The 130371-nt window shown below is 42.4% G+C and overlaps 1 protein-coding gene across 2 annotated transcripts; it reads left to right on the forward strand.

Annotated features, from left to right (window-relative positions):
* Positions 1–401: 401 nt before the first annotated feature.
* Positions 402–116363, forward strand: FAM120A (family with sequence similarity 120 member A). Of its 2 annotated transcripts, XM_019966604.2 has the most exons (18): positions 406–1081; positions 24347–24593; positions 27797–27879; positions 44154–44282; positions 45028–45124; positions 63653–63750; positions 63990–64267; positions 74249–74336; positions 77551–77778; positions 80279–80453; positions 89997–90246; positions 96844–96958; positions 102220–102429; positions 104488–104671; positions 105280–105417; positions 107550–107691; positions 107994–108090; positions 114448–116363. In XM_019966604.2, exons 1-18 carry the CDS (start codon positions 608–610, stop codon positions 114757–114759), a joined length of 3345 nt encoding a protein of 1114 aa, XP_019822163.2. In that variant the 5' UTR covers positions 406–607; the 3' UTR covers positions 114760–116363. The 2 variants fall into 2 exon arrangements, with proteins under 2 accessions (XP_019822164.2, XP_019822163.2); XM_019966605.2 differs by lacking the exons at positions 104488–104671; positions 105280–105417; positions 107550–107691; positions 107994–108090; positions 114448–116363 and adding an exon at positions 98297–98351 and having other exon boundaries at positions 402–1081; positions 102220–102357.
* The last annotated feature ends 14008 nt before the right edge of the window (positions 116364–130371 follow it).

Below are 130371 nucleotides of genomic sequence, written 5' to 3' on the forward strand. Positions count from 1 at the left end.
TGACCGGCTTCCGGGGATAAGGCCGTCCCGGGGTGGCCAGATCCTGGAGCCGGGATGTGGTCCTCGGTGACCAGCTCTAGGATACCAGGAAGGGGACGAGATGAAGCTACCGCCCCGACATCTCCTGGGAACTCGCGCAGGCACAGCTGCGTCCCTTGGGCCCAAGGGCTCCTTTCCCTGGGCTGGGCCTCGCGGACTCTGCCAAGGCTGGGACCGAAGTTCGAAGCCGGAGTCCGAGTGCTGCGCCGCCGGGAATCGGCCCCTCTTCTGGTTACCGGCCCCTCAGTTCGCAGCACCGCCTCTTCCGCCCCTTCCGCCGGCCCGCGTACGTCAGCTGGCGCCGCCCCGCCCCGCCGCTGCCCGCCCGCCCGCCCGCCCGCGCGAGGCCGCCTCAGCTTGGCCTGGGCCTGGAGCGGCGCACGGCGCAGGTCCCTCCCCGCCATGGCCCTGGGAGGCGGCAGCACATGGCGGCCGCAGCGGCCATGAGCGCGCCCGCGGCTCGGCCCGGCCCCCCCTAGAGCCCGCCGCCCCGGCCCCGGCCCGCGCCACGGCCCCGCCGCCCCCGGCCCCGCCGCCCCGCCGCCCCGCGCCCGCCGCCGCCGCCGCCATGGGCGTGCAGGGCTTCCAGGACTACATCGAGAAGCACTGCCCGAGCGCCGTGGTGCCGGTGGAGCTGCAGAAGCTGGCCCGGGGCAGCCTGGTGGGCGGCGGGCGGCAGCGGCCCCCGCACACGCCGCTGCGCCTGCTGGTGGACGCCGACAACTGCCTGCATCGCCTCTACGGCGGCTTCTACACCGACTGGGTGAGCGGCGGCCAGTGGAACCACATGCTCGGCTACCTGGCCGCGCTAGCCAAGGCCTGCTTCGGCGGCAACATCGAGCTCTTCGTCTTCTTCAACGGCGCGCTTGAGAAGGCGCGGCTGCACGAGTGGGTCAAGCGGCAGGGCAACGAGCGCCAGACGGCGCAGCAGATCGTCAGCCATGTCCAGAACAAGGGCACCCCGCCGCCCAAGGTCTGGTTCCTGCCGCCCGTCTGCATGGCGCACTGCATCCGCCTGGCGCTCATCCGCTTCCACGTCAAGGTGCGGCCAGCCGGGCGGGCAGGCGAACTGGGGTCCGCGTGGGCCGGGGGCGGGGTTGGAGACTGGGGCCGGGCGTAGGTCTGCGTGAATTTAAGGGGTCGCTTGAATTTAAGGGAGAGTGGGTCGGGGTTAGACTAGAGTTTGGGGGACCAGGGATGGGCCAGGGGGCTGGGCCTGAGTCCGGTTTTGGGGTCTGGGGCCAGGGTCCAGGCCTGGGTTGGAGTCTGGAATTCGGTTGGGGTCTGGGCTCTGGGCAGGCCAGGGTCTGAAGTTGGAGCTGGGTCGGGTTTGGGGGTCTGGGCGCGGGGGACCGCAGGCGCCTCTCTCCTCTAGGTCTGACCTGCTGCAAAATGGACGCGCCGCCTGGAGCCCGGCCGGCTGCCGAGTGCCCGGGGTCTGGGAACCTCGGCTGCACCAGGCCGGCCGAGAACCGTAGGACCAGCGGATAGCTGCAAGCTTGGAAGGTGCAGTGCCACTCGCGGAGATCCCGAGTATTCCTCCACACTTTGAAGCAGGCATATTACTAACCTGAACTTTTACGAGACGCCTTTTTCGATTTTGGAAGGCTTGAACAGCAACAGGTTTTTTGTGGGAGCAAGTGAACTAGATGGCGACAGGAAGGGGTCTCCAGCCACTGCCTACTGCTGTCACCCCGGTTCGACCTGGGCAAGGTCTGTGGAGTTGGTTTTCTCTTGAGAACGCAAGGCTAGGTCCAGGTTCCCAGTAAGGTAACAGTTTTTAGAGAAATTGTCGGGTTTTTGTGTGTTGGATTTCAAAGAATCATAGTTTGACATGATTGACATGATGGAATATTGTCGGTGCTACGATTTAGTCTGCGTGAAAAAGTCTTTGGTTCTGTGTGTCTCATGTGAAAGGAGTGGTCCAGGATCAGGCAAAGTCAGTGAATTAGAGTTTCCAGGATTTATTTCTCTCTGCACAGTAAGAACTCCACCACTTTGGGCTGTGCACTCAGGTAATCAGAGCTTTGGCTGTCCAGCATTCTGCTCTCCTTTTGGCAGAGGGCTCCTCCCTGAACTCAGGCCAAGGAGTGCTTCAGGACCTAGCAGCTAGGGCAGAGATAACATGCAAACCAGTGACCCTTGACTTGAGTGTTGATTGCTTCGTTTTTCATCGTTCTTCGTTTACAGTTCTTAAATTCTTCGTTTTATTTTTCTGAGTTTGGCCACTCTGCCTTCCAATGTGCTTATTATTCCTTTATTTCTGCTTGAACTGTGTTTGATCCCAAAGTTTGTGAAATTCGAACTTCCTGACTGCTCTTGCCTGTGCTGAGATGGTGGTGGTTAAGCCTAAAGTGATAGCGGAAGTCCCACCCCGATCCTAATGCAATTGGTGACAGGGTTTCTAAGTCTGCGGGTCGAGGCTGCTGGAAAAGCTGCTATTGGTCTGTGAATATGGCAGAGACCTAGCCTGCGTCCCTGGGGAAGATCGGGTGAGAGCAAGGGACTGCTGTTGGCATTTTCTGCCCTGGAGCCAGGGCTCTCTGAGAAGTAAGACAGTGTAATTCCCCGGTGTGATCCACCTCCAGAAGATGCTTTGAGTGTTAACACTTTTGTCTTGTACAAAGATGGAAACTACTTACTACTGAAAAGACGATGAGCTTTTTAGTCAAATGGCTTTCCAAGGAACATCATAAATTTTACTTAGGATAAGATTCAGTGTTTGAACATGGTCTCTATCTTTTGAAAGAACTGCTATCTACTTTTTTAGTTGTAAAATTTCTTGATATTTGTCTTTGCGCCCCTATAAATGTCTCACCTGCTAGGTGCTTAGAATTTTGAGTAAGAAACTAGAATTAAGATCATTACTTCCATTTAGGTTTCTGGACTCAAGATATAATTGAGTGTATAATCACTTTGCTTTAGATAAACTTTGAATTCCTGATATAGAATCACAATATAATGTTAATTTTACAGTTTAATATAGTAGTGACTCAATTAATTCCCTGGTGTACACTTACCAGGCAGGCTCACCTTTTTGGAAAATGCCTAAGAAATTTAGCTGCTAAAAATTTCTCAGCAGCCAAATGAGAGGTCAGGAAGTTTTGGTATAGTGATCTGAAAAGAAAAAAAAAAAGCTTTCTGTTTCCTCATTGAAGAATCAACTACTCTCCCTTGTAGACTGCCCTCTCCTTTTCAGATGTAATTCTAATAAACTTAGTTACCTGTTTCTAAAGTCAGCTTGAGAAAAGGGTGCAGAGGAAAGTCTGCCATAGGCAAGCGCACCATTAATAGCAAGAAGTGACACTTCACAAGGGAGAAGATAGAAAATGCTATAAAAAGCACACGTAATTCTGAGGCATCTTTAGAAACAAATGAAACAACCCTATGTACTTCAGTAGCCCCTGAGGGGTAGTATGGTTTACTCCATGAGGATGGTTTGGGGGAAAATGTATGTTCAGCATTTTCTAAGGAAGTGAAACAGCATATACTGTTTTTTAGAAAAATGCCTATTAAAATGGTTAAGTGAATTAAAACCATGATGGCATATCACTACATACTTGTTAGAATGGCTAAAATAAGTAATTCCGGCAATGCCAGAATGCTGGCAAGAATGCTGAGCAACTGGAATCGTCCCACATGGCTGGTGGGAATGCAAGATGGTATGCCACCCTGAAAGATAGCTCCCTTAGTTTCTTATAAGATAGGTTTACCATAATGATCCAGCAGTTGTACTCCTGGGTGTTTTCCTAATGAAACTATTATTCACAGAAAAACTATACTTGATTGTTCGTAGTAGTTTTGTTCATAATAGCTCAAACTGGAAGCAACGAAATATCCTTTAAGAGGTAAATAGTTAAGCGATGGTACCGTGCAGTACTACTTAGCAGTAAAAAGGGAGAAACTACTGATACACACAAGGAAGCCAGGCTCAAAAGGTATGATTCTATCTGTATGACGTTCTCTTGCAGATAAGGCTGTAAATGGGGACCAGATGACAGGTTACACGAAGATGTGAATATAAAGGGACAACAAGGGAGAGCTTTTTGAGGTGATGGAACTGTTCTGTAGCCTGATGGTTGTGGTGGTAGCATGGTTTTAAAATTGTAGAACTATACATCAAAAGTAAATTAAAGTTAATTTTGTTGTATAATTTTTTTTAAATAAAAAAAGGTGAAGTAAAAATTGGCAAAGCAATTTACACAAGCATCTTACTGTATATAATGTTGGGCATATGAAGCATTTTTCTTATAAAAATCTACCATTGTATTGACCTCCAGGGTTCTGTAAACTGGCAGAAAGGCTTAATTTCCTGTCAGCTTTGCTTTGAGAAATCTTTTTTGGCTTAGAGGAGTATGTCTTCACTAGAGTAATAATTGTATTTCTTTAACCATTAGAAGTTGGCCCACACATCAGCTAATTTTGTTCAGGTCATTAAACTGCCTGGCCTGAATTTGGCTTCTGTTCGTTACGAGGAGCATTTCCTCTTGTGTGCCTTGAGTCATCATAACCTTTGAAACTTAGTGAGGACTGATGTTTACTTAAAAATCTTGGTGGCATTAAGTTCCTGGAACTTTCCTAAATGTTTCTTCCTCAAGACTTGTGGTGGTGTTGGTGTGCAGGTTTATAATGAAGTCCTTGTGTATTCACTGAGATCTCTCGTAAAGCCAAGCTGGTGTTTTAAGTCACTGGAAGAATGTGAGATTAGGCTGTGGCCTGAGATCTTGTGGTGATGCTCTTTCTTTGTGTCCTTGATGGGGGTAGAGGGACGACTCTGTAGGGCTCCAGTTCCATGCTAGGTTCTCTCTCATGGTGCTGTCTCTTTTAGCCCTCAGTGTTTTGTTGCTAATTTTATATGGCAAGAAATGGGATTGCTGATTGAGCAGTGTCTGGGGAAAGGTAACCAGTAACCTCTTTAAGAGGGAAGTAGTGTGCTGAAGTCAAAGTTCAGTTTCATTGTGTAAGAATGCTATAGGGGTGTGCCTACCTGCAGTTCACTCTCAGGTCAGATCTGATAGCAAAAATGCTTTTGCTAGATAGCACAGTTTCTATCCAGGAGACACTGAAAACTAGCAATATACTTTTATTCTTAAAGATCACTAAGCTCAACATTCAGAAAACTAAGATCATGGCATCCGGTCCCATCACTTCACGGGAAATAGACGGGGAAACAGGGGAAACAGTGTCAGACTTTATTTTTCTGGGCTCCAAAATCACTACAGATGGTGACTGCAGCCATGAAATTAAAAGACGCTTACTCCTTGGAAGGAAAGTTATGACCAACCTAGATAGCATATTCAAAAGCAGAGACATTACTTTGCCAACAAAGGTCCGTCTAGTCAAGGCTATGGTTTTTCCTGTGGTCATGTATGGCTGTGAGAGTTGGACTGGTAAGAAGGCTGAGCGCCAAAGAATTGATGCTTTTGAACTGTGGTGTTGGAGAAGACTCTTGAGAGTCCCTTGGACTGCAAGGAGATCCAACCAGTCCATTCTGAAGGAGATCAGCCCTGGGATTTCTTTGGAAGGAATGATGCTGAAGCTGAAACTCCAGTACTTTGGCCACCTAATGCGAAGAGTTGACTCATTGGAAAAGACTCTGATGCTGGGAGGGATTGGGGGCAAGAGGAGAAGGGGACGACAGAGGATGACATGGCTGGATGGCATCACTGACTCGATGGATGTGAGTCTGAGTGAACTCTGGGAGTTGGTGATGGACAGGGAGGCCTGGTGTGCTGCGATTCATGGGGTCGCAGAAAGTTGGACATGACTGAGCAACTGAAGTGAACTGAACTGAATTGATCAGGGAATACTTAGAACTCTAAGTTGACCACATTATAAGTCAAACCAGCCATCCATTTAAAATACTCATTTAAAATTACCTATTTTCTTCAAGTGTGCCAGTTTGGTGACTGGTTTATTTCATTTAGCCTAATGTCTTCAAGGTTCATCCATATTATAACACTGGGTCAGAAGTTCCTTCCTTTTTTCTGTCTCTGTTGTGTGGATGAACCACATTTACGTCATGGATTCTTGGGTTACTTTCCCCTTGGGCTATTGTGAAATAGCCAAGTGAATAGCACTGATGAATAGTGCTCCTGTGAACACGGTTGTGCAAAAATCTTTTGGGAGTCCCTGTTTTCAGTCCTTTGGGATATGGACCCAGGAGTGGGATTGCTGGGTCATTTGGTATTTCTATGTCTCAAGGAATCACCATACTGTTTGCCACAGCAGCTCCCTATGTATATTCTATATATCATATATTATCATAGTAGTTTTAGTTTTAACGTTAATGTGATCGCTACATTATTCAGCAATTTTGCTTTCTTTATAAGTATATAAACAGTCTTTTCCTGTCTATACTTACAGTTCTGATTCTTTTTAATGCCATGGTGTTCCATAATTTATCCATCTCCTACAAATGGTATGATACATATGCTTGGTGGGTCCAAGAGTGTGCACATTTTAAAAGCCTTACAAAACTATGGAGGTAACTTTGCCAGACCTTGAGATTTTTCAAGAAAGTCAGAAGTCCAGATTTTTATTTGAAATCATCCCATTTAAAAAAACACCTTTGAGCCAAGCAAAATGTACTCCAGGCTAGATTCAGCTCTTAAGACACTGATTTGTGACTTTAAGCACTGATATTTATCAACAATTACCACCCATTTCTAAACCCCCCCCCCTGCACCCCGCTTCTGGCCTTTTTTACGATTAAAGTTAGACTTATCAAAGCCCACTGCCTCTTCCCTTCTGCCTTGCTGAACCCTTTTTGTTTATCAAAGCACTTCCATTTCCTGGAATGAGTTGCCGTTTCCTTCTCCAGGGGATCTTCCCAACCCAGGGATTGAACCCACATCTCCTGCACTGCAGGAGGATTCTTTACCACCGAGCCACCAGGGAAGTCTATATGTGCATAGTATCAGCCTCAAAAGAGATAATATTGGGGTTTATGAGAAGAGTATATAACAGAGAGGGCTTCCCTGATGGCTCAGTGGCAAAGAATTGTGGGTTCAATCCCTGGGTTGGGAAGATCCTCTGGAGAAGGACATGGCAACCCACCCCAGTATTCTTGTCTGGGAAATCCCATGGACAGAGGAGCCTGGCAGGTTACAGTCCGTGGGGGTCTCAAAAGAGTTGGAAACGACTTAGCAACTAAAAACGAAACTATGCACATACTTTTTCGGCTTTTGAGAGATTCCAGTGCACCCTTTTACTGTTCTTAAAGACATGAGCAGCTAGTTTAGCTAGTTTTATATACTTGGAGATTATTTCTACAATATCCAATTCAGCACACAAACTGATTATTTTCATCTCTCATCTGGCCTCAGATTACTCACCTCTAGTGACTGTTGTAATTTCACTTTAGCTACCCTGGAGTTTGTTCCCCATGATTATCAGGAAGAATGATAAGACTTCAAACTGCATGCTCCCCCGCCCCGCCAACCTGAGCACTACTGATGTATCCTTCATTCTTTTTTCACTTTCCACAATTTTTCCTTCTCCCAGTCTGTTCTGGTTTCACTTTTAGCCCTAACTGGTTTGAACCTCATGGTTACCCACTTCAAAGTTACACTTAACCACCCTAGAATCATCTTTGGCATTTTTATCATTCCGTCCTCCACTCCCTGCAGTATGACACGTCAGTTCTAGCCCAGCAGCCTCTCACACTTTTCTTCCTCGTTTCTAGTATCCCCAACATGTGAACTTACCAAATTTACCGAAAAGGCATAAGTCCTTGCAAACGTGCTGGTGGGTTGTAAAACCGAATTATTGGGTGTTTATTGGCATTTAAAAAGTTGACACAGAATAAAATAGAATAAAAAGTAGAATACAAGACATATACTAAGGGTAAGTATCATTATATTAAAGTGTGTCTTTACTGTGGGTGGTCTCTGGATCGCCTCTGGATCTGACTGGGCCCCCACGCCTGGTGTCAACAGGGGAACTCCTCTTGTACACAGTGTCAGAGCAGCCTGCAGGGTCGTCGGGTGAGTCACTCTCCTGGCAGTGACTAGAACGGAACCCGTAATCCAAACCACTATTTAGGCTTTTAGACCCTCCTGCAGTCTGAGTCCATTCTACCTTCTGTCACATTCACAGTTCTTCTATTATACTTTTAAAATGCTCCCAACCAGACTGTTCACTGTTTCCTGACTGATGTTGCTCCCTCTTGTCTACCCCACTTTTGCTTGTTAGAATTTTACTTCTACCACAAAGCCCATCTCAAAAGCTTTATTATAGCTACCTGTGTATGTATCTCTCCCACTAACTATAAGCTACTTGAGACTGGGGACTAATTTTACTCCTCCTTTATGTTTAGTATAGGCATTCAGCTTGTTAATCATATATTTGCCTTGTTCTATTTATATAGGCAGACGAATGTAATTATTTTCTTTTAAAACCTGGATCAATGGCCATTAAGTAAGATTTATTTTCTCACCTTAAATTTCTTATACTCTCTTTTCTGACTTGTTCCCAATGATGATTTACTCTCCCTTTAGCAAATATTGAGTGCCTGTTATAGGCCAGGCATGGAGGAGTGAATATAACAGAAACAAATGGAATTCTTTAAGGCATTTAATGGAAGCTGGGGCTCCTTTTCCCCAGTCAGTGTTTGGAACTTTCTTGGATGCCATAGGACAGTCTGTTTAGTCAGTGAAGAGTAGTGAGTGGTTCTCAACTGGGGCTGAGGACTGGTGGTTTGGATAGTGTGTAGAGATGTTTTTGATTGTCACAACTGAAGGCATTTCAGCTGCAGGCTAGGAATGCTGCTAAATGTTCTACAATGCACAGTTCAGCCCCGCACTAAAGAATTGCCCATTCCCAAATATCAGCAGTGCCAGTACTAGGAAATCCTGGTGATAACAAGTCAGAGAATTCTAGGCTTTGGGCCTTAGTGAAGCCATAAAGTGTTTGAAACAGGAAGAGAAGTAATTAAAAAGAGTTGCAACTTAGTTTTCTAAATAAGATACATAAATATACGTACCTTCTCTCTAATATATTTCTAGACCCACGTTTTGTTTTATACAGTGAGAATTCATACAGTGGACAGGAATTAATTAAAACATACTACACATTCCAGTCTTAGTATGAAATTGACCACAGGAATAAATGCCTCGTAATATGAAGAGGAGTTACTTTTTTAAAAAGTTGAGATGTAGTGGGCATTCAGCATTATATTAGTTTCAGGTGCACAGCATAATGATTCGTTATTTTTATATATTTTGAAATGATCACCCCGGTAAGTCTAGTTAACATTCATCACCATACATAGTTATTCTTTTTTTTTCTTATGATGAGAATTTTTAAGCCTTCTCAGCAACTTTCAAGTATACTCTGCTTAGTCTCTCAGTGGTGTCCGACTCTTTGCAACCCCATGGACTGTATGTAGCCCGCCAGGCTCCTCTGTTCATGGGGATTCTCCAGGCAACAATACTAGAGTGTGTTGCCATGCCCTCCTCCAAATAGAGATGACCCTTGAAGAGCACAAGTTTGAACGGTGCAGCTCCACATATATGTGGATTTTTCCTCAATAGTAAATATTACAGTCCTACAACCAAATCTGTGGTTGGTTGAATCAGTGGATGCAGAACCACGAATGGAGGACTAACTATAAAGTTATACACAGATTTTTGACTGTGTGGAGAATTGGTGCCCGTAAACACCTCCCTCCTGGTTGTTCAGGGTCAACTATAACTGGAAGTTTGTCCCTTTTTATTTCCATTATCTATTTTCTCAACCCTTACCCTAGGAAAGTGATGCTTTAGGATTTGGAAAGTTAATTTTCCAATGGATTTATAGAAAGAATTTTATAAATAGAACAATTAAATGTATTAATCAGAGTTCAGATAGAAATACTCTAAAATCCTGCAAATGTCTCTGTATGGCTGACATTGTTTGTTTTTAACTTATGTTTATGTTTTCCCAAAGAGTCTGCCTAACAACAACATTTTCTCTAGAAAGTCCTTTGATGAATGACCACCATTATGCAGTCCCCTTTGTGAGACAGTGTTAGCAGAAAGATGGTAGAAAGTTTGTATTCAAACCCAGAGTCTTGTCATTTCCATAGGTAAGTAGTCTCAGCTTGGTTACCTGGTGCAGAGGCTTTATCTTTGAGTAAACCCTTTATGCTGCTTAATTTAGGAATCATGTTGAAGAATAAAAGGGGTGACTGCTTAGGGTAATTGGTTGAAGTTAGCCATCATTTCTCCCTTCTTATACGTGATTTCTATCAAACCTTGTTTCTAGGCATCTTAGAACTAGTGTAGAGTTGAATTCGGCACACTGATTTATCTGCAAAGGTGATGGTGAATCTGTGAAATTAAGGATCTGTGATCTAGAAGCGTGTTTCTTTTGTACCCTGGTTACTTGCCTCCCACTTGTCTCTGGAATAAATTTATTTCTTTGGAAAAATCGAAGCTACCCTGTTGATATTAGGCTAAGTATTGTGGGGAGATATACTGAAAGGGATATTACTGGAGGGTTGAGTTTTCATGGCTCTGGAATGTACTGTTCATCTCCATGAGCAGGAGTGCCAGCCAGTCCAGACAAGGAGGGCCTCACTTGACTGCTTGGATAAGCATAGGCTCCATGGGTTTTCAATCTCCTGTACTTATGTGGGGGCTTCCCTCATGGCTCAGACAGTAAAGAATCTGCCTGCAGTTTAGGAGACCTGGGTTCGATCCCTAAGTTGGGAGGATTGCCCTGGAGAAGGGAACGGCTCCCCACTCCAGTATGCTTGCCTGGAGAATTCCAAGGACAGAGGAGCCTGGCGGATTCTCATACATGGGATTGCAAAGAGTTGGACATGACTGAGTGACTTTCACCTTCACTCCTGTGAACCATGCCTGTGTACTTATGTGAGCTATAAAATTTTTAAATAAAAGAGTTTGCAGGTGTCACCCCCGTAAAATAGATTGCATCAATCTGAGATTCATTTTTCTAAATTCCAAAACTTGAATTTTGATGTTCTGAAACTGGATTTTTAAAAAGAATAGTATTGCTAGGAGTTAACGGAATCATTAGATTAATATAGCAGGCTGAATAAACACTGAATACAAATGATGTTGGTATTTCTACATTCCTTTTATCATTTTATTTTTTATTTTAAAAATTTATGAAGTTTAACTTGCATTTCTTTTATGACATTTACTCTAATTTTTTTTTAAGCAGAGAAAGAAAAGAGTTTTATTTTGAATAAGCATTGAACCAGATTGCAGTTGCATCACAGACAACATGCTAAAGAGATTGCAAAGAAGAAATCTCACCCTTTTATGTAAGCTGGCAGATATTATATGTTACATATATATTGTCATTACTCAGAGGAAAGATAAAACTTCTCTTTTGACAAGTAGGAAGTTATGTCTTGGCACCAAGTGCCTAGGTTTCCTGAGAAGACAGGGAGATGGGGTGCCACTCTCTTTTTATCATTATATATTTTTATTGTTTAAATTGTGATAAGCTATGTACATAGCAAAAGTTTTACCATCTTAACTATTTTTAAATGGAATTAAGTACAAACTTTCCTTGCGTATATGCAGATGACTGATTCCAGGATCCCCCTCAGATACCAAAATCCAGAGATGCTCAAGTCCCTGATGTGCAGTGACATAGTGCAGTGAGTGCAGTCAGCCCTCCGTATCAGTGGATGCGGAACCACTTCTACACTGTCATGCAGTCGTCACTGCCGTCAATCTTCAGAACTTCCTCGTCTCTCCCAAGTGAAACTGTGCTCGTTGAGCACTAACTCCCCGTTCCCCTCTGCCAGCCTCTGGCAGCCACCGTTTTACTTTCTTGTTTCCATGAATCTGACTACCTCATGTGAGTAGATCACACAGAATTAATTTTTTTTAACTGCATTTATTTCACTGAGCATAATGTCCTTGAGGTTCATTGTGTTGTAGCATTTGTCAGAATTTCCTTCCTTATTGAGGCTGAATAATAATGTGTTGTGTGGATAGACCCATTTTGCTTATCTGTTCATCTGTCAGTGGACACTTAAGTTGCTTCTACCTCTTGGCTATCATGAATAATATTGCTGTGAAAATGGGGGTGCAAATATCTGTTTGAATCCTTGCCTTCATTTCTTTTGAGTATATGCCCACAAATGGAATTGCTGGTTCATATGATGATTTTATATTTTGAGATGTGTTATACCGTTTTCCTTAGCAACTGCATCATTTCACATTTCCACCAGCAGTGTGTGAGGATTCAGGTTTTTCCAAATACTCGCCAACACTTGCTTACTTCTCTTTTTTTTATAGTAGCCATCTTAATTGGTGTGAAATCATATCTCTTTGTGGTTTTGATATACATTTCCCTATGACTAATGAAGTTGAGAATCTTTTCATGTGCTACTCCCTTATTTTAAAAGAAATCGCTTTTCCTTGCTTTTAAGACCACTGTAAACAATTCTTATAGAATAACCAAGAGCTGTATAAGGTAAAAAACTTTGTTCAGCTACAATTTCAGATTTCCTGAGGAGGAGAGATTTACTTTTAGAGACATTGCTAATGTATGTCATGACACTGAAATTGCTCTTTAAACAACAGTAAAATCTTCCACCAAATTGGCACTGACTTTCATGTTCTCATTTTTCAGCTCAACTTGTTTAGTTCAGTCACTCAGTCGTGTCTGACTCATTGTGACCACATGGACTGCAGAATGCTAGGCTTCCCTGTCCATCACCAACTCCCGGAGTTTACTCAGACTCATGTCTATCGAGTTGGTGATGCCATCCAACCATCTCATCCTCTGTTGACCCCTTCTCCTCTGCCTTCAATCTTTCCCAGAATCAGGGTCTTTTCCAGTGAGTCAGTTCTTCCCATCAGGTGGCCAAAGTACTGGAGCTTCAGCTTCAGTATCAGTCCTTCCAATGAATATTCAGGACTGATTTCCTTTAGGATGGACTGGTATGATCTCCTTGCAGTCCAAGGGACTCTCGAGTCTTCTCCAACACCACAGTTCAAAAGCATCAGTTCTTAGGTGCTCAGCTTTCTTTATAGTCCAACTCTCACATCCATACATGACTACTGGAAAAACCATAGCTTTGACTAGACGAACCTTTATTGGCAAAGTAATGTCTCTGCTTTTTAATATGCTGTCTAGGTTGGTCATAGCTTTTCTTCCAAGGAGCAAGTATCTTTTAATTTCGTGGCTTCAGTCACCATCTGCAGTGATTTTGGAGCCCAAGAAAATAAAATCTCTCACTGTTTCCATTGTTTCCCCATCTATTTGCCATGAAGTAGTGGGACCAGATGCCATGATCTTAGTTTTCTGAATGCTGAAGTTTAAGCCAACTTTTTCACTCTCCTCTTTCACTTTCATCCAGACGTTCCTTAGTTCTTCTTCACTTTCTGCCATAAGCGTGGTGTCATCTGCATATCTGAGGTCATTGATATTTCTCCCGGCAATCTTGATTCCAGACTGTGCTTCATCCAGTCCGGCATTTCGCATGATGTACTCTGCATATAAGTTAAATAAGCAGGGTGACAGTATGCAGCCTTGATGTACTCCTTTCCCGATTTGGAACCAGTCTGTTGTTCCATGTCCAGTTCTAACTGTTGCTTCTTGACCTGCATACAGATTTCTCAAGAGGCAGGTCAGGTGGTCTGGTATTCCCATCTCTTTCAGAATTTTCCACAGTTGTGATCCACACAGTCAAAGGCTTTGGCATAGTCAAAGCAGAAGTAGATGTTTTTTTGGAACTCTCATGCTTTTTCAATGATCCAACGGATGTTGGCATTTTGACCTCTGGTTCCTCTGCCTTTTCTAAATCCAGCTTGAGCATCTGGAAGTTCTCAGTTCACATACTGTTGAAGCCTGTCTTAGAGAATTTTGAGCATTACTTTCCTAGCATGTGAGATGAGTGCAATTGTGCAGTAGTTTGAACATTTTTTGGCATTGCTTTTCTTTGGGATTGGAGTGAAAACTGACCTTTTCCAGTCCTGTGGCCACTGCTGAGTTTTCCAAATTTGTGGCATATTGAGTGCAGCACTTTCACAGCATCATCTTTTAGGATTTGAAATAGCTCAACTGGAATTCCATCACTTCCACCAGCTTTGTTTGTAGTGATGCTTCCTAAGGCCCACTTGACTTCACACTCCAGGATGTCTGGCTCTAGTGAGTGATCACACCATCGTGGTTATCTGGGTCGTGAAGATCTTTTTTTGTATAGATCTTCTGTGTATTCTTGCCACCTCTTCTTAATCTCTCTTGCTTCTGTTAGGTCCATACCATTTCGTCCTTTATTTGTGCCCTACTTTGCATGAAATATTCCTTTGGTATCTAATTTTCTTGAAGAGATCTCTAGTCTTTCAGCTCTATTGTTTTTCTCTATTTCTTTGAATACATCACTGAGGAAGGCTTTCTTATCTCTCCTTGCTATTCTTTGGAACTCTTCATTCAAATGGATATATCTTTCGTTTAAATGGGTATCTCCTTTGCCTTTAACTTCTCTTTTTTTCTCAGCCATATGTAAGGCCTCCTGACAGCCGTTTTGCCTTTTGCATTTCTTTTTCTTAGGGATGTTCTTGATCCCTGCCTTGTGTATGGTTTCACAAACCTTCATCCTTAGTTCTTCATGCACTCTATCAGATCTAATCCCTTGAATCAATTTGTCACTTCCACTGTATAGTCATAAGGGATTTGATTTAGGTCAAACCTGAATGGTCTAGTGGTTTTACCTACTTTCTTTGATTTAAGTCTGAATTTCGTAATAAGGAGTTCATGATCTGAGCCACAGTCAGCTCCCAGTCTTGTCTTTGCTGACTGTATAGAGATTCTTCATCTTTGGCTGCAAAGAATATAATCAGTCTGATTTCGGTATTGACCATCTGGTGTTGTCCATGTGTAGTCTTCTCTTGTGTTGTTGGAAGAGGATGTTTGCTCTGATCACTGCGTTCCCTTGGTAAAACTCTGATAACCTTTGCCCTGCTTCATTCTGTACTCCAAGGCCAAATTTGCCTGTTACTCCAGGTATCTCTTGACTTCCTACTTTTACATTCCAGTCCTGTATAATAAAAAGGACATCTTTTTTGGGTGTTAGTTCTAGAAGGTCTTGTAAGTCTTCATAGAATTGTTCAACTTCATCTTCTTCAGCATTAGTGTTTGGGGCATAGACCTGGATTTCTGTTTTGTTGAATGGTTTGCCTTGGAAATGAACTGAGATCATTCTTTCATTTTTGAGATTGCAACCATTCTGAGTACTGCATTTTGGACTCTTCTGTTGACTGCGAGGGCTACTCCTTTCCTTCTAAGGGATTCTTGTCCACAGCTGTAGATATAATGGTCATGTGAGGTAAATTCACCCATTTCCATTCACTTTAGTTCACTGATTCCTAAAATGTCGATATTCACTCTTGCCGTCTCCTGCTTGACCACTTCTAACTTACCTTGATTCATGGACCTAACATTCCAGGTTCCTAAGTCAAATCTACAACTGGGTGTTGTTTTTGCTTTGGCTCCATCTCTTCATTCTTTCTGGAGTTATCTCTCCACTCTTCTCCAGTAGCATATTGGGCACCTACCGACCTGGGGAGTTCATCTTTCAGTGTCCTATCTTTTTGCTTTTTCATGGTGTTCATGGGTTTCTCAAGGCAAGATAACTGAAGTGCTTTTCCATTCCCTTCTCCAGTGGACTACGTTTTGTCAGAACTCTCCACCATGATCCGTCCGTCTTGGGTGGCCCTACATGGCATGGCTCATAGTTTCATTGAATTAGACAAGGCTGTGGTCCATGTGACAAGTTTGGTTAGTTTTCTGTGATTGTGGTTTTCATTCTGTCTGACCTCTGGATAAGGATAAGAGGCTTATGGAAACTTCTGATGGGAGAGACTGACTGAGGGGGAAACTGGGTCTGCTTGAAACAGCTCTACTTGAGTAGGTAGTAAATAGCCTGAATAAGTCTTACGCATCTAAAACCTAGCATCTAGAATTCTTTGGATAAAGGTCAGAGCCTGATTTTTTTTTCCCCCCCTCAGAATTTAGCTCAACTTATATCCTCTTCTGTTCAGGTTAAGTTACATCTTTTAAATCTGGCAGTTGGTTGGAGGATGTGTCACATTATCCCCTGAGCTGAAAATTATTCTAAAGAACGACATAGGGTATTTTTTCCTTTGTGTTAGAAAATCTAAGAACTTAGGTCCTGCATGAAAAGCATGAAGAAGCAGATCCTTTCTCACAGAGCTTACTAAAAGTAAATAGTAGCTGACATTTGTTGAGTGCTTATTGTTTGTGAATGATTCTGAGCTGTTTATGTGTAGTAACTCATTTAGTCATCACGGCTACCCTCTAAGGTAGGGGAGTACTATTATTTTTACAGATGAAGAGATGGAAGTACAGGAAGTAGGTAGTGGAGTTCACCTACCTGGTGCCAGAGATACAAAACCTCACTGTACAAGTGCTTCTTCACTGGAGATTAGGAGTAAGGAACAGTGTTACTTTTTCATTCTTACTGGACTTTCCCCATAGCTGCTTTCAGCATTAATAAATAAATACATTTGCAAAGTAGCTTGAGAATTCTTTAGTCATTATTCTCTGTAAAAAATAGTGAATTTTTGATATATCTGCCTTTTTAATAATGAAAATTAAAACTGTTGAGATAAAAAGATTTACCTAAGATTCTGTGGCAAAAATATAGTAGCATAAAGTTACCCCTAGCTAAATATGAAGTACTTCATTGGGACCAAATATAGGGCGCTTTGCCAACTACTGAAGATCTTGAACATGAAGATCTTCTACTGAAGATCTTGTATACACTGTGTTTCTTGGTGACGCCGTGTTTCTGGGTGGAGAGGTGAGGTGAGATGTTTGGTGGTTCCCAGCCTGGTTGTGATACCAAAACACATATCAAAAGTCAACACTGACTGCTCTATGCTGTGTACACAGGAGCTCCAGGGTTTCACACCCTTGATCTGGAGTTGCATTTTGATGCAGTGGTGATGGCAGCCATGGCAAAGATCAGTCAAGGCCTAGTGCCTTTTAAGGTGGTGGGTGGTCTTTGGTTCCTAGCCTGGGGTTTTCTGTAAGAAGGTATGCATAATTCCAAGTGTGGCTCACTCTGACAGGAGGCCTTAACCCCTTCTTTATCACCTGGAAGTAGGTAGGTCTCAGGGCTTAATTTTTTAGCTTATTTTATACTCTTTGGGAATTCAAATTGAAATAATCTTCCCAATTGTATTTGATAGTTTTTACTCATTTCTAAAATAAGAATTAAGAACTAGACACAGCGTGTTCATTAAACATCATGTGCCCAGTCTGAGCCAGGAGCTGGAAGGCTAGGGAATTGGAGAGACAGACAGAGGGACAGGGATAGAGCAGATAAGACGGGAAGCGGGAGAGGGAGATGTTCGGACCAGAATAGAGACACACTCAGAGCAGAAAGAACAACAGATACCTTTTAGACCCTGATTCTCAGAAGCTTAGTCTCTAGAATTTAATTTTTATTTTTAATTAAATAACTGCCTCTCAGGCTTTGTTTTGATACAACCCAGGCATTTTCCTATCTTCACCCACACCTTGCATTGAGTCTTCTTTTCATCCCATCCAATTCTCTGCCCCAGATTCTTTACCAGGCTCTTTGATGTGAGTCTTGAAGAGTTGTTCACTGGACCTCTTACAGGTATTCTTGGTTGTTGGATTTGATCCATCCATTCATAGGTTTATGCCATCTGTGTTGGGCTTTCCTACCTCCCTCAGTTGGACTGTCTGGGGACCCAGAGTTATGTTTTCATATGATAGACTCTTGGAGACTTTGCCTTTCATGCCATTCAGTGCTTTGTTCCCCTGATGAAATAGTTTAAAACAGTCTCCCAGTCTCTTGCAGACTTTTTTTTTTTTTCTTTTAAAAATAAACTTACTTGGGAATAATTTTGGTTTATAGAAGAGTTACAAAAATGGTACAGAGAGTTCCTAAATGTCCTTCACTCAACTTCCATACATGTTAACATCCTAGTTAATAGTTTAAAAGTATTAAAACTAAAAAAATTAACATTGGTACCTCAGATATGCAGATGATACCATTGCTAATGGCAGAAAGCAAAAAGGAACTAAAGACCCTCTTGATGAGGGTGAAAGAGAAGAGTGAGAAAGCTGGCTTAAAACTCAACATTCAAAAAACCAAGATCATGGCATCTGGTCCCATCCCTTCATGGCAAATAGATGGGGAAAAAGTAGAAACAGTGGCAGATTGTATTTTCTTGGGCTCAAAAATCACTGTGGATGGTCAGTGCAGCCATGAAGTTAAAAGATGCTTGTTCCTTGGAAGAAAACCTATGACAGACCTAGACAGTGTATTAAAAATCAGAGACATCGCTTTGCCAACAAAGGTCTGTATAGTCAAAGCTATGGTTTTTCCAGTAGTCATGTATGGATGTGAGAGTTGGACCATGAAGGCTGAGCACTGAAGAATTGATGCTTTCTTATTGTGGTGCTGGAGAAGAAACTTGAGAGCCCCTTGGACTGCAAGGAGATCAAACCAGTCAATCTTAAAGGAAATCAACCTTAAATATTCTTTGGAAGGCCTGATGCAGAAGCTCTAATATTTTGACCACCTGATGTGAAGAGCCAACTGATTGGAAAAGACCCTGATGCTGGCAGAGATTGAGGGCAGGAGAAGAGGGCAATGGAGGAGATGGTTCGATGGCATCATCAACTCAATGGACATGAGTTTGAGCAAACGCTGGGAAATGGTGAAGGACAGGGAAGCCTGGCGTGCTACAGTTCATGAGGTCACAAAGAGTCAGACATGACTGAGTGACTGAACAACAACAAGTGTACCATTAACTGCATTATGTATTTCATTCAGATATCTTCCATTTTCCACCCGTATCTGTTTTGGATTCCCTGTTGCCTTTAGGCATCTTGTCTCCCTTGGTGACCTCTGGCTTCTGCTAGTCTCTGTGTGACCTCAACACTTCGGGAGAATTGATCAGGCATTTTGTAGGCTGGCCTGCAGTTTGAGCTGTCCGATGTGTTCTTGTGATCTGGGGAGAATGCTGCAAGGACGCAGTGCCTGTACAGTGGTATTTACAGGCATCTGCTCGGTGTCATGTCTGTTGTCCCCTTTGCTGGTTTGGTTCTTTGGAGGCTGTCATAAAGTGCAGCATACATTCAAGGGAGGGGTGGGGTTAAATGGCACCTGTTGGGAAGGGGTTTTACATTACTATTTGAATTCTTCTGGGGGAAGAGTTGTCTCTTTTATTTCATGTATTTGTATCAGTATCGACTCACGTGTTCATTGTACACTTTGGTTATACCCAGCACTACATTATTTGTTTTGTAGCACAGATTGTTTCAGCTTTGGTCATTGGGCATCTTTCAGGTGGGCTTTTGTGTGCCGCTGACATACCCTGTCCTTTGTTTTGTGATCACTACCTTCCTTCCTGGCACCACAAGGTAGATGTCCCAGGCTCATCTTGGACTTCTCTGCCCTGGCGTTACCCACTTTTTTCCCAAAGGCTCTGGTCCCTTTTAGTGGAGAATGGTATTTAGAAACCCGATTGGAGTATAGATGTTCTTTCTCCTGGAGTGACTGCTTCTTGGCTCTCTGCTGACAGATAGGAGATGTATGTGTGTGTTTATAGACCAGCCCACATGCACATGCTTACCTCTGATGATTTCTGTGACTGTGTTGTCATCTGTGGATCTCTCCATGGCTAGCCCAACACCACAGGAGCATGCTAGCCTCCTCCCTTTGCACATTTGTAACCCCATTCTCTGACAGGGAGATACCCAGATCATCTCCCATTCCTTTACCCCAACCTGACACATGTGAAAATGGTTGCAGAGTTGTTCACCGGCACCGCTGTGACAGACAGTTTACAGTACAGTTCAGTACATTTGTCAGTTTGCATCGGGCCTAGCGTTCCTGACTGCTGGCTAATTTTTTTTACATTGTGCATATTAAAGTTTATTCCGTGTATGAGGTGTACAGTGATGTGCGCTTGTACAAATGTAGAGTCATGTTGTATTCATCAACCAGACTCTTTCATTTAGGTGTTCTGTGAGGCTTTTATTTTCCTAATTGAGTAACTGTTAGACCATACTTCCATTGTTCCTTTACTGAAAAGGATTTTATGTTTAATGTTCTGTACTCAGTCACGTCTGACACTTTGCAACCCCATGGACTGTAGCCTGCCAGGCTCCTCTTTCTGTGGGATTATCCCATCTAGAATACTGGAGTGGGTTACTATTTCCTACTCCAGGGGATCTTCCTGACCTGGGGATCGAACCTGTATCTTCTGCATTGGCAGGCAGATTCTTTACCACTGAGCCACTAGGAAAGTTTGCATTTCTGTTACCCTGTGGCTCTTAATGCCATGTAGCCTTTCCTCAGATAAAGGCATAATAGATGTTAACTAGTAAGGAAGAATACTAGGATTTTAGAAGGTGAAAGAACCTTGAAGATTCATGAATTTTACCTTCCTCACCAGATAGGTTGGGCATCAAGCCAGAACCGGAACTTGGACTTTTTGGTTTTCCTCCCCATCACTCACGGTACTTGAAATAGGAAAGATGAACAGGATGAAAGATGAGCAAAGGGCACAGATTGCTTGACCTTGCTTTATTATGTTTATTATTTATTGAAGTACAGTTGATTTGCTTCCCTGATAGCTCAGTTGGTAAAGAATCCGCCTGCAGTGCAGGAGATCCTGGTTTGGTTCCTGGGTCGGGACGATCTGCTGGAGAAGGGATAGGCTACCCACTCCAGTATTCTGGCCTGGAGAATTCCATGGACTGTATGGTCCATGGGGTGGCAGAGTCAGACAAGACTGAGCGACTTTCACTTGCTTTACAGTGTTGTGTTAGTTTCTGGTGTATGGCAAAGTGATTCAGTTATATACCTTGCTTTAGATTTGAAGTCTGTGTTTTCTTAAGGGTGGGATTTCTTTATCTTTTGTTTTAGGAGATTAATCGGCCTTCCCTGGTGGCCCAGACAGTAAAGAATTCTCCTGCAATGCAGGAGACCTGGGTTTGATCCCTGGGTTGTGAAGATCCCCTTGAGAAGGTAATGGCTAGAGAATTCTATGGATAGAGGAGCGTGGAGGGCTTCAGTCTATGGGGTTGCAAAGAGTCAGACACGACTGAGCAGGCTCCTTTATCTTTTGTTTTAGGGGATTAATTCTAGCAGACAACTATTTGTTTCATGTTAGATGTGCTTTGGGAGAGGATTAAGATATTTAATCAAATGAACTTATAAAACAGAAACAGATTCACAGACTTAGAGAACAAATTTATGGTTTTAGGGTGAAGGAGGAGGATGGGGTAAAAGATACTTAGGGAGTTTGGGATGGACCAGTATACACTGCTGTATTTAAAATGGATAACCAACGAGGTCCTACTGTATAGCACATGGAACTCTGATTGATGTTATCTGGCAGCCTGGATGGGAGAGGAGTTTGGGGGAGAATGGATACCTGTGTATGTATGACTGAGTCCCTTAGCTGTTCACCTGAAACTGTCACAACATTGTTAATTGGCTATAGCCCAATACAAAATAAAAAGTAAAAAAGAAAAAAGATATTGTTAATCACTTGCAAATTAGTCTTGTAGTGAATTATTAATAGTTCATTTACCTCACTTTTTAATGCCAGTCTGAAATCAAGTGTTCAGAATGAACAGGGAATTGTGTTTGGGAAAGAGTCTGTAGAAGAAGGAAATGACTGTGAAAAGTGCTACATCCCACTCTCTCCAGATAGATGAAACTACTCTATAAGGCTCTGATGGATGTTGGTTTCTACTGATTAGAGTTTATCCTATTAACCTTTATAAATAATTTAAAGACTGGGGGCCTCTGAACTGGAACCCCCAGAGTTTTTCATTTCTTAAGTAGTTTTTACTGTATGCCAGGCACCAACCTAGACCCTTGATACACAGATGAGCAAGTTGTATGCCTTGTCTGGTGAGCGATGGATATGAAAGGAGGAATATTTGACCCCAGGGCAGTGGCATAGAGGTGGCCTTTTTCTTTGAAAAAAAGTTTTTTTCTTTAAAAAAGCATAATTGCACCACCCTGAACCACCGTGTCAGTTTTTGCTTATTCCTTTGTGGTTGTATGTACCGAATATTGTGTTCTGAAATGGTTTTGTTTAATATTTTGTTCCAAGCTTTTCTCAAGTTTCTTCACAACATTGTGTAGTTTCTGTCTTTGCCTAGCTCCTTAATATTATTTTTCCCATAGAAGGCTACCTTCATCCTTTTTATGCTCCCAGCATTTTTTTTATCTGATAGGTTGGTTTCTTAGGCTGTATTTCCTGGAGTAAGATTACTGCAGCATCAAAGAGTATGAGTGCTTTGCAGCTCTGGAAATGTATTGCCTGTTGTTTTGCATTGCCAGTAGCCTTCCTTGAAAACCTGCCATAGACCTGTCCCGCCTGCTGTGACTCCATCACCTGCTGCTTACCCCTGGGTCACTAGGATGGGGCTGCAGATACCACACTCACGTCTGAGCCAGTACACTTGCTCTTCCCCTGCTTGTTGAACACCCTTCTGAGTGACCACACAGGGCTGGCTCCTTTCCCCTTGTAGGGTTATTATGAGGGTAATGAGGTAATATGCTGTGAGGCATGTAGACAAAGGGTGCTCAGAGAGGATGTCTCTGGACTGCTCTCGTCCTAGAGCTGGGCAGAGCTAGGTTCTGAACTGCTCTTAGCCTCAGTTTCCCAGAAGAATAGGTTAATAAACTCTCTTGCAAAACATACATTATACACTGACTCAACTCATACCTTTAATTCTGCCCCATCTGGTGGCTCAGTGGTAAAGAATCTGCCTGCCAAAGGAGGAGACACAGGTTCAATCCCTGGGTCGGGAAGATTCCCTGGAGAAGGGAATGGCTACCCACTCAATATTCTTGCCTGGGAAATCCCCTTGACAGAGGAGCCTGAAAGGCTGTATAGTCCATGGGGTCAAAAAGAGGCTGGACATGACTTAGCAACTATGTAACCATAATCTCCTTTACAGGATATCTGATTCTATGAAGCAAGGAACCATGCCGCCTTTTCTAGATCTGTGAGGGGAGTGGAGCAAGGGAATGGTACTTACAATCTCTTTTCATTTCAAAAACCTCTTAGGAGATTGTGCAGACTTAATGTTAAAGATGTCTGGAAAACAGGAATCACTGGTGATTTTTAAATGCCTTAAGACATTGCTGTAAATATAAAATTCTACATAATAAAGTGATTTGAGGTAGAGAGCATGGACTCGAAGATTATAATTTCTAGATGCAGCTGGCCTAATTTTAGAATTTTTTTAATTATAGTTTTCTGTACTCTCACATCCATACATGACTACTGAAAAAACCATAGCTTTGACTAGACAGACCTTTGTCGGCAAAGAAATGTGAGAATTGGACCATAAAGAAAGCTGAGTGCTGAAGAATTGATGCTTTTGAACTGTGGTGTTGGAGGAGACTCTTGGGAGTCCCTTGGACTGCAAGGAGATCAAACAAGTCAGTCCTAAAGAAAATCAGTACTGAATATTCAGTGGAAGAACTGATGCTGAAGCTGTAGTACTTTGGCCACGTGATGGGAAGAACTGACTCTTTGGAAAAGACCCTGATGCTGGTAAAGATTGAAGGCAGGAGAAGAAGGGGTCGACAGAGGATAACATGGTTGGATGGCATCACCAACTCATTGGAAATGAGTTTGAGCAAGCTCCAGGAATTGATGATGGACAGGGAAGCCTGGCGTTCTGCAGTCAGTGGGGTCACAAAGAGTCAGACACGACTGAACTGAACTGAACTGAACACATGTTCATTGTTATTGTCCCATATGCTCAATGCCTCAGGATCTATATTAACTAGTAGACAGATAGGTGATGGATAATACTTGGCTTTTATTTTTGTTTAGAAAATCCTTCTGATCATTTTACCTATTTGCTGTGATCTTCTTTGAAGAAATTATTTTGGTTTCACTGAGAGTGTCTGACTTCTCCCTTTGTCTCCTTCTTTCTCACTTCATTTTCCTCCTCTGTCTTCCCCTTCTCCCCCCGATCCCCTTCCTTCAAAATACTGTCGCAGGGGCCACCTGGTGTTGTATAATTTTAAATGGGGTGATCTTCAAATTTGGTAAGAATTGAAAATTAATCTGCGGTATGGTTGGGATCATAAGTTACTGACCAGAGATGTTTCTTACTGAAATTCTTATTTGAGCAATGTGCCTCATACTTTATTATGGCAGTTTTGACTATTTGGCTCTCTTGCATATCTTCCATATCTGGCAGTTGCAGATTCTGTACAAATATGTCTGCATATAGAGCGCATGTTGCAGTGGTACTGGCCTCTGATGAAGTGCTCTTCTTACTTGCACAGGTTGCACAGAGCATTGAGGACCATCATCAAGAAGTGATCGGTTTCTGCAGAGAAAACGGCTTCCATGGCTTGGTTGCATACGACTCTGATTATGCACTGTGCAACATCCCCTACTACTTCAGTGCCCACGCCCTAAAACTGAGCCGGAATGGGAAGAGTCTCACCACGAGCCAGTACCTGATGCATGAGGTTGCCAAGCAGCTGGACCTGAACCCAAACCGCTTCCCTATCTTTGCCGCTCTGTTAGGTAAGTGGCAGTGTAAAGCTCTCTCATTTTGTGAACAAGTTCTGTGTATCAGGAACATACTGATTTTTTTTTTTTTTTTAAATTTCAGTGCTAGAATATTTTGGATTGTGTCTTAAATTTTAGAAAACCAGGGAATGGGCTTCTCTTCAGTAACATTCTTTACTCATTATTTTTTGCTGATAATGTATGTGCTTCTTTTGTTCTTAAGTGTTTGTTTATGTATTGTTTTGTCTAGGCCAATAAACTAACTTTGGGGATAAAATGCTCTTAAAGTTTCGGGGAAATAACATTTAAAAATCACAAATGCTAATATGTTCTCACTGTGAAAAACATTTAAACCTTTGACACAAATTACAGAAGAAAATTTGCTGTGAAGTTAGCACTGTTCTGTGTTCCCCTTGTTTTCAGGATTCTCACTACTTTAAAAGGAAAACAACAGAAATAAACTATCCTACCTTTGTTTCCAAAGGCTGCATCTTAAGTAAATGTATGCTGCTAAGTCGCTTCAGTCGTGTCTGACTCTGTGTGACCCCACAGACGGCAGCCCACCAGGCTCCCCCATCCCTGGGATTCTCCAGGCAAGAACACTGGAGTGGGTTGCCATTTCCTTCTCCAATGCATGAAAGTGAAAAGTGAAAGTGAAGTCACTCAGTCGTGTCTGACTCTTAGCGACCCCATGGACTGCAGCCTACCAGGCTCCACCGCCCATGGGATTTTCCAGGCAAGGGTACTGGAGTGGGGTGCCATTGCCTTCTCCAAGTAAATGTATAAATATCTTTAAAAACTCCCTTGGAGAAATTCTTTATGCTGAATATCTAGAAGGGATGAAATCTTGTTTTAACTAAGATTTTATATATAAATTTTTCTCTTTAAAGTAACTTGGTAAGCCACCAGGGAAGTCCAACTTGGTAATAGGTAATCCATTTATTACTTTATGTCTGTAGTTTATAGTTATTTCTATCTTTTCTGTCAGCTTCCCTTTCTTGTGCATGTCTCTTAGCTACTTGAGTATCTGGCTCTAGTTTGCTGAGAGTTTGTTAAAAATGTGAAGTGTGTTCTGAGCAAAACCCTTCTGTGAGTAAAACCCAAGAACTTCAGTGATGAGATTGAGAGCTGTTTGGGAGTACTCAGGCCCTCTTTGAGAGATGTGTGGTCTTAAGAAAAAGTGAGATCTTACTGCACTCTCTGTTTTTATTCTGCAATGCTTAGCAACAGGATCTGGTTGTGCTTACAAGGGGGACTATATTGTGGGTTCTTTTAGAAATTTCTAATTAGCAGATTTTTCAATAAACATTCCAAAAGAGTTTTATACAACTAGAAATTATAGTGAGGGAGCCATAATTTTTCATATGTAATTTGGTGATAACATTTCAAATTGTGTAACTACAAATTAATAAAAAAAAAATTCTGATTTTACAAATTGTCTTTATTTGGATCCAATCTCAAATACATGTCTTTAAGTTAGTACTTGGCTATTTTCTGTCCATTTTCTTACTGAACTCTTGTGACTTGGGATTCAGAGGATTAAAACCTAATTTCTAAATGCATATAGTACTTTTATGTTTTCAGATATTAAAATATAAAGGGATATTTCCTCAAATGTTAAAAAGTGATGAAGTGGATGGACACATGAAAAGTTTCGTATTTGCTTAAATGTTATACCCATTGACTTGGGCATGTTAATTGACTTTAAATGAATGGGAATATTGCATACTTTTAGAATATGGATACCTTAGCTACCCTGGGAAGGGCATTTGTTTATCTTATTTAAGAAACATTGAATAAATTTCTTGGGAGATAATACCAACTAATAGTTTATGAAATATTAAAAGAAATGAAAAATAATAACATTGTGAATAATTTAGTAATGAATTAATTTAAGGCTTGAAATTTCTTCAAAAAATTTAGGCGAATTATAAACTCTTAATTGGGTGAGCATTTTTAGAGTATTTTAGTTTAGATTTTGTGTGAAAATTTCAGTGTCCTCATATAAGAAATATTATTTTTCCTTTTTTTTAAATAGAAAGTATAATTTCTCCTTTTTGTAATAGAAAGCATAGCAATATAAGATGTTTTGTTTTAGAAAAGTTGAGTGAAATACTCATTTAAGTCTGTGGCCCAAGTTTTAACAGACTATACTTGATGTTGGAATTGGCTTAATATTTTTTCAGATAGTGGCTTCAAAAACAAATCTCAGATGCTTTATACTTCACACTGATGTTCTGCACTGTCTGTGAGCAGAGGAAGGCAATACAGAACTCAGTGATTGACGGTTTGGGCCTGGCTCTGCTCTCGTGGATGTCGTGACAGTTCGGCAAGCCTGTGTCACGTGTCTGTGTCTAGCATATTAGGAGTAGCAATGCTGAGACGTGCTCACCTTGTCTTGCCTTCTGCTAGCAGCTCAGTAATGCATCTGCTTAGTGTGGAGGTGACTAAATCATAATATACAAATCACAGAATTATTTAGGAAATTATTGCTTTTAAATTGTATCAAAACAACTAACAAATATGTTAGTATATCAGGCATCCAAGCATTATATTGAAGGGAAAATGTTTACCCCCAAAAATGTAGTTCCTCAGCTGAATATAGTTCTTACCTGTGACATAGCCCCGGGGATATGCAGAGAGCTGACGGACACTTCTTGGGGGTAGTGCAGTCCGTGCTTTGTACATCTATTTTGTGGGTGGTGCTAGAAATTTGAGGAGGAGGGTGTTGATCCATGTCACAAACTGCAAGCATTGTCACTTAACCTTAGGTTTTATAACTGTGTAGATTCTGCATCTGCTGTCGAACCTACTTCACAGAATGCAGTTTGAGCCATAGTCTCTCATAAACACATGAAAACTTGTATCAGATTGGTATTTGGCATCTGGCATTGTCAGATTGACCTTAATACTGTGCTGGGGAGTTACTTAGGTTTTTATGCAGTTTATTCAGTTTGAATGCTGTTAAGCCTATAATGGAAATGTACTTGAAGCAGCTTCAAGAGATTGGTCTGCTGTATGTTTTGTGTTAAAAGATGAAGAAATATTCTCAATGTCTGTGTGGAAGTTCTGTGCGGTGTATTAAATGAGGTGGTCCTAAGGAGTTATATTGCAAAGTCTAAAACTAACAAAGATAATCTACAGGTTATAACATGCAGTGATATTAAGTTTCCCCTGTGTCAGTAATGGCTTTTGTGGTATCCCTGTTTGTATTTTAGGAAATCACATTCTACCTGATGAAGATCTGGCTTCCTTTCATTGGAGTTTACTTGGTCCAGAACATCCACTAGCTTCACTTAAGGTACAAATTCATTTTATTTCCAACATTTGTTGCTTTTCCTTTTACTTTCATAATCTAAGTAATGTTTCTTTATTGTAGAAGGAAATATACCACAAAATTAGCAATATCATGCTTCTGCCTAACTTCAGAATCTGTGCTGCCTTAAAAAAAAACAAAGAACCTACCTTATATTGTTCCCAGCACTTATATTTTAGGGAAATATATATAAATGTTTTTAAAAATTTCCTTAGATGAATTCTTCATGATAGGTGTAAATTTCTTAGCTAAAGTTTTTACGTATTTTCTTTTCTTACAAATATTATTTTTTAATAGATAATATCATCTGTTATGGATCAATATCTTAGCAGAGTTTGATAAATTTCATAATTTTCTTACTGATTTTCTAATATTGTAAAAATCTATAGCTTTAACGCTTTTTGAGTGATTGAGGAGACCCAAGTTCATTAGAAAAATGGTCTATTTGTACTGTTTCGTCGATATTTATTTTCTTATTTTTCTCCCCTTCCTGTTTGTGGAAGTAATGAACATCCAAGAAGAAGCACTTAACTTTGATTTTCTAACGTGGGAGGGTTTACAGTGTGATGTGAGCATAGTAGTGGAATGCTGTGAGTCACTAGGGAACTTGTATTTGTGAGCGGCTTCCTGTGATTTTCCGAATTCCCTTTGCTGGGTAAATTGGTGTGGTGTTCTCTGCTGTCAGCGTTGTGGTCATAGCTGCCACTGATTACATAGGGAGTTGGGAATTCTGAACCTAGACTGGCCGGCAGCCTGGGCCTCAGTTCCTTGTGCTAATGGGGAGGTTGCATGGAGTGGTTTCTGAATGCGTGTTTTCCTATTGCCAGAATTGTCCTCCAAATAGGATTTTCAGTGTTTAGCTTACAGCAAACTGTGATACTTGGAATTCAGGTGACATTCCTCTCTTGCCTCTTTCATCTTGTTCCTTGGTGCCTAGAACCCTATTTTTTCCATTTCTTATTGATGGGCCCTGATGTTTTCCTTTTTATCCTAACAGTTCTTGGTATGGGGCTTTTCAGCTTCTGTTGGAAGGTCAGTTTTTCTCCTTTTGTTTGAGATTACTTGTTTTCTTTTGCCTTTTTTTTTTTTTTCCCCCACCTGAAGGAAAACAGCTCTCTATTTGCTCTTGGCCAGAATGTTCTTCATGTGTGTTTTCATTTACAAAGTACTGCAATTTGTAAACTTGATTCCAAGCTCCTGGTGATACCATTAATGACTTGCAGAATGAGAAAAGTAGAGTCTGAAATCAGGTAGACTCAGAAGTATTATGCTCATTAGCTTATTAAACAGTATGCTTTTATAAGTTGATACAAAATGAAAGCTTGTTTTTTATAAGGTTTGTATTGTTTTGAGTAGCAGGGGTGACTGAGAGGCTTCCAGGATCCCCAGACTATATACATATGTTTAAATTGAACTTGCCTTATTTAGTGTGTCAGAGGTTAGAAGTGAGGAACTGTTTGAAGCATTATTGGAAAACCAACTCAATCCACTGATAGGTCACAAGCATCATTATCACGTACTTTTCCTAAGTTTGTTAATAAAAATATATAAAAAGTTGAAATAGAAAATATCTATTCATATATCCATCACCTTGGTTCACCTGTTGTTAACAGTTTGCTGTAAAGTATATTTGTATCTGTGTGTTTGTTTTTTAACTCAACTATTTGGAAGTAAGTTGCAGACATCATAACACTTTATTTGTGAAAACTTTGGTTTATATCTGCTGCTGCTACTGCTCCATCGTATCCAACTATTTGTGATCCTGTGGACTGTAGCCTGCCAGGCTTCTCTGTCCATGAAATTTTCCAGACAAGAATACTGGATTGAGTTGCCATTTCTTACTCCAGGGGATCTTCCCGACCCAAGGATTGAACTAGCGTCTTCTGAATTGGCAGGCAGGTTCTTTAGCACTGAGCCACCTGGGAATATCTTGGTTTATATCAACACCACCACCTAAAAATAAGGGTAATCTCTTAATTATATTACTGTTATCACATCAACTAAATTAATGTCATTTAATATAAGTCCACATTGACATTTTTCTGTTTTCTCTGGAAGTTGTTTGTAGGATTGTTTGTGTGTGTGTGTATTTTAAAATTACTCATATTTTTGGCTGTGTTGGGTCTTCGTTGCTGTGCACAGGCTTTCTCTAGTTGTGGTGAGCAGAGGCTTTCTCTAGTTGCGGCGAGCGGGAGCTGTTCTTCGTTGCGGTGAGCAGGAGCTGTTCTTCATTGCGGTGTGCAGGCTTCTCGCTGTAGTGGCCTCTCTTGCTGTGGAGCACAGGGTCTAGGCGCATAGGCTTCAGTAGTTGAGGCCGTGGGCTCAGTAGTTGTGGCACATGGGCTTTGTTGCCTTTGGGCACGTGGAATCTTCCCGAACCAGAGATCAAACCCATGTCCTCTGCATTGGCAGCAGATTCCTATCCACTTGTGGGTTTTTTAAAAAATCAAAGTTTTTGCACTGTCAACATGTGTATTTTAAATATTAGCTAGGTATTTTTATAGCATAATAGCAAAGCAGTGCAACATAATTTTTCAATGATTTGATAAGTTGTAGGATTTTTTAAAGTGACATTACGAAAAGTGAAACGTCTGGCTTTGAGTTAAAAAATTGCAAAACTTTTGTGTTTTGACCTTTTATATAGTTTTTTGTGTGTAGTATCATTTTAACAAAAACTGGGATTTTTTTTTTTCTTTTTAATTGGAGTATTGCTTTATAATGTTGTGTCAGCTTCTGCCATGCAAAAACGTGAATCAACCATAAGCATACATATGTCCTCTCCCTCTCAAACCTCCCAGCCACCCGCGACCCCATCCCATCCCATCCCATCCCTCTAGGCTGTCACAGAGCACAATGTCGAGCCCCCTGTATAACTCAGCGGCTTCCCACTCTCTCTTTTACAGATGGTAATGTATGTGTTTCAGTGCTACTCTCAATCCCTCCTGCCCGCTCCTCCCCCCACTGCATCCACATGCCTGTTCTCTGTCTGTGTCTCTGTTTTTGCCTTGCAGATAGGTTCATCAGTGCCATTTTTCTAGATTTCATATATATGCATGAATATGTGATATTTGTTTTTCTCTTTCTGACCTCACTCTGTGTAACTAGACTGTGGGATATTGAATATGGTTTTTTCCCTCATGAACGTTACTACTGTTCAGAATTGTGTGTACCCATCTGCTTTTTCAGTTGCTTCTTTTTCCCAGTAATACAATTAACTACATCTTTTGAAAATTTGGTTAGTTGTTGATTATAAAACTTTCTTATGATTTTTATTCCTTTTCAACAGAGTATGTTGTATACAGTTTTTAAGGATACTTGATTTTGCTTCCCCGATTTCAAGCATTCCTTTTCTCCTACTTTATTTTGCCGAAGTGTTTCACTGAGTTCATATCTACTAGTTTATTATTCACAGAGGGTTGGTGTTATATGAACTTATTATCTAATAAATTCAACTCCCCGCTTAACGTGTAATGTCATAATCTTATCCCTGTCAACATTTTGCCATCACCATCCACAGTGCTGGTTGGGCCAATAGGAGAGCATGGCTGGGGCTCTGGATTCAGAAGCACAAGCAGAACCTGGAGTGGCTGGTGATGAACAGCTGAGGCAGTTGGATCATGAGGCGATCCCCACAGAGAAGGCTAGGAAGGGAGCAGAATTCTGTTTTGTGCTGTCTTATTAATCAGGGATAGTGCTCATTAGAGTAGGCATGCAATACTAAACATACTTAAAAACCTAAAAATCAAGTTAGGGCAGTAGAAAAGAGGAAGTTAAGGCAGCCAGTCAAGTTTTTAAGCTTTTTAATACTTGTTTACATGTTAAGAACTTCTAGTTTCTTAGTTTTGGGAGTAAAGTTTCTTTGTTTTGGAAGTAAAGTATATTTCGTTTGTTTTCAGAACAGCAGGAGCCCATTTTAAGTCACATCACATTCTAGAAGCAGGAGTGGGAGTCCTCTGGGATGTTAGGTGATCAGCTCTGCTTAGGAGCACCTCCTGGCCATAAGCATGTGCCAAATGAGGGCCTTTTTTATATGTGCTTTTTTGAATTTTTAAAAATGGTTTTATGATTTTGAGTCCTTGAAAGTTATGGAACTTTTTATTTGGGTTTGGCATTGAATTTTTTAACTGAAAGTGTTTTCCTAAGTTAATCATAAGTTGCAGGTCTTTGTATTCATTTTGATGCTTTTTGTGTTCCCAAACTTCATATTCAGTTTCATGTATTTTGAGTTTTATCCCTGTCAGTCATTCATGACCCCCAAGTATTTCCTGCCCCAGAGTCCTTTTGTCATTTCCCTTTACAAGTTTTGTGCTCACCTTTCCTCTCCTTAGATCTCCTACAAGTGTTGTTCTCCTGTATAGCTCTTCAGGTTCTATTTTGATCTCTCTATACCACTTCCCCAGTTGTGGCAAGTGGGCAGAGGAGACCTTCCCCTGGACACAACTGCCCACGCCACCATCACCACCCCACTGCCCCAGCCCAGCTCTGCCCATCAGCCACAGGCCAGGCAGGTGCTGGTTTCTCTTGAACTCCTCCCTGTGTGCGTCCAGTTAAAATGTCTCCTTGAAAACTTCTTGCTTGCTTCTGGCTCTTCTCAAAATCTGAGTCCTAGCTCTTGTGCATGTCTCTTTCTCATTTAAACAGTCTTTAGTGCTTATACCTCTGCCTTTGGATTTACTTTTTAGTCACCTTCCTTTCCCAGCAGTATCTTTCCCTGAGGCAGCTGTATACCACGGCACTCTAGCAGGTCACCTCAGGAACGTTTTGTTTTCAATTTACTTAGAATTTTACTAAAAGTTATCTCTATATGTTTACATCTTACTGTCTGCCACCCAAAGTCACTGAGTAATCCTTTTTACAAATGTCTTTAGGGACAAGATGTGGCGTTTGACCCTGGGGAGGAGGGAGTCTGGTTCTGGGAGAGTAGCATGTCAGGGTCCCCAGGAATGTGGAGGTGGACAGAAGAGCCATCATGTCTCATCGTGCAGGCCACACAACCCCAGCATTCTCCAAGTCATGGCAAATGACACGGCTTGCAGTGGGGCCTCAGAATGAAGCCAGGACTTGAAGGATCTCTTCTCTCTTGGTTTCCCGGAAGGGGCTCTGTGGGTAGCACCTGCTGACCAGTGTCCAGCCAAGCAGTGATTTTCATCTCCACTCCGCATGGCCCCTCTCTGGGTTTCACATCATGGAGCCAGCTTCCAGAGAGAAGAGCAGCATGATTTCAGGCCTTTTGAAGTTTTATGGTATATCTAACATACTGTGCAACTTTACTAGAGTGAGGTTGGTGATCGGACTTTCTGGAATCTTTTTTGAAAGAAAGTTGAATATAAATTGTGCATGAAGAGAAAGATGGGCTTCATTTATTTTAAGAGTTCTACCTTTTAAGGCATTGCAAGAGGTGGCAGCATGGGCACTATAGGACATTCTAAAGAAGGAATTCCTGCTTGTATATTAGTGTTAACTGAAGTTAACTCATACCTTTTTTTCCTCAAAAAGTCATTGTATCATAAGAGCTAAAAAGTACTTCCTAAAACCCAAGGACTTTGGGGGCTCTAGAGAAAATATTGTTAGGGGCCTAGAAGCTTGAAAAACTCAACCATTATGCAGTGTGGAAATGAGAGCTATTTATAATTTCACTCTTGGAAGAGAACCACTTTTAACAGATTGATATTTGTACTCTAAAATTGTTTTAAAATGTACACCCTACTAATATTATTATTACACTGTCATGCATTCAGTGAGCTGCACATTATTAACAGTCTATGAAATTTCAGCGCACAGGTTCATGGTGCTGGGATGTAAGCTTTTAGGTCGTGGAAACTTAGGTAAGAAGTTTTATTCTTTGCTCATTTAAAATTTATATAAGGAATCGTTAGATGGAAAATACGAGACTGAACTCAAAAGATGTTTGCTTATTTGTATCTTATCTGAGCTTCTTTACCTGTTCCCATTTGCTTTTAGAGTAAAGATGGAAAGCTTGGTGTTCCAGGGAATCTTCTGGGATCACTGGGACTCAATAGCTTTTCTGTCTTCGGACAGAAGTCATTTTGTTGGGAAAGAGGGACAGAGTCATGGGAGGAGTCTGTGTTTCCTAGTTGAGGGTTACTTTTAGCTTAGCTCCTTTCTGTAGGGACTGTGCCTGCCCGCAGAACTCTTCCTGAGTGAGCAGAAATGCGTAACCTGGTCAGGAGGAGAGAGAGATTCATGGTCCAAAAGCCGTCTGAAAGATACAGTGTTTGTAGTAGCTGACTTCTCATGCCTGCGGTGGTGAGTGGTAGGGTAAGTTAAACAAAAGGAAGCTTACTGGAGTACTTTTGGTTTCTGTTTCTTCTCATGACCTGGGATCTTCTAGTCGTATGTTAATTAAGTGACATATCCTCAGGTTTTTAAAATGTGTGAAGACACTTTCAAGTGTATTTTCTCCCCTCTGGGTCCAGAACCTCAGCATTGTTCCTAAATAGGTCGTCTCCATCTCTCTAGCAGAAGAGATCACTTCTTCTGAAAATGTGGCTCAGTTGGCAGCTTCCTGACCCTGTGTCTTGGGTGCGTGCACCTATACCCCTCACCTTGCCAGTGGTCTCTGCCCTGGGCACTTCTAGGCAACTCAACCAAAGAGGTCACTTTTCTTGATACTAGCGCAATCTGGGGCCAGGAAGATGTGACAAAACTGGGATTTGCTGGCAATTTACTTCCAAACTGCCATTCCTGATTAGAAAGTTTTTAAAAATTTTCTTTTTATAACAGTTTTATTGAGATACAATCACATGTCATAAAATTTACTCCTTTAAAATACAATTCAGGGCTTCCAAGGTGGCTCAGTGGTAAAGAATCCACCTGCCAATGCAAGAGATGCAAGAGACGTGGGTTCAATCCCTGGGGTGGGAAGATCCCCTGGAGAAGGAAATAGCAATCCAGTATTCTTGCCTGAAAAATTCCATCAATAGAGGAGCCTAGCAGCAGCAGCGGGCTACAGTCCATGAGGTTGCAAAAAGTTGGGCATGACTGAGTGATAGAGCATGTATGCAAAATGTATAATTCAGCAGTTTTTAGCTTTCACAAAGTTTATGCATCTATCTTCACTGTCTAATTTTAAAATACTTTCATTCCCCAAAAAGAAACCCAGTACCTCACCTGCTAGCAGTCACTTCCTGCTTCTCTCCCTCCTCCACCCCTTGACAAGCACTAGTCTCCTTTTTTCTCTATGGATTTGCCTCTTCTGGACATTTCATATAAGTGGAATTATATAATCTCTTGTGTCTGGCCTCTTTGAGCATTTTTTTCCCCTCCAAGGTTCAGTCACATTGTCGCATGTATCAGTACTTCATTTTTTTTTAATGGCCAAATAACAATCTGTTGTGTGGGTATACCTACCACATTCAATCTGTTCATCAGTCAATGGACATTCAGATTGTTAGCCACATTTTGGCTATTGTAATGCTGCTGTGAATATTCAGGTACAAGTATTTGTATAGACATGTTTTCATTTCTCTTGGGTGTATACCTCGGACCGGAATTGCTGGTCATCTAGTAATAATATGCTTAACTTTTTGAGGTACTACCCCACTGTTTTCCACAGCAGCTATACTGTTCACACTTACCAGCGATGTGTGAGGGTTCTGACTTTTCCATGTCCTCACCAACACTTGTTGTTGTCTGTTTTATTTCTAATTGTCATAGTGGATGTGATATGGTTTTGATTTGCATTTCTCTGATGACTAATGATGTTGAACACCTTTTCCTTTGTTCACTGGCCATTTGTATACCTTTGGATAAATATCTATTCATATCTTTTGTCCATTGAAAAAAAATTTTTATTATTGAGGTATATGAGTTGGTTTTTTTTTTTTTAATATATTCTGAAATGTAAGTCTCTTATCAGATACATAATTTGCAAACACTTTCTCGCTTTTTGTGGGTTGTCTTTTCACTTTCACGATGGTGTCCTTTGATAACTCTTCAGAGACTCAGGCACGGTCATGTACTAGAGTTTGCCCACAGATAACTTGGCTGCATATTCCTTCTTTGTCTCCAGCGGTGTCTACTATACTGCAGCCTTCTATGCCGAGTCATACACTGGGTCTTCTCCCAGAAGAGTTCTGATTCTTATCTTACACTTACTATCCTTTTGTCTCTGTTGCTTCTATCTTTACTATTCTCACAAGCTGACACTTCACTCTTTCACCCACCCTGGGGCTGTCTGCCCATTTACTCATTGTTTCTTTCTTCCCTAGCTGGCCTGGACCTCTTGATGGGTCATCTTGAGCCAGGTGTACCAGCATCACCCTTCTGTTGTTCCTTCTTCCATTTCAACCACCCAGCAGACTTCTCCACCCTGGATAATACTATCTAGAGAATATCTTGAGAACCACACAGCTGATGGATGCCACTGCAAATTTATGATCTAAGTTAAAGAAGGATCTAAATAAATGAGGAAATGTATGTGTTTATGGTTCAAAAGACTGTTGTTATATAGATTTACTACATCCTCATCAAAATCCAGCCTGGAGAAGGGAACAGCTACCCACTCCAGTATTCTGACCTGGAGAATTCTGTGGACTGTATAGTCCATGGGGTTGCAAAGAGTCAGACACGACTGAATGATTTTCACTTCACTTTCACTTTTACATCAAAATCCAATCAAGCTTTGTTTTCAAGTGGAAATTGAAAAGCAGGTTTTAAAATTTTTGTGGAACTGCAAAGGACCTAGAAAAGCAACAAAGATGTTGAAAAGGAAGAACAAATTTGAAGGACTTAGCGTTACCTAATTTCAGTATGACTTTAAAGCTATAATAATCAACTCAGTGTAGTACTGACATAAAGGTGTCAAATAGATCAATGGAACAGAGCAAGTTCAGAAATAAACCTGTATATACGTGGTTAGTTACCTTCACCAGAAGTCCATAAGTAACTAAATGCGGAAGGGGTTAGTCTTTATAATAGCCGGATATTCATTTGCAAAAATTAAAAATATAAAAATTATTCTAGAAGAAGATATAAGAGAAGATCTTTATGACCTGGAGTTAGAGATTTCTTAGTTAAAAGAATGAGAAGCAAGCAACAACAGTGAATGGAGATAGAATTACATTGTGCTATTTGCACAATGTAATTCTTACCAGAGGACTTGTATTCAGAATATGTAAAGAACAATACAATAATGAGATATACAACCCAACAACAAAGAAAAAGACAGGCAAAATTTTGAACAGACATTTTACAGAATATTCAATAAGCACACAAGGAGATGCTCCATGGCATTAGGTAATGCAGATTAAAACCACCATGAGCTGCATTACTAACCACTAGAATGGGCAAAATTAAGGAGACAGATGATGAGAAGTGTCAGTACATGTCAGCACCTGCAGCTCTGAGATGTGCTGTTGGGAAGCAGAATCCAGAATGGTCACTTTGAAAACAGTCTGACAAAGTTTCTTACAAAGTTAAACATACACCTGCCATATAACCCAGCAATCTCACTGCTAGACATTTACTCATAAGGAATGAAATCCTCTGTTCACACAAATGGTTCAGTCTGAGTCTCTGGGCAGCTTTATCTATTGTCGTCTCAAAGACACTAGGCAGCAGTCAGCTGGCAAATGGGGGAATGAATTGTGGCAGTCACAATGAGATGCTGAGAGCAGAGAAAGGGACCAACTAATCTCTTACAGTATGTATGAATCTTAAAGCATTATCTTAAGTGAAGAGTCGAAAACAAAGGAAATAGATTGGTTTTATGTAAAATCCTAGAAAAGGCAAAAGTATAGTGATAGATAGCAGGTTAGTGGCTGCCTAGGGCTATGATGGGAAGGGGAACAGGAAACTGAGGTGATGGAAAAATTGAATTTCATAATTGTGGTAGTGGCTTCACTAATTGGAGAAGGAAATGGCAACCCAAGCTATCAATATCAACAGTTAATCTTTTTATTCTCCTTAATATTTATCTTAAACATTCATCATGTCTTCGGACCTCTCTTCACTTTCACAGTGCTTTCTCTTACAGAGAGGTCCTTTATCTAAGGATGAAGAGAGTCCTCAGCTTCTCGTTCCCCCGTTTGCCTTCTTCTTCATCCAGGCTCACTTTACTTCCCTTTTCCAGCCTGAGACTAGACTGTCCTGACATTCTTGAGCCCATGTCACTGAATGCATCCAGGGAGCCCTTCCTTGCCTCATCCGGTCAACTCCTTGCTCCTATGTAGATGCTCCCTCTTTTGGTCCTTGATCCTTAGTTTGTAAATGTGGTCTAGTCTCCCGTGTTCTCCTAACTCTCTTTTTTCATCCTCGAATCTTCCAAGGGCAGTCTTCCATAGTGTCCCCAATAGCTTAACCCACCCTCACTGCCCGCTGTGCCCCTCCCCACCTATTTCTAACAGACACAGGGGGGTTTTTGTCCAAGGCTGTGGATTTGACAAATGATTTGTCAAATGATTTTCAACCTCTTTGGAGCATTTGACAGTGTCAGTCATCCTATTCTCTTCACCTGTTCTCTGGGAAATCCCTGCCTTGATTCCCAGACCCCAACTTCATTCTGTATTCCTTATTTCTGCATCCTTTCCTTGACTCTCCTATAAGCTGGCTTCCCTTGATTGCATGTGTATTCCCTAGGGTCCATCTGTACCTTGCTGTAATCCTCACACTTTCTTTCTGGCATGTCTCATTTGCCTTTAAGTTTATAAGTACCATCTCTGTGTTGATGATTCTCCAGTGTACTTCTTCCAGTGAGACCTCTTCCTTGAACTGCAGGGTGTATCCTACTGTCCACTAAGTCATCTCCACTTGGGCACTCCACCTGTGCACCAAATTTCATGTTTCTAAAAATGTCGTCACCCTGCCTGAATGGTTTTGTCTTCCTGTGGTATGTTTTTCAGCTAGTGATACCACTGTCCCTGTAGTCATCAGGTTAGAAATTGGGAATTATATTTGATTCTTCCCCTCTCCGGGTCTAACTCCTCTGACCTTTCCCAGCTTGCTCATCCTGTCCTTCTCTACCCACTGTGTTATTGCTGCTTGAGTTTGAGCAGGAGCCGCTAATGTTCCCTTCTCTGTTCCTTCGCCTTCATGCCCATCCTCCATGTGTCTGACACCAGGCCTGATCTCATACCTCCCCTATTGACAGTCTTTCCGTAGCTCCTTTCATCGACAACAGGAGTTTGGATTTCATGGATCTCTTGGCCGGGGGGGGGGGGGGCGGGGCGGGGGGGGAGTTGGGAGGGCTACTGTTGTGTTGCCAACTTCTAATTTTTCTAAATAAGAATGTTAGAAGAACAAGGAGCTCACTATCAACCATTATTTTACAGAAAAGGACATTTAATGCTAAAAGAGGCATAATTTAGAAGACGACTAGGCCAGAGTGTGGTGGTCAAGTGTGCAGTCTGCGGGTCGGGTAGTGGCCCAGCTGCTCACCTTGTTGGCTCCCATGGGTGCCTTAATGAGCTTCTGTCAAATGGGAAGTACATTTAAGAGTGTACCTCACAGCACTGATTTGTGGATTAAATGAAGCAATGCCTGCCGAAAGCAGTGTGTGGCATACAGTCCAGAGGAACTCAGTCACAGGACCTTGCAGCCCCAGCTGGATGCAGACACTTCTGCAGGAGGGAGCCCGAGCCTGCCCGCCTTTCCATCAGAGCCTCCGGGGACCCTTGCTCACAAAATGTGATGGAACTTTTCTTTGTTTACAGTTAACACTTTAAACTCAAATCTGTTGAAGTCTTCAGTATGTCTGCATAACAGTTTCCATGTGCAGAGCTCTCATTTAGCATGGTGTGTGATTAATTGCATTTTAGCATCCTTTTCAAGCTTGATGGTGCTAGTGGTAAAGAACCTGCTTGCCAACGCAGGACACGAAAGAGACGGGGGTTCGATGCTTTGGTCAGGAAGATCCTGTAGAGGAGGGCATGTCATCCACTCTAGTGTTCTTGCCTGGAGAAGCCCATGGACAGAGAAGCCTGGTCGGCTGTGGTCCATAGGATCACAGAGTCGGACATGACTGAAGCGACCTAGCATGCACACGTGTATAAGATATTGATTCATGTCATAACTTTTTAAGAATCTCAAGACATAGCCACTGGTAGTTACTTAATGATTATAGTGTTTAAATGTTTTCCTTACTCTTGACTCTTCTAGAAACTACTAGGCTTCAGGGTGTGTTCATTGATGCAATGGTTAGAGGGCTTATTACAACAAACTGCCTTAGCCCCCTCACATAACTCTCTTCATTGGTCTCGGGGCACCAAGGCTGCACTCAGTTGGATCTCAGGGCTACACTTTGAGAATCACAGATGATGCAGAAACCTTTCTACCTCCTCAGCTGGGCCATGATTTTCCTCCAGGCTCTCCTCTGAGGTCTCTTTGGAGTTTGGTCAGCATTTTTTTCTCCAATAAGAATGTGAGCTTCTTGAAGTTGAGTACTGCGGAGCTGCTCCATGTTCTCGTTTCTAAAACAATGCCTTACTCACAAGTGAATGTTGATCAAATCAGGTTTCTAGTTTTCTTCCTGAAAATTGCCAAAATTTGGCAAAATTGCCGAAATCATTTCCACGTTGCTGTTTTCCAAATGGCAGTGAAGTGGGTCAGGTTTTTCTGCTTCAGCAATGATGTTAAGCAAGAGTACCAGTAAAACATCTATTTCTACTTTATTGACTGTGCGGGTCACAATAAACTGTGGAAAAGTCTGAAAGAGATGGGAATACCAGATCACCTGACCTGGCTGTTGAGAAACCTGTATGCAGGTTAGGAAGCAACAGTTAGAACTGGACATGGAACAACAGATTGGTCCCAAATAGGAAAAGGAGTACATCAAGGCTGCATATTGTCACCCTGCTTATTTAACTTATATGCAGAGTACATCCAGAGAAGGCAATGGCAACCCACTCCACTGCTCTTGCCTGGAGAATCCCAGGGACGGCAGAGCCTGGTGGGCTGCCATCTGTGGGGTTGTGCAGGGTCAGACAGGACTAAAGCGACTTAGCAGCAGCAGTAGAGTACATCCTGAGAAATGCTGGGCTGGATGAAGCACAAGCTGGAATCAAGATTGCTGGGAGAAATATCAATAATCTCAGATATGCAGATGACACCACCCTTATGGCATAAAGTGAAGAAGAACTAAAGAGTGTCTTGATGAAAGTGAAAGAAGAGAGTGAAAAAGTTGGCTTAAAGCTCAACTTCATAAAACTAAGATCATGGCATCTGGTCCCATCACTTCATGGCAAATAGATGGGGAAACAGTGGAAACAGTGGCTGACTTTGTTTTTCTGGGTTCCAAAATCACTGCAGATGGTGATTGCAGCCATGAAATTAAAAGACGCTTACTCTTTGGAAGGAAGGTTGTGACCAACCTAGATAGCATATTAAAAAGCAGAGACATTACTTTGCCAACAAAGGTCCATCTAGTCAAAGCTATGGTTTTTCCTGTGGTCATGTATGGATGTGAGAGTTGGACTGTGAAGAAAGCTGAGCACCGAAGAATTGACGCTTTTGAACTGTGGTGTTGGAGAAGACTCCTGAGAGTCCCTTGGACTGCAAGGAGGTCCAACCAGTCCATCCTGAAGGAGATCAGTCCTGGGTGTTCATTGGAAGGACTGATGTTGAAGCTGAAACTCCAATACTTTGGCCACCTCATGCGAAGAGCTGACTCACTGGAAAAGACCCTGATGCTGGTAAGGTTGAGGGCAGAAGGAGAAGGGGATGACAGAGGATGAGATGGTTAGATGGCATCACTGACTCAATGGAAATGGGTTTGGGTGGATTCCGGGAGTTGGTAATGGACTGGGAGGCCTGGTGTGCTGCAGTCCATGGGGTCACAAAGAGTCGGACACGACTGAGCGACTGAACTGAACTGTGTTCATACTGAGTTGCATTTAAAAAGCAGTCAAGAGATAGTTTGGGAGCAGTAGCACCAACGGTCTCAAAGGAAGACGTGACTGCTCACCCTGAGCTAGATTTGGAGGGCTGGATTGGGAATGAAGCTGGGCGAACGAGGAGGGGGTGAGGTGTGAGCGAAGTCTGTTCCAAAGGAAATTATAAAGGATATAGTTGACGGTGGTGTTAAATTAGCCGCTCAGAAGGATTCAGGGGCCCTCTAATGACAGGATCTGTTCACTTCAAGGATTATATAGCCTTCGTGTTGTAGAAGGTACGGGTAGAGAAGCCAAGGAGACCCATAGGAACAAAAGCGACAGACTGTCCTTTTCGTTTGAGATGGGAGGGGGCAGTGTGCGCCTGCCCAGTCTGTTGTGCATCCCCTGGGAGAGGCTGCCTGCACCATACCATTAGCTCCCACCTCCTGGAGAAAAGCCGTTTTCATATTGTGGACATTTTTATTTCTAATAAACTCTTGTTCCCACTATGTGAATTGTCATTTGTTCTCTGTATAAACTCTCTCTGCAATGGCTGGCTTTTCCAGTACTTTGTGCAGCATAATGAGGTAACCATAGACTTTCAGACTGCCAAGGGGTGTTCTGTGGCCAACTAGCCTCGAACCGTGGTCAGAGACAGAAGGTTGTGGCCCAGAGAAGGGGTCGCCCAGGGGCCTCAAGTCTGGTGGCCATTGCAGGCTGTCCCCTTCCCTGTAGTCTGTGCTCACTGAGAGTGAAATGTTGATGGTAGGAGGGCTCAGGGTTTCTCTTCTGGCTTCTCATTTCTGGGGCCGCCAGCAACTGGCCCTCCTCCCTGCCCTGGCTGTGGGACTGTTAAACACCCCAAAGACAGGGAGTGGACAGAGCTTCCATTTCTCCCAGACTGACTGGAATGTGCTGTTCCAGGGACCTCTTCACCGTGGAGCATGTGTATGTTAAGAGATTTTCATTCTACAGAGGGGGGATTGGGTTTCTAGGAACGTGCTTGTGGTCTGCAGCCATGGACATCTTACTAGTTCCCTGGAGTTCATTATGATGACCTTTATCAAACGCTGACCAGAACAAGGAAAGAAACCATTCTCTAGGAGACAGAGCAGCTAACATTTTTCAAACATGGAAAACATTATTTAAAAAAAAAGATTGCTTTTCCAAAACGAAATTGAGTATGCTTTTATGCGTCTGAAAATTTGTGTGATACCGTAATAGTGTAAGTATTTTCTAGAGGTTCTTCCATTCTGTTTATGTTGTTTCTCTGATTTTCTTCATTTGTTTTTTCTTTCATTTTTTCCTCTATTATTTATGTTTGATGTCTTAAAATATCACAAAGTTAATAATCTTACAGAGATCACAACCAAAGTGGGTCTCACTGTGCTAAAAGCAAGGTGTGAGAGGGCCACGTTTCTTCTGGAGGCTCCAGGGAGAGTGTTTCCTGCCTTTTTAGCTTCTGTAGGGGCTGTATTCTGTGGCTCATGGCCCTTCCTTCATCATCAAAGCTGTCAATGGCCAGTAGAGTCCTGCACTCCCTCATGTATGAAACCTGCTCCTCTGCCTTCCTTTCTACATTAGAGGATCCTGTGATGACTCTGGGCCCATCTGCATCATCCAGGGGAACAGCCTGGCCTGAGGTTACCAGTCTGCCCACGTCTTCCCTCCTGCTGTGTAATGTACCACATTTATAGGTGTGGTGGGCAGGAGTGCACAGCTCTGAAACTATAACAATGGCCTTTAGAAGTTTTTGCCATCTTATTTATCTTTATGATCTTTGTGACTAAATAGGACATAAAACATCATTTCATGCTATCATTAAATTAAAAAAAATTTCATAAACATAGTTCGTGTGTGATTCATCTTTGTTTCTAAGAATATCTTTCATGTATTTTTTTTTTTAAGTTTTCGTGAAAAAGTCCAAAAGAAACCTTTTTTAAAAAAAATTTTCTTACTTACCATTTCCTGGTGTCAAGTGTAAAATATTCCTAAACTTTATTCCATGTGTCTTTCACCAGATGTGTCCCTCAGCACTCAGGGATACTGTTTTCCATCCATTCCAAGCTGACCTTGGCTCTTTTAGTGGACTGGGGAGCTTGGGGCTGCATAGCCTCCAGCTGGCTGGTGTTGAAAAATGAGAGGCACCTGTGGCCCAGGGCGTCTGTGTTGTGCTCACGTGAGCAGGTTGCAGAGATCTCTGAAGTGATGGAAGGCTGTCAGATGCTTTTTAACATAGTCAGGTTGAAGCCGCTGAGTTGTATTTCAATTGAAAGGGAGATCCAGGGCTTAACCCTCAGACTTTCAAAGTCTTAGGGACAAGAACTTACAAATTGATGATAAGCAGGCCCTTCTAAGGAAAGCATTACTTATAGTTTCTGGGCCCCGTGTTTGGAATTAGTGAATTGACACGTGTGCTTGTTTTCTTAGGTCCGGGCCCACCAGCTGGTCTTGCCACCGTGCGATGTGGTGATCAAGGCTGTGGCTGACTATGTCCGCAACATCCAGGATACCTCGGACTTGGATGCCATAGCTAAAGATGTTTTCCAGCATTCTCAGGTAGAAATGCAAGCTCTTGGGTAATGCTTTGTGCTCTGGTGTGTGCTGAATTTGGAAGGGTCTTGAGAGGCACACACCAGCCATACCCAGGAGTGCTTCCAGCTGTCAGGCCTTGGTGCCAGCCAGGAGGGCTGGCCCCTCTCCTAGCTTCTCCAGCCTCCCCTCCAGCCTGCACAGAGGTAGACAAATGGTAAGGCCTCTGCTGCTCCTAGATCCTCCATCATAATTCAGTGGGATTTCTACTAAGACAGATGTATCAAATGGGCAAACAAAATATGTGGATCTCTGATTTGTCCATCCCTCCAGGTGATGGTCAGGGATTTCTTCTTCCTTTTTTGGAAAGTAAGGAATTCAAGGGAGGTTGGACTTTAGTAGAAGCGATGAAGTTTGTGTGACTTCCTGTTTGCTCTCTGAAGAGCTAAAATTGTACCTCCACTTTGCTAGAGATGGAAAATAAAACCTTTGCAGATAGCATCAGAGACCTTGCCAAGGGAAAGTTGGAGGACTGCATCCCAGAACTCAGGTCTCCTGAGTGCTATGTCAGACTCTGATAAGTACAGTGTTCTAAGAGAATTAACTTGTTTCTTTAATGATAATCTGTTGATTTTCCTTAACGGTTTTAATGTATATTCTAAACTCTCATCTAGCTTTAAAGGCTACAGACTTATACGTGTGTTGAATTATATTAATATACACATGACCAGTGGCATACTAATTTACAAAGGTTTTCGTGCATTTGTTTCAGTCTAGAACAGATGACAAAGTTATTCGATTTAAGAGAGCAATTGGATATTACTCAGCAACTAGCAAGCCTATGGCATTTCACCCACCACATTACTTAGGTAAGTAATTCGGGGCCTCTGTGATGCTAACCATGCAGTAACCGAAGAGATTTAAATATTCAGCCAATAATCTTGTGAGTTTATTGTTTTGAAATAAGATTTCTATCATTATACAAATAAGTACTAGCAGAACTTCTGGGCAGACTCAGTAGTAATTCCTGGAAGTGTTGAAAAGCAAGAGCAAACTTATGAGACTTAAGAGATTGGAAGAAAAAAGGATGCAGCCATAAGGACTAAGGCTGGCAGTAATGGTGATGCTTAAATCTGTGTTTGTGAGGTGTGGTCTTATAGAGTGTGCCAGGGACACAGAAGACCCACCGATCTTTAGGTGCCTTCCGTGCAGTGGATTGATGTCTCCTCCGTGTTGCCTTTTTTGGCAAAAGATCGGATTTCTCTCAGAGAGTTGAAATTGGGGAATTAAAAACAATTGTAAACTGCCTGAAGGCTGCTTGATAGTAAATATCTCATGGGAGGTTGTAAAGCACTAACCCTAAGTACCAACCTCCTTCCTAAGTCAGATTGCATTTTTTAGGGTCCAGATCAGTAAAGCTATGAGAAATCATCCTGCCACCTGTTGTTTCAGTTGTGCTTGTTTTATGTAATGAGACTGTCAGAGGGATGTAACTGACTTCATATTAACCCTGCGGTTGAAAATGTTCCTAACAGTGTCCTCTGCATGATAGTATTCACTCACCTGTTTAAGCACAGTGTGACTGTGCTGTGTATGTGGTTGGCGGGGGCGGGGGGCACGATACGGATACAGGTAAGTGCTGGCTCCTGATGGCAGTCTCTGTGCGTGGGTAACAACAAGTGCATATGGATTGTGACTATGGACAAGTGAATATGCTGTGTGATCAAGGAGGGTACAGGCATTTCATCTGATGATCCAGTTCCCTGTCATGGGATACCCACCCCCCGTCCTTAGCCACTTCTTTTCTTCCCAGCAGTTAGAGTAGTGTTTAAAAATGTCAGTCAGCCTATTCCATTCCTCTCATGCTTGTAACAAACTCCCAGCTGCATACCTTCTTCCTCCCCCCACACCAAGCTGTTTCTCTTGCTGGCCTCTGCCCCTCACCCTCAGGCCCTGCCTTCTTCCCTATGTGAAATGTCCTACACTGGCTCCTGCTGTGGGGTCTTGGCACTGGCTGTGGACCTAGAGCTCTCTCTCTGACTTCCTGTGCCCGGGGCATTCCCATTTCTGTTGTCCAGGCTTCACGGTCACCTTTCTTGGCTCCACAAGGCCATCCTGTCAAATGATCCTCTGCACATCTCCTCAGATACGCCCTCCCAACCCCTAAGAATGTCAGGGGTCCAGGGATGGACAACCCCAGGGTCTCAACTGCCACCTTCACCCTTTACAAGAGTGGGGAAGTATTTGCCCAAATGACTTAATCCATGAAGAGCTGTTGAATCAGGAGAGTGAAATGATTAGATGCAACTTAAGGTGACTCTTGGAAAGGCAGACAGGGAGTGCTGAGCAGGGGGACTCGATACTACGTGTCTCCTCAGTTAAGGTGAGATATAACAGGGGCAGATGGTGGTGGCTGGGTTTTACTGCTGGCACAGGAATAGATGCTGTTGAGACAGGTGAGTGGCCGGGCTACTGATGCCAGGTTGTGACATCTCTTTTCCATTGCCTCCTGGCTTCGTTTTTCCTGTTTTATTAAAATGGGATACTTATGTTAATATTAAAAGGGTAAGTATAGGTAAAGTGCTTTAAAGAGTGCTTGTTACAAGCAGATACTGTCATTTTTACTCTTGTAGGAAGGATGCCTGGCAAAAGCTCTGAATGTTGAATGATCAGATAGCCTGAAAGAAGTTAACACAAAGACGTACTTGGTACCTCATGTATCTGTAGTGATGTTCTACTCCTCATTTGACAGTTGTACTTTAAACATTCATTATAATATACTTGGGACCAGGCTTCCCAGCTGGCTTATTTTGGTAAAGAATCCGCCTCCAGTGCAAGAGATACAGGAAACTCAGATTTGACCCTGGGTTGGAAATATCCCCTGGAGGAGGAAATGGCAACCCACTCCAGTATTCTTGCCTGGAGAATCCAATGGACAGAGGAGCCTGGCGGGCTACAGTCCATGGGGTTGTGCAGAATTGGATACGACTGAAGTGACAGCATGCATGTGTGGTTGGGATTAGAGCATTTACTCTAATCCCTTCCTGAAGGAAAATAGGTGGGAGAAGGATAGAGACAGGATAGATTGACTTAACATTTGGCATTGACCTGAGCTGATAACAGTTTGGAAAATGTTCTGAAGAGGAAGATGAATTTTAAATTAGGTTTAAATTTGAGCTTCTTAAAAATATTTACTGTTCTATAAAGTGCTTTCGTGTTCTTATTAAATCATCAGAGGACATTATGGGGTAAGTATTTTATAAAAGAAGTTAATACTCTTAGAATTCTCTTTCACTTTCACTCAGTGGTTTATGGAGAACAGTGGTGTGATTGGTAAAGAACTAGGGATATTTAGAGTGATGTTTTCAAGCACGTTAATGTAGGTGATAACCACCTACAACATCCTTCTGTAAAGCATTTCCTATTGCTTCTGACTATTGCAGTGATCTTAATCGTACAGCAAGGGACTTAACAAAGCACAGGCACAGATAGTTTGGGACAGTGTAGAGTTCAGTATATGACCATATACTGAAATTGAGAGAGGGTGAGGCAAGATTGGGAAGCAAGGTTTATTTCAAGTAGAACCAGCAGAAACAGATAAATGTAAAAATCACTATTTTTTTTTTCCTGATAAGTATAAAGAAGCAAAAATATCTGAAATAGTGCTCACTGATTTTTGTCTATATGTGCTGCTGCTGTTGTTGTTTAGTCACTGACTCTTTGCATACCAGGCCTCCCTGTTCTTCACCGTCTCCTGAAGTTTACCTAAGTTCATGTCCATTGCATCGATGATGCCATCCAGCTGTCTCATCTTCTGATGCCTTCTCTTCCTTCTGCCCTCAATCTTTCCCAGCATCAGGAACTTTTCCAGTGAGTCGGCTGTTTGTATCAGGTGACCAGAATCCTGGAGCTTCAGCTTCAGCATCAGTCCTTCCAATGAGTTTTCAGGGTTGATTTCCCTTAAGATTAACTGGTTTGATCTCTTTGCTGTCCAGGGGACTCTCAGGAGTCTTCTCCAGCACCACAGTTTGAAGGCATCAATTCTCTGGTGCTCTGCCTTCTTTATGGTCCAGCTCTCACAATCGTACATGACCGATGGAAAAACCATAACCTTGACTATGTATGAACTATGTCGGCAAAGTGATGTCCTTACTTTCAACACACTGTCTAAGGTTTGTCATAGCTTTCCTGCCAAGAAGCAGTCTTCTGGTTTCATGGCTGCAGTCACCATCTGCAGTGATTTTACAGTCCACAAAAAGGAAATCTGTCACTACTTTCACCTTTTACCCTTCTGTTTGCCATGAAGTAATGGGGCCAGGATCTTAGTTTTTGAAATATTTAGTTTTAAGCTGGCTTTTTCACTCTTCTCTTTCTTCCTCACAAGAGAGTCTTTAGTTCCAATTCGTTTTCTGTTGTTGGAGTGGTATCATCCGCATATCTAAGGTTATTGGTGCTTCTCCTGCCTATCTAGATTCCAGCTTCTAACTCATACAGCCCGGCATTTCTCATGATGTGCTCAGGTTAAATAAATAGAGTGACAGCAGACAGCCCTGTTGTACTCCTTTCTCAATCATGAACCAATCAATTTGTTCCATACAGAATTTTAACTTGCTTCTTGACCCACATACAGATTTCTCATGAGACAGGTAAGATGGTCTGGTATTCCCATCTCTTTAAGAGTTTTCCACAGTTTGTTATGAGCTACACAGTCAAAGGCTTTAGGTAGATGCTTTTCTGGTATTCCCTTGCTTTTTTCTGTGATACAGCAGATGTTGATAATTTGATCTCTGGTTCCTCTGCCTTTTCTAAACCCAGCTTGGACTTCTGAAAGTTCATTGTTCGTGTAATGCTAAAGCCTAGGATGCAAGATTTTAAGCATGACCTCACTAGCATGGGACTTCCCTGGTGGCTAGCTGGTAAAGAATCCACCTGCAATGTGGGAGACATGGGTTCAGTTCCTGGGTTAGAAAGATCCCCTGGAGAAGGGAAAGGCTACCCACTCCAGAATTTCATGAACTGTTCATGGGGTTGCAAAGAATCAAACAGGACTGAGTGACTTGCTCTTTCACTTTACTAGCATGGGAGATGAGTGCGATTGTCCGATGGTTTGAACATTAGTACTACGCTTCTTGGGAATTGGGATGAAGATTGACCTTTTCCAGTTCTGTGGTCACTGCTGGTCTTCCAGATTTGCTGACATATTGAGTGCAACACGTTGATAGCATCATCCTTTAGGGTGTTGAATAGCTCTACTGGAATTCCATCACATCCATCAGCTTTATTGACAGCAGTGCTTCCCAAGACCCCCTTAACTTCACACTCCAGAATGTCTGGCTGTGGGTGACAGACCACACCATCATAGTTATCCAGTTCATTAAGATCTTTTTTTGTACAGTTCTTCCATGTATTCCTTCCATCTCTTGATCTCTTCAGCATCTACTAGGTCTCTACCATTTCTGTCCTTTATTGTGCCCATCTTTGGGCGAAATATTCCTTTGATATTTCCAGTTTTCCTGAAGAGATTTCTCATCTTTTCCCTTCTGTTATTTTCCTCTATTTTTATGCACTGTTCATTGAAGAAGGCCTTTTTGTCTCTCCTTACTATTCTTTGAAACTCTGCGTTTAGTTGGATGTAACTTTCCCTTTCTCCCTTCTGTCTTCAGCTATTTGTAAAGCCTCGTCAGAAGGCAAAAACCATTTTGCCTTCCTGCTTTTCTTTTTCTTTGCAGGGACCCACTAAATGGAGAGTGATGACTGAAATGGAAATCAGAAGCCTAGAAGAGTTAGGGAAATGCTTTCTTGAGTTAGGGAAATATTTTCTTGGCATCCCACATGAGCACCTAAGATATATTTTCCACAAAAAATATTCCTAAAAGCAGTAGGTTGATCGTAAGTGGTCTTTTCAAATCATAGTTCGTTGTGTTATTCTACAAGAAAACACATTCAGAATTTCGAACAACCAATAGCAGAACATAACTTTCTTGTTCATTAAAACCTGTCTCTATTTAATCATTTTAGAAACTAGAATATGTGTAGAGTTTTGGGAAAAAATGTTACAGAATCACTGTAGAAGCTCAGGAGTATGACTACTGAGAATAAAAATGGGGAGAGTTGATTCTACCCTGAGTTCTTAATCTGGCTAGAATTTTAGGTTCTACCACAGAATAGTTTTCAGAATCTTAATTGGCTTCAGGATTCTGTATTTTCAAAAGAAAAACCTTCCTGGCCAGATCCATGTGGACTGGCATTGGGAGGTGACTGCTGTGTCTTCCATGCTTTTCCTTCTAAGTCTAGTTAGTTTTCTGCAGGATTGAGGAAAAAAACCTCAGACCTCCATACCGTTATTGGATAGTGTGGAATTTATAGAAGGAAGTGCACATGCTCCCTGTCCCATTGCTGGGAGGCCTCGTCTGCATAGTGTATCGTCCCTTTCTTTTTCCAGTCCATACTGTATTTATACTGTGGACTCCCAGAAATTATATATTATAGATTATGGATATATACAATAATGGATATATATAATACCCATCTGTATTTATTATATATATTTATGAATTATATCTACCAGGTAGATTTTTAAAGTAAGTTACAGGTGAGATTAATATTAATTTTAAATCATTTACTGTATCAGAAACACTGTGTTGGGAATTGGGGATCTAGAGATGAGTATACTTTTTCTCTTTCCATCATTGTATTTAACGCCCACCATCGCCAGAGAACCCTCAGTCTACATGTAAGCACAAATAACATATGTCAAAATTGAGTTGTCAGTAGTGTTTGGCTCCCTGATTGAACAAGTAGTTCTTAAACCTTAGCTGTGCTCCAGAATCATTGGCAGAATTTAAGAATAACAAATAACACAGAGATATTAGAAGCCACCTCAGGTACGTGCATATGGATTCTGTAGGCATCAGCCAATCCTTGTCTATTTGTTAAAAGCCATGCAAATGACACAGAGGCCCGCTGCGTCAGCAAAAGTGTGCAGTGTGTCCTCATGGCCTTCCTAGTGAAAAACAGATGAGTGCCACTGCACACTACTAGAGTAGCCACAGTCCACACACTGTCACCACCAAATGCTGGTGAGGACGTGGGACACAGAAATCCTCACTCCTTGCTGGTAGGAATACAATACGAAGGTACAGCCACTCTGAAGACATGGTTGCAGTTTCTTACAAACCTGAACATACTCTTACCATAAGATCCAGTAATCCTGCTGCGTGGATTTTACCCAAAGGAGTTGAATACTGATGTTCACACAGAAACCTGCACGTGAATGTTTATAGCAGCTTTATTCATAGTTGCCAAGACATGGAAGTAATTAGGATATCTTTAACTAGGTGAATGGATAAGTAAATTGCCACATCCAGACAATGGACTGTTACCTAGTGCTGAAAAGAGATTGGCTACTTAGCCACGAAAAGACATGGAAAAACCTTAAATATACATTGAAAGAAGCTAATCTGAAAGGCTATATACTGTTTGATTCCAACTGTGACGTTCTGGGAAAGACAAAGCTATGGACACAGTAAGATAGTCAGGGGTTCCAGGGTTGGAGGATGAGAGAGGAGTGGATAGGCAAAGCATGGAGCTTTTAGAGCAGTGAAAATGTAATGCTGGGTTTATGTCATTGTACATTTGTCCAGACTTACAGAATGCACACCACAAACAGGAAATCCTAATGTAAACTATAGAATTTAGTTAATAGTAATGTATCCAAGCCAGGCTTCAACAGTACATGAACCGTGAACTTCCAGATGTTCAAGCTGGATTTAGAAAAGGCAGAGGAACCAAAGATCAAATTGCCAACATCCGTTGGATCATCTAAAAAGCTCAAGAGTTCCAGAAAAACATCTATTTCTGCTTTATTGACTATGCCAAAGCCTTTGACTGTGTGGATCACAACAAACTGGAAAATTCTTCAAGAATTAGGAAGACCATACCACCTGACCTGCCTCTTAAGAAGTCTGTATGCAGGGCAGGAAGCAACAGTTAGAACTGGACATGGAACAACAGACTGGTTCCAAATAGGAAAAGGAGTATGTCAAGGCTATATATTGTCACCCTGCTTATTTAACTTATATGCAGAGTACATCATGAGAAACGCTGGGCTGAATGAAGCACAAGCTGGAATCAGGATGGCCAGGAGAAATATCAATAACCTCAGATATGCAGATGACACCACCCTTATGGCAGAAAAGCAAAGAAGAACTAAAGAGCCTCTTGGTGAAAGTGAAAGAGGAGAATGAAAAAGTTGGCTTAAAGCTCAACATTCAGAAAACGAAGATCATTGCATCTGGTCCCATCACTTCATGGCAGATAGATGGGGAAACAGTGGCAGGCTTTATTTTCTTGGGCTCCGAAATCACTGCAGATGGTGACTGAAGCCATGAAATTAAAAGACGCTTACTCTTTGGAAGAAAAGTTATGACCAACCTAGACAGCATATTAAAAAGCAAAACCAATACAATATTGTAAAGTAATTAGCCTCCAATTAAAATAAATAAATTTATATTTAAAAAAAGGCACATTAAGGAGAATTTAAGTTCAACAGTTAAAAAATAAATAAGTAAATAAAAAGCAGAGACATTACTTTGCCAACAAAGGTCTGTCTAATCAAGGCTATGGTTTTCCCAGTAGTCATGTATGGATGTGAGAGTTGGACTATAAAGAAAGCTGAGCGCCCAAGAGTTGATGCTTTTGAACTGTTGGTGTTGGAGAAGACAAGAGTCTCAAGAAGACAAGTCTCTCAGAGAGTCCCTTGGACAGCAGGGAGATCCAACCAGTCCGTCCTAAAGGAAATCAGTCCTGAATATTCATTGGAAGGACTGATGCTGAAGCTGAAACTCCAATACTTTGGCCACCTGATATGAAGAGCTGACTCACTGGAAAAGACCCTGATGCTGGGAAAGATTGAAGGTGAGAGGAGAAGGGGACGACAGAGGATGACATGGTTGGATGGCATCACTGACTCAATGGACATGAGTTTGGGTAAACTCCAGAAGCTGGTGATGGACAGGGAGGCCTGGTATGCTGCATCAATATTGGATCATGAGTTGTAACAAATGTACCATAGTAATGCAAGGTGTGTACTTTCTGCTTTGTTTTCTATAAAGTATAATTCCTCAAAAAATAGTCTATTAATTTTTTAAAAAAGAGTAGATGAGCTCCTTGATATGTTGACTTCCTACCAGGCACTGTTCTGAGTGTTGAACAAGGTAGTAGACAGGACATATGTCATTGTTGCCCTTTTAGATGGCTGAGAGGAGGAGTCATACAGGAATATAACAAGACAGTCAAGGAATACCAACCTGGTTAAAACAATACTTGATTTAACCAGTGTTTGGTTCTGTTCAATTAAATTAATGTTGAGGTGAGGTTTGCGTGTAAAGTAGGAATTTAGCAAAATTACAATAGAGAGGGAGAATATATACAGAGGAGACAGAATGTGTAAAGGTTCTGAGGTGGAGGCCAGGATGTAGAAGAAACAATGTAGTTGGAACACAGGAAAGCAAGGGGAGGAGCAGTGGTGGTGCTTGTCGGGCAGGAGTGCAGTGGCCATGTAGGACCTTAGACTTGAGACTTACTCTTTGGACCATGAAAACTCATTGAAGGCTTTTTTACCGTAAAAACTTAAAATTATTTTGAAACTATCATACGCACAATATATTTGTACAGTAAATAAAACAGACATCAGTGGAGTATTACTAGTATCAGAGTCCTATCCTTGTCTCTCCCTGGACACATTCCCCTGTACTCCAGCACTGTGAATTTTGTATTAATGGTCTCTTTGCTTTTCTTTATTGTGTCTGTGCCCTGAGTACTAATTAGAGCCATGGAAATGGGTGGGATTCCTTGGGGAAGTTTTTTGTGGAGGGTACTCTGTAGGGAGGTCTTGAGATAGTGTGCCTCAGGTCAGGGACAGGGGGTGGAGCTGGGGACACAGGGAGAGCAGTGCAACAGCCAGAGGAGCTGCGGCAAGAACAGTTGTCAGAAGAGGGGAGGAGGAGGTACCTGTGGCACTCAGAGCTCCCAGACCCTGTGCAGGTACATGTAGCTGCCTGGTTCTCAGCAAGGTGTGAGGGATCCTAGGAAAAACAGTGTTTTAGCTTTGCACCTTCTTCTATACTGTAAAATATGGAAGAGGGTAGGGTAGGTGGCCAGCACCAGTCCCCCAAATCTACCTGAATTGTTTCCATAAAGGACTTGAAATGGGAGGGAGGTTTGAACATACTTAAACTTTTAGGTGGATGATGAAATCTGAGAGGGGGGCTGTGAAGGGAGATGGAAGTTGGGAGGGGATTGTGGCCCTGGGTCCCTTGGAGCACAGATGTGGGCGTCTGGTGGAGACCAAGGGATCCATCAGGGCAGCAGTGCATGTGCAAATAATAGAGAATTGTGCAAAGAGAACCATATTGAAATAGGAGCTGTCATCACTAGAGCAAAGAACACATTCTATAGTGTCCCCAAAGAAAGGACCTCTGGCTATAGAAACTTTGTAGGTGCTGGTAGAGAGGCCCCATGGGCATTTTATCTGGACAGGCTTGCCCAGGTCAGGGGCCTGCACCAGCCTGTGTCCTGACATGCCCTCAAGGTTGGCCACATTCTTCCAGACTGGGCCAGAATATCCTGACTTACAAAATGCTGAATGGCAAACTTCAGTTCCAACCACTGGTAACCCATCTACAGAAGAACATAAATGCCTCCTGTCTTAACAGGAATAACTAGACACTGTAGTTGGTGCTCCTGGACCCCAGCTCTTGGGACTGGGGCTCAGAAAGGTACAAGTTCAGTGTAAGGGAAAAATAAGAACCATTCAGTGGGCTGTCATTCTGGACCATGACTTTGCCGGAAGGCATCACTTTCTGATGCCTTGAGAAGGTGGCTTCCTGTGGATGCACAGTCTGCACGGTGCTCAGCAAACTGTTCTGTTGTTTGTTGCCGGGCTTTCTAGGTTGTGTTGACAATCTTTTTGAAAATATAGCTCTACCTCCCCGACAACGTGCACTCTCAGCATGGGAGGGAATGGTCAGGAGATGTCCCCCCTGAACATGAAGACAGTCTGTGAAGAAAGATATGGTGCCTGCTGGGCTTCCTTGGCTGATGAGAAGAGTCTCTTAGGTCTTCAGGTCTCAGGGTCACCCGTTCAGGTCCACTGCAGGACACAGTAGCTGTACAGAGTGCATAGTGTGACCTGACCAGAATAGAGGGTGATGGCATTGCTCCTGTGGCTCTGTTGAGCTCCTCAGCTGCCACTGCCACTGCATGCCAGGTAACATTGCCCTCAGGACCTCATCCACCTGCTGCCATTGCCCATGCACCCAGGCTCACTAGGCAGGGCCTCCTGCTGCAAGCGCTGGCTATAGCCAGGCCACAGGATCCATATAAGGCAATTTGCCTTGTTCCCACCAACAGTGTACCTTTGGGACTTGGTTGTGACTTCACAAAGGTTTGCTTTCGTAGTAGGTTTTTTTTTTCCTGCCTTAGTATTTTTAAAGCTTGTCTAATGTTTCACAGTAGGGATGTGCTGTATGTAATATACTTAACCATGTCATGTGGTCATATTCTAGAATATTAAGGGTTTTTTTTTTTTAACTGTTACAGTGATCATTAAAAAAATTCTTTTTATTGTCACCAAGTATTTGACATTATACTGTTGCTATACTTCAATAATAAGCTCCTGAAATTTGGCATTCTTTACAAAGTTATATAATATTCATTCTTTAAAACTTTGTTTACTAAACACACTTTTTCCAGTATTTTTGCTTAAATTTTCTTACCATGGAAAGCTTTAAATGTAACTAAAAAATACAGAGGATAGTATAGTATCATGAGCATTAGGGTACCCACTAATCAGGTGGAACAGATGTCTTCAAAGAAATACATTAGGCTTTTCTAAAAGTTATGTCTGTCCCCCTCTTAAGCTTTTTATATTTCTTTACCTCATATATGGAATAATAAATCATAGTGTTTTGATTGTTAATTAAATGCTCTATTGTATCTGCCATTCTGTATTTGCCCTTCTTTTTTTTGAGATGTGTGCATGCTCATCTTTCTCAATTTGTATCTTGTTAAAGCTAATGCAAATGGCATTGATGTCAAGCCCCCAGGGGTCTGACAGACTAGATGCTGCCAGAGAGACAGCTAACATGCTATCATGTTAAATAGAAAGTCCATTCATTCTTTTTCCTCCTTTCTCGTTAATTCTCATGCAGGTCATGGGAGTCTCTCAGTTCATTCCTGTGACCTTTCATTCAGTTCTTAGTGAGTTTATTTCAGTTGATGTGGTATGAAGTGCTATAGGCTGGCTGATCTTGTGGTTTATTGAGAGGTCATTAAAAAAAAAAAAAACCCTGAAAATCAGTCATTTTGGAAGAACTGAAAATATGTCTCCTTTTAGTTGTTGTCTGGTTTAAAAGACTGCACAGGTGTCTTCCTGAGGTGGACACAGCTTGTCATTAGGTCTGTGGATAGCTTCTCAGTATTCAGTGACAGAAGGGGGCGGCCAGTGCAGTTTATCAGTGACTTCCGAATAAAGGCCTTGAGACTTTTCTTTGAGGTTGTGCTTTTTAGAATTCACAGATGGACAGAAACTGCTTTGTCTTGATTTACCATAAACTGTGTAGGTGGCTAGATGAGATTTTGCTGTTTAGTGCTTATGATTCAAACCTGATTAAGTGAACCCAGGAATTTAATAGATTTGAGTAAAATTTGGGATAAACTTGTCACTGCTCTGTAAGACTGAGGTAACACATGAATTTGAATCATGCTGTATCCTTTGAGGTCCATGCACATACTATTTAAACTTAGGGACAGAAGAAATTTGGATAGCCAGGAATTCTGTATAAGCACCAGGCTACCTCCCGACCATGGAATATTGTTACAGCAGTTAAGCACTCAAAGCAGTGTCGTCACTGATGAACTGCTCTCGTTCTCAGAAAGATCTTTATATTTATGTTGACCTGAAATGTGCTTCCCCAGGTTGTTTTTCATTGCTTATAATTCTTTCAGGTACCTATTTCTTTATTCATGATCTTACTTTTCTTGGCCCCATACTTAATCTTCCACTGTGGGGGCTTCTCTCCTGAACGGTGACCTCTGACTTTAACTGTGTGGTCTTGCCAGCTGATGCTCTAGGCTGGCATCAGCTGCCCCAGCTCTGAGCTCTTGGGAGTTGGTACTGAGTGGAAACTAAGTTCAGTCTTCTAAAAGCCCGGGATGATTTCTGTCTCCCCCTTCCCAAAAAGCCCCATGACTCCCTTGGCTGAGCCCTCAAGCCTGGTCTTCAATCCAGCCAGAACTACCAGGCTTCATAGGCCATACCAGTGTCTTATTGGTTCCCACTGTCCCTTTCCCGAACTTGCCTTCAGAAGTCATTCATTTGGGAGTGGTGTTAGTTGCTCAGTCATGTTTGACTCTTTGTGACCCCATGGACTGTAGCCCATCAGACTCCTCTTGTCCATGGGATTCTCCAGGTAAAACTCCTGGAATTTAATAGATTTGAGTAAAATTTGGGATAAACTTGTCACTGCTCTGTAAGACTCGGGTAACAAGTGAATTTAAATCATGATGTATCCTTTGAGGTCCATGCACATGTTGTTTAAACTCAGGGACAGAAGAAATTTGTTATCATTTCCTTCTCCAGGGGATCTTCCCAAACCACAGGGATTGAACCCAGGTCTCTTGCATTGCAGGTGGATTTTTACTGTCTGAGCCACCAGGGAAGCCCAAGGATGAAAACAAATTATGTAAAATTCTCCTGCGTGTAACTTTGTGCCTTAACTTCTGTAGAATGTTGGTATTGAATAAATGTGTCAAAATGGTTACCATAGTTTGAAAATTTCACATTGTTTTTTACAGGCACTGAAAGCTAGTTGGTGGTAGGGAATATACTGATTTATTTCATCTTTAATTTTTCAAAGCTATGTTTTTTGTGTATCACTTGAAAATCATGTATCAGCACCCATCTCAAATATTTTTAGAATATTACTTTGTTGCTGTTGTTTATTTAATGTAACATCGTCACAGTAACATGCCTAGTAATAGATGAATAAATCTTACTTTAATCTAGAGAAAAACTGGTTAGCTTCATACAGGCACAGTGAGTAATTCAAGAGAGTGGATACTACACAACGTATCCTATGTATGAGAGTTCTAAGCTAACTCAGAATGATTGAAAGGGCTGTAATGCATGCTTTCTTTCTCTTATTCTCAAGTATTTAATATTTACTTTTTTTTTTTTTTACAATATTGTATTGGTTTTGCCATACATCAACATGAATCCGCCATGGGTGTACATGTGTTCCCAATCCTGAACCCCCTTCCCACCTCCCTCCCCATAGCATCCCTCTAGGTCATCCCAGTGCACCAGCCCCAAGCATCCTGTATCCTGCATCAAACCTGGACTGGCAATTCATTTCTTATATGATATTATACATGTTTCAATGCCATTCTCCCAAATCATCCCCCCCTCCCTCTCCCACAGAGTCCAAAAGACTGTTCTGTACATCTGTGTCTCTTTTGCTGTCTCGCATTCAGGGTTATCGTTACCATCTTTCTAAATTCCATATATATGCATTAGTATACTGTATTGATATTTACATTTTTTTTAATTAAAATATTTTTCATGTAGTAATTGAACACTTTTTTCTCCTTTCATCTGTCTGCATTCTGCATACTTGAACAAAAGTCTACCTCTTTTAGTAAGTATTTGTGAAAGGAGGAGAATGAGAACTGGTGATGTTAATCTCTGCTCTGTGCACTGGTGTCAATTTTGAGAAAGACGCCTTGTCACACAGAAGACAGACAATGATTCTGCTTAGCTGCATGAGGGCATTGAGAACAAGAACTGATTTACACGAAGGCATGCAATACGCAGAGGCAGGCCCTTGCGTATCAGGCATTTCTGCAGCCATCAGAGAAATGTAGACAAATTAATTCACTTAATAGACTAGGTTATGACAGAAGAGTAACTAGTTCTGTGGGTTCTCCAAAGTTTGTTTTAGGTCAGTGATTGAAATATGACTTTAGAAAATATTCTCTCCTTGGGAATCTTTGCTTTTAAGTTATAATTGTGTATGTTTATATTGGAGGGTTTCTTTCTCTCTTTCATTTTTTTTAGGGAAGGTGTGTGCTTTCAGGAAGTTTGTAGCATATGATGGTCAAAAATAGAGTGAAACATAAGTGTTCATCTTCACTTGTAAAATGCTGCATAATTGAAGGGTCCAGTCTCCCATTCTTATTACTTGGAAGTTAAGTATGGCAGGTCAGCTATAAGGGATTGTAAACTAGACTTTTTACAGTGGTTTAACTTATAGTATTAGAGCTTGAGTGAATTTCCTAATACTCTCACCCAAAATCTGGCTAAAATTCATGATCACCAGTTAAGGGACTTTAACAGTTAGAGCATCATGTATCTCATACATGGAGGTTTGTTAACTTGTGGACTTAACTGTTTGATCATGAGTGTCTCCTTGTGTGTGCGAGTGCACGAAAATGTGCATGTATGTGTGGTGAATGTATGTGTTCATGTGAGTGTGTGAGGTGAACATTTGCCTGTATGTGAGCATGTGGACATGTGTGTAGATGGGCCAACAGGCCCATATGCGCATGTACCAATGTCACAATTCCCAGCTGTTTGTCCTGCAGCTGTCTCTGTTCAGCAAAAGGTGGAAGCTGGGCCACCGTTTCTGTCCGTGCGAGCTGGGATCAGAGAATTGTGGCATTTCCAACTTGAGCTCCAGGAACTAGGAGATGGGATCTTCCAACAGATCATGACTTCTGAGGCTCCTGACTCTCTAGGGTAGTAAGAAGTGAGCAATGGCCCAGGCCTCAGTGCTCCCAGTGTTCTTTCAGTGAACGAGAGGGTGCATTTGGGGCATGTTATTATTTGGGGGGGGCGGGCGGGTGGCTATCACATGTACATTACCAGATGGTCAGTACTGAAATCAGATTGATTATATTGTTTGCAGCCAAAGATGGACAAACTCTATACAGTCAAAAACAAGACCTGGAGCTGACTGTGGCTCAGATCATCAGCTCTTTTTTTTGCAAAATTCAGCCTTAGATTGAAGAAAGTAGGGAAGAACCACTAGGCCATTCAGGTATGACCTAAAACAGATCCCTTATGATTATACAGTGTAAATGACAAATAGATTCAAAGGATTAGATCTGATAGACAGTGTGCCTGAAAAACTATGGATGGAGGTTAACATTGTACAGGAGGAGTGACCAAAACCATCCCAAAGAAAAAGGAAGGCAAAGGGAGAAAGGGAAAGATATACCCAACTGAATGCAGAGTTCCAGAGAATAGCATGGAGAGATAAGAAAGCCTTCTTCAGTGAACAATACAAAGAAATAGAGGGAAACAATAGAATGGGAAAAGACTAGAGATTTCTACAAGAAAATTAGAGATACCAAGGGAAAATTTCATGCAAAGATAGGCACAATAAAGGGCAGAAACTACAAGGACCTAACCGAAGGAGATGAGATGAAAAAGGATGGAAGGAATACATAGAACTGTATTTAAAAGGTCCTAATGACCCAGATAGCAGTGATGGTGTGGTCACTACTCTAGAGCCAGACATCCTGGAGTGTGAAGTCAAGTGGGCTTAGGAAGCATTACTACAAACAAAGCTAGTAGAGGTGATGGATTTCCAGTTGACCTATTTCAAATCCTAAAAGATGATGCTGGTAAACTGCTGCACTCAATATGCCAGCAAATTTGGAAAACTCAGCAGTGGCCACAGTACTAGAAAAGGTCAGTTTTCATTCCAATCCCAAAGAATGGCAATGCCAAAGAATGCTCAAACTACTGTACAATTGTGCTCATTTCACATGCTAGCAAGGTAATGCTCAGAATCCTTTAAGCTAGGCTTCAGCAGTACGTGAACCGAGAACTTCCATACGTGTAAGGGGGATTTAGAAAAGGCAGAAGAACCAGGGATCAAATTGCTAACATCCATTGTATCATAGAAAAAGCTAGAGGATTCTAGAAAAACATCTACTTCTGCTTCATTGATTATGCCAAAACCTTTGCCTGTGTGGATCACAACAAAATGTGGAAAACTCTTAGAGAGATGGGAATACCAGACCACCTTACCTGTCTCCTGGGAAACCTGAATGCACGTAAAGAAGCAACAGTTAGAACTTTACCTGGAACAATGGATTGGTTCAAAATTGGGAAAGGAGTACATGGAGGCATTTATTGTCACCCTGCTTATTTGACTTCTATACAGAGTACATCATGTGAAATGCCAGGCTGGATGAATCACAAGGTGGAATCAGGATCATTGGGAGAAATATCAACAATCTCAGATATGCAGGTGATACCACTTTAATGGCAGAAAGCGAAGAGGAACTCAAGAACCTCTTGATGAAGATGAAAGAAGAGAGGGAAAAAAACTAGCTTAAAACTCTGCATTCAAAAAACTAAGATCATGGCATCTGGTCCCATCACGTCATGGCAAATAGATGGGGAAAAAATGGAAACAGTGACAGATTTTATTTTCTTGGGCTCCAAAATCACTGCGGATGGTGACTGCAGCCGTGAAATTAAAAGACACTTGCTCCTCGGAAGGAAAACTATGACAAACCTAGACAGCTTATTAAAGAGGAGAGACATTACTTTACCAACAAAGATCTGTCTAGTCAAAGCTATGGTTTTTCCAGTAGTCATGTATGGATGTGAGAGTTGGACCATGAGGAAGGCTAGGTGCCCAAAATTGATGCTTTTGAACTGTGGTGCTGGAGAAGACTCTCAAGAGTCCCTTGGACAGCAAGGAAATCAAACCAGTAAATCCTAAAGGAAATTAACCCTGAATATTCATTGAAAGGACTCATGCTGAAGCTGAAGCTCCAATATTTTGGTCACCTGATGTGAAGAGCCAACTCATTGGAAAAGACCCTGATGCTGGGAAAGACTGAGGGCAGGAGGAGAAGGGGGTGGCAGAGGATGAGATGGTTGGATGGCATCACTGACTCAATGGACATGAGTTTGGGCAGACTCCAGAAGATAGTGAAGGACAGGGAAGCCTGTGTGCTGTAGTTCATGGGGTCATAAAGAGTCAGACGTGACTTAGCCACTGCACAGCAAGTTATTTTTTTATTAATTAAATGTGTGTTTATTTTTCTTGACAAATTGTGATTTGTGGGTGGGTTGTTTTTCACCTGGTGTCACTTGGATTTTGAGGTAAAAAAAGCACTCTTCCTTTGCCAAGTGGCATTTGCGTTGTGGTAACTCTAGAGTTGGTCTTGTTCTGTTTGTAAATGAAACCTAATGAGATTGTGTGGCCGTGGGGGTTTCAGTAGTGTCTATCATGTGTTCTCTCAGGGTGTGTTTTCTGTGTCTAATGCAGTCTGAGTCCTGATGCCACCCTCGGGTCTTGTAGTATCTGTGCTTTCCCTCATAGGCTATCTTGTCAGGCACCCCACTAAACCCTGAGGAGTCTCCTCATTTTTATCACATCAGTAAACCATGATATATTGAAGTGTATTCAGCACAAGGGCCACACTAATCCCCTGTCACTGCACGCTCAGGCCATTGGCCTGCCGGCCTTGCTCATGCTGGCCCCTCCTCTCCTCAGATCTGCCAGGAGACCGAATGTTGTGGACCTGAGGTTTTCTGGACCTTGGACTGCGTTGATTGCTTTATGTCATGTCTTTAAGCTGATAGGGGACCCAATCCTGCCTAACGCTGTGTTTGAGGCTAGTTCTCTACATGTTTTCCATTCTGTGCTTCAATTTTTTAAGTTAGAATGAGGATAATGAAGAATAAACACCAGGTTTATAAAGTCATCTAAGGAAGCACAAAATCCCAAGTTACTGACTCTGCACTGCCTGTGTAATGCATGTGTAACTTGATCATGGTTTCCTTAACAATGAAAAAAAAACAATAACAGGAATATATATAGCAACTACCACATTTCACTTTTTATACTTAAAAGTGTGCTAGTGGCTTAAAACTTAATTTTAGTTTAAATTGAAGAATTCTATTGCCTCACGGTAGGGGAAGTGCTGTGTCCTTTTATTCCTTTTGAACCTAGAGTACTACAGGGCTTCCAGCTTTGTCAGCAATGAGCAGAGAATGAGAACATCTGTTAGGTTACAGACAGAGACAAACCAGGCATTCAAGGAAATGAACCTAAACAGAAACAGTCAGATAGTAATTGAAAATTCTTGAAAGTTAGAAATCTAGCTCTAGTGTATGAAATTGATCATCATAAGATTAAATATTTTTTAATATTAAGCATGAATTTCTAAAGGTTTCCGGGAAGCGGGGCCAGTGACGTGCTTGCACCTGGAGGTGTAAGTCAGATGGCAATGTGTGTTAGCTGTGCTGTGTCTTGGGGAATGTCCTGCTCACAGTTGTTTATTGTTTTCTTTCCGTATTGATGAAACAGCCAGACCAAATCCATTTGGAATGCCTGGGATAGTGCCACCGTATGTCCCCCCCCAGATGCTCAACATTCCACAGACCTCTCTGCAAGCAAAGCCTGTGGTAAGGCCTTTCCTGTCCATCTGCAGCTGGTCTGCTCAGCCTTGGCGTGGGGGACAGCTGCCTTGAAAGCTACATATGAATCAAATCTTAATGAATGCTAAGATAATTTCTTAACACTCATAATATGTGAAGCAGGTGCCAGAGTTTGTTGAATTAAAATTTAGCCAAGACCGGGTTATGCTAATGTGTTCTGGGCCATGCAGTATGTGTGCACACGTGATTTGTATGCTCTGTTTAAGGCCCCCCAGGTGCCCAGCCCAGGTGCTCCGGGCCAGGGTCCACACCCGTACAACCTCGCTGAGCCGGCTCTCACCTTGGAAACCAGCGGAAAGAATCTGACTGAGCAGAACTACAGTAACATTCCTCATGAAGGAAAACATACCCCACTGTATGAACGGTCCTCCCCAATCAACCCAGCTCCAAGCGGCAGTCCCAATCACGTGGACTCAGCATACTTTCCTGGTTCTTCTACGTCATCATCTTCAGACAATGATGAAGGCAGTGGAGGAGCTGCAAAGTGAGTGGTGTATGGAGTAGCTGGTGCTTCCTGAAAGTGTAGCAGCTGCCTTAGGCTACTTAAGTAGCTTGTAGTCCCCAGAGAAGCTGCCTTCTGGCTGGTTGGCTGGCCGGCCCATGGCACTGATGGTTGTGTTCAAAGATGCTGTTTGTTGTAGGTAGGTGACAGTTACTCTTTGCTTGACTGGGATTCCTCAGACCAAGAGAAAAGATTAGACATTTCCTATGGCCTTCTAAGGTTGAAAGTGTGTACTATGCCAGCCCAAATTCTTGGGTTCCCCTCTTTTTTGGGTATAATTTTAGGGAAATTAGTTTGTGTGACCACCAAATATGGTAAAGTTATCTGATCAAGTTCTACCTGACTCTCTTTGGGCTGTGATTTCCCTACTCCCACCCTCAGAAAGCATTTTAAATTAGACTTCTATGGTTTTCAGTCTCTTGGCTGCTGGGTTGAAGGGGAATCAGAATTTCCTTTTGTTCTGAATTCAATAACTTGAATCCCAACTCCCCAGATCATAGGACTATTCTTGACATAACACTGTTCACCTAACCAAAATTGTAGAAAGCTGCCAGACCCAGGCTGAAATTCTCCCTATAGAGAGGAATATTTTAAGTAATATGTGTCCCTGAATAAATGAATTTTCAAATATTTGTTAGAATCTGATGGAGAAAGTCTTGAAATCCATAGTCCTCTTCCTCCCCTTACATAACCTTATGTTTCTAAGAAACCTGGTTCAAAAAGAGAAAGAAGAAAGGAAAGGAACAGTCTTTCTCTCTGCATCTGCATCTCTTTTCCTCGGTTTGAACTCTGATTCACAGTAGATGCCCAAGGCTAGTTATTGCTATGTCAGTTTCTGCTGAAAAAAAATTGAGACACAATTTCCAGTCTTCCTGCAAGTTCTTATGGGTGTGCCACCTGAAGCCAGAGATTTTTCCTCTTTTGCACTCTTTCTCTCCATCTGTAAAATGGGCACTAAGTCTGCTGACCTCCCCAGCAGGGAGGTCACTAAGTCACCACTTAGTCACCACTAAGTCCCCAAATGGGCAGTTCCTGAGGAGTTTGCTGCCATCCAGGGATGTATGCTGTTGTGAAACAGAGAAGCATAAAGTGCCCAAATGTTTACTTGCTGTATGTGCAGTCCTAAAATTATAAAAATAAAGCAAAACGTTGTAATTTATTATTCAAACTTTTAAATTAACCTTCTAGGAAGGTAACATTGAAGACCTACCGAATAAGAATTGCTATGTTGGGGCTTAGAAATCTGCATGTGTAAACGAGACCATGTGACTCTTTAGCGCAGGACGTTTGAGAACAGCTGATATATGCCTCAGGAGCCCTTTCGCTCTCTAAGGAACTATAAGTTTTCTTTTAAAAATTGACTCACGTCATCAAGACCAAAGTATCTATAGTATACAATGGTAAAGAATCTGCCTGCGTGCAGGAGATGCAGGTTTGATCCCTGGGTTGGGAAAATCCCCTGGAGAAGAAATGGCAGCCCACTCCCAGATTCTTCCCTGGAAAGTCCCATGGACAGAGTAGCATGGTAGGCTGCAATCCATGGGATTGCAAAAGAGTCAGACACAACTGAGTGACTAGGCAACAAGAGCAAATTCTTTCTAGACTCTGAAATACAGGTAGAAATAAAACACAGAGCCACTCCTTGTGGCTCAGAGTCCTGTGCAGATGACAAGCATGGTGAGCAAGGAAAGGCCCTGGTCTGGGGAGGTCCAGTGTTGATCCTGTTCCTATGGTTGGGGTTGCAGAGGTAATGTGAGTTACCTACTTAATTTGGCAAACTGCCCTGTTAGGAAATGAGTTGAACTTGAGTGAATAAGATTGAGAGTGACTCCCCTTTTTTTTGTGCATACTCAACTCTGGCCTGTTCCCAAAGGTTCTGATCAGTTGCCTTTCCTGGAGCTTTTTCTCAGTCTTAGCTGTCTCTCTTACCTCTAAGCTCTGTAGCACTTAACTGTCTGTTTCCCCAACTGAGGGCATTCTTATTGCGTTTTTCTGGAAGTGCCTCTGTAAGGTCTCCATATGTGGGAGTAGCGTGGGCGTCTCACCCTCTCATGGTGTGAATTGCGGTAGAAAAGGCAGAGCACGTCCACAATCTGGAATTGAAAGATTGCTGGGATTGGATCAAGTTATGTGGCTTAGGAATGTTTTCATTTCTTTGAATCTGTTTTTCCATTTATTATAACAAATAAGAAGTAGACGTGGCTGAGACAGTGAAGAATCTGCCTGCAGTGTGGAAGACTCAGGTTCAGTCCCTGCGTTGGGAAGATCCCCTGGAGAAGGGAATGGCAACCCATTCCAGTATTCTTGTCTGGAGAATTCCATGGACAGAGGAGCCTAGCGGACTACAGTCCATGAGGTCACAAAGAATCAGACATGCCTGAGTGAACAACACACAATAGGTAGACATGTTAAAACTGAGAGGAAGGACAGAAGGAAAAGGGGATAGGAACTTGTACCAGAGGTTCGGGGTCATAAGCCAGGCAGAGTAGGACCTGGGATCAACCCTGATTATGGGCACCCCTTTCTTGGTAAGAAGGACAGTGTTCATTATTTCAGGGTGAGGATTCTGGTTGAATAAGTTGTGTGTGTGCACTTTTGAGGCCATGCAGAGGACAGAGGATTCCTTTCCTAGTTTAGAAGCTAAGTAGGGGCAGTAAGTCAGTTAAGATTTGGTTTACCTTTGGTTTGGACTTAGGGTGGAATTCCTGGGTCTACATGGTGCTCTCAAGATGGTCTTGAGGGAAAGAAATCATCAGTTCATTTAGCCAAGCAACACTTGAGCACTTGCTATCTATCAGTGAGCATGGTAGTAGGCAGCACCCAAGTGATGAGCATGTGAAGCAAGTACCAGATGAGTGGGCCTGGATGAGCGTGCTTCCAGTGAGGCAGGATTTGAGCCATGACAGTGGGGAGAAAGCTGGATGAGAATGCAGGGTGGAGGAAGGGGAAGCCAGTGTGGCTGCCATGTCAAGTGAGATGAAGGCTGGTTGGTGTGGAGTCTTGAGTTCTAAGTGTGACAGAAAGCATCCAGTATTTGCTTGGAATGATCCTGGGGCTGTAAAGATCCCAGAGTTTCAGACATGTGTCTGGGTCAGCAGGCCATTTGGCTGGGAGATTACTGTACAGTTTAAGTGAAGTGCCACTGTTTGTACCAGCTTCTGCAGATTGACTGTAGAAGCATTTGTAACTGCTCTTCCGTAAGACACTGAGTTGTACAGCAGAGAGGAGGGAGGCCTGAACTGCCCCTGGCTGGGTGTGCCCTTTCCTGTTTGATTCCCTCAGGCATTTCCACCATATTCCCCATGGTACTGGGAAATAATCTTGAACGTGGAAGATTACACAATAAGTGACCTCATTTCCCCAATGGAAAAGCAATGGCTTTTTTTTTTTAAAGATGGTGTGGACAGGTAATGGGGACTGTTATATAAGAGTATGCCTCCCCAAAATACCCCACCCCAGAATTAGCCCCCAAAGAAGCCTCTCCTCCCCCCCGCCAAAACACCCAGCTTCCTACAAATTAAAAAGAATATAAACATGGGATTCACAGAGGAAACAGATAGTCAGTAACATAAAAGTATGTTGTTTACTTTGATTTAAAGAAAAGAAAAAGGAAGGTAACTTAAAACCTAACGAGGTACCTTTTTTTAACCTATGAAATTGGCAAATTTTTTTTTTTCCTTTAATATTTATCTTTGTGTACTTGTTTGTTTTCCTGTGCCAAGTCTTAGTTGTAACAGGCAGGATCTTTGATCTTTAGCTGCAGCATGCAGACTCCTTGTTGTGGTACGCGATCCCCTGACCAGGGATCGAACCAGGGCCCCCTGCACTGGGAGCATGGAGTCTTAGCTACTGGACCAGCAGGAAAGTCCCACATTGGTTTTTGAAGATAAAGCTCAGAGGGGGGACATTGGTGGAGTTGGTGTGGCATGAGATTTGGGCTTTCCTGGCATGTCCTTGGTCTTTGTGTAACCTATAAAAGGTTGCTGTCAGTGCCCGAGGGACTGCTGACCATTGCAGAGACCCAGAGCTGTCAGGACCCAGTCCCCCAGCCTCCTGTGGTTCGTCTTGCCAGGTACCAGTTGCCACTTGTGGTAGTGTGGCCTGAAGCTCCATGGGCCCAGTGCTCCCAGTGTGACTAGGAGGTCTTTGGGTTGTCCATGGTTTAAATTAGTTGATGAGTGACCACAGTAAGTTTTAGCTATCACTATTATTTAAAAAATAACCATGGAGGCAATAAAATACCAAAACATTTACTTCATTCTTAATGTAAATACCTAAAGAATTTCATTTAGCACCCTTCATCTAGTGTCCCAGGAAACATGCTTCTTCTAATGCATCTTTTTTCCTTTAAGTGGTATTGGTGTTCTACATTTCTAATATCTGCTGAGAAAAACTATTCTGAATTACTTTTGTGCTTGGTTGAAAATACTTATTATCTTTGCCATCAAAGGTGGAGGGTCTGTGTAAGTTCTAGCCACTCACTGACCCACGCAGGCCTTTTATGCGGAGCTGGGATTGAAGTCCTGTCAGGCTTCCTTTCCAGGGAAACTGTTTGCAAAGACAGTTACATTTTACCCTGGCCCTAGGGTACCCAGTCCCAGATAGGCTAAATAAGCTTCAGTTTCCCTTTCAGATTGTTACACCGTTGTGTCAGACAAATGGCTACTTTACATTTATATTTTGAGGGTTTTTTTTTTAGTACCAGGTTACACTTATAAAGCCTGGTGGGCTGCCGTCTATGGGGTCGCACAGAGTTGGACACGACTGAAGCGACTTAGCAGCAGCAGCAGCAGCAACACTTATAATATCTTTTGAGAAAAGCTATTCTGAATTATATTTATGTTTGGTTAGAATTAATTATTATCTTTGCCATCCTAGGTGGAGGGTCTGTGTAAGTTCTAGCCACTTACTGACCCATGTAGGCATTTTATGTCGAGCTCATCTGACTCGGGTGTTTCTGAACGTTCACTTGGGTGGGAAAAGCCATGAGAAGTCCTCTGACAAACCCATAAGAGGAGCGTCTGGGACAAGAGCTCCATCTTGACTGCTGCATAAGAATGAGACAAGTACTTCTGAAAGAATCTGAATGTGTGTGACCTTAGCTTAATTTGGGGCATAGGGAGATGTACCTAGAAAGGATATTTATGTATGTGATACTCTTGTGGCTTCCCTTATCAGGGAGCTCAAGTCTTCACCCTCTGTAATAGGAACACCTGGCAATCAGAACTCTTGGGGGTCTGTTGAATGAGAGCAGGCTGTCGGTCAAATCTCCCTTCCGTTCTTGGGATAGGGAGCAGATGAAAATGAAAATGTATGTGCATTTGTTGAAACTTTCACATGGTTTAACCATATCTATGACCTTATCCACATACACTAGATAGTGCTACTGAGGATTTGATCTTGCTCATGTTTTACTTCTTCCCTTTGGTTTTTCTTAAATTAATTAATTAATTAATTTTTGGCTGTACTAGCTCTTTGTCATGTGGGTAGTTGAGGCAGGTGGGGGCTACTCTCTAGTTGCAATGTGTGGGCTTCTCGTTGCAGGGATTTTCTTGTTGCAGAGCAGGGATCTGGAGCACTCAGGCCTCAGTAGTTGCGGCTCAAGGACTCCAGAGCGCAGGCTCAGTAGTTGTGGCACATGGGCTCAGTTGCTCCACCACATGTGGGATCTTAGTTTCCAGACCAAGGATCAAACCTGTGTCCCCTGCGTTGACAGGCAGATGCGTAACCCCTGGGAAGCCCCCCTTTTGGTTTTATTTGCCTTTTCTTCCTTTTTTGTTGACAAATAAGTCAGCTTGTGGTCAATGCTATCTTCCTTTTCTGTTCCACAAGAGCAAACCACACCCAGGACAGCTGTGCGTGAGTGAGAAGTCACTGTGATGGGTCAGACACTTGGTATAAATATGGACACCAGTCTACTTCCATCCTAGCATCACCAACCTGCTAACTAAAAAAAATGTGTTTGAGAGAATTCAGTGGTTAGGACAGTTGGCTGCTTTCAACCAGCTTTAGTGCAGAAAAAGTCCCACGTGTCCTGGAGTGGAGTGAGGCTTTGCATCACCTGTTGAGAATCCACAGATTCTCATCCTGGCGAGTTCTGTGTGGTGTTGGCCTTCCTCCTTGCCACCTGTCTGGGTATGAAGGTAGTTCTTTTCTGTTGATTGCCTGCTGTGTCATAAATGCATTTCATGGCTTTCTGGTAATAGCATGGGGTAGTGTCTGGAATGGTGGGTCTAGGTTTGAATCCAGTCGTTGTTGCTGTGGCTGTGAATGGATCCCTGAACCTGAAGTTTACCCACAGAGAGTTGTGCGTTTGGCTGAGCAGGAAAATTCAAATCCAGAACACATGCAGGCTTCCTGCCCTGCCCTGTCCACTTCCCTGTGGCCTGCCTGGGTCTGAGCAGGTTTTCTCAGGGCAAAGCTGATGAAACTTATGACACCATTAGCAGTTCCAAGTGTGATTATAAGGTGGGAGCCATTGTGCAAAATGGAACCTAACTGAATATACAAATATCCAGAAATTTCTAATCCGTCTTGTTGTTCAAAGCACGGCATTTGTTGCATCAAATATTTTGTTTTCTTAAGTTATAAAGTAATATAATTATCCTATTGAAGTATTCTGAACTGTATAAAATTAGCCACTGTCAAGAATGTTTTTCAGGCAGAATTTTAGATTTTATAGTACAGTATTAAAAGATCTTGCAAACATTTAGGTTATGATAACTTTTTAGTTTGGTAACTTTTTAGTTTAGTTTATAAAACAAAACTAAGATTTATGAATAAAAATTGTACGTGATCTTAAGTGGGACAAGCTTCCATGTTCGTCACATGGCATGATCTCCCCACTACAGTGTATCCATATAAAATTTTACGCCTTTTTTGCCATATCCATTTAGGCTACAGTTACGTGATTTAGTCATTCAGCTATTGCACACCTGTTCTGTAGTGACTGTATGGTTTTATTATCTTTGTAGAGTTCATGACTGAGTGATACAGACAGACATTAGTGCTGAATGTGATACATACCATGAAACACAGAAACGAGAATAGCGAGCACAGGGTGGTTAGGAAAGGCTGCACCCAGTCCCAGCCAACTTGTACAAGACAAGGCATCACATGTGGCAGTTGTTCAGTCACCCAGTCGTGTCCAACTCTTGGCGACCCCTGTAGCACACTAGGCCTCCTTGTCCCCCACCATCTTCTGGAGATTGCCCCAGTTCATGTCCATTGCATCAATGATGCCATCCAGCCATCTCATCCTCTGGTGCCCTCTTCTCCTTCTGCCCTCAGTCTTTCCCAGCATCAGGGACTTTTCCAATTAGTTACCTCTTCGCATCAGGGCATCACTTACAAAAGCTTAAATCTGTCATAGAGAGGGAGGGGTGTTAGTCCAGCAGGACATGGAAGATAATTGCAGTCCATGCACCTGACCGAGACCCTGTATCCAAAACAGATGATGGCTTCCTGTAAGTCCTTGAGAGCATTCTGCACATTGTCCGCTTACTGAATGCTTGAACAGGCACACACACATGGGAAGGTGCTCATCTTCATTATTATCAGAGAAGTGCAGGGTAGACTGTGCTGAGATTCACTGCATTTCCTCCCAAAAGGCCAACCGAAGAACAACAGAAAACACTAAATGCTTCTGGGGAGGGGATCTCCTGTAGGATTGGACTGTAGGCCCAGCTGTGGTGTGCCTCCACAGCACTGAGTGCACGTGGCCCTGAGACAGAACCAGCACTGCAATCATGTTGTTGAGCCAAAACTCCTGGGCATAAAAAGTGTACAAATGCATGATTCTGTGTATATGGTGTGTAAAAGCAGTCTTTGCTGTTAGAAGTCAGAATAACTGTTACCCTTGAGGAAGTCTGAGGAGCAGGTCAAGAAGGGGATTCTGGGATGTCAGTCCTGTATTGCTTATGTGGTGTGTTTGTAGACATTCATTAAGCTGTTCATCTGTGCATTTTGTAGATAGGATATCCTTAAATATATAAAATTGTAGGTAATAAATGTTATATTTCTGTATAAACATGTGTCAAGTAATATATTCTAAAATTTCACACAATAAATGTTACTGACTTTTTAAACAACTTTATTTATACCACCTTCTAAATAAACCACTTCAGAGCTACTTACCTTTCCTCCCCTTTGCTTGAAATACTCACTTTGGACATGTATATGACAAGATTATATACCTTCTAATTCCCTATTTCACAGGTCTTGGCACAGTTATCACATAACATGTCCTGACCAGTAGATACTCAATGAATAATGGATTGACTAATCAGTTTGTCCAGCTTCTTATCTGCTCACTCATGTAGTAGCTGCTCTTCTCTTGGATTTCAAACAGGATGGATCACTATGCTCTTAGAATACTTGTATTTGTTTTTATGCCTTCTCATCACTAGAGTTTCCTCTGGTTTTGCAAAGTTGTAGCCTGAGGTTGTACACATGAGTAGCGAACTTGGGCAGAGCAATGGTTTCTCTGAGTCTTCACTGAAGACTAGGAGCCTGGATGCTGGATAACCTTGTTTGATGTGGAGGTATTGGGGTGACTCACATCAAGGAATGAGACTCCAAAATATCACAACATTGGACATGATTCTTGGTTTAAGATGGGTCAGTCTCACTCTCCTCTTTTTGCAATGGCTTTTTTTTTTTTTTTTTTAAACTAAAATGAAGTTGATTGGAAGATGGAATTACCAGGTTTTAAAATTTCTGTCACATGAGTCAGATAAGGCAAGCCAAATAAAAGCTCTCTGTGTTGGCATGTCTTGTGGCCAGCACTGGTTTTAGAAGATAATTTTGGCTTGGAGCACTGCAGGGAGAGGGGCAGGCGAAGGCGGATGTGTGTAGTGGCTCAGGTGATCCCCATGATTGTCAGCAGCTCGTCCCTACTCGAGCCCCTCTAGATTCCCCACTCCCTCCAGGATACTCTTTTCACAAAGTTTGCCCGGGTACCAAAGTAAATTTGCTTTTACATTGTAGCCCCAAATATACAAATGGAAAAAGAGTTTTTGAAATAACTTGATTCATATCACATTTGCTGCGTCCAGTCTATTCTGTTTCTCTGTCCCCTCCAGCAGGTGGAACCTTAGTTCCCTGACCAGGGATCAAACCCATGCCCCCTGCAGTGAAAGTGAGGAGTCTTAGTTGCTGGTCCACCAGGAAAGTCCCCGTTTTCTTTAAAAAAAAAAAAAATAATAATGCTTGTTAAATCCCCTACATTGTTTTCTCAGGCTTCTAATTGGTCACAACCCACAGTTTTTAAGAATACTGATTGAAAAATACTTCATTCTGGTATTTTAAGATACATTGTAATCTTCTGCATCTTTTTCTCCCACTTTTACTTTACCAAAGAACATCATTCCCCAAGTAAGATTCAGGTAACTTCTTGTTCTCTGCACTCACAAATCCATTGCCTCTCCTTAGACCTGCAAGGCGCACACCTCTGAGTGAGTTATCGCTAGCCTTAGCTCCCATGCTCCCTACCATGAATAGGAATGCCCCCCATGAATTGTCATTGGCATATAATACTTTACATTTATTTATAAATTATGAGTAACACTTGACCCGGATAACATTTAATCTTCTACTGCCTGATCATTGTCAATTGAATGTGATGTCTTATTTCTCCAAGATGACTGAGCTCCCAAAGGCAAGCCTTGCGTTTGTCTCCTGTATACCCGCAGCACTAGCACATCCTAGACCATCTTTAAGCCGAGCCGTGAGGCATAGGTTAGGTGCTTGATTTCTCTTCGCCAGTGGGTAGTTACCGTTGAAGTAGGTGGAAAGTGTTCTTGTGATAGGATTTTCTCTGGACATAGGTTGTTTCACAAAGTGGGATCAGTAAAGCATAAGGTATCCTTGGTTTGTAGGCTCAGGACAGGCCCTTCTTACCATCATGAGTACATGTGGGAAGTGGTCAACACTAATTGGTATTTTTGTTCATTTTATGTTCAGCCATATCAGTGGGAACAAGATTGGCTGGGAGAAGACAGGAAGCCATTCAGAACCTCAAGCACGGGGAGACCCAGGAGACCAAACAAAGGTAGTAAGTCTGTGCCTTTTATTCTTTCAAATTCTCATTGTCTCAGCATGTAGTGCCAGGGATTGATTTAAAGTGAAATTCTCTCTCTCTTTTTTTACGCATGTTATTTATGAGTAATACATTGGCAAGGGTGAGCGGGGAAGGGCTGGGCTACCCCCCGTTTGCTCTCTCTCCCAGAGCAGGGTGGTGACCTAATAGAGATCCTCTTCTCTCTGCTCACTACATAGCCTTTCAGAGCCCTCATTTCTTGTAGGGTTTTGTGGTGATTAGGTGAGAAAAGTTTTGTTGATGTACACATTAAAAATGAAAAAATAAAAATAAACTAAATTTTATTCCACCCCCCCCCCCCTTTTTTCTATTTCTACTTGTTAATGTTCATCTCTAGATGAATATTTTAAACTTACAAAGCCACATCTGTCTCCACCTTTGGTCACCTAGGATGAGCTGGTCTCTGGCTGGAAGAGGGCTTGTTTTTATACAGGATAATGGAATGTTAGAAATATGTTTAAAACTCTGAAATATTCTCACTGTTGAATGATTATCCTGAAAATAAATAACAGAGATGTTTTCTGGATTCATACTCCAAAGCGTTTTCAGTTGTTTATGTCTACATGCTATGGAACAGAAAGCGTAGAAAACTTTCGTTGAGTTATCCATGGATTATTCTTCTTAAGGCTAATTTTGGCACTTTGTATTTTAAAGGATGAAATTAAGCACTCAATGCATACCACTAAAAGAATACATTTTGTTTCAGAACAGAAAAATCAATATTTTTTGTTGTTATTGTTGTTCATTCTCTTAAGTTGTGTCTGACTTCTTGTAACCACATGAACTGCAGCACGCCAGGCTTCCCTATCCTTTACTATCTTCTGGAGTTTGCTCAAACTCATGTCCATTGAGTTTAGTGATGCCATCCAACCATCTCATCTGCTGTCATCCCCTTCTCCTCCTGCCCTCGGTCTTTCCCAGCATCAAGTCTTTTCCAGTGAGTCAGCTGTTCACATCAGGTGGTCAAAGTATTGGAGCTTCAGCTCCAGCATCAGTCCTTCCAATGAATATTCAGGATTGACTTCCTCTAAGATGGACTGGTTGGATCTACTTGAGGTCCAAGTGACTCTCAAGAGTCTTCTCCAACAACACAGTTAAAAAGAGTCAATTCTTCAGCACTCAGCCTTCTTTATGGTCCAACTCTCACATCCATACATGACTACTGGAAAAACCATGGCTTTGACTAGATGGACCTTTGTTGGTATAGTAATGTCTTTGCTTTTTAATACGCTGTCTAAGTTTGTCATAATTTTCTTTCCAGGGAGCAAGTGTCTTTTAATTTCATGGCTGCAGTGGTTTGGAGAGCCCAAGAAAATAAAATCTGCCACTGTTTCCATTTTTTTCCCCATCTATTTGCTATGAAGTGGTGGGACCAGATGACATGGTCTTAGTTTTGTGAATGCTAAATTTTAAGCCAGCTTTTTCACTCACCTCTTTCACCTTCATCAAGAGGTTCTTGAGTTCCTCTTCACTTTCTGCCATTAAAGTGGTATCATCTGCATATCTGAGGTTGTTTTATTTCTCCTGGCAGCCTTGATTCTAGCTTGTGAGTCATCCAGCCCAGCATTTCCCATGAGATACTGTGCATAGAAGTTAAATATGCAGGGCATAATACACAGCCTTAATGTACTCCTTTCCCAATTTTGAACCAATCTGTTGTTCCATGTCCAGTTCTGTTACTTCTTGTCCCTCATATAGGCTTCTCAGAGACAGGTAAAGTGGTATGGGATTCCTATCTCTTTAAGAATTTCCAACCGTTTGTTGAGATCCACACAGTCAAAGCTTTAGCATAGTCAGTGAAGCAGAAGTAGATGTTTTTTTGAAATTCCTTGCTTTTTCTGTGATCCAGCAGATGTTGGCAATTTGATCTCTGGTTTCTCTGCCTTTTCTAAATCCAACTTGTACATCTGGAAGTTCTCAGTTCACGTACTGCTGAAGCCTAGCTTTAAGATTTTTGAGCATAGTCTTGTTAACATGTGAAATGAGTGCAGTTGTACAGTAGTTAGAACATTCTTTGGCATTGCCTTTCTTTGTATATTTTTTAAGGTGCCGCAGAAGCAGTGAGCAATTATTATTTCTAGGATTTGTTGTGAGGAAAAAAGTTTGCTGCAAAAATAATACTTGCTCTTGGTAAACAATGGTGGCTCAGAGGGTAAAGCATGTGCCTCCAATGCGGGAGACCTGGGTTTGATCCCTGGGTCAGGAAGATCCCCTGGAGAAGAAATGGCAACCCACTCCAGTACTCTTGCCTGGAAAATCCCATGGACGGAGAAGCCTGGTAGGCTACAGTCCATGGGGTCGCAAAGAGTTGGACACGACTGAGTGACTTCACTTTCACTTTTGGTTAACAATTAGGACTTTGCTAAAATTTGTAAAGAGAAACTGAGAATCTCCCTTCAGCACTGAGCTAGTCATTTGGCGTCCATTCACGTACATATATTCTGTATTTGGTGATTGGTTGTACAGAGTGGATGTTTTTCGCCTAATAATTTACCATGCACATATTTCTGTGTCAGTTTATGTAGATCTGACTCATCAGTTTTAATGGTTTTAGCTTGTTCTTTGGTTTTAATTTTTGGCAGGCAGTTCCCTGTGTATACTTAATTTGGGACTTTAAGTACCCTAAGAGAATACTTGAGGATTGGTTTATATTTCTTCTTTAAATAAGAACTGTGGTGGTGGTGAGGAGCAGACCTGACTGAGATCTAGTTTTAGTCCCAGTTCACTAGTTACTGGTCTTATTACCACAGACAAGAGACATCCCCTCTTGGAGATTTAGTTTTTTCATCTGTAGAGAGGATGCTACCCATTGAGTTGAGGAAGGGTCTCCCAGGAAAGCAGAATCACAAGAGTTGGTCACATGAAGGAGCCAGATGGAACTTGGGTTAGCAACTACAGAAGGCTGTTCATCTCATGGGGATCCCAAGGGAGGAGCCATGAGTGGGGTCACCCAGCGGAAGCTGTGGCAGTTCTCTGGGTTCCCATCCCTGACACAGGCACAGTGGGCGTCCATTCACACTTCCTCTGTTCAAGGAGGAGTGGGTCACAGCTCTTGTCCTCCTTGAAGTTGTTAATCACATCTCTCTGTGTTACAGTTGAACAGACAGGTTAAAGGAATGGGAATGTGACACAAACCCATTTTCTCCGCTTGCCCGTTGCTCTGCAGGCAGAAGGTTCGTCCACTGCCTCTTCTGGCAGCCAGCTTGCTGAAGGAAAGGGGAACCAGATTGGCACTGTTCAGCCAATTCCGTGCCTCCTGTCCATGCCCACCAGGAACCACATGGACATCACCACCCCACCCCTGCCTCCTGTCGCGCCCGAGGTGCTGAGAGTGGCCGAGCACCGGCACAAGAAGGGGCTGATGTACCCCTACATCTTCCACGTGCTGACGAAGGTATGCCCTGGGGCTGTCGTGTGGCCTTCGTCTCACAGTGGTCACTCTTGTGGGGTGTGTCCTTGTTCCTTTTGGAACTGCTTTTTATCTTACAAGGTATTTGAAGTGAAGTTCATTTTCCCCTTTCTAAACTTGGAGAAAAAAGATGGATATTTATAATCACAATAAAATTAGAACTTGGGGAAAGTCTTATTTTTCTCGTCAGTTTCACACAAAATTATTTTTGAAGCTTCTAATTAATGGCACTTCATGTTATTCTCTGGTTTGTAATTTTATTTGTATTTCTGATTTCAAAACTTCCTACATGTTTTTGCTATAGTGTCAAGTTTAATTGTGATGTCACATACTATATCTGGTTTATCATCTGTCCTAGAAGCTCCCAACTTCTGAGTGGCTGATAGCACTTCATACTTTGACTTATTCCCCTACCTCATTGAGTACTTACAGCAAACAATGGAATATGGGGCTTCGTCACTTTATTAGTATCTTCCTAAATGTATGCTTAAATAGATATACAGTGTGGCATTGTTTCTGAATCTTGGTGTTTTGAATAGATCTGTGTTTATTTAAATTTCCTCAGTGATTTGTCATATTTATAATCATAGATGCACAATTTAACTTGGTGACCAGATTTCTGGTGTAACATTGGTTCGTTACTATGTGTATTTTATCATGTTTTCATCTGTATATGTACCACCATATATAATCAAGCTTTTTTCTTATTTTCTACAGTCCATGTATGGTTTATAGAATGGAGTCAGTAATTACAAGTGACTTCCATTCCACAGCACTCTCGAGCTGCACTTTTAACCGTTAATTGACTAATTTGACTGCTTAATTTTATATTTTATAAAATAAAGGACAGGAAGATGAGTGCTATCATATGGGCCCTTTAATGTATTTTTGAATTGTAATTGCCTCCAAGTCTCATCTGTTATTTGATATGGGTATGCATGTGTGGTATCACTTCTCAGATTATGGTTATAAAGTAAAAATTTTATCTTTCAGGTCCAACATAGATTATAAGGGTAAGTGAGGGTTACTCTTGCGGGAAAAGGATTTTGCTAAGTTTAAAGGGACTCAAGCTTTGGGAAGGTTGTGCCCTTTCACTCTGGGGTTGTTTGGGATATGAGGTCCCTGGACTCCCTGCTGTTTGTGCCCTGCCATGCTTGTGGGTCTGACTTAGGGACTTTTGGTTAAATCAGTCTGAGTGATGCAAAACTGCCTGTCCTCCTCTTTAGTACTCCCTGATTTCAAGGGCAAAGACTGAGGAAATGACTGTGGTTGAGAAAAGTGAACTTGACTATCTTCAGATTTTAAGGTGTAACCTAAAATTTTTCAGTATATTTGGGAAAAGTTTAGACTGAAATGTGTGCTGTTTCCTGCGAGCTGAGTGGCTCTGGTGTTAAATTTCCCAGGCTGAGACATTTGCTGTGAATTCAAGCTTCAAGTGAGAATGTAGAGAATCGTCAAAGCCTCATAATTTGGGAGAGTAAATACTCACTAGATGAGTGTTAACCACATGTGTACCTATTAGATTAATACGTATGAAGGTTCTGATAAGGGAAAAGATCAGTTCTAAATTAAATTCATATGAAAGAAAGAATAAATGTTATGACATGATTAAAAGAGTACATATCAATAAATTTACTAAACATTGGGGTCATAAATATATTTTTATATTAAGAATATGCATAATTAAATTCCTTGTGAAGTCTCTTGAGATGTGCCTTGATAACATGGACCACAGAATGTTTGGACTGATCTCAGGTGCAGGTGGTCACAGAGTCATTTGTCTCCTGGAGCCACAAGGAAGCCCCTGCTGTGTTGGCGGAGAGGAGTGGGGGTGGGGAGGAACAGAACAGGGCTTCCTTCATTTCCAGCCCCTGGTGGCTGTCTCATTCAGTGGGACTCGTCTGTTGAGTTACTTGATGCACTGGGGCAGAGGCTTGATACATGCTGAACACTTTAAAAACGAATACCACTTAAAAGAGTTCTCTTAGGTAGGTTTTTTGTATATGATAATTTTTTATGAAAGAGCTTGGTAAAGAAAATTTGTGACCATTTTATTTTTAGGGTGCTCTTTTCTTGGATTTCATATAGGTCATTGAAAATTACGAATTACATTACATATGACCATCTTGACTCATAAAATTTGCCAGTTCTCAGCATTTTCTATGCTATTTGTTGTCTGGTGTTACCGACCTAGATTTTTTGGAAGACTTTGGAAGCATTTACATGGTTTTTGTTCTTGTTGTTGTTGTTCCAGGTTAAAAATAAAACAATGTAGGTTTTATTTTGACTCTTTGAGCATATATTTTGACTAAACCTGCTAAATGAACTCTCCCTAAACATCTTGATATAGGCAACTTGTTAAGCAATTGATTTGGAATAGAATTGCAATTTCATTAACTGGAGATAATACAGTATATTTCTGTGAGTTTATTGTAAATTCAACATGAAAAATGTGCAATATTATTCTGCTTTCTTCCATGCAAAGGGTGAAATCAAAATTGCTGTTTCTATTGAAGATGAAGCCAGCAAAGACCTGCCTCCCGCCGCCCTGCTCTATAGGCCAGTTCGTCAGTATGTTTACGGAGTCCTGTTTAGCTTGGCAGAAAGCAGAAAGAAAACTGAGAGACTTGCTTTTAGAAAGAACAGACTTCCACCAGAATGTATGTACTGTAAAATCCATTGTTTGTTTTCCTCGGTACCTCGTAATCTCTTGTGCATTTTTAAAGCCTTAGAAGAATCGTGACTGAGTTCACCCTGAGAGTCCCCACATAAAGGAGATGGGCTCCATCGGGGCTCTTACGAAAGGAGGACAAGCCACAGGTTGTTTTCCTCAGTAACATCCCAGCAGTGGTGTTTATTCACTAAAATGATAAAACAACAGGTTTGCGCTTCAAACTGAACATTGATCTGGAAACAGTCCTGACGATCGCCATCCTCGTGGTTAACATGTCCTGGGCAGATTGACAGCAGTTTCTGCTGTGGTGTCCACGAGATGTGGTTCCCTCTTTGCAGAGATCAGTGTTCCTGGGGAGGTCCCACCAGCTGTCCACTGGGCTGCTTCTGTGCAGTTGCTGCACACATCCCTGAGGCCAAGAGGGGACTTGTAACGATTTCCCTTAGAGGCCTCCAGCTGATCGATTTGAGGGGTAGAGGGGGAAGTGGGAAGACAGAAACTGTTGTTTGAAATTTGGGCAAAAGTTAAGGTCAAAGTATTTCCATCTTCAGTGGGCCAATGTGATTCTGGAGGAGAAAATCGTGCCTTTCTGTTCTAGGTGATTTTATCTACTAATGTAGGGAAGATAAAAGTCACTGTATATTTAGTAGGAAATACAAAAATGTTTCCCCAAATGTGCAGTCTAAAATAAGAGCATTATGAAGTGTGGAAATTGTAGATTACTAAGTCTTCCTCTAAACTGAGGATATTTGGTGACGGATCACCTGCTTGTATGGCAGGTCACTGCAGCCCTGGTGACGGGTGAAGCTGAGCTCAAGGACAAGTATGGGAGTAGATCTTACCTTTGGAACTCAAAACTAGAGAGGGTCTAGCAATTTTATCTAAACAGTTCTATAGATTCTTGTTTTCTGTTTCTATTACTGTGACAAAATTGTGATTCTGTAAGCCTTTAGAATGAAGCCATCTGTCACTTCCCTTACTTGAAGATAGTCATACCTAGTGTGGCTGCTGAGCTGTTTGTGTGACCGTAGCTGGAGAAGGTGATGCCGGCTCCACAGGGCCTCCTCTAGCTGATGTTTCTACCACCTTGATCAGGCCAGAGGCACCATGTGAAACACCGAGTGTGTCAGTGGACACTTTTCAAAGGCCCAGTGCATTCCAGGAGTACAAATCCTCATCCTTTTCTCCCACTGTGTGATTTATTTGCTCAGAAAAGAAGACCTTTTTAACTTTGCACAGGATTGGCGAGCTTTCTGTGCTGGCCCACCCAGGCCATCCTGGCCCCACAGCTGTGACCTCCAGTTCACCACCAGCCCTGAGCACCTTAGTCCCTGTAGCCTCTTGGGTCTCTGTTGGTCCTGGAATGCTGAGTGCTACAGGGTCCCATGCGGCCCTACTTGCTGCTGTGTCCTTAGCCCCGTAACACCATATTGGCTTTCATGGTGAAAGGCTGTTCTTCATTTGCTTGTGTGTTCCAGAAACACAGTTATCTTTATGCAGAAAATCCTCAAGAGTTTTCAGTGCTCAAAACCTGAATACCCTCAGGTATGTCCTAGGTTGGGCTCCCCTTGGCAGTATCCATAGCTTCATAGAGCAGCCTGCATATGGCTGGTGTGCTGTGTTCATGTCGTCAGCAGTGGGCACTGTGCATCCCTTGCCTGTTTCAGGGAGTTCTCTGTGTCGCAGGTGAGCTGCAGGTGCTAGGTGCTCTTGGGAAGTAAGAGTCTTGGTCTCCTTTGCCCTGCTGCCAGTCTGTGCCTTTAAAACACTGTGAAACACACAGCTGACAGCACCCCGCATGCTCCACTCCCTCATCAGTTAATTGTACCCAGTTGATACAGGTGTCTTACTGGCCTGGGAGAGGCTGGCCTTTTAGACAATAGGGGAAACAGAAGCCAGGGGAGAGTATTGACTAAATAGACTAGCATCCTCTAAGCATAAGCAAGAGGGAGGCAAATTGTGGTAAAGAGCTGAATGTACAAACCACACCATAGGGCCCAATGCAGCCCTCACAGAGAAATGACTACGTCAGCCTGCCTATGGCAGGCCAGTTCTGGCTAGGGCTGGAGGGCATGGGGAATGGCATGCCCAAGGGAAGGAGAAGGGTGGTAAAGCCTGAGGGGACTCAAATGAGCTCTTCGAGACTCTGGATGGACGTGTCTTGACCTCATTTGGAGGCTGGGAGGCACAGGGAATAGAAAAGAAAGGAGGAAAGTGTTCCGCTGTGAGGTGGATGGGGGAAGGGTGGGTGAGTGGGAGAAAACCGCAACTTCAAAGAGAATTTGGCAGGCATGTCTTTTTCCTTTCCTCCTGCCTCTGCTCCCCTCCCCACTCTGCTGACTTCTTTTCAAGGATGGCACACAGTTGTTTGTCGTTGCTCTGTTACTTTTGGCCGGTGGAAAACACTGACTCTTACAATGCCACTGGTTTAGGTTTCCATACCTGAAACATCTACTAAGTGACTATTTTATGGAGAGAATATTGTAGCTTCTTTATGATTTGGATGAGATGGGAAAATAACAATGTCTGATAATGCCAAAGAGGCTAACCTGGAGCAGTTTCTCAGGAGTTCTTGGTTGATAAGATTTGACCTACATTTATTCATAGACCGTATGTAGATGAATTTTGAAGTCAGTGGCACTTGGCACATGAAAGTGCACGATGAGGTCCTCGGGACAGATTTGTTCTCCACGTGCCTGCTGCCTTTGCCTTCCACTTTGGTAGCCAGATCGGAGCTGTGTGGGTTCCAGGTAAACCCTCCTACTCCGGTGGGTGATGGAGCTACTTCTGAATGTGAGGGTTTTGATCTAACATGGCTTCAAAATGCTGTGCATACAGATGCATGTTCTTGGTGTGGTCACTGTGACAGTCAAGAATTTTCCCAAGAGGGCTTTGTTGTCAGAACTAGTCAAAGGGCATATTGAAGCCTATAGGGTTGTTCAAAAATACTTAGCTCTCATTAGATGTAGGACATGTATCCATTTGGAATTATTTCTCTTGATTCAGGCATATGATAAAATGTTCATAATCTACAATGAATATTCATATGACTTACCAAAGTTTCATTTTTAGAAATATGGCTAAAGTAGGATATCTACAATCGAATCCTTAAAAAAAATCACAGCCATTTAGAGAAAATGGACTTGTGGACACAGTGGGAAAAGGAGAGAGTGGGACGAATGGAGAAAGTAGCATCAACATATATGCTCTATCGTGTGTAAAATAGATAGGTGGTGAGAAGGTGCTGTGTAACGAAGGGAGCCCAGCCTGGCTCTCTGCAATGACCCAGCGGGGTGGGGTGAGGGGGGCGAGGAGGGCTCAGGTGGGAGGCGATATATGCACAATTATGACTGAATTTCGTTGTTGTATGGCAGAAACCAACACAACATTGTAAAGCAATTTTCCTCCTGTTGAAGAATAAATTATTAAAAAATTAAGTTTAGATGATACGAAACATTCAACTTATTGTCATTTGACAGTTCCAAAAGTAATTTAGAAGAAATACAAACTTAAGGGGAAAAAAAATTTCAGCCTTTGAAAATCATATTGAATTACATGCTGGCAGTTTATTTTTCTGTTCTTCCCTGTCCATTCCAAGGTTCTATTATTTTGCTTTTAGGAGAGTAATAAGAATACTTGTTTTATTGTGGGAGAATGCTACTGAAGTCACTATTGTGGAATTCACGGTCCTACCAGTGGCTCAAGCAGCAGACTGTTGACCCAGCACAAACAGTCTCACCCATATGGGCTAAATGGTGATGGTGGCAGTTTCTCTGGGGAGAGATGGGCCCAGGGAGCTAGCCATCTCTGCAGCTGCTGGAATAGGGGCTGGGCCTGGAGCCAGGCACCTGGTCTGAGCTGGCCCTGGCCTCCAGGCCTGTGTGCGTGAGATCCAGGTGGCGTGGCTGCTCCTCACAGGCACTTCTGCCCTGGAAGCAGCTCTGACCTTTAGTACCGTAGTGACTTTTCTTCTCCCGGGGGATGTTCCTCAGCCACCCAGGTACTCCTCAGTGATGAAGGGGAAGGACCAGAAGAAAGGGATCTGGTTCTATAAAGACGACAGGATGATCAGTCACCTCAGCTATAGTTGTAGAGAAAAAAGCAGGCTTGGGAATTCCTTGGCAGTCCAGTGGTTAGGTCTCCACTGCAGGGGGCAAGGGTTTGACCCCTAGTCCGGGAATTAAGATCCCACAAGCAATATGGTGTTGTCCTCCCCGCCCCCAAATAACAAGTTTATATACTATGCTTATATTTACTATACTTATACTATATTTAGGGCTTCCCTGATCGCTCAGCAGGTAAAGAATCTCCCTGCAAGAGACAGGGGATGCTGATTTGATCCCTGGATCAGGAAGATCCCTTGGAGAAGGAAATGGCAACCACTCCAGTATTCTTGCCTGAAACATCCCATGGACAGGGGAGCCTGGCGGGTACAGTCCAATGGATTGCAAAGAAACAAACATGACTGAGCTACTAATCACAAAATACTGCATTTGTATTTCCCTATATTTACTCTCTTCTTTCTAAACTGTCAAGAAAAGCCAAAAGGAACACATTGATTCCCCCACCACCACTGATCCAGTTTGCTTTAGAAATTTTGTTAGTGCCAAGTCATTGGGATTGCTGATTGAAAATAAATTTGTTCATTGTGAATCACATTATAAAACAATACTTTAACATGACAAATATTAATTAGTGTGCTGTTTTCGTATGTGTGAAAATTGGTTGTCGTAAACATTTTTCTTATGATTCTGTGAAGACTGTTTGTATATTAATCTGAATTTTTTTATTCCTCAAAGCTTTTCAGGCGTAGCATTAGCAAACTGCTTTTCCCTCACAGAACTTTGAGTGGCTGAGCTCAAGAGACATCTGTGGGAAAAGCAGTGTTGTGTGGCAGGAGTTGTTTGATGGTACTCTTTTGGATTAATGTTTATGTCCTTGAACTTCGGAGTTTCTAGAACAGTAGGAATGACGTAAGTGGTTTAGCAAGCGTCTGTAACACCATGTGACACTGTGTTCCACGTGCCCTGTGGCCTACTGAGCATGTATATGTTTGTGGACAGTAAGATACTCCCAGCCTCAGATATAAAAAGTTTAGGGAGAAAATTCATAGTCTTTTACTTTTCAGAATCATGGAGGATACTCACACATGTGTCAGCATGAGGAAATGAGGGGCTAGTTGGACCCCCCAGCCTGCACACAGAGCTGCTTGGAAGTTAACCGGCAGTTTTCCCGTAAGGAGGATAGACCAGCTGTCATTGCGCCCATTTCCCCATTTCTGATAAAACTGTGATGTGAAGGAGTTGAAGTTTTGTTTTTATTTATTGTGTGTGTATGTTTTCTGTAACTCCAGGAGAGCTCAGGGAGTAAAACAGTGGCTCCTCCCCAAATACACACTGCACAGACACAGACCAAAGGTCCAGTTGGCCATAGCCCTGGGAGTTGTTTGTAGCCACCTTTTTCCTTACCTTCTAACCACACTGCGTGCGCGCCATAACTCTCACTGCTGATGGTGCTCTGGAGTGAGCTTAGAGACATAATTCATTGTATGGCACTGTAGGCAGCCACTACCAGTCAGTTGAAATAGGCTTACAAAATGAAACATGTTCATTATTCCTGGCCTGGGATGGATCCCCAAATCAGTATTATAACAGATTCCTGAGCTGGCTGGTTGTCATATGTATAAATGTGAAAATAGAAGAAAATTAACGACTGATGGAAAACATTGGGTTTTTACTAACAGCTTAAGTCTTCAGCAGTGTTTTATGTCTCGAAATTGTATTTTGAAGAGGTGCTTCCAGCAAAGAAACTGTGTTATAAATTTAGCCGTTGGTAATAACAGCAAACTGGTACCCTGGAGTTGCTTTTTGCCAGTGTGAAAATTCAGTTTAGTTTCAGGTAGGGAAGACAACCTGATGTTCAGATTTTTCAAAGTAGTCCACTTGAAATCATGAGTTTTTCCTGTCAGTAGAAAAGACAGGATAAATCTTTATTGATGGTGATACACAGAAGATTTATTCATGGACAGTAGCTAGATTAGCTGACCTCTGGGATTCTCTTATTCTCGTTTTAACAAGGAGGCACGAACATGTCTTTCTAAAATGGTGCCTTCACAGAGAGGGTTTTATACCCCAGTGCTCTTGTCTGCACGCAGCGTGTTTCCATAATCCAGCTGTTCCATACCACTTGGATAATCCCTGTATAACTAGTTTTTTTTTTTTTTTGCAAAAATGATAAGAGCCCAGATTACTTGCTATTAGCTGGCTGCTTTGCATCGGCTTATTCCTGTGAGCTTCAGGAGAGCTCAGGGAGTAAAACAGTGGGCAGCAGCAACTTGGGAAGAATCGCAGAGCCAGAGGGAGAGAAGGTACCCTGTGTGCATCAGCCACCCCGTTGGATGAACTTATAACACAGAGGCTGCTGTTGTGTGTCTACCTGAAAATGGGATGTCCCTTGGAATTCATTAATTTATAAAACACTGACCTTTAATTAATCTAATGTTACAAGCCTATAAATATAAGTTGACCTCACATAGTTGTAAGCACATAACAGAGGTGCAGGGTGTCTTTGCATTTCAACTGGACTGTGCTACAGAGTGAGTTGTTGGCCCCCCTTGTTTCAATGCCTGGTTCTAGGGCTGGGCTGGGGCAAGGTAAGTGAGGGACCCAGGCCTCAGAATTTAGGAAGACCCTTATTTTCACACAGACACATGGTGGTTGACGTCTGAGCCCTGGATGCCTTTCCTGCCCCACCCACTACATAGTAGGTGCTCAGTAAATATCTGTTGGGCGATTGGCCAAAGATTCCACAGCGCTTAAGTGGTGGTGTACACAAAAGATCTCCAAGTATTCAGTTTAAAAACAGATACCTGTGAAAAATAAAGCAAATCAGGGCATCTTTGCTTTCGGAACAAAGCTTTTTTGTTACTGCACATTTATTTTCTCTGAGAACATGTATTTCCCAAATTAGACTTGAACATTCTAGTCATGAATAGTGCAGATAGCAACAAAAATGCTTAGAATATAAGAGGAAGCTATTATATCTAATACTTCTTTGCAGCTCCAGTGTCGCCTGCCTGTACTGGGGAAGTCCTTTTACCAGGACGTGGGAGGGATGGTCAGGTGAGCGTGAGGTGGCAGTTTTCAGGCACAGGTGTGTGCTCATCTGCAGCCTTTGCAGGCTGAATAGGATCTGAGCACACAGCATCAGGCCAGGTAAATTCAGGCACACCCGGAGCCCCAACTAGTGTAAGCAGCTGTCTAAGGCAGCTTCAGGGAACACTCAGGAGAACTTGTGAAGGGACTGTTGGCATCTCTGACCTCCACTTAACTTTAGTGTAGGGTTTGAAGCATAAAGCATATACAGGTTTAAGCCTTTTGACCTTGAGAATGAAAATCCTCAACCAAAAATTTATTTCTAGAATGAAAACAATATAATAAAACAATTGCTAAAAATTATTAAAGAGAAGCAAGAGCAGAGATGACAAAGGGGAAAGATATAAATAGATGAAGATAGTTTTAATAAGAATGCTTCTGTTGAGAAAACTCAAAGGAGACCCTGGCATTATAAACTGAGTTTTTTAAGATACAGTAAGCTTAGGCTTTGTTTGCACACACACATGTGTGTGTGTGTCTATTTTGGGGAAAGAACATGAGAGACCTTAGATAACTAGGTTATTAACCCAGATTAAAAACCAAAGATAAAATATAATTAGTCCCATTAAATAAATCTTTGTCACCAAAATGAAGATGCTACATGGGAGAAATAGATTTATTCATTTTTACTCTTGGGGGGGGGCATGAAAATAAACTTTGTGGACTGACTTAATGGAAACACAGTGTACTGGTTAATGGCTTATCTTGTTACCTCCTTTCACTTGTTTTCTTGGGGCTGACAGTGTGCCAGCCTCTGTGAATGTAGTTGGAACAAAGGGAGGTGGGGTGTGCTGCCCCTAGGAGGCCACTGTGGTGGTGGCGCCTGCCCTCTGCACACAGGTGGCAATCTGTGGAGCTGTGTGCACTGGAGTTCAGCAGGAATGGGGTGGGCGGCTTAGATTGTGAGTCCAAGGACAGGGTCTGCTGGACAGCAGGGACCATATGAGTGTGTGGCTGGCACCTAAAATAGATACATTTAAAGATGCATGTATTTATATATACATGTGTCTTTCTGTTTTGACTTGATGGACTTTAAACCTTTTAAGTTTAGAATTTTTTTAAAACATTTAAACACTAAGATATTCAAATGTGAATTAAAGGGATTCCCTCAATGACAAAACAGTTACATTTTTGTAAAAGAATTTTCAGAAACTGTCTTGATTTTGCACCCCTGCTCAAGCAGCCTGCTTCTGGGAGTTGGGGTCCCTGCAGAATGGCTGGTCATGGCGCTCCTCTGCAGCACACTACCATCTGACTTGACTGGGGTTGATTGTGCAAAGCTTGCTTTTCCTGTTGCTAACAATCGTGCCTATCCACGTATCTAACTCCTAAAATTCTTCATGACCTTGAAAGAGATGATTGTCTAGACTTGGTGTGGAGCTGGAGATGAGCCAGTTAATCATTTAATTCTGTCGGGATTTGGCTTCTTCATAGTCTTCAGTTTGCTTCAGGTGTTACTTTAAGGAAAATGAGCCCAGGAAGGGGGTATGGTTATTTGGATAGAATTGACGTATCCAAGATTGCATTAGAATCAGCACCATCCTGGCTTCTGTACCTGCTGTCAGCCATGTGAGGGGAGGATGGGGTCTCCATGTGGCCCTGCTTCAGCTCACATGTTTATTGACCAGAGTAAGCTATTTGTTACAAAATGCACGCCCACGTTTTACCATCTGACTGTTTCTATCAATCCACTTTGGGGAGAAGTTTTAACATACTTCTGTGCAGTGTGCTTTATCTCTATTGCTCTCCTTTCCCCATCACCGTTTTTCCCTTAAATTATTTGGGAATTTTGTGGGGAAATATGCATGTTTGTGTTTCCAGAGTTAATTCCTGCTAATAGTGGTAAAACTACTGTGGATAAAAGGTTATTTATGGAGTTTAACAGTTATACTTGTTATATAGTAGGAGATGCTTAAGTAAAGTGGCTGCCAAGTGCAAGTTATTTCTCAGATCTAATTAGTAAAAACATGGAGAAAAAGATCAGCTATCTAAATTGGATTTTCCTTGATTTCTGTGATGATCGCAAAATATGTGTAAGTTGTACCCATTGTTATTACTAAAACTATTAATGAATTTATAATATTAAAGCAAATTTTGTCTAACATCCTTGATTTATACATACTAGTTTTATGGGGAATCTTTGAGAAGAAATTTATTGATGGTCTGACTGAAATTCTGAATGAGTCTCTGAAGTGCATAGAGTAGAAAACAAAATATTTTAGAGTTGAGGATTGATGACTGATGGCTTACTAATGAGAGAATGCATTGTTACACAAGAAGTGACATCTTCATACTGTAATTACTAGAGCTGTTTTTGTCAGGCTTAAAGTAGCTAAGATAGGGCATAAATGGTTCTCTCATTTTCCTTTCTGTAGTTTCACCAGTGATCATTAAAGAGTGGGCAGCTTACAAAGGGAAATCGCCACAAACCCCGGAATTGGTGGAAGCTCTTGCCTTCAGGGAATGGACCTGCCCCAATCTGAAGAGGCTGTGGCTGGGGAAGGCGGTGGAGGACAAGAACCGCAGAATGAGGGCCTTCCTGGCCTGCATGAGGTCAGACACACCAGCCATGCTCAACCCAGCCAGTGTGCCCACTCATCTCACGGTGCTGTGCTGCGTCCTACGGTAGGTGCCACTGGCCGCCTCTTCAGCCACTGCACGTTCTCCAGCAGGGGCTTGTACAAATGCCTCTCAAAGAAGTGCACTGTATGAAGTTACAGTTCAGTACCCCAGATTCACCTGGGGTTATTCCAGATGAATCAGGTTGTCAGTTGAATTTGTTCCCATCTAATATTTTCATATATTATAGAAATATAGGTCATGTAAATACAACATGAGTTTGAGTTGATGCTATATAGTGTGTTTATAGAATAGGTAACATTTGATGAACCTATATTTTATGTAGATATCATAATGATTTTAAACATAGTTTATCCTTTAAATGTTAAAGCTTTTGATGACTATTGGGGGACTGTATTATATGTTTATATATTAGTAATTTTTCTTTGGTAAAATGTGTCTCTTCTTCCTCCTTCATTTATTTAATCATATGTAGATCAGTATGGACTTGTGGTTATCTCTCTTTCTAGGGTTATAACCTGATACAGCCTTGTTATTTGGTTGTTCAGTTTGTTCCAGCTCAGGCCTTGGGAGCTTGTTAAGTGGCTCCTATGTCCTTTGTCCCCCCTGACCCTCCAGCATGTCCTTGCTTTCTAGCACCACAGGATGCCCAGGTTCATCCTGTGTCTGCCCTGCCCTGGAACCTGCTGTCTCTAAGGGGCTGACTCCTGCCTTGGAGAGAAGGTTAAAAACCCAAATATGTGCACTGTGTTCTTCCAGACTCTTATCAGTCAGTGGGCCACAAACGCCTGTGTGGAGACTGTTGGTGTTTGGAGTAGTTCAGTGGTAGAATTCTGCTGCACGGGAGGCCCGGGTTCAGCTCCCGGCCAGTGCAAAAGCAATGCTGTTGAGCTTCCCAGGTGGTGCCAGGGGTAAAGAATCCCTGCCAGTGCAGGAGCCACAATGCAGGTTCAGTCCGTGGGTCAGGAGGACCCCTTGGAGTAGGAAATCTCAATCCAGACCAGTATTCTTGCCTGGAAAGTTCCCTGGACAGAGGAGCCTTGGCAGGATATGGTCTGTGGGGTTGCAAAAAAGTCAGACATGGCTTAACAACTGAACAACAACAACAACAGTATAGCGTGGTATATCAGTTTCTTATCTTTATCTCCATTGAGGATTAGCCTAGTGGGAGAGACTAATTTTTTCATTTTGGTTTTAGAATCTTCTTCTGATTTCCTCTATGGAATTCATTTTATATTAGCCAAAACATTAAGACTTTGGGTTACTGGAAGATTAAATAGCAGTAGTGAATTTGGTTACTTTGTGTTTCTCTCTTCCAAGTTTAAAATCATGTGTGGCATTTCATGTGTTGGGTAGACAGCTAACTGTCTACTGTATGCCTGACTTGAAGGTCCCATTGGGCCCTGAGTAAGAACGATGTGTGTGGCACTTGAGGCTTGTTCGGTTGCCCCTTGGCCAGAAGCACCCATATGTTAGTGGGGGACAGCCTCTGTTGATGCTTGCACGGTGCTCATAGTGTTTCATGACGCTTGGGATTGTGGTGCCTTCACGTCTTGTCTGTTCATTCACTGGACCTCATGGGGTACTGGGATACCTAGCAAGTGCAGACTGGACAGTGATCAGACCCCAGTCTTTGGCTCAGTCCTCATGACTTCCTTGGCCATTACTCCAGAAATAGCTCTGCCTCTTTTAGGCACTGTTCAGATGGCCTTTGGAAAGTCATGATTTCAGGATTGTCCTGGCTCCCATTTATTTGTTTGTTTTGTGGTTGTTTATAAAAATCATACTCATTTTAGAACTTGAAAAGGTTAACAAATGCAACTAGTAATCTTGAGTTTGATTGAGCCTCCTCCCATGCTCATCTCTGTGGTGTCAAGAGTACATGAGTACCATGAGTACAGCACAGGTTCCCTCATCCTTGCTACTTGGGTAGAAGCCAGAAGACATGCTTGGTTGTGCAGAGACTGTTGTGTGCAGCGTCGGCTTGAAGCCGTGGAGTTTCCCACTTGGTAAGACTCACAGAGTTTCAGATCCTGAGGAGGAGGGGCTGGTTGGGAAGAGATGAGAGAGAGTGGCTTGTGGCACAAGTCTCAGGATTTGGGGTCAGGACATCAGTAAATGGGTTGGTCCATCTCTGCGAAGAGAATTTGTTCTACCTTCGTGAGTGTTTTGGGCCACAGGGACAAGTAGGTAAAGGAGTATACCCTGTACGGCCTGTTTGATTGATGGGTATGGCCTGCTAAGAATGTGCGATGAAGGGCATGGGGGTGGGGGCAGGGGCAGGTGCAGATGCGTAAGAAGGTTGGTGTGTCTCTCCAAGGGCTTGCCAAGGACAGGCTATAGTCTAGGGCCAATGGGCCCAGTGGTCTTTCTCTGGAGAAATTGCAGCTGTGTGACAGTAGTCTGCTGAGGTTGGGGGAGAGGCACCAAAGGGCAGCTTCTGTGTCCCCGAGATGGTAAGGCCCTGTTGGAGGCCACACAGCGTGACCCTTGGCCTTGATGGCTGAGCTGGGCAAATGTCAGCAGCCACAAGGCCAGGCTGTCATCCCAAAGGCTCTTCCCTTCCTTAATCTTTTTTTTTCTTTAACATAATTTTAAACTTGAAATTGCAAAATTAGTACAAAGATTTGGTGGCTATTTTTCACCCAGTTTCCCAACATATTAAATTTTTACTGCAGTGGCTTTCTCTTCTCCTGGCTGTTTGTCCTGAATCCCTTGAATGGAAGCTGTGAGTATGACACCACCCTTATCCCTAAGCTCTTTGTTTCTTTCTTTTCTTTTTTTTTTAAAGACATCCTCAAAATCAGAAAAATACTGATACATCTCATCTACAGATACTCAGATTTTTCTTTTTATCTCAGTAACATCCTTTATTAGCAACAAAATCTTGCCTTGTTCTTGCATTCAGGTGCCTTGTCTCCTCCAGATTTCTCAGGTTTCTTTGGGTTGATGCAGAGATGTTTCTGAAGAGTAAACACTGGTGTGTTTTATAGATCAGGGATCTGGAGATTATGTCTTTTAGACAACATGTGAGCTAATGGGTGTGGCTGCTCTAGGAAATTGTGTTTAAAAACAGCCAGCCAGCCCCTGGGTGCAGTTTGTCAATCTCTGGGTAGACTTTTTCTCAGTCAAGATTTGCTGATGTTCTTTCGTGATGAGGTTCAACTTCTGCCTTTGGGGCAGGAGGTGGTGATCTTCTCTATGCTTTCACTAGTGATGTCAGTACCTATATGTTACATATGTTCCAAATGTGACATTGCAAGAGCAGTCAGGACTTCACTGGTGATCCAGTGGTTAAGAATTCCCTGCCAGTGCAAGGGACACAGATTCTATCCCTGGTCTGGAAAGATCCCACGTGCCTTGGGGCAACTAATCCCATTCACAGCAGATACTGTGTGCCACAACTTGTGAAGCCTACGCGCCCTGGAGCCAGTACTCCGCAAGGAGAGAAGCTGACACAGTGAGAAGCTGGCAAGCTGCAACTAGAGAGAGCCAGTGCGCAGCAGGGAAGACCCAGCATAGCCATAAATAAATGAATGAATGAATAGAGCAATCAGAAAGGGGGAGAATGACAGCCAAATCTCTAGAATCCTTGTAGTGACACCAAGGAGGGACTAGCATCTGAGCAGAGGTTCAGTGTGAGGGTCAAGTATGTATCCAGAACGAAACAGAAAGCAGCCTTCCTGGGGGACAGCTGAGACCAGACCGATGACGTCCTTATCCAAGAGAGCTTCTGAGAAGACAAACTGAGTTACTTTCTGGAGGAACTTAATAAATTAGATAGAGGGAATAAATTAGATAGAGGGTTTGAGCCCCCCAAACAAGTGCAGGTTGTTGCAACATAGCCAGGAACATAGCCAGGGTTCAGCTGCCCAGCTGTGCCAGTCGGAGGCAGACCACGTTGGTTCTGTCCATCAAGTGACTTGGAGACCTCTTCTAGTCCAGCTTCCGTGCTTCTGAAGGGCAGTGTGAGGAGAGGTGACTAGCGGAGAACTCAGATACCCTCAGACTCCAGTGGTAGAAAACGTAAAGCCTGGCCCAGGAGGAAGACATGGGAAAAAGTGTCTGGAGAAAACTGAGAAACATAAAGGGATTGAAAACACTGTCATGCACAGATAAGGATAGTGTGGACACAGGAGATCGAAGGGTCAGCTTTTGTTCACTGCAGTGCCGGTGGTACCGTCCATGTTCTGTGGTCTTTAAGCTGTTTGTCTGTATATATGCATATCTTTAGGAACGCACATCATGCTCTTTCTATATACAGAAGTTTCTTCTGAGGACTTGAATTGAAAAAGAGATAAAGGTTAACTTTGTTAAAATGTAAATAGAAAGTCAGATGGAGGAAATGGTAGGTATTGGGATTCTCTCGTAGCTAAGTTGGTAAAGAATCTGACTGCCATGCAGGAGACCCAGGTTTGATCTCCTGGGTCGGGAGATCCTGTGAGGAAGGAAATGGACACCCACTCCATCCAATATTCTTGCCTGGGAAATCCCATGGACAGAGGAGCCTGGCGGGCTACAGTGCATGGGGTCGCAAAGAGTCGGACACAGCTTAGCGACTAAACCACCACTAACCCCAAAGACTTTCTGTTGCAGCTAAACTGGGTGCCGAGAGTCTTTGCTGCCAGGAAAACCAGGAAGGAACTTGAGAAAAACGCCCTGTCCACGACACAGTCTTTCCCCGAATCGTCATATTTAAAGAAACATCTAGCCTTAGGGCTAGGGGATGAAGAGGGGAATTAGTGTTTGCGGGATGAAAAGAGTTGTAGTGATGGATGGTGGGGGATGTCTGTTGGAATACAGTGATTATACCTAATGCCGTTGCACTGTCAATCTAAAAGTGATTAAAATGCTAGATTTTTTGTTATGTGTATTTTGAAGTGTTAGCTGCTCAGATATTATGTGTATTTTACCACAGTTTTTAAAAAATAAGAAAAATAAAAGGGATGCAAAATATGGATACTTAGGCAAGGAACATTTTATATTGAGCACAATCTTTCCACAATAATTTTTTTCAGAGAAAAGTAGGGAGACTTTGTTCAGATTTGCTGTTTCTTGCATCAAATTGTGGTTAAAACTCAGTAAGACTTTTGTTTAAGATGTTTGGCACTCAACCAATTACATAGGGTATTATTTTTATCTTTGTAAGTGTTGGCAGTTTAATAAAGTAAAACTTCTACATCACTCTTTTAAGTATATCTGATCAAATCTAAATACCATAGAGATTTAACACCCACCTTGTTTACCTTGTTTGTTTACCTTCCTTTTTGCTTCTACTGCATAATTTGACCGTGAAGTACATAAGCTCTGTGCCTCCACTTCACCGTCTCTATAATGGGACAGTAATGGTTCCTGCCTCAGAGTGGCTGTGACCACTTAAGGAATCGGTTGTGTGCAAATACTAGCACCTGGCACCAGTGAGCACTTTCATTTTTCTATTGGGATTTTTATTGAAAATACCCCTCTTAATCATTTGGATAGAACTTCCTCCTTCCCCTTTTATGTTTACATTCCTGTGGATGAATATTAATTATTACCGAAATGAGAGAAGGCTCTGCACTAACTCTGATTCTAATTTTGTCAACTTAAATTTTAAGGGCTGAGAAACCTTTCTCAGCAGACAGTACTGGAAAAGAGCTTTGTTAGGTATGTCACAGTTCTCCAGACTCCTCTTAAGCTATTTGCCAGAGATCACATAGGGATGACCAGGAGTTATTTGGAGGTATCAGCTGGCAGCATGACTAGGTCATCCTTCAAGTTTGCTGAATACAGACTTAGGAACCATTGGATATGCAGTGAGGCTTATGATGAAGTTCTTACTGGCTAGCCCCTCGCTCTCACACCCAGATACTGTTTGGGGTTGTGCCTTTACCTAGTGCTTTGGAGGTTGTCACTGGGCCAGTGCTGAGCGGCAAGGTGAGTAAAGGGAAGTGATCAGTAGAGAAAAGGGACTATGGACACCTGCCAGTTCTCAGGCAGATAGTACAAATGGAAGTTTGGAGACTTAGAAATTGATTTCCCTTTAGGTGCTCACACCAGGGTGGCCCCAGTACGCCTGCATGACCCCAGGGATGGCTGGCACTAGCTCTTCAGGTGCCGGTTCTGAAGCCTGAAGCTTTATTGTCCCTGCTGTCACTTCCTATTCCACTGCAGGGCATTCACCTGCCACCACCAGAGCCCCTTCCGTGCAGACAGTTTACACAAGACTTAACTCTTTATCAGGAGGTAAATCTTGCTTATTTGGACTTAGGACCTACCTCCCAGGTACTGTGTATTGAATTAAAATAGATAAATCATATAAATTGGTGCTTAACATATATTTTCAGAGTTTAAACCCCTCAGAAAAATATATAAGTTATATACTAAAAAAAAAAATTACCAGCTGGTTTGCAGTGTGTTCTTATTTAGTATGCTATTGTTAATTATTGCAGAATCAAACATTCTGATCAGCCCAGCTAATGATTAGGTTTCCATTTGTAACTGGCATCATCCAGTGAAACTAGAGAAGCTGGCTAAGAAGTCCGTAGAGGCCTCCTTGGTTTGTGTCATCCTGACTCTCCCTAGAAGCCGATCACCAGGTTGTGCGTGTGACTGGTGACTGCTCCATCCTGACACCAGACCCTCTCTGTCCACCCCCTGTAGGTATATGGTGCAGTGGCCTGGAGCACGGATACTGCGTCGCCAGGAGCTGGATGCCTTCCTGGCTCAGGCGCTGTCCCCCAAACTCTATGAGCCTGATCAGCTGCAGGAGCTCAAGGTAATCTACAAACCTCATTCTTTGTTTTGGGAGGTCTTATTTTGGAGCCATGGCTCACCAAGCAGTCACTCAGTGCACTAAACTAGTAATACTAATGACGTGAACTTAAGAGCCTCAGGGCAAAAGGGTTATAGAAACAGTCAAGTCTACTTTTGTGTGATAAAGATTTTTCCCTTGTTTACCAGTGGGTATTTATTCTTGTTTTTCACATCAGGAAGTAAACTTGCCTTTTATTTCAGGTGGGGATCCCAAACCCTGGGAGGGCTTGGTCCTAAGAGTTTACTAACATCTGGCCAGGAGTCTTTTTCTTATTTCGTTCTATTATTCCTAAATACAACATTCGTTTTCTCTAAAAAAAAAAAAAAAAAAGTCTTTGCCCTCCTGGTATTATAAATCCCTTTTAAAAAACCACTTGAAGAACAATATTATGTCATCATTCCTGTGCCCTTCTAGTCAGCATTTAACATCGTATTCCTTTTAATTTTCCCTTCTAGTATTCTTTTTTTTTTCCTTTGATTGTTTTGACAGTATTAATTTTGTCCATTTTGTCACCTGGTTTTTTGGTGTGCTTATCTTTTCAGTGCACTTTTATTAGTCACTATGTCCACATGGCTGTACTTGCTTTCTAATTTCTACACTAAATTTTAGAAAGTTCAAGACTTCAGAGTTAGCTAAATTAGTGGATCTGCCTTTTCTTTTTAATGTACAGGGTTTTGGTTTTTTCTTTGCCATTGGTTTGATTTTTTTTTGTTGTGGTTTGTGTTTTTTGTTTGTTTTTTTACAAAATTTGATTTGTAATCAAGTAATCTCTTTTGACAAAATTGCCTTCACTTTTAGATCTTTTTACCATTCTTTATGAAGGCGTTCTTACCCTGCAGAAGAATTTTAGGCTCATTTGATGGGTTTTCAGTATTCTACTGTTGGGGCTCAATAAATCTGTGGTTGCCCCTAAATTATTGAGTTAAATTCAGTAATCCAGTGTTGGCCCTCAACCGTGTGGACCCCATGTCATTTGTGATCACCTTAGGCTTCTGATGACTTTGAAACAAGCTAAACTAAAGACAACCAAACTTAGGCGAGTCTACCTCAATTATATTCTTTACTTTGTAGTTTAGAGAGAAATTTTTTTAATGGTTCTGAGTTTAAGTTTTCGTTGTAGAATATTTGGCCGGGTGTCCCCTGAGAGGCTGGCACTAAGTGCAGGCCCCTCGTCCTGTGTCCTAGAGTGGTGCCATCACCACCGTCTTCATCAGCAGACTGTGCTCAGGGGTGTGGTAAATACTTTGACTAGAGTGTGGTGCCATCCCTCTACCTCTACTTCCTGTTTCTCTTATTTAGATTATTACATCAGTATTGACATCCCAGTTCTGAAAATCAGACCGCCAGGTATCAGGTATGCCCACCAAGCCTTATTCACCATCAACTTGCTTTTACTCAAAGTTCATCTTCTCCCATATCCTTTTCATTTTTGGATCAACACATAGGATATAACTTTTGAAAGATAGTCACACTCTAAGCTTTCATTTTGGTTCTTTTGAGGTCTTAGTGCTTTCATGATTTTCTCCTGATTCTTCATCTAAAGCCAGGCATTTCTAGAGCTGTGTTTAGAAAGACCCATTTTATGTGCAGTTACTTCAAGCCCACCACTGTCCCTTTGGGTCTTGCTGGTCTGGAGGTCTGTGTTCCTTTCACCAAGGACAGCCTGCATCATTAGTGCTTCATTCACGAGCACCATAAATCCTGAGAGAGCTGGAAGGGAAAATAACAGCGTTCATTGGGGGGAGAAATAGTTGGGGTGTTTTGTTTTGTTTTTTAAGATCAGTGATCCTCTCAGTTATCAGATTGAGAACTAATCATTATTTAAATGAACAAAAATCCCTATGCAGAGACTGAGAGTCCCAAAATTCAGTGATAGAAAAGTAAATTTCAAAATGGCTTTTTCACTTAACCGTTAAAGTTGTTTTGATATTTCAAAAGCAGTGACAGTGCTTTTCTATAAAACACCGTTTTCCTGCTTAGGATATAGTCAACTCTTGATTTTTGTTGTTGTTTTAGAGGCCATTATCCAGTTTGTGGATTGCCCAGATCCTGTTTTTCTTCTCCCATTTTTGCCGATCATGTGCTTTGAGAATAAAGAGGAGAACAGAAGGGAAAGACCTAATTTTGACAGTTTGCCCTCTTGATGGCTATTCTGATGGGAGGTTTGGGAAAAGATGTTGAAACCATTGGTTTAAATGAATTTGCAAGAGTTTCATCTTGTCCATTCTCTGTCCTCCCGCCACAACCCTGAACAATTGATGAGTGTTCTGCGTGGCTCAGTGATTAACAGCCCTCACTTTTTCCCTGTTATTTTTTATTTTTTGGCACCTCTCCTAGGTTACCAGCACAAACATAAAGACTAAGGTAAAGTCAGCACTGATGCTGTATTTGAAGGAGGGTGGGTAAAGGATGAAGAGAAAGATCTTTGTACAGTTTTAATATTTATCCAGTTTCTTTCTCCCTTGCTCTTGACATCCCTATAATTGCCTTAAATTCTTTTAACAGTTTCACATGCCAAGTGCAGCATTAAAAGATGGAAAATGAAGAGCTTTAAAGACAGTATTAGGGACGTGCAGCATGTCTGTGATACCTGTAAGAATTGTTGTGCATATAGGTAAATATGCCAAATCAAAGTAAGAGTCTGTTGCCCAGTAATTAGAAGTTGGACAAAGTAAACCTCACTGGAATTTGGTTCTTCAACTAATTGGCTGGAGATACATTCCATATTTGTGTTTCCTATAAGATTACAAAATCTTGTCACTATTTTTCTAGTTAAGGAACTTTGAATAATGGTGAATATTTTATCTTCTGTGGTATAAGAGAATGAGGTTAAAATGTGAATATTACAGCCATTTCTATGATCAAGAGTTCAGATTCTGGTGCTACCAGTTATCAATTTTGTGACCTTGAGCTCTCTGTGACTCAGTTTCTCCATCCATGAAATGGAGTTCTAACAGCAGTATCACACATACAGTTGTTGAGATGTTAATGAAATAATATATGAAAAAATACTTAGTGCGGTATCAGATACATATTTAGTAAGTGCCCCATAAATATTAGATAGTGTTATATGTACAATTAACATTTAGGGAATGAAGTATAAAGTACCATGTAAAATAACTAAAATTTTTTTGAATCAAGTGAAATCATACAGTAATTGAGATTTTATTCACTTTATTTAGACAGTTTCTAAGAACTTTCCTTTATTAAATTAATAGTTGCTATTTCTAAAACTAATTGACTTGAAAATCATTTCTTAAACCCATAAAAACATAGTTCATTAAGTAATGATAAAGTCATTTAAAATAAATATATATGTGTGTGGATAAGGTAGACTTAGCCATTCCTCCCATCAGCTCACTGGGAAGTTACTTGTTTTAACTGAGGTGCCTCTGTGTTCTGGCTCTTATTTCTTAGCCTCAGCACTCAGATGGGCATCTGCCAAAGTGGGTTTGAGCCCTGTTAGTTAAGTGAGGCCTGAGGGTGGATATGGCCCGCGCCACCAGTCACTAAGAAATGACGGTAGCATCGAATTTCCCCAAAGGACGCTGCTGCCACTTTGTTTTCTTCAGCGCAGCATCAGCATCACCGTTGCCTTCCCCTCCGCCTTGACCAGGCCCTCCCTTCCCGGCCTAGAAGACTGTGGACTGGCAGCAAGAGAGTGGCTAGAGGCCTGGTTGCCATCATCCCTGCAGAGAGGCCAGGAGATGGGTGCTGCACGGGTAGCCCCCAAGCTCAGGCTGGCATCGCTGCTGTGACACTTTCCCACAGCGTCAGTGTTTAGGAAGGAGAAACTCTTTCTCTGCCTCGAGACTCAGAAGAAAGGGATTTCCACTTCCTTTCTGCAGTGCAGAGAGAGGCAGGATCAGTAGGGATCTAAGTAAGTTAGGTGACTTTTTTTATTTCCATTTTGTGCCCGCCCCGCTTTCTGCTCATAAATGTAAAAATTCATCTATCATCCCGAACCCACATGCCCTCAACTGAATATGCTTATTAGTTACTCTTTCCAGCACTACATTGGACAAGCAGAAGCCAGCAGGCGTGGGCTGGGAGGGACAGACTTCTTCAGGTTCAGGAAGTTCTTCACTGCATTGACTTCAAGTTTTGTTTTTTGTGTTGTTTTGGTTTTTTTTTAAGTTGAAAAATATGGTGTTAGCTGATAATGGGGAATGTTGACAACGACAGCACGACACATCAGATAATCATAAGTTCATTAGTGTTTGGCACCGGAGTCATCTTTTTTCTCTTTAATGAAAAGCTTGTTTACCTGCCACAGTTAGGCATTGCTTAGTTTGGTACGCATAAAGACTGCATTCGCAAGATACCATAACCTTAGAAAATAAACATGCATGGTGGGAAGACAGACATCAGGACAGTTAAAACTCAGTCCTGGATAATCCACAAACTAGGTCCTTCACAGATAATCAAGAGTTGACTGTATTTGTCAGTGTTTCTTGTCCTGTGCATTAGATGCTAGAAGAAAGGGCTATGTGTACAAAGGAAGGCTCACAGCACCAATGACTTGAGGGAAAAGAACCCAGAAATGCAAGTCTCTAGACTCTGATAGTCTGCATGGTTCAGATACAGTGTTTTTGCTGTTGTGTTCTTTCATTTATAAGCTATCCATTTCTCCTAAAACATTTTGACAGTCTCATTAATAAGTTGCTATCTAAAACATTAACATATAAAATAGACATAAAATATAAGCTTTAGAATGAAATTATACCAAGTAATTTCTTTCCAAATAATTTTTTTAAGATAACTACTTTAAAAATGCAGAATCTTAATAGAATATTCCTTTTTACCACATTTCTGTTAATATATTACCAGTGTTTAGAATCTGCAGTATAAAATTTTATTTCATAAATGAATTGTGGGCTTCTTAACTGCTAAGGAGACCATTAATGATTTGTTACTTTGTCATGTGTCCACCTTAAACACAGTATTGATTTACACTTGTATAACTCTTTACAAATTTCAAATTGAAATATTTCAGTATGTTTATAAAACAGCCTCTTAAACTTAAATTTGTTAAATAACATAAAAAGTCTTTCTGTTCAGACAGGTCAGTGTTAAGTCACTGTAAGATAGTGATAGAGCTACTTAGGGGGCATTTGGTTGAGGGGTGTCCTTATGACCCATGGAGAGTTATAGTCAGACATTGCAAGAGTTGGATGCTGTAGTACTCTTACTCCATAGAAATAATTCTTTTCCATTTAAAGATTGAGAACCTCGACCCCCGAGGCATTCAGCTGTCAGCTCTCTTCATGAGTGGCGTGGACATGGCCCTGTTTGCAAACGACGCATGTGGCCAGCCAGTACCCTGGGAACACTGCTGTCCTTGGATGTATTTTGATGGGAAGCTCTTCCAGTCCAAACTCCTCAAAGCAAGCCGGGAAAAGACCCCACTCATCGACCTCTGTGATGGTCAGGTCAGTTGCAGGAAAGCAGGCTGGGTGGGGCAGGGAGGAGGGGGTGGCCCCTTCTAACCAGAACGAAGTAATGTTCACTAGCTAATCTGTTGTCTTTCCTACTGAATTTGTAATGAGCCCATGCAACAAGAATTTAATTTAGATTGAGCCAGCCCAGTGTGTAACTAAATGTCAATTCAGTGCCCATATGAGCTGAGCCCAGAACATACACTTGGTTCTCATTATTCACAGTAATTGTACTGTATGAATTCACCTTGAACACTGAATTAGCAAATACTGAATTTTTGCACTTAGGGAAAATACAGGGTTAGGGTCCTGCAAGCCTTCTGTTGCATCGTCTTCATCAGTCAGTCAATAAGACAATAACCTTGTCTTATGTATATTTCTGTTTAAATATTTCTTAATGCATATACATCGTTAACTCACTCACATTGAACTTATGACTGGCAACGTTATAACTCAGCTTCAACAAAGCTCATTTAACTAACACACGCATTTTGTCTGTACGGCACATCACAGCCTGGCACTTGGGAACACTAGCCAATACTCAGCACTGTGCTATTCTAACAGCAAAATCATTCACAAAAACACAAAATTGTGGCACTAAGGAGATGGTGACTGGACACATGTTTACAGTATAAAAACTGAAGCATGAAGGAAGTGCTGTGCTTTCTTTAACCTTAGGTGGCAACTCAAGCTTTATTCCACTCAGTGAATGTCTTCAGATGACTGTGAAAATGCTAGGAGTATTGATTTTGAGTTTATAAATAAATTTTAGCAAGTGGCTGAGTTTACAGATGTGGAACTCATGAATAGTCAGGATTGACTGTACTTGTTACAGTTCTAATTTAAAAATAAAGTGAAGTAGGTCATCAGGTTATCTTGTCCCTTTGTATATAAAAGAAGTTCACATATGCTGCAAGCTTTTTGCTTTTTAACCTTAGACTACAAAACATGTATTCTTCCACATGCTGCTTAAGTTCAGCTCAGTTTAAAGACAAATTTACAGAGTAAGCAGATTTTCAGGTTCTTTGATTAAAGATTTGTTGCTGGTATAGCGACTTAGCACATACATATTTATGTATTTATCAACAAAAGACACTCAGTGTTTTTTTGCAGTATAATTTGACACACACAAGTTGTATTGCTCACATTTGTGCAGGCTACCTCACTGGTAGCCCCATGGACAGGTCAATTGGTCTATTGTCCTTTCTCTATTAGAGAGCTCCAGGCATCTCTTAAGAAGCATCTACTACTCTTTGCCTCAGTTCCTTTTCTGTAAAGTGAATGTTTGACCTAAAATTGAATTGGTTAGGAAAGTAAAATTTAAAGATGTGAACTCGGCATCGTCTACTCCCTGGTGCATGAGCGGAAGGAAGGCTGCAAGCATGACTTGTCTGGACTTGGTCATTGATTTTGAGAACCAAATTTGTTTTCAGTTAATACATTTTATACTAAGTGGTTCTCATCTAAAAATATGTTGAGAAGGTAGAAATTTAAATTCTTGTTTTATAAGATTATGAGATAAAGTATCTTTTTTTTTTTTTTTGGCTTTTTTTTTTTTTTTGGCTTTTGTGGTCATGTTTGCATTCTGTGGCCTTCCCTGGTAGCTCAGTGGTAAAGAATCTGCCTGACAATGCAGGAGATGTAGGAGATACAGGTTTGATCTCTGGGTCAGGAAGATCCTCTGGAGAAGGAAATGGCAAGCCACTCCAGTTACTCTTGCCTGGAAAATCCCACGCACAGAGGAGCCTGGTGGGCCATAGTCCATGGGGTCACAGAGTCAGACAGGACTTACCGACTATACTACAACAACAACAGTAACATTGCATTCACTGAGCAGATTGTGGCTGTGTTATTTATGGGTAAATAAGCACAGACAGAGGAGCCTGGCGGGCTACAGTCCATGAGGTCACAAAGAGTAGGACATGACTAAGTGGTTAACACACATGTAGGCGTAGCATAGTGGTCAGCATGTCTTATTTCTTCCTGTTCATTCCAATTCAATTGAATTGAATTTGTGAATGAAGTTTTCACATGCCAGTCCTTGACTTCCAGGCCGAGCAAGCTGCCAAGGTAGAAAAGATGCGACAAAGCATCCTGGAAGGGCTGAACTTCTCCCGGCAGAGCCACCCACTCCCCTTCCCACCGCCAGCGGCGCTGCCTTTCTACCCCACCTCTGTGTACCCACGGCACTTCGGGCCCGTCCCCCCGGCCCAGGGCCGAGGGCGGGGCTTTGCAGGTGAGTGTGTCCACCACTGTAGGTACGGACTTGCTAGTGTGGGGAGACAGACACACATACATAACATGCAGGCCTTCTCAGTGAGCTGTATCCTGCTGTGTTGAGACCTTGTAAATAATTCTCAGCCTTAGTTATGAAGTTTGCAGCAACAGCTCTTCACATTAGAAAGGAATAAACTTGATCCTGGAAGAGATTACGTATGGGAAAGGGAGTGGGAGCAGAAGCTATTGCAGAGATATGATTTTTAAATTGGTCAGTGTAGCCAATTTAACTACAAAGTCAGCCAAAAAACTCTGCTGACATTTGTGGTTTAAGATTTTCTCATGTTGTGGGGTCAGCGGAGCTGTCCTCCACTAAGGGTGCCTCCCAAGCCTGTGGCAGAGCCCATAGCAATAGTGTTTGGTCTCCAGAGGCTCCTCAAAGAGCAGGCAAGATGACTTTCCTGTGTTGCTTGTGAACAGAAGAGTCAGGAGGCTCTTCCCTGGCAGCTAATGGTGTAAGAACAACTGAAGGGCACGGGGGTCTCTCTGCCTGAAAGCCCACTGGTGGCTTTCCCTGAACCCAGTTCCTCATGGCTTCTCCCGTCTCTCTCCACCCGGGTCCCACAGGAGTCTGTGGCTTTGGAAGCCCCTATGGGGAAACTGTAGCGACAGGCGCTTACCGTGCCTTCCGAGTGGCGACAGCAACAGGACACTGTGGAGCCTTCTCAGGCAGTGACAGCAGCAGGACTAGCAAGTCACAGGGCGGTAATTATGCCACAACTCCTCCTAGAGCTTTTTTCCACCAGCAGCTTCCCGCTCCTTCTGGCTCTTCTTCCTCCTTGTCTGTCCTGACTCCAGCACCAAGTCCTTTCTGATAGGCCCCCACTCTGGTATTTGCTGCTGCTCATCTGCCAGCCTCTGCCTGCCCCCGGGTCTCTGCGGCAGCTTTGCTCTGACCCACCTCTGTCTTCCAGCGGGACCAGTGTGTCCACACACAGCCCTTCTGTGCACCTGCCTCCTAATCATTGCCTCCTGTGATAGACAGGTTGCCCATTCATTCCCAGGGACGTTTTTTTGCCTTCATGTTCTCTAACAGCCCTCTCTAGGTAAAGAGGATCATGCTTGTATAGAAGAATCTAAGGGCATTGTACAGTTCTTGGCATAAAAGAGTTTTTCATAGTTTTTTTCAGAGAAATATTAGTGAAGAAAAGTCTAATAAAATAGTCTGGTTTAAATTTCCATTGCTTCTCTTCTCATTCATATTAGGCTTGTGAGGGTGAGAAAAAGTGTGAACACTGAGTTTTGAAATATTATCTTGTGATTTTGCTGTACTTTGAAGCCCATGACTTGTAACTTTGTCATAAATGCCACATTTTGGGACTGCAAATCTAAACCTGACTGTCAAGTCAGTGTTACAGGATTACTCAAATACAGTTTTGAAGAACTTTTAGGATAGGCAAGCCTTTCTTGATCAGAAATATTTTTCCAGTTGAGTTACTTGGGTTCTTAGAGAAGCTACTAGAGACATCTTTTGTAATAGTAATACTCTTCTGGGTGAACGCTGCCCTCTCTCTGTAGCTGTGGAAGCCACTTTTCTTCTGCTGGACTTGCATGCCTGCTCCTGCCTCCCCTTAGTTCTCCTGGCTTTCCAGGGTGCTTTCCTCCTGTTACTGCGCATCACACAATGCACAGTAATGTGTGTTCTCTGCTTTACAATCAGCTTCAGCTTTTTGCAACCCTTGCCTGGAAACTCATGCTGGCCTGCAGTTGTGATAAAATACTGTTGGGGGGGTGGGGAGGAGTCCTGACTGTGAACATTGCTCTATCAGTGGTTTAGTCTGAAATGACAGTAGGAACGTGCTTCCTAACTTTTACCAAATTGTGTCTGGAATTCAGATCTCCACTGTCCAGTATGGTAGCCGCTGGCCACATGTGGCCTTCAAGCACTTGAACTGTGGCTCATCCAAACTGAGCTGTGTCCTAAGCGCGCACCTAATTTTACAGACTTAACATAGAAAGAATGCATAATGTCTCATTAGTAGTTTTTTATATTGATTACATGTTATTTTGGGTATATTGGGTTAAATAAAATACGTTATTAATATTTACTTCATGTGTTCTTACTTTTTTAATGTAGCTACTAGAAAATGTAAGACTTATTTGTAGGTTTTGTTGGACAGCGCTACCTAGCTGTTAATGATCATGGCTAACATCCGGATGATGGAGAATTTATTATAATCCTTTCCATCTCCCAAAAAAGAAGATGCTTGAGGTTCTGTTTTGTTTTGTTTTTATCAGAAATTTTGGTATCAATTAATTGTCTAAGCATTTTCTTAGGTAAGTTAGAAAACTTTGGAATATTCAGGCTACCAGTAATTAATAGAAGTTAGTGAATACAAGGAATATTTGTAACCCTGCCTAGGGAAATTATCATTTAATAACACAATGAGACTTAACAGGCTAGCTTTACTGATTAATTTCTGTAATGTTTTGTTAAGGTAGTAAAGTCTAAGTAATTACCCAAAGAGAAAAACGTTTGAATTTGCAGATTTCTATCTTGATAATGTGGAAGGTGTGCCATGTATACCCAGTACTTTATTGGATCTGTTTCTTCCTAATAGCTGTACTCATTTTTCAGCCATAACTTAATTTCAGTTGTGATTTCTTCCAGTAGCCAACACAGTTGTCTTACTTTCAGATATATTTTTAATGACAACTTAAAATCATTAAAATCAAACTGTGTGCAAAGATAGTTCACATAATAAACAAGAAGTCTTTAGAAAGGAAGAGAAAGGGCTTCATATGAAGTAGAAACCACATTTGAAAAGAAATTGCTTGCTTGTTTCTCTTTGCTATTTCTGTGATTGTCAAGATTTTTTTCATCTACTTTTGTGCAGGAATCCAACCTATACCTTCTCAGGGAGGGAAGCTAGAAATAGCTGGCACCGTGGTTGGCCACTGGGCTGGGAGCAGACGGGGCCGAGGCGGCCGTGGGCCTTTCCCCCTGCAGGTAGTTTCTGTTGGAGGACCAGCAAGAGGGTGAGTTCTGAACCATGAAAATGTATTTGTGTAAATAAAACCAACCTCTTACCTGTTACTTTAATTATAAGCTTACTGGTAACATCTTTATATCATTAAATATATTTTTATTGGTTATGTAGGATTCCATTATATACAACAGTATGTAATTATGTAAACCATTGTTAAAGAATTATCCAGAAATTAAAGTCTGTGCTTCCTATAGCATAGACTAGACACCTTTAAATCCATTTGATATTATTTTAAATGTTATCTTTAAGAGATACAAGTCTGTTTGCTTTTGTTCTCTATTATGTGTTTAGGCGTCCAAGAGGCGTTATTTCCACTCCAGTGATCCGAACATTTGGAAGAGGTGGAAGGTACTATGGCAGAGGCTATAAAAACCAGGGTGCGATTCAGGTAATAGCACCACGCAGTGCTAGTGCCAGCTCACTTCTGGGCGCCTGCTCTGCCCGGCCAATGTTTCAGGGCCCCTGACCAGAGAGGGGGGCGCTGGAAGGCTTCTGACCCAATAGTGGCACCTGGTGGTTTTCAAATGTACCTTCCCTCAAACCCACCTTCCCGCAAACCCAGACCGTTTTAGCATCGTGTGGGGTAAAGCGTGTGAGCTCGTGTTCGCGTGCTGTACCTGGGAATTTAGCTGAGAATAATCCAGAAGCTGTTAATGCTATCTATATTATAAACCATCATTTAGGTGAATCACATTTAGGATTTAAAAAGAAGTTGTGACTTTGTAAGTGCTAGAACAGTGCATTTTTTTTTTCCTCCTGCACCATCTTGACTAGTTCTTCCATGAAAGGATCAGCTCATGCGAAAATAAAGTCACAGACTGTCTGTCTTCATGAAAGAGCTAGAACTTTCTTCCGCTTTGGATACTCCATTTTAGGACCTGGATTCTGATGCATTTCCCCTTGAGAATGATGTTTTAAAAAGACCAGTCAACCTTAACACTGTATTACGTTGTCTCATTTATTGAATTATGGCTTTAATTAAAGTACACAATTTTTTTCTCATAGCATCCTTGTAAACATTAAGAGGAGTACACTTGTGTGACTCATTTATTAATTAATAATCCTTATTTGGAAATAGTTGGCCAAGAGAAAATAAAACTTCTGCCTTTGCCAGGTGATCTTAGCATCTTGATAGCTTCTGTATTTTGATGAAATACATCAAATAAGTCAAGTACAGAAACAGTCTCTTGCCTGAAAACAGATCCAGGCAGCCCCTGTTTGCCGTGCAGCATCCAGCAAGGGGGAGGTCCTCAGCTCATTCCGGCTCCCCTGTTGTCCCGCCCTGACCATCCTCAGCCTTCATCAAAATGCTCTTTTGAGCCAGAGGTACTCTCAGTCTCTTAGCGGGTAGATGAGAAGGAGGAGAACTTCTTTCTTACTTCTCCAGCCTGGAGCTTGTCCTATAAAATGCCTCTGGTTTTTCATTACAGTCATCCTTGGTGGGTACAAGGGCCTTTCCTGAGCTAGTAGTGGGAAATATGTATCCCTATAATGCTTAAGCACTTTCATTTTCATTATAAAACCTAGATACCAAAAAAACCACACACACCTAGATATCAAAAAAAAACTATATCAAAATGTAGTTAAATGAGATATAAGGCAAATAGCCATGGAGCCATCACCCATGTGATGAGTAGCATTTTCCCAGCTCTTTCCAAGAGCCTCACAGGCCCAGTCACAACACTAACCTCCTGCCTCCCTCTGCACAACATAACCACGACCTTGGAGTTTTACACTTATTTCTCCCTTGTCACTTTCTGGTTTTTTACCACTCGTATGTGCCTTCCTAGACGCTTGATGAATTGTATTCGTTTTCTTTAGTTTGCTATGTCTTCTAAGTCTCTCTGAATCCCCAGGTTTCCCTCCCTCCCTTTTTCCTTCATTTATCAACTGAAGCACAACTCAGGCTATGTCACCTTCAGAATCCTGGCTTTTGCTGAGTGCACACTCACGGTGCTGTTCCTTGTGTGACTCTGACCTTTCTTGCCCACTCGTAGCTGGATCTGGATGCTTCATTGTCCTTCGGTTTGTCCCTGTGGCAAGACTGCAGTGGAGTCGCATGCTTTCCTGTCTGCTTATCATTTTTTATGTGTTAGAACCTGTTGATCCATTTATGTACTGCAGATTGAAAAATGAAGAGACTCTCATTCCATCATTTGTTTTTCTTTATTGGGATATTTTTATAAAGAGATGCTTCCCTTCGCTTTCCATTTGGTGCCTCAGTGTTACAGCCCTTCAGGAAAGCTATAGATGAACACATGGTTCTGTAGCTCAACTCACCTGTCCTTGGCCACTGGGACCCTTTGCTGTGACCTCTAGTCTTCAGTAACTTCCTGTCTGGTGTATCACCCAGCCCAGCAAACCAGTGACAGTCATTTCTCTTTGTTTCTTGGTTTCTTTAGTGAGAAACAGCATTTCAAGACCACAGTAAGAGCACTCCCTGATGGACATAAGTGGCCATAGTGTCAGTCACAGTTCCTAGTGTTCTGTGTACATAGACACACACAGTCCTATTTCTTTATATATATAAACACACACACAAACGATATGCTTTTTATTATATTTTTTAAAGGTAGGATTCTCTTGAATTCATACTGATGTTTTCAGTTTAAACTGAAGACTATAAGGCTTGTATTTAGTCTCATCTCTGTTAAATCTGTATGTTCTTTCTTCTAGACCAAGTCACCATTTCTGGGCTTTTCCTATGAACAGATCTAGAGGGAAGAGGTGTACCCATGCACACTCATGTATAATGCACATGCAAACATATATACATATAATCTGCTGTTCCTGCCCACCCCAATTAAATTGACTCTTCTAATGCAAATTCAGAATTTCAGGAATTTGACTTAACGTTTACTATTTATGTCAGTGTGTCCTTTCTTCCCTCCTGAGAATCTTGGTTCCTAAGAACCCAGAGAATGATTATATTAGAACATCCCGTAGCTCCTCATTTATTTCATCCCACATTGCATACACGGTCTGTTCAGTTCAGTTCAGTCGCTCAGTCGTGTCAGACTCTTTGCTACATCATGAACCGCAGCACGCCAGGCCTCTCTGTCCATCACCAACTCCTGGAGTCCACCCAAACCCATGTCCATCGAGTCGGTGATGCCATCCAACCAACTCATCCTCCGTCATCCCCTTCTCCTCCTGCCCACAATTCTTTGGCTCCATCCCTTGATTCTTTCTGGAGTTACTTCTCCACTGATCTCCAGTAGCATATTGGGTGCCTACCGACCTGGGGAGTTCATCTTTCAGTATTCTATCTTTTTGCCTTTCATACTGTTCATGGGGTTCTCAAGGCAAGAATACTGAAGTGGTTTGCCATTCCCCTCTCCAGTGGACCACATTCTGTCAGACCTCTCCACCATGACCCATCCATTTTGGGTGGCCCCACGGGCATGGATTAGTTTCACTGAGTTCGACAAGGCTGTGGTCCATGTGATCAGATTGGCTAGTTGTCTGTGATTGTGGTTTCAGTCAGTCTGCCCTCTGATCCCCTCTCAGTGCCTACCGTCTTACTTGGGTTTCTCTTACCTTGAGGAATAGCTAATACTTCTATCACTAGCACAATCACAGGAGACAATTAAAGTGTTGGTATATGCTTTCCCCTTTTCCCCCACCATTCTCACATTTTAAAAAGAAGCTATGCTACTACTGTCTGCATTGTCCAGGGTACATTATCCTTTCAGCTACATTTGTCCAGGGTCTGTAGATAACTATGTCCTGTGCCCCATAAGCCTTGAGGCTGCTGGTCCATTTTGTCCCTCTGAGGCTCTTTTCTTTAGTGAGTTCCTAGGGAGGACTTAGGATAACAGTAATTTGAAAGTAGTTTATTTTCCCAGTAATCAGAAATATTGGTTCACATCTTCTGAAGAGACTTTACACATGTTATATGATTTTCTTCTGTCATAAAGCTTTGCTTTATGACTAATAAAGACTAATAATAATTGAATTGTCTTTCCCTTTGAAGTCATTTGCTGTTTAGACCTAAATGCCTAAATTGTTTTCTCCCCCACCCCACCCCCGCCACAACCCCAGTTTTCATTTTTTTTCGCTGAAGTTTAGTGCTGGTCATTCTTGGGTCATTGCACTCAATATGCAATACTTTCTTTCCAGGCACAATTTCAATTTTTTTTTTTCCCCAGAAAATTTTCTTGAATTACTTGTTTTTCATTTCAGTTCTTTTGCTTTGGTTTCTTTTCATCTCTGGTTCTCTGTCTTCAGTGTTTGGCATACTCTCGATTCCTTTTTGTCTCAAGATGTGACTCATATACTAATGCAGTTCATCTGTTTAAAGTGTACAATTCAGTGTATTCTCGAGGTCATACAGCAATCACCACTAATTCCAGAACATTTATCACCCCAAAAGAACCCCAAAAGAAACTTTACTCATGAGCAGTCACACCCCAGCCTCATAGACTCTGATGATCTGCTTTCTGTCTGGACTTGCCCTCTATACAAATGCACCTGCTGTGCCCCAGACCAGGATTCCATTCTTTATTATTGCGAGTGATGCGCCACTGTCTAGATAATACTACATTTTGTTTACTTGTTCATCAGTTGATGGACGTTTAGATTGTTTCCACTTTTTTGCTATTATGAATAATACTGCTGCTGCTGCTGCCAAGTCGCTTCAGTCCTATGAACACATATATACAGAACACATATATTTTGTGTCCTCCCCCAAAGTTTTAATGAGATATAATTGACACAATATTATATCAGTTTCATTTATACAACATAATGATTTGATACTTGTATTTACAAAATGATCACCAGAGTAAGTCTAGTTAACATCCATCACTGCACATAATTACAGATTTCGTTTTCTTGTGATGGGAATGTATCCTTGAAGATATTCTCAGCAACTTTTAAATATATAATAGAGCACTGTTAATTGTAGTCTTTACGTGCAAGTTTTTGTATGGACACATTTTCAGTTCTCTTGAGTATATATGTAAAAGTGAATTTCTTGGTCATATGGTAACTCTGTGTTTAAGCATTTGAGGCGCCACAAAATTTTCAAAGTGACTGCATTTTCCATTCCTGTTACCAGTGTATGAAGATCCCAATACTATATACATCCATGGCAACACTTGCTACTCTCTGTTACTGAGTTTAGCCGTCCTCGTGGGTGTAAAATGGGATCTCATTGTGAGTTTGATCTGCATTTCCCTTTCTTTGTCTCTGATTTTAAAAATTTTCTTCTTTAACCTTCAGGTATTATATGATGTTTACTTAGTGGTGTTTCTTTTAGTTTAGTGTTCCTTTCTGGAATTATTTTTTATTTTTAATTCTTCCCTAAGGTTTTCACCTCACTTGATGGCTTTTCCTGGGTTAATATGTGTTCCTGTTCATCCTGTCCTGTCATAGCCTGTTTTAAAATCAGAGGAAGAAGTCTTAATCATTTACTGGCGTGCCATTCTGACGTATTTCATTGTCCTTGGGGATGCTGTTCCATCTTTTATTGGTATAATGTGTGAATTCACTGTGGTACTTCCTGTTGCTCATTTTTAAGTGAAAGTAGTACTCTTGCCCCTTGAGAAGGACAGATGATAACTGGCACCTTGTTTCCTGAGTCGCTGGCCTTCCTGTCTCTGTTCTTGCCATCCTGATGGGGCAGTTCTGAGAGGCTGTGTCAGTGGGACAAGAGGCAGGGCTGCCCCCTGCTCGTGGTGCTTATAGTGGTGGGCGACTCGTTGCGGTGTTCTGGGCTTATGGGAAGAATTTGCTGTAGAGAGAGGGAGTGTCTGTTTCCAAACAGCTACAGGCTGTCGTTCCTTCTTAGTCTTCCTGCATCCTTCATAACTATATGGCGGCTCCCTAATAAGCAGGCCCCTCGAAGCATTTCCTGTAGCAGGCATCTGTGAGGGAACTGCTTCATCACCACTGGCGTACTGCACCACGTACGTGTTTAGTCTGGGAAGTGGACTTTTTCCTTAAGAGAGTGAGGGCTTTGAGATTTGAAAGCATGTACTTGAAATCATCAGTATTATTTTTCTTCCCTTTTGGCCCTCCTGTATTTTTATATTAATTACTTTCCTCAAGGTTCCTAGAGAATGACAGAAGTATTGACTTCTAGAAAAGTTTACATGAGTATTTCTGAACTGCAGGATTCAAAACTAAAATGAGAAGACACTGTGTGAAAATGGCCCCAGCTGGGAAACATGATAACCCTGGTGTACAAGAGGGTGTCTCTAGAAGCAAGGGTGATAGGTACCGCCAGTTCTACTCTGTATATAGACTGCAGAGTGGAGAGAGTATATAATAGAATGAAGAGCAGATACAGAGTATGTAATATAGAATGTATATGTATTACAGAGTGTATATGGACTATGAAGTTGACCCTTGGACAACATGCAGTCAAAAATCCGCAAAGAACTTTATAGTCAGCCTTTCTTCCATGTCCACAGTTCCGCATTTGCAGATTCATTTAGGGCTATAGTACGTATCGACTGAAAAAAAATCCATATAATGGTGGACTTGGGCAGTTCAAATCCATGTTGATCAGGGGTCAACTGTATAGAGAATATATGGAGTATATAATAGAGTGCATAGAGTATATTATAGTGTATAACATGCATAGGGTAGAGAGTACGTACAATGAGGGACACAGCCACACGTTCACTGCATTCTATTCTTGAATCTGCAGTGAGTTACCAGGCCTCAGTTGGTGTCTCCTCCCTCCCGCTGTTTATCAAACACTGCCTTATTGCTTGCTGTCTTTCATTTTTAATAGGGCAAGCCTCCCTATGCTGCTTCAGCAGAAGAAGTGGCCAAAGAACTGAAGTCGAGATCCGGGGAATCTAAATCCTCCGCTATGTCTTCAGACGGGTCCCTGGCTGAAAACGGAGCGGTGGCTGAGGAGAAGCCGGCTCCCCAGATGAACGGGAGCGCGGGCGACACCAGGGCCCCCAGCCACTCGGAAAGTGCCTTGAACAATGACTCTAAGACGTGCAATACAAATCCTCACTTAAATGCACTAAGTACAGACAGTGGTTGCCGTAGAGCTGATGCTCTGGAGGCAGCTGTCTTAAAGAAAGAAGAGTAAACTTATTTTTTATAGAGGGTGAAGGATGCTGGAAGGGTAAGGATTTAGGAATATCTGGAGAGAAAGAGAGCCTACAGTTATGTACATTTTTTCCTTTCCGTAAGAGAAAAATGAGGACTTTGGAAATTCGGATCCCTCTTTGATATCAGAGATTTAAACAACACATTTTTAGTTTTAACCAGTTGTAGTCAAAATGCTACAATAAAACAAAAAGAGAGAAAGAAAATGAAGAGCATTTGACTCCCACACTTAAAATGAAGTACACACAAAGTTTAAACTGGTTAATGACAAAAGCCTATAGTTGTGTTTCTTGAACTATAAAGAAAACAAATTTTGGCAGTCTTTAAGTATATATAGCTTAAAATATCATTTTTAGCATTTGGCACCATATGTATGCCATTATCTTTGATTTTGCATTACTGTTCACAAGAAAGCTTTGTCTAAGGCTTTGATTTTATGATTATGAAAGAAATAAGGCACAACCACAGTTTTTCTTTCTTACTTAAAATTCATCACTGTTGATGTGGTTCTTTTGTGTTAAGAAAAAAAGTGCAACTATCAAAACAAAAAATTATAGAGTAATATTGCCGTTCTGCTGATTTTAAATATACAGTACATCATACATACTTTACAAGCAAGTTAAATGGAGATAAAGTTGAAATCATAGAAGATGCAAATGACCTTTCAAAATCAACACAATGTGTTCTGAAACTTTTCGTGACTTAATACCATGCATCTGTGATCAATGAACTATGTGGTTTTGAATCGGATGTAGACCATTAGTGCTACTTACTTGAGCTAAACTTCTGCATGGTTCATAATTTTTAAAGTGTGTAGTTAATATTATGCATGTTATTGTCCTTTCTTCCATTCTTACCAGTATGTGCCCATTTGCAAAACAAAAATGCTAATAATCAGTAATAGTCCTATAAAAGATGTTAACTCTGTTTAGTCATTGACTGATCTTGCTCTAACCTTAAAATTTTGTGATTATTGACCTCTGTTGCATTTTATTCTAAAACCCCCCAAATTATCTAGCTGTTTCAAATATCAACATTACCCTGGTGTATTCACTGCTGTATGCATTATTGTTCTTTGTTGCTGTTTTATGCCTTCATATTAGCAAAATATGAAATTCTGTGAAAAACAAAAAAAATCCCTTTGATCTTTAAAAGAAAAAACACAAAAAAAAACAACCCCCCCTTCTGTAGCAGGAAACAAATTGCTTGTTCTTGAGAACTTTCCCATCAAGAATTTAGTAGAAGCAGGTATACTTATATCATTTTGATGTTTTTGTTAATGTTTCCAAACAATGTACTTTGAAATCAGAATCACTTCTTATTCGTTTTCATATAATTCTCCTGATGCTCTTCATCACACATTAGTGATCAGAAATGAGATGTAATTCCCCAATCCCTGCCCGCAAGACCTGAGTAGGATCTTACTGTAAGTTGAAGGGAGTTTTGCCCTAACTCATGGATTGTGCAAGAATGAACTGCTGTTGGGTTTGACTGATTGTAGATGGGTTGTGGTGTGGTGTATCTGAAGGCTATTGAATGCAACTTACAATTGCTTAATAAAAATCTTTATTCTTTTAGTATAAAGATGGTGTGGCTTTAAATTCTTTGTAAGAACATCCATTTTACTGAGGTTTAATGCCAATTGAAACAGCTACTAAAGAGCTTAGTCAATTAACCAAAATTTAGAAGTATTTTGCCCATTCCATGTCTTGCTCTAAAGGAACATGTGTTGTCAAAGTGCAAGTTATGTTGATGCTGATGCCTGAATTTCATAATTACAAAAAAGACATTCTTTGATAGAGCAGGCTTAGAAATAGAAATTTAAATGTTTTTTTTTTTTAAAGCCCAAGGAAGAAATACATTTGATCTTGATTAAACCACTTTTTAAAAAGCCAAATCCATACTGTATTTGTTTAGTTTTTACTTAATGCACGTTTTTTGTTCTACCACATTACATTTAGCTGCCATGTCTCCTTAGGCTCTTCATTGTGACAGGGTTTCAGACTTTGTTTTTGGTGACCTTGTGACAGCCTTGAGGAGTAGCAAGATATTTTGTCAAATGTACCTTTACTGTTATTTGTCTGATTTTTTTTTTTTTCATGAATGGGGTTAGACTATGTAAAATTAGCATTCCTTATCACCATTGATGGTGACCTTAATCAACTGACTGAGTTAGTGTTGTCAGGTCTCCTCACTGTAAAGTTGACCAGCCCCATCTCCTTTCCATGGGTTTCCCAGGTGGCCCTGGGGGTAAAGAACCCGCCTGCCAATGCAGGAGACTTAAGAAATGCCAGTTCGATCCCTGGGTGGGGAAGATCTCCTGGAGGAAGGAGGGCATGGCAACCCATTCCAGTATTCTTGCCTGGAGAGTCCCATGGACAGAGGATCCCGGCGGGCTACAGTCCATGGGGTCACAAAGAGTCAGACGCGACTGAGCAGGCAGGCACTCCTTTCTGTACTGTACTCTTTGAAAGAGCCACCGTGTTTCAGCCCTCAGAGTGGGAAGTCATGCTTGAGTTATCTAGTAAATCATTTGGAATTGTGAGTGGCAAATTTGTCCCTTCTTTTATTTCTCCATATGTTTTTACACCATCGAGTTCTGAGTGCTTAGCACCGAATGGCAGGCATTTAATACATATTATTGGTCCTTGTGAACATCCATTGCAAACCTCTCAGGTTATATCTTAAATGATGACACTAAAACAGGACATGCTTTTTTAGAAGCACTACTCTAGGTTTTTGGGTGTTTTTTTTTCTTCCCAGATTCTTTAATGTTCACAACAGCCCTATCAGTATGACATTATCACCACCAAAGATGATTTTTAACTTATTGGAGGCCACACTGCTAGTGAACGCTGGAAAGGGATCTGAGTCTGTGCCCGTCCGAGCCTATGTTCGGAGCCTTGCAGACACCCCGGTGGTCTGAGTCCCCTCTTCCCGGCTCCTCCGGAATCTTTTCTTCGGGCCTGGCGGGGAGGTGGGGCTGCGTCCCCGTCTCCACCGGGTGGGCACGAGGGGAGGAGCCGCAAGGGAGAGTAGGAGCAGTGGGGAGGAGGAGCGATGTTAGAAGACTCGGTATCAAAAATACAGGGACTGCAGGCGCGCGCTCTGGACCTACCGCGCGGAACCCCGGGGCAGAGAGGGGCGGGCCGCCTCAGGGCCCCGCCCGCCCTCCTAGTCAGAGGAAGACGCTCCTGGGATGCGCGCTTCCGGCCTTGCGTGCAGCGGGGCGGGGCCGTGCGTGGGGCGGGGCGGGGCGGGGCCTTGGCAGGGTCGGCGGGTTCTTGGCCTGCGCTGACTGCGCGCGCACCTCGCCCGAGTTTAAGGCCCACGTTCCGGTGCGAGCCTTTGGAGCTCCCTAGGCGAGGCCCGAGGCGACCGCTAGAAGCCTGCGAGGGCCGGTTCGGTATTTACACAGCGTGCACTGGGACCGAAATCCGCGCTCAGAGCGCCGACAGGATCCTCGGGGACCGCGAGGGTTGGGCCGGGGTTCCACACACGGTCAGCACTCAAGTTCGTTCCTGGAACCCGATCGGTCGCAGAAAACCCCGCCTGTCCTGGGGCTGGGCGCCGGCACCGCGTTCTCTATAGCCAGGGGCTCTGCGCTTCTGTGAGACGGACCGCGGTCCCTGGTCCCCGATCCCCGGGGCTGACCAGGCACTGTCCTGAGCTAATCTGTTCCAGGCAAGCCCTGGTCGTGATGGGTGTACCGTTAACCCTCTGCTCCTACAGACTGTGGCTCTGAGATTTGGAGGAAATAAAGGAAACACCCACACTTCTCCCTGACTCTTGTCTGGTCAGTCGTGCTGGCCCCACAATTCCTCAGGGACTTGGATTTGAGCTCCTCTGCGTTCGTATCGTGCTCTGTTCCACAGTACCAAGGGCTACTGTACAGCTCCCCCGCCACCCCCTCTCCCGGTCCCCCGTCCTTGCTAGTCCTCGTTTTTTGAGAGAGACACTGGGGAGCAGGGAGGGCTTCCGTTTTACAGAAAGACAGTTCCAGGGAGGACTCGCTATACGGCTCCCCTGACTTTGTACCCGGAGCACTTTTAATACAGTGTCCATTGCAAATGCCTGGCGAGGTTCACTTCGGGGAGGGTTGTATTCTTAGTGCCACTGGCCTCTGCCCCCGGATGCCAGCGGTAGCTCCCCACCATGACAACTGCAACCCTTCCTTCCCCACCACCCGCGCCGCGTTTCTCCTCTCTGGAGCAGGTCCTCCCAGCTGAAGAAGAACCCTGTGTTTTGGAAAACGGAGAGGGGCAGGCGCAGGAAGCAAAGGGCCACTGAAGACCCCATGCTTTCTTGGGGATAGGCTGGCCGACTGTCCCACATCAAGAGTCACAGGGACGGCCTGCGTGGCATCCGGATATATGCAAAGAGCCAACAGCTGTGGGTGGCCAAGCTGGGACTCTGGGCAGCTGGATTCTGACCCTGGCATTGACCCCTGGACAATCCACACAATCTCCTGGACTGACGGTTACTTTTCCCTTTCTTTCTTTTTGAAAAAATAGCTTCTACTGATTTTTTTGTTTCCAAAGTAATATGTTTATTGTTGTTTTTCAGTTGCTAAGTCGACCCCCATGCACTGCAGCACTCCAGGCTCCTCTGTCCTCCATTATCTCCCTGAGTTTGCTCAGATTCATATCCAATGAGTCAGTGATGCCATCTAACCATTTCATCCTCTGCCACCCCCTTCTCCTTTTGCCTTTAATCTTTCCCAGCATCAGGGTCTTTTCCAGAGTCAGTTCTTTGCATCAGGTGGCCAAAATACTGTTAATATGTTAATTACTAAACTGTTAATTTTCAGCCTTTACCTTTCCTTTTTCCATGCAATGTATAATTGTTTTTACAGAAAATAATAAAATCATCATACGTATTTTGTCACATTTTCTCCCTACCTAGAAAAATTTTATGGCTCTCTAACGTTTCATATTCTGCCATAGCCCCACAGTTCCATGGGTGGCTGCTCCATGATGTATCTGTTTGTCCAGTGTGGCTGGACATGGCTGTACTTTGGCATCCTCCAGTATTGATGGAGGATCTGTGTTGGGTACTGCCCTAGGCCTGCAGGCTCGAAGAGGGCAGCAAGGGCCCTGCCTTTGAGAGCATTTACAACTGGGGACTGGGGGAAGTATACATGTGTACAGATTTTTACATTATTATGACATTATTATGATAGAGAAGAAGATGAGGAAAATAAAATGGGGTGATGGTTATATGGCAGGGAGGACCTCTGGGATGAGGAATGAGAAGGTTAATGGTTTGTGGAGAATGCAGTCAGGCTTGGGCCCAGGGAAGGAAGTAATGGATGCAGAGGATCCATGAGTGAAGGGGAAGAGCAGCGCTGCAGGGTGAGGGTTCTGGGCATGCTGGTGGCCCTTCTGAAGTTGTGACCAGTCTCCAGGTGGTCACAGCCTAGGAGGCATGCAAACCCTACAGGTGATTAGCATTTTACCAAAAGGACTGCCTAAGGTGGGAAGTGAGGCCAGGTTGTCTTGGTCCTTGGTGTTGGCCAGACCCTGACTCTTTGCTAGAATGAAGCAGAAGATGGGTTTCTGGTTTTCATCTGCATTGCTTTGATTGCCAGCAAGGGTAATATATACCTTCTTAGGTTTACTGTGCCCTCAGTTTACCATTTTCTAATTGTCAAAAGAATGGCTAATGTCCTGGCTCTTTTATGATTCTAAAATGCCAGGCCAAGGCAAGAATGTTAAGAATTCACTGTTTTGTACCTTATCCATACAATCACCTGTAAGGACAAAGGGAGTTTCAGACACCTCCCTCCTCACTCTTCCTCTCATACTTGGCCTCAGAGAGAGTCTGTGTGTACACTGGGTGCCAGTTCTTTCCTGATGTAGCTCTCATTTCCAGGGAACTTATTCTACCCTCAAAATTTCCTGAGAATTACTAAATTTATGTAGTCATTTACTCCTTCATCCCCACTTGGTAGAGTGACCCTTGCAGAGGCCACTTTGCCTGGAGTCCTGTCTATGCCCTCCCCATGTGGGCCCAGACTATTGAATGCTTGTTCTATGCTCCTTGTCCTGTTGGCTGCTGTAGACAGCCTGGGCCACAGGTGACCAGTGGACCTGTACACAAAGCTAAAATAGCTCTGCCCTAGATGCTTTACCCTGTGCTATGGGCTGGACTGTGTCCCCCCAAGTTTCATATGTTGGAGCCCGGTCCCTCGGAGTGGGACATTATTTGGAAATAGGGGTGTTGTTAATGTAATTAGTTAGGTTAGGATGATGTCATCCTGGAGTGGGGTGGGTCCTAACCCAACAAATCTGTTGTCTCTATAAAAAGGGGAAATTTGGACACAGAAACTGACACCCACAAAGGAACAAAATGACGATATGAAGACTGGACTGATGCTACCAAAAGCCAAGAAACTACCAGAAGCTGGAGGGAAGCCTAGAACAGACCCTTCCTGGGGCCTTCAGAGGCAGCATGGCCTTGTTGGCACCTTGATCCCAGACTTCTGGCCTCTGGAACCCTGAGACAACACATTTCAGTGGTCCTAAGTCACCCAGTGTTGTACCTTGACAAGGAAGCCCCAGGAAGCTGATACACTCTGCATGCTGCTGTCCTGGTAAGTGCAAACTGTGCTCTGTCCAAGGGTCTCTGAAACCATGGGGGGAACACCACCATCCAAGACCCTTAGCTGGGTGTGACTTAGCTCTGGATGCATGTATTTCTTTTTTCTTGACACCCAGAACAGTGATGGGAAATGGCCCAGTCAGAGCTGAGTGTAAATGGTTCCACTTGGAATGAACCTGCCTGGTAGCAAAAACTATGGCCCTGCCTCTCAGTCAGGCAGAGGCTAAATTCAGGCTGAAGATCTTAGGTCTTTCTTGCTTAGAGAGATTCCTGGATCTCTACTGGACTCTTCATCCATCTGTTGGTCATCTGGCTGCTTGAAGGCTCAGCCATGAGTAGAATAGAGACATCTCCATGCTCTGTCACTTCCTCTGAGTGGACAATCACGTGGAAATGCAATGAAAAATTAAACCCATGTGGAAATGCAAGAGCAATGATAATACACTCTATGAAGGAAAATGCAGAGGAAAGTAGGAACTTAACTATGATGGAGGAGGGTATCAGGGAGTCCTCTGAGGAATGATGTGGAAGCCAGGTGGGAATTACCCAGATGAGCTTGAGCTGCTTCAGGCTGGGTATCCTGGCTGGCCTTAGCCTACTGTGCCTGGCAGGCACTGGCACCCATGGTAGACCTGGCCAGACCTGTTCACACCACCTCTTGGCATTTTTGCATGTCCATTTCTGCAGACCTGACAAACTCAAGTGTGGGCTATAGGAGGGCCACCTTGGTCCCAGTTTGACCAGAATAGCCTTGTTTGTGCCTGTTCTGGTGCTTTATTACCAGCACATTTTTGGATAGTAAATTATATGGTCACCCAGCTGAGGGACCTTGATCTACAAACTCACGACTTCCGAACATCACTGGACCATCCTAGAGATGGACAAAAAGAAGGCCACTCTTTCACTAGTTCAGTTCAGTTGCTCAGTTGTGTCCAACTCTTTGCAACCCCAGGGACTGCAGCATGCCAGGCTTCCCTTTCCATCACCAACTCCTGGAGTTTACCCAAACTCATGTCCATTGAGTCAGTGATGCCATCCAACCATCTCATCCTCTGTCATCCCCTTCTCCTCCCGCCTTCAATCTTCCCCAGCATCAGGGTCTTTTCAAATAAGTCAGCTCTTTGCATCAGGTGGCCAAAGTATTGGAGTTTCAGCTTCAATATCAGTCCTTCCAATGAACACTCAGGACTGATCTCCTTTGGGATGGACTGGTTGGATCTCCTTGCTGTCCAAGGGACTCTCAAGAGTCTTCTCCAACACCATAGTTCAAAAGCATCAATTCTTCGGTGTTCAGCTTTCTTTACAATTCTCACTCTCACATCCATACATGACTACTGGAAAAACCATAGCCTTGACTAGACAGACCTTTGTTGACAAAGTAATGCTTCTGCTTTTTAATATGCTGTCTAGGTTGGTCACAACTTTCCTTCCAAGGAGTAAGCGTCTTTTAATTTCATGGCTGCAGTCACCACTGCAGTGATTTTGGAGCCCCCCAAAATAAAGTTTGTCACTGTTTCCACTGTTTCCCCATCTATTTGCCATGAAGTGATGGGGCCAGATGCCAGGATCTTAGTTTTCTGAATGTTGAACTTTAAGCCAACTTTTTCACTCTCCTCTTTCACTTTCATCAAGAGGCTCTTTAGTTCTTCTTCACTTTCTGCCATAAGGGTGGTGTCATCTGCATATCTGAGAACACCATGAACAGTATGAAAAGGCACACTTTCATACCTATCAGAAAAACCCAGAAGGCTTCCAAAGTTCCCATGGCTTACTGTTCATTTCAACTGCTTTTCGTTTAGATCACCAAGGTCTAGGTAGTCCAAGAAGAGCCTGCTCTTAGAACTTTCTTTGCATTCATCACATGAACTCATCCACTAACGAAAGCACACACCCAACCTTGAATTAGTGTCTCCTTTCTGACATCTCCCCATGACATCTATTACTTGTCTGTTTCTTGCTCTGGCATATGAGCTCCTTGGAGGTAGGGATGGTGTATGCCTTGTCCATTACTATAACATATGCACTAGTTGTTTGCCAACACATTGGATAATCTAGATTAAATGAACAAATTCCTAGGAACACACAGCCTACCCAAATTGAATCATGAAGAAATAGAACATCTGAATAGAACTAAAGAAAAACTCATAATTTAGCTTCACTGAATTCTATCATACATTTAAGGAAAATTACATCAATCCTTCTTAAAGTCTTCCCAAAAACTGAAGAGGAGGGAATATTTCCTAATCCTTTCTATGAAGTCAGGATTACCCTGACAAAAGCCAAAGATTCTGCAAGAAGATTACAAAACAATATTCTTTATAAACATATGTTGAGGATGGAGAATCCTCAACAAACTACTAGAAAACCAAACTCAACAGCATATTAAAAGGATCATACACCCTAACCAAATAGGATTTATTCCCAGGATGTAAGGATGGTTCAATATCCTTAAACTCAATTTTAAAAAATCAGTGTAATACAGACCACATTAACAGAATGAAGGGGAGAAAAACAACCATATGATGATCTCAACTGATGCCAGGAAAAAGCATTTGACACAAAACAAAACAAAAAAATAAATAAACAAACACACAAAAAATCTACAGACTAAGAATAGAAAGAAACTTCTTCAATATAGTAAAGGCCATACATGAAAAGCCCAAACCAAACATCATACTCATACTTTCACCTACAAATGGTGAAAGACTAAAAAATTAAAAAACTTTTCCCCTGAGATCAGCAACAAGGGAAAGATGTCCACTTTCATCAGTTCTATTCAATGTGCTATTGGAAGTTTTAGCCAGAGTAACTGGGCAAAAAGAAAGAAAGAAAAATAAAAAGCATTCAAATTAGAAAGGAAGATGTAAAATTATTTCTGTTCATAGATAATATGACCTTATGTCATGTAAAATCATCAATATTTAAGAACTCTGAGGATTCTACAAATAACAGAATTAAAAAACAAACTCAGCAAACATAGAACATACTGCTGCTACATCACTTCAGTCGTGTCCGACTCTGTGCGACCCCATAGAAGGCAGCCCACCAGGCTCCGCCGTCCCTGGGATTCTCCAGGCAAGAACACTGGAGTGGGTTGCCATTTCCTTCTCCAATGCATGAAAGTGAAAAGTGAAAGTGAAGTTGCTCAGTTGTGTCCGACTCCCAGCGACCTCATGGACTGCAGCCTACCAGGCTCCTCCGTCTATGGGATTCTCCAGGCAAGAGTACTGGAGTGGGGGTGCCATTGCCTTCTCCAGAACATACTGAATCAATACCAAAAATTAGTTTGTTTCTATATACTAAGAAAGCACAATCCAAAAAGGAAATTGGAAACACAACTCCACTTACAATAGCATCCAACAAATAAAATACCTAGGAATAAACTTAGCCAAGGAGACAAAACACTTATACACTGAAAATGATAAAACATTGCTGAAAGCAATTTAAAAAGACATCCCATGTTCATGGATCAGAAGACTTACTGTTGTTAAGATGTCAATACTACCCAAAGTGTTCTACAGATGCAATGCAACCCTTGTCAAAATTACAGTAGCCCTTGTGCAGAAAGGAGAGGCCAATCCTCATGGCTCAGATGGTAAAGAATCTGCCTGCAATGTAGGAGACCTGGCTTCAATCCCTGGGTTGGGAAGGTCCCCTGGAGAAGAAAAATGGCAATCCACTCCAGTATTCTTGCCTAGAGAATCCCATGGACAGAGGAACCAGGCAGGCTACAGTCAATGGGATCACAAAGAGTTGGACACAGCTGAGTGACTAACACACAATCCTCAAATTAATATGGAATTGCATGGGGCCCAGAAAAGATAAAACAAGCTTGAAAAAGAAAAGCCAAGTTGGAGGTCTCATCCTACCAAATTTCAAAGCTTAATACTGAGCCATACTAACCAAAACAATGTGGTACCAGCATAAAGATACACAAACTGATGAAATACAATAGAGAACCCAGAAATAAACCCTGGTCCATATGCTCAAATGATTTTTGACAAGGGTGTGATGACCATTCAGCGAGGAAAGGACAGCCCTTTCAACAAATGGTGCTGGGAAAACTGGATATTCACACATCAAAGAATTAAGATGAACACTTACTTCACATGTCCTATACAAAAATTAATTGAAAATGGACCAAAGTCCTATACTTAAGAACTACAACACTTTTTTTCTTTTTTATATTCTTAGTTTATTTTTTAGATTGCATATGTGAGTAATAACATACAGTGTTTGTCTTTCTCTGACTTATTTTACTAAGGACAATTCTTTCAAGGTCCATCCATGTAAAACTACAACACTCTTAGATGAAAACATATGGAGGAAAGCTTCATGATATTGAATTTAGCAAAGATTTTTTGGATATGACATCAAATGCATAGGCAACAGAACAAAAAATAGATGAATTGGGCTTCATCAAAATTAAAAACTTAAAGTGCACAGGATGGGAGAAGATAATTGCAAATCATATATCTGATAGGCAATTAATATCCAGAATATATTAAAAAATCTTCTGCAACTTAGCAAAAAGCAACCAACTCAAATCAAAAATGAAGAAAGGATTAGAATAGACATTTTTCCAAATAATATATATATATAGCCACTAAGCACATAAAAAGATACTCAATACCACTAATCATTAGGGAAATGTAAATCAAGACCACAGTGATCATAGAGTTTCAGTGGAACTAATTTTTTGCCATTAAAAATTGGTATTATATTGGACTATACATTGAAAAATCAATCAAAATAGAAAAAAATGTACTTCAAAAAAAAAAACCCACAATGAGACACCAGTTCCCACACATTAGGATGGCTATAAAAAATAGAAACAAACAAACAAGTAAAACCCAAATCAGGAACAATATGCTGATGAAGATGTGGAGAAATTAGAACACTTGTGCACTGTTGGTGGAAATTTAAAATGCTGTAGCTGCTGTGAAAAAACAGTATGGTGGTTCCTTAAAAAGTTAAAAATAGAATCACCACATGATTCAGCAATTTCACTTCTGGGTATACACACAACAGAAGTGAAAGCAGGGACTTGAACAGATATTTGTATACCCATGCTCTTAGCCAAACGATCGGGACAACCCGTGTCTAACGACAGTGAGCAAATAAACCAAATGTGGCATATCCATACAACGAAGTATCTTAAAGTCTTAAAAAGGAAGGAAATTCTGACACATGCTATGCCATGGATAAACTTTGAGGACATTCTGCTCAGTGAAATAAGCATCACAAAAGGACAAATAATGATGCCACATATGAAGTCCCTAGAGTAATTAAATTCATAAAGACAGAAAGTAGAATGGTAGTTATCAGGGGCTGGAGGTAAGGGGTATTGGGGAGTTAGGGTCAGAATTTCACTTTGGAAAGATGAGAATGGTTGTAGAGATGGATAAGGTTGATGGCTGCACAATATTGTAAGTATACTTAATGCAACAGAACTGTCCACTGAAAAATGGTTAAAATGGTCAATTTTATGTTGTGTACATTACCACAGTGGAAAATCCTGCACCTGCATGCGGTACACTTTGTTGAGTAGTAGGTGAATGAATAAACACATACTGGAAGATGCTGCTTTTCCACTGGCTAATAAGGTGAATAAAGCACGTCTTGTCCTCAGATGCTTTCTGCAGAGCATGCAGCACTGCAGTCGTGCTTCACCAGAGCGCCGGGGTGGAGGGGCAGTGCGTGGGCCATGTAGTTTGGCAGCCCACCCCCTCGCCCCTACAGTATGGCAGGGGTGAGTCGTGAAGTCTTGGACGCTTGCACAGACTCACGGGTGATGTGCCGTGAGGAATGGGGCAAACTTGGGGGAATGGGTGTTGAGGCAAGGGGCAGACCACATGGAGGGCCACTGATCTTAGGGTGGAAGAATACCAAGGTCACCCCCCATTTTTTCCTAGGTCCTTCCATCTAAGTTCCCTTTGTTTTCCTTCCCTAACTCACCACTTCTAGGCCTCTGCTTTCAAGTCACCTCAGAAGCTCTCTGCCTCTGCCCAGCCCTGACACTGTGCCAGTTTCCACAGGGCACTGTGGTGCCCAGCCCACTATATGCGTTGCTGTTTCCCTTTACTGCCATATGAGCTTCACAGCACTTGGGGCTGCTAAGTGCTCTATGGCTACAACACTGCTCAGCACACAGCAGGTGTTCAATATATGTTGACATAAATATATTTTGAAATAAATGACAGAGAGGGAGGACACAAAGATAAGGCAGGCTTTCTGACAGAGGATAAGAGAGAAGTCATAGGGAGAAAGTCTCTTCCAAAGAGAAGAAGAGTCTGGGACCCATAATTGGCAGGCAGCCTTGGAAGTGCTTTGAGTAATAGGAAAGTATCTCAATAGACACTTCCAGATACAAGAGGTTATGGATGTAGACAGGGCAGTGCTGGAGGGCAGGGGGTGGAGATGGGTGGGGTGGGGTGGCCAGAGCCATCCCAGAGGTCGGTGGTGAATGATTGGGGGCGGAGGACGGGCTCCCACGCCTACTGCATGTGCTCGGGGTGCCCTGGGAGGCGACCAAGGGGTGGCAGTGCAGGCTCAAGCCCTGGAGAAGTCTGGGCTCCTGGCTTGCTCCTTCCTCTCACTAGTCAGCTGACTTTCTCCATTCAACTGCTCTGAGCCTCAGTTTTCACTTTCAGAAAATGGCATCAATACTATACCATGCCTATTAGTTGCTCAGTCGTGTCTGACTCTGCGACTGCATGGACTGTAACCTGCCAGGCTCCTCTGTCCATGGGATTTTCCAGGCAAGCATATGGGAGTGGGTTGCCATTTTCTCCTCCAGAGGATCTTCCCAATCCAAGGATCAAACCCCTGTCTCCTGCATTGCAGGCAGATTCTTTACCATCTGAGCCACCAGGGAAGCCCTGTACCCTCTCTACAACACCTGTTTATATACCTATCTCTAAAGTGGCAGCAGTCACACCTAAGGTGTCAATGTGAGTGCTGAGTTTGTAATAATCACTACCCAGGGGATATGCTAAGTGCTTTACAAGCAGCTGGGTGAGTTCTGGTCCATGTCTGAAGAACTAAACACAGTGTACTGTACCTGGTAAGCATTTGATAAATGCTGGGTACCTATTATCATTATTTGTAAAGTAGGAAATGGAACTGTTAGAGATGAGGACTGCCCACAGTCAGGTTGGCTTCCCCTGGACCACAGTCAAGTTGGTCTCCAGAAGTTTCTGGCTCTAATAGATGACAAGTGGGGGGAATGGGGATATTGCTGGTTTAAGTGCTTCAGTACTGACATGAAAAGTGAAAAATAGTGAAATTGTTCGTCCTTCAGTCGTGTCTGACTCTTTGTGACCCCATAGACTGTAGCCCACCAGGCTCCTCTGTCCATGGGATTCTCCAGGCAAGAATACTGGCGTGAGTAGCCATTCCCTTCTCCAGGGCATCTTCCTGACCCAGGAATTAAACCTAGGTCTCCTGCATTGCAGGCAGATTCTTTACCACTTGAACCACCAGGGAAGCCCATTCAGTGCCATGGGAGAAGGTAACTCAGCAGTGCCCAGGCCAGGCTCTTTGGGCTTCCTTGCAGACTTTGATCTACTGGCTGAGCACTGTTTACTTGCACCAATTCACATCAGGGTGTTAATTGTGGACAATGCTTAATAGTTACTCCCTTTCCAGGGCCATCCAGGCCGTCATCAGAAGGATCAGAAGAAAGGACTCTGGAAGGGAGGATAACAGCTGGAATTCAGATAAGAAGGTAGTCCAGATCCTGGGCAGCTCACCAATGTGTAAGAGTGTGTGTGTATGTGTGTGGGGGGGAGATAATTCCTTTCTCCTTACTTCCCCTTTCTCCAGCTTCTTTTCCCCACTCTCACCTAGTCCCTCCCAGCTAAGGCCCAGCTCTGGGCATTGCTCAGGCTGCAGTTGAGGGGTCATCTGTAGAGGGAAGCTGGGCAACAATGTGAAGGCAGATTTTGACTCAACAGAAGAGAGGGCTTCAACTGAGCTGCCTACAAGTGGAGTAAGTGACTCTTAGGAGCTGTAGGCCTTGGTAGGGTACCTGTCAGGGATGCTTCTGTGAAGTGAGCTGGACCGTTTCCTGCCCCAAATCTGGAATTCTATGCTTGTGGCAGCCTGCATCTCCTAGCACCATACAGAGAGGATGGGGAAGGCCAAGAGAGTGAGGGAGCACAGACAGGTTCCTTACTTTGAATTAGGAGCCAGCTCTGCTCTAGCATCCTGAAATGATCTCGGATCCCCAAAGTATACAGCAGCTGGGTAGCAGGCCGGGGACAGTCTGCTATAGAATGCCTTGGGAAAAGATTCCTCAGAGCCAGGGCCTGAACCCCTCACCCTCCACCCGCCAAAGACCCTGACCGTCATAGGTGAGATGGATGACCACTAGCCCAGAGCAACATGGCAGTCCTCTCCTCCTATATCCTTGTTTCTCGTCTTCCTATATCCTTGTTGCCACCAGCAGAACTCAGCAGTTTGGGACACAGACAGGAGGCCTGGGGCCTAATGTCCTTCCTGTGCGTTAGGTCTCCCAGGCCTGGGGGCTCCCACCAGGGCTCCTGGGCAGCTCAAATACCAGGTAACCTCTTCCTCTTCACAGAGCTGACTCGTGCCGGCATGCTTCTGGATCCTTTGAACTATGTCCTCCTCTGAGGGCTCAGCATCATGGGAAGTCCACAGATCTTGTGAAGGAGGGAGGGCAGTCCCCAGACAGGAATAAGGGAGAAAGGGAAGTTGTATTCCAGCCAGAAACTCAGTTGGGAAGGTAGGAGGGAGGAGGCAACAGGAGGAACAGCCCCCAAGCTGCCCCCCTGTTCTGCTGCTTATCAGAAGAAACTTAAGAGTCAAGTAGTTGCTCCTCTGCCTTCTTAACCAGGAAGGACGTCTTCCTTCTCCTCCTCCAGGGTCTCACCCCACACCCAGGGGTCTCCCAGACCTGCCTTCCCCTTGCATCCTCGGGCCACCTTCTACTCCGGGAATCCCCTGACCCACCTTCTTCCAG

Source organism: Bos indicus, chromosome 8 (genome assembly GCF_029378745.1).
Source record: "Bos indicus isolate NIAB-ARS_2022 breed Sahiwal x Tharparkar chromosome 8, NIAB-ARS_B.indTharparkar_mat_pri_1.0, whole genome shotgun sequence".
NCBI classification, from domain to species: domain Eukaryota; kingdom Metazoa; phylum Chordata; class Mammalia; order Artiodactyla; family Bovidae; genus Bos; species Bos indicus.

Coding starts and splice junctions, on each gene's coding strand:
- FAM120A (XM_019966604.2), top strand. CDS start 608: ATGGGCGTGCAGGGCTTCCAGGACTACATCGAGAAGCACTGCCCGAGC. Junction 44,283..45,027: donor ATGTTTTCCAGCATTCTCAG/GTAGAAATGCAA, acceptor CATTTGTTTCAG/TCTAGAACAGATGACAAAGT. Junction 96,959..102,219: donor ATCAGCTGCAGGAGCTCAAG/GTAATCTACAAA, acceptor TTCCATTTAAAG/ATTGAGAACCTCGACCCCCG.